Source organism: Alligator mississippiensis, chromosome 3 (genome assembly GCF_030867095.1).
Source record: "Alligator mississippiensis isolate rAllMis1 chromosome 3, rAllMis1, whole genome shotgun sequence".
NCBI classification, from domain to species: domain Eukaryota; kingdom Metazoa; phylum Chordata; order Crocodylia; family Alligatoridae; genus Alligator; species Alligator mississippiensis.
The window spans coordinates 153355382-153458034 of record NC_081826.1 but is presented as its reverse complement, the minus strand read 5'-3'; the positions used below and the strand labels follow the sequence as shown (position 1 = coordinate 153458034).

The 102653-nt window shown below is 46.7% G+C and overlaps 2 protein-coding genes across 6 annotated transcripts; one reads left to right on the top strand and one right to left on the bottom strand.

Annotated features, from left to right (window-relative positions):
• Window positions 1-10409: 10409 nt before the first annotated feature.
• IDUA (alpha-L-iduronidase) lies at window positions 10410-101282 on the bottom strand. 4 transcript variants are annotated; one of them, XM_006259258.4, is made up of 14 exons: window positions 100909-101282; window positions 89389-89529; window positions 35389-35471; window positions 34516-34623; window positions 32118-32213; window positions 30505-30707; window positions 28937-29116; window positions 25831-26047; window positions 24878-25093; window positions 23805-23926; window positions 23028-23153; window positions 21821-21897; window positions 20722-20822; window positions 10410-14713 (listed from the first exon to the last, which is right to left on the bottom strand). In XM_006259258.4, the coding sequence occupies exons 1-14, from the start codon at window positions 101046-101048 to the stop codon at window positions 14613-14615; spliced, it is 1911 nt and encodes a 636-aa protein (XP_006259320.1). In that variant the 5' UTR covers window positions 101049-101282; the 3' UTR covers window positions 10410-14612. The 4 variants fall into 4 exon arrangements, with proteins under 4 accessions (XP_006259320.1, XP_019346256.1, XP_019346255.1 ...); XM_019490711.2 differs by lacking the exon at window positions 100909-101282 and adding an exon at window positions 100698-100809; XM_019490710.2 differs by lacking the exon at window positions 89389-89529.
• On the top strand, window positions 62712-82036 carry SLC26A1 (solute carrier family 26 member 1). 2 transcript variants are annotated; one of them, XM_019490708.2, is made up of 4 exons: window positions 62712-62895; window positions 69168-69252; window positions 73894-74544; window positions 77415-82036. In XM_019490708.2, exons 3-4 carry the CDS (start codon window positions 73900-73902, stop codon window positions 78939-78941), a joined length of 2172 nt encoding a protein of 723 aa, XP_019346253.1. In that variant the 5' UTR covers window positions 62712-62895; window positions 69168-69252; window positions 73894-73899; the 3' UTR covers window positions 78942-82036. The 2 variants fall into 2 exon arrangements, with proteins under 2 accessions (XP_019346253.1, XP_006259319.2); XM_006259257.3 differs by lacking the exon at window positions 69168-69252.
• Window positions 101283-102653: the final 1371 nt, after the last annotated feature.

Here is a 102653-nt window from a genome sequence, read left to right as displayed (position 1 = left end):
GCCAAAGCTACCATGGAGCTGAGGATGGCATCCCAAGTAAAGGACAAGAAATTGTTTTTAGATATATAGGGAGTACAAGGAAGGCCCAGGGAGGAATAGGACCCCTGCTAAATGGGCAGAAACAATTGGTGACAGGCAGGGGGGACAAGGCTGAACTCCTCAACGAGTTCTTTGCCTCAGTGTTCCTAAGCGAGGGGCACGACAAGTCTCTCACTGGGGTTGTAGAGAGGCAGCAGCAAGGCACCAGACTACCATGCGTAGACCCTGAGATGGTGCAGAATCACTTGGAAGAACTGGATGCCTTTAAGTCGGCAGGCCCGGATGAGCTCCATCCGAGGGTGCTGAAGGCACTGGCCAACATCATTGCAGAGCCACTGGCGGGAATATTTGAATACTCATGGCGCACGGGCAAAGTCCCGGAGGACTGGAGGAGGGCCAATGTGGTCCCCATCTTCAAGAAGGGGAGGAAGGAGGACCCGGGCAACTATAGGCCAGTCAGTCTCACCTCCATCCTTGGCAAAATCTTTGAAAAAATGATCAAGGCTCACATTTGCGAGAGCCCGGCAGGACAAATTATGCTGAGGGGAAACCAGCACGGGTTCGTAGCAGGCAGATCGTGCCTGACTAATCTAGTCTCTTTTTATGACCAGGTTACGAAATGCCTGGACACAGGAGGAGGGGTGGATGTCGTATACTTAGACTTCAGGAAGGCCTTCGATACGATATCCCACCCCATACTGGTGAACAAGTTAAGAGGCTGTGACTTGGATGACTACACAGTCCGGTGGGTGGTGAATTGGCTGGAGGGTCGCACCCAGAGAGTTGTGGTGGATGGGTCAGTTTCGACCTGGAAGGGTGTGGGCAGTGGGGTCCCACAGAGCTCGGTCCTTAGACCAATACTCTTTAATGTCTTCATCAGCGACTTGGACGAGGGAGTGAAATGTACTCTGTCCAAGTTTGCAGATGACACAAAGCTATGGGGAGAAGTGGACACGCCGGAGGGCAGGGAACAGCTGCAAGCAGACCTGGACAGGTTAGACAAGTGGGCAGAAAACAACAGAATGCAGTTCAACAAGGAGAAATGCAAAGTGCTGCACCTAGGGAGGAAAAATGTCCAGCACACCTACAGCCTAGGGAATGACCTGCTGGGTGGCACGGAAGTGGAAAGGGATCTTGGAGTCCTAGTGGACTCCAAGATGAACATGAGTCAGCAGTGTGACGAAGCCATCAGAAAAGCCAATGGCACTTTATCGTGCATCAGCAGATATATGACGAACAGATCCAAGGAGGTGATACTTCCCCTCTATCGGGTGCTGGTCAGACCGCAGTTGGAGTACTACGTGCAATTCTGGGAGCCGCACTTCAAGAGGGATGCAGATAACCTGGAGAGGGTCCAGAGAAGGGCCACTTGTATGGTTAAGGGCCTGCAGACCAAGCCCTGCGACGAGAGACTAGAGAAACTGGACCTTTTCAGCCTCTGCAAGAGAAGGTTGAGAGGCGACCTTGTGGCTGCCTATAAGTTCATCACGGGGGCACAGAAGGGAATTGGTGAGGTTTTATTCACCAAGGCGCCCCCAGGGGTTACAAGAAATAATGGCCACAAGCTAGCAGAGAGCAGATTTAGATTGGACATTAGGAAGAACTTCTTCACAGTTTGAGTGGCCAAGGTCTGGAACGGGCTCCCAAGGGAGGTGGTGCTCTCCCCTACCCTGGGGGTCTTCAAGAGGAGATTGGATAAGCATCTAGCTGGGGTCATCTAGACCCAGCACTCTTTCCTGCCTATGCAGGGGGTCAGACTCGATGATCTATTGAGGTCCCTTCCGACCCTAACATCTATGAATCTATGACATGTGCAAGTGGCAGTGCACACATCATTGCCATTCTTGGGGTTCTTCTTTTCTATACAGAAAAGGTGGAGCAGTTACCTACAAGAGGACGGCCATCATAAGTTGAGGACTTTTCTGGCCATTTCCTGCCTCAATATTGGGGTGGGCTCTGATCAGCCTGTCCAATGCATATTTTCCAATGGCTCAGAGTCATTCCTTCCTGCTAGCCAAGAAGGGTGGCCAACAGGATAGAGAAGACTGTTTACCTTATTCCTTGAGGGAATTTAACAAGGGGGCTCCCAAAATTAATTGCTCAATGGAGCCCTCTTGTTGCTGTAAATGTGAGATTGAGGGATGCCAATACCCTTGTTATAATTAAGCCAAGTTGTCATTTTAAAGATGAGTTTCTCCTTTAGAGGGACAATTTCTCCCTCAGAATTTTTACTTAGAAAGCTTTTTCCATGTTCTTTTTGCTGGGCATTGTGAAATCTTTAGGATATTTGGGGTAAAACAATACTGTTGTTCCTTGAATATATATTTAAAATTATACCAGCACTTTTATACCAAGGAGATAGAAAACAAAACAAACAAAAATACAACCTGCATTAGCCAAATTTAATACTGAAAACCATTTTAGCCCTCCTGTGAAAGCTGCTATAATTGCAGGGTACTTTGCCTTTCAGAACAGACCAAATTTCAAATCAGAGTCACACACACTAAGCATTTGTACTATCATTTTCTGACTTAACAAGCTACTATGAGCTATAATCCTATTTCAGTTTCCAGTGAATATTTACACTGCATTGGTGGAGGAGGGTTTGGTCCCTCAATTAAGACACATGCCTGTATATTGTCACATTTTAACCTTTTTCTCTCCCCAAACTTTAGGAAATGCCTTCATTCAATTGTCTGGGTTAACCCTATCATTCACTCAATCACAGCCAAACCTTAACAGCTGCTAACACCTTTCTTTCTAGGATACCTATATTATACCCACACTATTTCTGGACATACCTTACACCTATTACCAATAAGAGTATACTTTTACACTTCTAGCAGTTTTTGCCTTGCACCACAGGCACAGAGCAAACACAGAACACTGCTTGCACTCTCTGTTTTGCACAAACACCTCAACAAACTCTGCAATGCAGCCCACTTAGGCTTTACTTTTATTACTCCCTGCTCTAGTCATTCCTAGAATTTCATTCTTACTCTTTCCTCCTACCTACTCTAGCATTCAAATTCTGTTAATGTCTTATTCTCTCCTCTCTTTCTAACCACTTTCCACACCTCTCCCTATAACAGCTGCCTTACAGCCTGTTTTCCCCTTCCCTCTATCACAGCTCCTTGCTTTCTGAATCTCTCTATGTAAGGAAACAAACCTTGAATGAGTCGGCTGTGTATCTTGGCTAGTGAATTTTGCATGTCACTCCCGCACATAGGGCTGTAACAATACAGGCACCAGCTTTGGGGGGCAGTTTCAATCATAATAGTTTTCGACCTGTCCAGACGCAGTACCTTTCAAGAACTGGGTCTCCCTTATGTCTCAAATCTGGCACAAAAGAGGAAAGTTAGAAAACCAGGTTGCTACCCTTGTCCCCCAACTCCTAAATGTTACCTTTAACCCTTAGGCATTATTACAGCTTCCTCTGTAATATGTCCTGACAGGTGGCTTCTTAAACACCTTAGGAGCCATCTGTGATGGTTGTTCCTGCTTCTTAGTAACTCTCATTAGTTACTCCTACCCTCTCTCCACTGTGGGATCTGGGTTGGGCCTCAGAATAATAGGCTGCAACCCTTTCTAATCAGGTCTCAATACTGGACTATACTAGCTCTTCATAACAAACAAAAAAACAGTCTCTTGCACCAAACACTAACTTACAACCAGCAATAATTTCAAAATTCAAAAACTCAAAGCTGAAAATCTCAAAATTTAAGCTCAAAACTCAAAATCTCAGAAACCTCAAAGTTCAAGACACAAAATCTCAGAAGCCCCAAGACAAAACAATCTTACAAGCATTTCTGCTGGAGAGGGACCTGCCTTCAGATACCTCCTCCTTTTTTACCCACTTGGCCTCATAGTCCCCCGTTCTAGGCTTAGGGGAATTCTTGCTGAACAGAAATATTTTCCTAAACATATTCTGAGCCCTCGGATCCTAATCCTCAAGCCTCCCGACGGACTATGTCTCTATCCTGCAAGAGTTCTGTGACCAAATCTCACTCCTTTGTGGACATGAGCTCTATCTAAAACAAATTCCTGAGTCTGTCGGTTTCCTTAAGCCCTCACGTTCCCGACTCCTCACAGGAATTCCCTAATCAATTCCCACTCCCTTGCAGACGTGGCCCTCCCTTGTCCTGCAGGTCGAACATGGGTTCTATCTGTCTCTGAATCCTGCCCTCCCCTGTCCTGCAGATCGGGCGTGTATCCCACTCCCTCATAGACATGGATTCTATCTGTTTCTGACCCTGAGCCTGTCAGTTCTTAAGCCCTTAGCTCCTGACTTCTTGCAGGAATTTTCCAAACAACTCCCACTCCTCTGTGGACGTGGGTTTACAAGGTGACACAGCCCCCCTCCCCCCCCCCCCCGCAATCATCAACTGTCACAACCATCAATAATCTTAGAATTTTGCCCACATTCTCCACCAAATAATGTTGGCTACAAAGGACCAACTCATGGGCTCATAATAAATTCTAGCTTATTGGGCAGGATGTGAAATTACCAATAAAATCATAAATGCAAACTTTGAGTTATGGGTGGTACTGGTCACCTTAGCACATACACACACACATGCACTCATTCATTCAAACCCATGTCATTTAAACCCATATAGTATAGTGTAGAGTAGTTGCTATAGTGATTGTGAGAGTGCTGGTGTCAGCATATCTACCTATCCAAGGCCCTGGAGTCTGCTGTCGATGGTCAGCTTCCTTCAAGGCAATGTCTTCTCCAGAAGGGGGCCGCCTGCTTGTCCTTCTGTCTCAGTAGGTCAGGTGTTTGGCCCTGGGAGCGGCGTGAGACACACGGGTGTAAGTCCATCGTGCCCCAACACCCCGAGGTCCTCCCAGCGACCCCCAGAGACCGCAGAGCACCCCACTGACCCCCAGCACTGATGGAGGTAAGCAGGGCCCGTGGTGGGAGGGACATAGCCCAGCTGCAGGGCAGCTGAGTGGAGCCAAGGAGGGGCTCACCCCGCCCCGGCTTCTACTTCGTGCAGCCCCCCCCGCCCCCCCCAAGGAAGGGAGAGGGGAGAGAAAAGAGCAGGGAGAGGGTACTTATCAGTCCCTCTCCAGAAGATTAGGGCCCCCCAAAGTCCCAGGTAGGACCTCCCTTGACAGGGAGCAGCATGTTGCCGGCGGTGGGCCCACTGCACATGCGCGGAGTTTAAAAGGGCCTGCCAACTGGAAAAAAACCTCAGTTTGGCCCCAGGAGTGGTGTGAGATGCACGAGTTCAAGCCCATTCCACCCCCGCACCCTGAGGCCCCCCCAGCAAACCCCAACAACCACAGAGCACCCCGCTGGCCCCCAGCACTGCTGCAGGTAAGTGGGGCCCATGGTGGGAGGGACATAGCCCAGCTGTGGGGCGGCCGAGTGGAGCTGAGGAGGGCCTCGTCCCGCCCTGGCTCCTACTTTGCTCAACCCTTCAGGGACCCGCGTGACCAGAGCCTTGCAAGCAGGACGCACAAACAGGTGCGCTTCTGGGCCCAGTGTGTGAGTTAGTGTGGGAGTTCACGCAGGAGGGTGAGCGGGAGAGCCCGAGGCCCTGCCAGCAATCTCCATAGGGCAGGCAGTCCCAGCCGCAGCCGGCCTACCAGTGGCATCATGCTGATGGGCACATGCTGCAACATGATGGGTTGCCTCGGGGTCTGCAGCCCACCCCCTCGGCTCCTCAGAGGCCTCCCCCCAGACGGAGCCCATGGCTCCAAGCTCCATGCAAACGGAACCTCTGGCTCTCGGCTGCAGGGGCTGCCTGACACCTTTTCAAGCTCTGGGGTCCAGGAGCATGGCCACCTCCCCTTGTGAGGTCTTCTCCCTTTTGGGGTCTCTGGCGCACCAGGTGGAGGAGCTCCAGGCCACAGTCCAGAGACTGAATGCCATCAGGGATGGTGAGTGGGAGATAGACTCCTACTACCAGGCCCTTCTCCCCCTGCAGGCAAAGGGTAGACCAAGGTCTACTTCCAGGACAAGGGAGGACTCAGGGACCTCCCATTCTCTCCAGCCAAGGCGCTGAACCAAGGTGGTCAAGGGCCGCAAGGCCCGCTGCACCAAGGTTCTCGCCCCGCTGGAGCTCTGCAACAGGTATGAACCTCTTGCAACCCCAGCAGAGCCTGCTAAGTTGCCAGCTCCTGCAGGCAACACAGGCTCAACTGTAGCTACTGCCCCCACTCTCCCTAAGACAAAATGCAAAGTATTTGTTGTGGGAGACTCCATCCTGAGGGGGACTGAGGAGGCAATCTGCCACCTGATCCCTTAGCCTGGGAAGTCCGCTGCTTCCCGGGAGTCTGAATCCGAGACACTGGGGAGAAGATCCCTGAGCTCCTCCAGCCTACTGACTACTACCCTATGCTCCTTATCCATGTGGGCACAAATGACACAGCTCAGAGCGTTCCCAGCCAGGTCATGAAGCACTACAGGGATTTGGGAGCAGGGCTTAAGGGGTTGGGGCATAGGTGGTGTTTTCATCGATCCTCCCAGTTTTGGGCTATGGGCTGAGGAGGGAGAGGAGAATCAACGTAGTGAACCAAAGACTGTGGCGCTGGTGTCATCAGGAAGGCTTTGGCTTCCATGACCACGGTACGCTCTTTGGTGAGAGAGGCAACGAGCTGCTGGGAAGGGATGGCTTCCACCTCTTTCTGCTAGGGAGGAGGCTCTTCTCAGCCAGACTGGCTGACCTGCTCCACCGGGTTTTAAACTAAGCTGGCCGGGGGATGGGAGGGACCACTGCCACTGCTGGCCTGCTGAGCAACCCTTGCAAAGCCAGCAAGCCAAGGAACTTAAGGGAGCCCACCCCTACCCCAACCCTGGAGCAAGCTGTAGGCAAGGCAAAGGCCCCCGTTGGGACACTTGCGCGCCTATAAACAAATGCCAGGAGCTTGGGGAACAGGAGGAACTTGTCCTCCTGCTTAACACAAATAATTACAATGTCAAAGGGATAACGGAGACCTGGTGGAGCTCCACCCATGACTGGGCCACAGGTATAGACGGCTATAACCTGTACAGGAGGTATCGAGTGGACAAAAAGGGTGGAGGTGTAGTTCTCTATGTCAAGGAAAGCTAGGTGTCCCTGCAAGCCGACATTGGCACCCAGGTGGACTGGAGACCCTCTGGGTTAAAATCTGTGGGGAACATGGCACAGGGGACACAATGGTGGGAGTCTACTACAGATCTCCTGCCCAGGATCAAGAGCTTGACCAGGAGTTTGCCAGGGAATTGGCTGAGGCCACACGCTCCTGGTGTATGGTTGCCATGGGAGACTTCAACTGCCCAGACATCTCGTGGGAAGAGCGCTCGGCCAAATCCGAGAAGTTTCAAAGCTTTCTCTCATGCGTGGATGAGCTCTATCTGACACAAAAAGTCTACGGGCTGATGAGAGGTAAAGCGCTGCTCGACCTGGTTCTGGCAACAGGAAATGACCTAATCAGTGACCTATCGAAGGGAAGCTGGGTGACAGTGACCATGAGCTGATAACGTTCACCATCCACTGTAAAGCTGACAAGTCAGTCAGTAATACAGAAGTCCTTGATTTCAGGAAAGCTGACTTTGGCAAGCTCAGGAGGCTTGTCAGTGAAGCTGTAAAGGGCCTCAGCCCAAAGGGGAGGGGAGTTCAGGACAAGTGGTTGCTCCTCAAAGTCTATTCCATCTCAGAGGAAAGGCAGCAAAAGGGCACAGCATCCAGGGAACTATCAGACCTCCTGCGTCTAAAAAGAAAGACCTACAAAGGATGGAGGACTGGATCCACCTCCAAGGAGGAATATTCTACACTGGTCTGGACCTGGACGGAGCAAACCAGGAAAGCCAAGGCTGTGACGGAACTCCAACTAGCTTCGAGTATCAAGGACAATAAAAAGTCCTTTTTTAGATATGTGGGGACCCAGAGGAAAAGCAAGGGCAACATTGGACCCCTGCTAAACCAGATGGGACAGCTGACAACTGATGCCCAGGAAAAAGCAAAACTGCTAAATGAGTACTTTGCGTCAGTTTTTCACCAGTCCCATGGGACACCCCTGCCCACTGTGGGCCAGGGAGACCCGGGTGAGGGAGATTCCTTACCCTCCATTGAAGCTGACCTCGCGAAGGAACACCGTGACAGGCTGGATACCTTCAAGTCAGCTGGCCTTGACAATTTACACCCCAGGATACTCAAGGAGCTGGCTAGCATCATAGCTCAGCCCCTGGCACGGATCTTCAAAAACTCCTGGCGCTCTGGTGAAGTGCCCAAAGATTGAAAGAAGGCCAATGTGGTGCCTATCTTCAAGAAATGGAGAAAAGTGGATCCGGCAAACTACAGGCCCATCAGACTGACCTCTATCCCAGGGAAGGTCTTAGAAAAGATTATTAAAGAGGCCATTCTTAACAGACTGGCTGATGGCAACATCCTGAGGGATAGCCAGCACGAGTTTGTTGTGGGTAGATCCTGCTTGACCAATCTTATTTCCTTTTATGACCAGGTGACCTATCACCTGGACAAGGGAGAAGAGATTGATGTCATATATCTTGACTTTAAAAAAAGCCTTCGATCTGGTATCCCATGATCACCTCTTAGCAAAAATGGCTAACTGCGGCCTTGGCCTCACCATGATCCACTGGCTGGGGAATTGGCTCCATGGTAGGACCAAGAGGGCGGTGGTTGATGTAAGTCAATCATTGTGGTGCCCTGAGACCAGTGGGGTCCTTCAAGGCTCTGTCCTTGGGCCTACACTACTCATCATCTTCATTAATGATGTGAACATTGATATCAGAAGCGGACTGGCCAATTTCGCCAACGACACCAAACTCTGGGGTAAAGCATCCGCACCTGAGGACAGCAGGGTGATCCAGGCTGACCTTGACAGGCTCAGGAAATGGGCAGACGAGAACCTGATGGTGTTTAACACCAAAAAATGCAAGGTTCTCCACCTTGGGAGGAAAAACCTGCAGCATGCTTATAGGCTCAGCAGTGCTACGCTGGCTAGCACTACAGACAAAAGGGACTTGGGGGTCATGATTGACCACAAGATGAACATGAGCCTTCAATGTGATGCTGCAGCTAGTAAAGCGACCAAAACGCTGGCTTGCATCCATAGATGCTTCTCAAGTAAATCCCAGGATGTCCTTCTCTCATTGCACTCGGCCCTGGTGAGGCCACAGCTGGAGTACTGCATCCAGTTCTGGGCTCCACAAGCTTGGGAGAGTGCAGAGGATAGCCACACGCATGATCAAGAGTCAGGAAAACAGCCCTTATGAGAGGCCGAGAGCCATGGGACTCTTCAGCCTGGAAAAGCGCAGGTTCAGGTGTGATCTGGTGGTCACCTATAAGTTTATCACGGGTGTTCACCAGGATCTGGGGGAACATCTGTTCACCAGAGCGCCCCAAGGGATGGCAAGGTCGAACAGTCACAAACTTCTCCATGACCGTTTCAGGCTGGACATAAGGAAGAACTTCTTTACTGTCCGAGCCCCCAAGGTTTGGAACAGACTGCCGCCGTAGGTGGTTCAAGAACCTACTTTGAATGCCTTCAAGAGACAATTGGATGTTTATCATGCTGGGATCCTATGATCCCTGCTGACTTCCTGCCCCTGGGGTAGGGGGCTGGACTCGATCTTCTGAGGTCCCTTCCAGCCCTAATGTCTATGAAATCTATAAAATCTATGTCCTGTATGAGAGGGCGCCACTGAGGGTCACACTCCACTGCCTTTTATCCCTTTCTGGCAGACTTGTGTGATACTCCAGAATCATCTTGGCTGCCCAATCTGGAGGTCGCTGCCCCACATGGGTTTTGAGTACTACATGCCAGCTATTAGTCCCAGGGGTCTCTGCCTGCTGGTACCTGAAGTTTCGGGTGTCCACCCTTGACTTATTGACTTAATGGCTGCACTGTCATCGGTTACAGGAATAGTCAATAGAGTGGGTGTTTAGTTTCAGGAATCAGTTCCTTGGCTTGATTAGCTTAAAATGGCTTGTAGAGTAGGGTTTTGTAACGGTAAGTTCCTCTGGCTAGGCTATTGTCAATTAACAGCCAGAGGTACTTGGTTTGCCATTCATACTCACATTCATTCAGGAGAACGCCCGATATAGCAGATTTTATCACTTTACAATTACAATTTCAATGCAGGTTTTAACAATGGTCCAGGGTGTAACTCCATTCTATGTGGCTGCACAATTAAGGTCCAGCTTTATTTCTGAAATAGGATGGTAAATAGGATAGTAGGAGGCAGATCCTTAATGCTTACTTTGAGGTAACATTGGAATCTAGTATAAGAACCATAAACCTGTTTGCAGCCTTTTCACATGATTTATATTATATTGTGAACTTGAGAGTTTGAAGTGGGAATTATTGCCAATATCTGTTCCCTTATGATTGGATGAAAGAATAACAGTCATATGAAAGGCTGAGAACCAGTTTTATTGTAAATTCAAGGTATTTTATAAGCTATAGTGATAGGTGCAATGTATTTTGCAGGTTTATACAATATAAAAATTATCCTCCATGAGACTTTTTTGCATTAGTTATAACACACATACAATCAGATACAGAACTGGTATGGTATATGGCATTAGAAAAAGTAAAAGTGCAGCAAAATAATGTCTGTGTAACAAGTTAAACTTTGGATGTAGATAATAACACACTTACTTACTCGAGAGTTATTTTGACTTTATCTCTAGGACAAAAGTAGAGCAGATACACAATGTGTCCATGTGCAGCTTTACATTGATTGCTCAACTCTGGGGTAAAATTATCCTTCAGAAAACAAGTATCCATACACCTGTGTACAGATTATGGGTCCATCATTCTAGTCAATTTTGTCCAGGGGTATCCTTTTGCTTTGTGCAAACAGGCTATTGTAGGCTGCCTCTCATCCAGTGTCAAGGTACTGTAGTAGCAGCTACTGCAGGTACGTACCTCCAGAGACTCGGTCATGTGTCTGTTGCAGACACCAATGTAATTTTATTCAGGAGTAATATCCAAGACAAGTTCTCCCAAGGTAAACATGCTGCATATCTGCACCATACTCCAACTCCTACTTTCATCTATATCTCTCTCCATCAGTAGATATACTAGAACATGGGTGCCACAAGTAGCACAGGCAGTCTTTTTGTGTGGCACACAGCAGATTGGGGAGGGAGCAGAAAACAGAGCAGCAGCTCTGACAGGGAGCACAGGGAAGGGGCAGAAAACAGAGTAGCAGATCAGGCAGGAGAAGGGGATTGGAGTGGCACTCTGGAAGGGTGTAAGGCTTAAATTCTGGCATGCTTGTCAAAAAGGTTGGTGCCCATTGGACTACAATGCTTGGTGTTTGATCTTTTGCAGGTACTAAACATCAGCAGGCCTGTGTAGGTCTGCTGATGCCCAGCACTCCTAACAATTAAAATGAGTGGCACAAATAAACTGAGTTAACTAAAACACCCACTTGATTAAATTATATTAACTGCCTAGTCTTACTAGAAGTATATAATTGGCTAAATGGCATCGTCTTCAATGTATAATAGGGGCTTCAAGCCAACTTGCAATCTGATATATTGCAGTATCCTTACCAAAGCTGTAAACCAAAGTCCCGTTATACTTTTATTATGCTAAGTTGGCACCAAAATACTAAACTCCTTGGATAATTCTATTAGTGTCCAATAAACATCTCTTCCTTACTAGGAACTGTTTTGGGACACAACACCTTTAAGTCCTCTGAGTTTCTGGAGTGTTTTGTTCAAAACTGGATCAGGAACTGGCAGGAACTAATTTATGTGCTATTGATAATGTATGGAAAATTATGATGTATGAAATACTGTATTAGTCAATTTCTGGTACACAAGTGGCCTATAAACATTGGAATATTAGGCAGGCATACTGAGCTCATTCTGTGAAATATCAGCACCAAAATCAGACCAGACAATGGATAATGTAGTATACCTATACTGCTGCTATTTGATTATGTTCTTAACTGTTAAAATCAACAAATTAAATAAGTCTGGTTTGCCTGGTCTTCTGAAATTTTTTTTTAAAGAAAAAGTCAGGAGTAGGTTCTTCAGGACTGTAAAAGGGAATAAATGCACTACTGAAGTATTCAAAATTTAGCCTATATCATCTCAATCATCTACTCAGGCTACTTATATATAGATGGGGTGCAGGAAAATCACATCTGAATCCACAAGGCTAAATCTTGTTTTACAGCTGACTTTATGTTGCCACGCAACCAGGGTGGGAGGCAGGGAACAACTAGCACAGATACACCCAACTTTCAGTTGACCACATCACAGGAGAAGCAGTCGGGGAATTTTTTTTTAAGTCCCAGAAGAAATTAAGAATGACACCTGCCCCTTTCCTTCCCTGCCCACTGCTGCTGTTGTCTCCAGCTGCCCCAGGGGCAAAGGTGAGGGAGGGGCAGAAGGCAGCTTCAAAGCCGCTCTGGACAATCCAACTCGGTTCTGGGAGGAGCCAGGCTCACTCAGGGACAGAGGGAGCAGCAGCTGGACTTTCTCCTTGCTGCCCAGTCCTCCTGGTTGCTCCTTGCCAGCCCAGGAGCAAGTGTGGGGGAAAGGAACTTGCCCACTACTGCTACTGTCTCCAACCAACATTGGTTTCATGTATAGCCTGGTTCCAGTGGGGCAGAAGCGACTGAAGCCCCTTGTCCCTGGCTCAGCTGGAGACAGCACCAGTGGCATCAGTGGGTAGGGGAAGGAGGGAATGCAAGGGAAGGCAAGAGAACATGCAGCTAATCATGGAAGGGAAGGAAGGGGAGCCTTCTTACCTGCTTGAAGGACTTTAGAAAAGTCCCTGCTGCTTCTGCAGCTCAGCCTGTCTGCAACAAGGCTGGATGCTGGGAGCTGGGGTGAAACTAACCCTGTAGTGCACGTCACTGCTCCTATATCCCCTTTCTGACAACTTTCCGAAATCCTGGATCCACCCATACACACAACTAAGCATGCTTTGTGTTAAGCTGATGATGTACTTTATATCAGTGGCGGGAATGTTATGAGACATGTTTGTGACAGTTATTTCCCTATTACAGAATACCCTAATATTTTACTGCAGTGTTTTCCTGTAGTGTCTACTTCCTCCTGGGAGCACTTTAAAGAGACAAAACAGTAATCCAGTTGCCTCAAACACATATGTAACTTTAAGCAGACAAGGTTCTTTGGGTGAATCTGGTATCTTTTATTAGGCCAACTTAATAAAAGATATCAGATTAACCCAAAGAACCTTGTCTGTGTATGTCCTTAGACCAGCACAGCTACAACCTACACCGATGTAACTTTAAGGCATTTTGACTTACAAAACAATCATAAACATGTGAAGGCAATCTAGACACAATACTGGCTTTATCTTTTTGTGTAACATTATAACCCTCTTTTTAAAAAGTTTTGTAAAAGATAAGCTACTGAAGCATTCTTAGCTAAGTTCCCTAAAAAGTGTGCCCAAGGCTGGCCCTCTCCCATGTACAATTCTAGGGCCTACTTTATCTGGGCCTTTTAGCACTTAGCTGATTATGGAAGAAATACATAACCAACTCTATCTGTCACAGGCTTTGGCTCATTTAAGGCTCTGCACACTGGGAATTGTAGTCTGCAGCTTGGGCATGTGATTTAGGAGTACGCAAGGCTGCAGGGAACAGGGAAGCAGGTTGTCTTTGTCTGCCCTCATTGCTGTGACTAAGAAAGCCTAAAGTTTGGGAAGTCCTGGTTGGGAGAGGTGAAGGGATGGTGATTTAAAACCTCTGAAGGAAAAGAGAGAGCAAAAAAGCATACAGGCACAAACCCATGCATGCTAGAAAAGGGGATGCTTTCCTCTCTCAATCTTGTTGGAGGCAGGGCTCTGTGCATGTAGGTAAGGCCCAGCAATGGGCAAATGACTGACAAGAAGCTCTTACACACAGGGCTGAAGGACTCTGCACTTTCTGAGAAAATGAGCCAACAAATTGCATTGAATTCCTAGAATCCTTTAGGAAAGGGCACTGCCAAGTAACACCCACAGCTTACAGGGTTTGGGACAGCAGCCCAAGGAGGACAGAAAAGGTTGCTTTGTTCTTGTGTTGGAAGACAGAGCTCTGACAGAGCTTTGCCTTTACTCATATTCCTAGCTAGCAGGGGAGGAAATTCAGTCACCCCCTGAACTCCCCATTGGGGTCTGCCTGAGAATGTTCCGATAGGCCCAGTTTGTGACTTTGCTGTTGGCCTCTGCCTATTCAGTCAGTCTGTACATTGGAACCATGGCCCTATTCTCACTGTGCTGCTCTGGTTTTATAACCCCAAATCTGCTGCTGTCAGGTGAGTTCCACTATTGGAATACAGCAAGAGGCAAGGTCAATTATTTCTTCCTGCCCACCAATTAACAAAGCAAATCCTGGTCCGGTGCTTGTCTTTTACAAAAACAGCAGGAGTCAAATTGTTGGTGTTCTTGCTGTGTGGGATAATGTTGTCTTCAAGCTGCATCAGCGACAGTAGCTGACAATACTGCCTTCCAACATGCTTCATCATGTCACTGCTGTCTTCCCACATAAATTAAGGTGAAGTTTTGTTTTGGGGAGGTTGTAGTTGGCAGCAACCTATGCTGCTCTACCACATGCTGCAGACAGACTCATAGCTTTCTCTTCTTTTTCATTCAGGAGCTTCAGTGTACTTCACAGGAATGGAGAAAAGGCCTGGCTTGCCCCAGTAGTCAACAGCACGCACTCGGTAAAAGCCTGAAACTATGCTTCCTACAAATGAGGAGACCAAACATGATTACTGCAAAAGACAGCCATATGCTAGAAAAGCCACTGTCCCTGTAAAGCAGGGGTTTCAAACTCACCTGGCCCTGTGGACTGGATGAGCAGTGCAAGGCCAGTCCACAGGGAGGATTGGACCCACAGAATGGCTCTGCATGTCTGTCCTGGAGGGGCTGGTGTGGTTGCTGTGCGTAGTGTGGATGTGTTCCAGCTGCCTGGGGCTATGCTGCATGCAGCTGCTGTTCTGCTGCTCTGGGGTGTGTGCCGGGGCCGACCGGAGTGCCCAACATGTTGCCTATGGGTCAACCCTGAGACCCACAGGCAACAATGGGGGCCAGATGATAGGGCTCTGTGGGCCAGATCTGGCTCTAAGGCTGTACATTTGACACCCTTGCTGTAAAGCATACATTTGTGGAAAACAGTAGATCTATAGCTGGGTTCTAGTAAGAATTTTTATCTCTTAGGTATCACATTTGTACCCGGCAGCCACCTACAAAAGAGAATCTGGAGGAAATTAAGTGTTGACTTATTCACTGGTACTTGTTGCGTATCCAGCATATGCCTTGTTCTTTTCTGGACACTGAAGTATGGCTATAGTGTTAATATAAAAGCTGTGTCTATAACAGCAACTGATTTAGCCAAAACCACCATGGTTTCCTTTACTATTGCTTATACTTCAATTTGACTATATCAGATTTGATTTAGTGGTGTACTGACTAAGAGATACTGAGCATTCAGAGCAGGTAAATCTGAAGGAGTGGTACAATGCCCCTGTATGCTTGCAAAGTTTACAGGTTGGTTTTAAGATCCAACAGAATTTATATGTTTCTTGAAGTAGCAGCCTCATGCCAGAGATACTTGAGATGCAGGTGTGCTATTCTGTAACTCCTGAACTGCACTGGATTGTAGACCTGCCCTTGTTTAGGTCACTTTTGAACTTCATTCATTAGCAAAGAATTTATACCTCACAAATGAAATGGTTATGGGTTTTCTTAAAATAAAGTAGGAAATGTAACTGCCTATACTTGGCAATAACTCAAGAAGTATTCTGTCCTGCTGGTTAGATGTATTTTATTCTTAGCAAAATGCATAGCTTAATGTATTAAGATACATGTCCTATACCACCATATGACTTTGCATTCTGCCCTTGGAGTCTTGACTGAGCCATGACCTGAGTTTGTGCTTACCTGTTCAGCTTTATCAATGCTCTACTGGTCTTTTGAATTTAAAAAGAGAACCTGACTTCAGCCTGTTATATCAGAAAATGTTCACAGTCAAGGCAAAACTTTGTTTCCAGTAAACTGCCCTCTGAACTGTACCTCGGAGTATTTCACTCAGAATACAACTTTTATCTCTAATCAGATTATATATGTATAATCTAATCAGTGTTTATTACTGTAATCAATGCCATCAAACTGCCAAATAACTTGGGTTGAAGCTTTTTATATTTTAGAATACTACCCCACAACATTTTTTCTTCTAAGCCAGTTTCTATAATCTTTTGCCCATACTTAAAAAAAATGCTCATTGATTTCCATGGAACTTTTGCCTGAATTAGGAAGAGGTCATCCTACTGTCAGTAGAGTGCTACATGGCCATAGGCAAATGGAGGCTGTGTGGTATTCAAGCCTATGAAATTATCAGCAGCAAAGGTAGAAACATAGAAAAGTAGGGCTAGAAGGGACGTCAAGAGGTTAACTAGTCCAAATCCCCAGCCACAGGCAGAATCATCCTTATCCAAACCATCCCATCAAAATCAGCAAATCCCAGAAGCATGGAAATACTCATAGTAGAGCCTAGGCATAGCTACTCCTACATCATCCCTGACCAAGACTCATCTAACCTCTTGTTGACCACCTTCAATGATGGAAATTTCACAACTTCCCTCGGCACCTAGACAGCCTATTCTATTGCCTCACTGTTTTAACAGTGAAGTTTTTATTGATGTCCAATCTAAACCTACTTTGCTGCAACTTTAAGCCATTAGTCCATGTTCTGCTCTCTGGTATTTTCCCTCTTCTTTAGGGCAGCCCTTCATATATTTGAAGACTTCTATCAAAGTGTCATTTCTGCAAGCTAAAGAAGCCTATTTCCTTCAGCCTCTCCTCATATGACTTGCCTTTCAAGACCTTTCATTTTTGTCACCCACTGCGGGACCCTCTCTAACTTCTCCATGTCTAGGACAGCTGTCTGTACTTTAAGAAGGCCCTTTCAAGGATGTAGGATTTAGCTATCCCAATGCAACAGAAGAATAGGAAGCGCAACAGGAGGCCAGCCTGGCTAGACAGTCATTTCTTCAATGAACTGAAACTCAAAAAGGAATCCTACAAAAAGTAGAAAATCAGTCATAGTACTGGGAAAGAGTAAAAGAATATCACACAGGCATGTACAGAGAAAATTAGGGCAGCCAAGGAATTATTTGAGATACAACTGGCAAGAGATATACCCTGTGCTCTGTTACTGTCAGGGGCCTGAGCAGCAACCAGGCAGCCAACAGCTGCCTGTGGTCCTAATCAAGTAGAGTTGTCTGATTGAGGAACAGGGCCCAGCTGGTGTATATAAGGGCTGGGTCCCTGAACTACAAGGTAGCAGTCTGCTGCTGCTATTTGAGTTGCTGTCTGAAACATCTCAGAGGTAAGGGCTGGGGTGATGGGGAAGGAAGAGGCCCCAAGGTACTGGGCATGACCTGAAACTGCACCCTGCCAGGGATGAATGGTCTGGTGGAGCTACCTGTGGCAGGGTAGCTCCCCAGAAATGCTAGGCCAGTTACCTCCCCAGTGAAAGGCAAGTAGGGATGCCTGAAAACTGAAGCCCACACATCCCTGGTGGGTGAGACCTGAGAGGGGGGGGAACCCAAGCTCATTGTAAACACTGAGGCAGGGTGCAGGCTGGTGGAGGGACATGCGGCAGCACCCAGAATAGCAGAAGAGTCTGGGTGCATTATGAAGCTGGGTGTTAGGCTCCAGGAGGGAACAGGACTTGTAGGCCTAGTCCCATTATGAGAGGCTTGGAGCCCAGTGAGGGGGCCTGGGACCCAGAGACCTAGAGAGTAGGTGATGCCCGGGGACAGGGCTTGGAGTCTGAGGATGGGGCTTAGAGCTGGGAGAGCCTTGTGGCCTGGGGATGGGGCTTGGAGCCTGAGGACAAGGCCTGGAGACAGAGGATAGAGCTAGTAAGTCCAGGAATGAGGCTGGGTGTCAGGCCATAATGATTGTGAGGCCAGGTGTTAAGCCAGGAAACCTCTGCGAAGCATGGGACATGTCAAGGTGAAGCTGGAGTGTGTACAGAGGCCCTTTTCATCAGGGCAGGTGTCGGGCAGGAGGCTGCCCTTTTTAACATCAGATAATCAGAACATCAAAGCATGGCAGGTGAGATGGGCAGGTGGCTAGCTTGGAAACAAGTGGGCAGACCTAGATTGAGATGGGTCCTGGGGGGCCTGCTTGTTACAAGAACACAGAAGGCAATCTAGTTACAGATGATGCAGAAAAGGCTGAAGTACTTAAGGCCTTTTTTCCTTCAGTTTTCATAAACGGGGGCAGCTACCAAATGACAATTGCAGCTGCCAGCAAAGATGGGGAAAGAGACAAACTGCCTAGAGTAGTAGAAGAACCAGAGATTACTTAGAGCAGCTGGATGCTTTCAAATCAGTAAGGCAGAATAGAATGCAACCTATGGTACTGAAGGAATTGGTTGAGGTACTTTCAGAGAAATTAGCTATCCTCTTTGAGAACTTTGTGGAGGTCAGTGAGGTTCCCAGATGATTGGGGGGAAAAAGCAAATATAGTGTCCATCTTTAAGAAAGGGATGACAGGGGGATCTGGGGAATTACAGACCAGTCACCCTGACCTTGATATCTGGAAAGATATGGTCCTCAAGAAATCTATTGTGAGGCACCTAGAGAAGAACAAGGTGATCAGGAGCAGTCAGCATGAATTCACCAAGAGCAAATTGGGCCTGACCAACCTGATTTCCTTCTGTGATTAAAATGACAGGCTCTTTTGATGTGGGGAGAGCAGTGGATACGATACACCTTGTCTTTAGCAAGGCTTCTGATACTATTTCTCACAATGTTCTCATTAATAAGTTAAGAAAATACAAAATAGATGAAAATATGTAATGTAGATATATAACTAGTTGGATCATCGTGCTCAGTAAGTAGTCCTCAGTAGCTCAAGTTCTAGTTGGGAGGGAGTATCAAGTATGGTTCCCCAGGGGTTTGTTCTGGGTCTAGTATTGATTTATATCTTCATTAATGATTTGGATGATGGGACTAAGTGCATGTTTATCAAATTTACAGTGGAAGATACTCTGGAGGGCAAGGCCAGGATCCAGAGTGACAGAGAGAGACTAGAAAATAGTCCTCAATCAATCTGATGAGATTCAACAAGAACAATGCAAAGTCCTGCACTTGAGAGAGATTAATTGCATGCACAAATGCAGACTAGGGTATAACTGGTTAGGTTGGAGTACTGCAGAGAAGGACCTGAAGATTACAGTAGACCATAAAATAAACATAAGCCAAGATTGTGTTCTTGGTTGGGGGGGAAAAAGCCAACAGTCTACTGGGTTGTATTAACAAGAGTATCTTGCAAATCAAGGGAAGTGATCCTTCTGCTCTATTCAGCACTGGTGAGGCCTCACCTGGCTTCACCAATTTTGGGCCCCAAACTTTAAGAAAGATGTGGACGGATTCAAAAGTGTCCAAAGGACAGTGACAAAGATTACTTAAAGCCCTGAGAAGCTAGATTTAGGAAGAAAGGCTGAAAGGACTGATCTTATTTAATCTGGAGAAGGAAAATCTGGCTGAAGGATGATTATAAATAAGATGGAGACAGATTTTGCTCGGCAGTTGTAAGGGACAAGACTAGGAGTAATGGCCTTAAATTGCAGCAAAGGAAATTTGGGTTGAAGATTAGAAGAACTTTCTGACCATGAGGGTCTAGCATTGGAACAGGCTACCTAGAGAAGTCACAGAACCTGCATCCTTGGCAATCTTCAAAAGCAGATTGAACTGATACTAGGCTGGGATGGTTCAGACCAGGACAATCCTGCCTTGAGTAAGGGGCTGGGCTAGATCTCATGATGTCCCTTCTATCTTTATTCTCCTATGATTCTATGATCAAGAGCCTCAGACTCATACCTTTAGAAGATTCCTTGGGTTGATGCGGCCTTTACATAGAAAGCCTGTAGGCTTTAAGAGCAATGCTTATAAAAAGTGCTCATTGTGCTTATCACATGACTAAGATTTGCACCACCTGTGTTTAGGGTATGATGCTAAAGGGAGAGATCTGGTCTTATTTCTGTTGGTGAATTCCCAGTAACATGCCTGGTGCTACATACACTATGTAATGGCACTGAAAATATGGTTTTGAATATGGACAGAAGAACTAATTATATTAAGTTAAAGAGGAGGAGGAGACCTATCACACCAACTATTCCACAGTAACTGTTTTGTATGTTTGCTACTATCCTGCAATAAGTGGAAGATGATAAACTGAGGGAACATAGCTGAGACCAGACAGGAGCAGATGCATGAAACAATTACCTTGGATGGTTGATGTGTAGTAAATCTCCCTTCCATCTCCCCCTAGCTGTACATACAGTGCCTCTCTCTCATCCCAGACATGTGCCATGCTCCTGCAGCATGGGAAGCCCATCTCTTGCCTTTGTTGCATGCAGTGAGAGCAGCCTGGCCCTCTCCCCTGCCATGCAGCACGGACACCCTGCTCCCCACTGCACACCCAGCTTGGGCCCCCTCTCACTGTGCTGTCCTGTGGGCGCAGGAAGTAGAAGCTGGAGAAGGAAGAGGGAGCCCAAAGAATCCAGCAGGGATTGGGGAGTGGCAGTTATGCAGGAGCCTGAGGGTGACACTCCAACCCTTTTGGAGGCTACATATGCCCTGCATCCTGTTAGATGGGCAGCTCTGCCCTAAGTTATATTTTTAACTAATTACAAATTGTAATGTAACAGAACATACAAAGTGTGCATGCTTGCTTTACCTGGACTGTAGACCCAGAGAGTGAATATAGTGTCTTTGGTATTAATCCTTTGGTATGTTTTTCCATTTGGTGAAAACTCTACTTCAAATGTTTTTATGCACCTAGAAAAGAAATCATGACTTCATGACTACAGTGGTGGCCATAGAAAGGCCATGTCCTATTCCACCATGTCTCTTCAGTGAAGAGAAATGGTTGGTGTTACACACCTAGCAGGAAATCCTGCACTGCATCATCCCCTCCAAATACAAGCTAGCACTCGCTGTTAGGCAGTGGGTGTGGTGACAAAAGCCCACAGATGGGTGTGGTGACAAAAGCCCACAGAAGAATGTCAAGGCTGACTGACAAATAATGCAATGTGTCCTGAGCATCTGAAACGCACTGCACAGCACCTTCCACTCTTACTGAAACCAGGAGAATCAAGGCTTGGCATTTTAGTGAAGAAGTTTTACATTGTGCAGGCTGAGGCCCATGAAGCAGGCATGCTGGTCCTGACTGACTAGTTAAAAAGGATGCTTTAAGAGTTGGGGTGTTTACTGTGCCTCTGATCTGCAGGGCAACCCACATCAGTGAGTTTCTGGGCTAGAATGGGTGCAGATTGTCTGCTGATGCCTATTGGATGCAGTTTACCATCTCTGTCCCTGCAGATAGTATCACTTATGTTTTGCAGGGATAGTTTTGACTGGATTTGGCACGAGCTTTCTTTCACACAGGAGTGTTTGTGGAGCCTCTCTCTTCCAGAGGAACAAGGCCTCTTGATCTTGCCATTGTGGCAGCCTGCAAGGTAGAAAGCTGATTTTTCCCGCCCCCCCCCCCCCCCAACTGAACCAGCAAAGTAGGCAAGAGGCTATTCAGGGTACCTTCATGGCAGATACTTCACATGGGTTCTAATGATTCTACACTGGTTGAGGCCACAGTGCATACAAGTTGCATTAGGAATAAAACCTGATGGTTGGAAAGGGATAATGCCTTGTCCTTAGCTGTGGCATACAGGCAGGCAGATCTTGCTTAGCAGCTTTGTCTTAATTTTGCCAGGCTCCTCCTAACATCAGATCCCTGTCCTGCTAACTTTGGTTAGCTCCATTTCTAAAAAAGCACGTACTTTGAATCCACATGGTCGTCATCCCACAATACAGCAACTTGCTCCTTTGTGAGTGGTATAAGGTGAACACCTGTTACCTGTCAAAAAGAGATGTCCATGTAAGAACACGGGGCCCAATAAGTTTGAAGGCCCCACTCTAAATGATCAGAGCTAGCAGATCATGTTTATCCTTAAAAGGGTTGGCCTGGATATTTTGAAGTAAAACAATAAAATACTAAATAAATAAACTAAGTAAAAGTAGATAAAACTTAGTTCCCCATATTTAGAAACCTATGTAAGTATCCTAATACCCTCCCTTACTCCCCCCTGCCCACCAGTTTGAGTTCTCAGCAACTCTCATTGTATTCATTGGAAACTTTTTTAGTAGCTTACTTTCTATAGAGAGGAAATAAAACAGGCCACTTATGCTGCCCAGGATAGCGTTTTGGAACTACATCTTATGCCCTCTTCAACCAAATTCTTGACCCTACCATTCTGCACCTAGTCTTGCAAGTCATTCAGCATTCTCAAATCCTCCCACTAACTCCACAGGAAGTTGAAAGCATCCAGCCCAACTTTGGACATACTCATTATTTAGGCTTGCGCATCAGAAGACACTGATACGGTGTCTGATCCACTATGCTCACTATTCCATAATGTAGCTATAAAAGATGACTACATTGCTTGCTGAAAAGTTTTATTTTTAATCATTTTGCTGTTAGAACTGATAAGATTATAAAGTATTGTCCTTACAGTACACTAAAGTTGCAGATTTTTATTTTTAGTTCAGTTAATATGATCTGCCATCTCTTGTGTGGGGGTTTATACTGGAATGCAATTCATGGAATCTAGCTATCAAATGAAGTTGGTCTCCCTGCTTTTAAATAAGCCTTCTGTGCGGCCTTTAAAAAAGTATATGGTGATAAAATAGAACTTGAATATTTGCAGGGCTAGGTTGCATGCTCACTGTAAATATGAGGATTTATGAACTACGGAATTGTAGAACCACAGCAAATAGCTGTTTAAGACCACTGAGATGCTCCAATTGTTTGCTGTGGCTCTTCAAAGGACACTGCTTCTCAAATCAGTTCTGTAGGACCAACTATGAATGACTTGGGTTTCACTATACATCGTACCCATCAGTAACTAACATCTCCAATGAGATGCCAATAGACAGTATGGGACCAGTTTCTAACTTGGCCACATAGCAATGAAACATGATACATACTTGGTTGGGAACAGAGCGAGGTCTTGCACAAACATGGATCAAGAAGACAGATGGAATGGGGAGTTCCTTTTTCAAGAGCAGGTGGCCATCTTCAGGAAACGGGAATGGTCCTGTCACTGCTGGGTCCTGCAAAGTGAAATGGAAGTGTAAAGAAAAGAGATGAGTCTTCGTAGCTATTTATTATGGTAGAAATGTCTTCGCCTTTGTCTAGGCCACGAGTGGCCAACCTGTAGCATATATGTCTCCAGTGCCACGGGCAGCTGCCGTGTGTGGCATGCAAGCCCCAAGTGCTCAGTAAAGGGAGATGCTGGAGGCAGGAAGCACAATGCTCCATGGGGCACAGTGGGGGTTAAGACATTGCTGCAAGTGCAGGTGTCAGCTGCCACCACCAAAAGCCAGATTAGTCCTTCCCAGGCCCTGCAGCTGACACTGAATTCAAGGCTTTGGGTTCTTGCTGCACCAGTTGTGGAGCCCTAGAAGGGTTAGCCATTCAGGACTTCTGGCAGATCTAGAATGAATGGCTGACAGCAGAAGAGAGCGAAATCTGCAAAGACGTCATCCTATAAGTTTAAATGTCTCTCTATGGTGGCTGGAGAGCTGCAAAGAGGAAGCTTGAGACATGAGTGTATGTCAGTTTGCCCTGCATTTTATTTTTCCCCCTTGTCAGCATTACAGTTTTTTGGATTTAATAATCCCACGTGCAACCTCCTTCAACCTTTTCAGCTCTTTAGCTGCTACTATAAATGCCAATGTCTTGACCCACCATATACATCATACCTCAGCATCCCTTAGTTGTTGGAACTGCTTTACAGAAGGAAAGTCGGGGCTTCCTAGTTTCTTCCATTCCAAATAGGGATTGGTAAGATTGTTGTCTAGATAGTGTGTCACATACACAAGCTCTTTAGAGACACAAAAGAAATGCATAAAGCTCCAGATCCAGATCTGAAGACCAAAGGGTAAATGTTTTTAAAAAACAAATAAGCCCCAAGTTAGAAAGTGACTTAATAAACTGAGTTTCTCTGAAAGTCAATGAGACCTAGCATAAGATTTTCACAAAGGCTTAAGATGAAAAATTCTAAAACAGTGTGCTTAAAGTTATACTCCTACATAATAATAAAAAAAAAAGGTTTGTTTTGTTTTTGTTTGTTTTGTTTTTACAGGGACTGAACACTGAGAGATCCTGTTGGAGCCAATACCAGGAAATCCCATAAAATGTGTAATATTTAACCTGAAGGGAACATGCTGCTTTTAAAGCAGAGGCTTGCAGCCTTTGTAGACTCGTCTAATCTCTCATTAGACTCAAGGCACCCCTTGGAAAATGCCAGCTCTTAGTTTTTCACTTGTTTTTTTTACTACAAAAAAAGAATAACCAGTTCTGTTACAAGGAGTTCAAAAAAACCCCAATAGGTCAAATGTTTTTAACGCTAGGGATTCCTATTTGAAATCTCTGGATTTATCTTGTGAATAATGTTTGTACACCTAACAGTGCTAGTACCTGTGGCACCTTTGAAAGGATCTCAAGGCATTCCAGGGTGCCATGGCACTGGCTGAGAATCACTGTTCTAAAGGGTGCAGGTGCAGTGGAGTTTCTGAAAGGATGGCATCCACAGTAGACATTAATGGGTGGAGACAACTCTAGGAATGGAATCCAAACTCTTTTCTCATGTGGACATATTACAGACCAGAAAATCGGGGCTTGCCAGGCATGGTTTTTAGTCACAAGCAAAATTTCCATGGGCATGTACAAATGAGTGTTGTTACTTCAATCAGGAAGTTTAAAACCCAAAAAACATTCAGTGCAAACTTACTGCTGGAGATCCATGACACAAAATGCTAAGCACTGTGTTTACCTGCACATTTGGGGAACTGGGTCATGTTCAGTGTTACAGCACTGATATTCAATGATGTACGGTTATCATCACTAGCATAAATCAGTATGGCAGCTTGCCAGCTATCTGAAGATGGTAGCTCAGCAGGGGTATGTAGAGTGGCTAGTACTCCAACGGTGTTGTTGTTACCATTTTCGCCTTTGCTGTTGTATACATCTGCAAAAATTTGTGTTTCCCCTGAAAAAGTAGAAATACACTTTTACCACAAAGCTAATTAGACCAGTGTCTGACACATGAGAAGGTGAAACATGTAACTAACTGTCTGTGTTGGACTACAGGTTACTTAATGACACCAGCATAACGTTGGAGTAGCACTAGTTAAATCAACATACTTACATCACTGTAACTGAAAGCAGTCCTTTATTTTGCAAAACACTCTAGCATGGCATGGATCTCATTTTACTCTGATTATCAAGTACCTAGCAGTGTGGGCCTCCCAGTTGCTTTTCTTTCAGGCACTGCTGGGCTGCAAGTGTTTTAATGACAGTTTGCATCACTGGGATTTCAGCATATGTGATTCAAGGTCAACATAAACACACTTGATGAGGCTTAGAAGAATTTAGAGATGCATTAAAAAGAAATGAAAATCTTAACCAGACAGTGACCAAAGGCCTTTCCAATCCACAAATGGGAAAAGGAAGATAGTAACTGAGGTGGCATATGGAGGTTTAAATAGATATAAGAAGATTTTGACTGTGCTGAAGGGAAAATAGACTAGAAACACGCCAATATCAAAGTTATTTGTCTCCAATTGGAAGTGGTGGAAACTCTATTCTTTGCGAGACTGACCAACTAGTGAATTTAGAGCTAGGAAGAGTCTTAGAACAGATGACCTGATGGAGTTCATGCATCTAATTTTAATGAGAATAGGACCTGGAATAAGTGACTTCTTTCTAAACACACATTTACCATACCTAACAATGCCAGAAGGCCCATTGCAGTCAACACAGGCTTCCTCACCATCTGGACATGTGGTGGTTTTGTGTTGTTCATTTGAAATCGTGCAGTTAGTGTCCTCTGGGTAAAGTAATGGGGGTAGTAGTTCATGAAGGCATTATCATTACTCAGCAAGGTATAGTTAATAGTGTTGTTGGCCTTGGAAATGAGCAGGTTTTGATGTTGGATGATTATCTGCAGTGATGGAGAAGATGACATTTCTTCTTTAAAAAAATTAATATTTTTTCTGATTACTTAACTGAAAAGCTAATGAAGTTCCTATTTTCTACTGAACACTGGATATAGAATGTATAGTTTTGAAGCTACTGGATCATTTCCTTGTGGGATCAATTTAACTTGCTATTATACACTGGAAACAGCGAAAGCACTCTTGCCTCTTTTTACTATTTTGGTGAAGCTACCTATGGGGAAGTAGTTTAATTCATGAGCAGCTCAAGTGTATGCAAGGTGAACAGAGGAACTTGCAATGTATGTGCAACAAAAGCAACAGCACACAACATTTTGGCTTCTAAATTCATGAAGGTCTTAGAGTGGCTTTGGGTTATGTAAGACCTGGCTAAAATTAAGTCATTAGTAGGATTGCAGCAATACATCTAATCAGATGTAAAGGATTAAACCTACATATGAGGACAGAAGCAGAGCAGCAGGTTCCTTGTAAGAACATAAAGCTCTGCACAGAGGAAGAGTTTTATAAACATGCCATGCAAGGAGGAAGATGCAGGCATTGTTAGCTGGAGGTCAGTACAGATAGCTGTAGCAGATTTCTGAAGAGTTTTGTGATCTATTATATTTACAGTGAAAATTTACACGTACTATCACAAAGTGTAGAGTTCAGGGAGGATGGAAACGAGAATACTTAAGAATACATTAATGGACTTCTAATTCTATTCATTATAAACAGTTCAAAGGACTGGACTAGCAGTCTGGATTTATACCAGGCGAGTACATCCTCCTCCTCCCAACAGGACTACTGTTTTGATTTTTATGGAATTACTTTGAATTTGTTCCAGTGTCGTAGCATACAGGTTTTAGCCCCTGGTTTCTGTTCCTTGTTGAGTGACATTAGGCACTTCTACACATGCTATTAATGCACTGAAAGCTTACTGCACAATAAAATACCATGCAGCAAGCTTTTGCTGGGAGTGTGTCTACACATGTGCCCGTTGGGAGCAAATCTGCTCCTGGTAAGAGCAGTTCAGTGCAGGGCTACTCTGCTTTGCTCTGCTCCCCTACAGCAGCCAGAGCAAACTCCAAGCTCCCCTGGGTGCCAGCCCTGGGCTGGCAGGGGGCACCAGGGTCAGGCCTGGGCTCTGGGGGAAGCTGTCCTGCCTCTGGGGCAACTGTCTCCCAGCCCTGCACCCCTGACCTGGGCAGCTGCCTGCTGCCCAGCCCCTGCTCCAAGATAGGAGCAAGGGCTGGGACATGGCCCCCACTCTGACTCGGGGCAGGGGACAAGGCAGCAGGCAGTTATTGGGGCAGGGGATGGCCCCAGTCCAATCTTGGAGTGGGGGCTGGGCAGCAGGCAACTGCCAGGGGTAGGGAGTGGGATCCCACCCTCTGCTTCAGTCAGCCAATCAGAGCAGGGGACTGGGAAGCAAGCAGCTGTCCAGGAAGGGGACAATTCTCTTGCTCCCTGCTGCCTGGGCTGACGGAGCAATTTGCAGTAAATGCTGCGCACATATAAATGGTAATGCTTTACTGTGCAGTAGATTAGTCTACTGTGCAGTAAAGCACATCATGTAGATGTGCCCTCACTCATGCAGTGCTTCATTTTATTCTTTTGTAAAATGATGAAGAATGCAACAAGGAGTTGGATCAAAGATATAGGCCAGAACAGAATTTGGTGAAGTCTTGAAGGCAGATACCCTAGAATTTGAAGTGTAGGACTTTGACTTCAAAATCAGAACTGTAAAACATTGGCATTCAATCTTCTGGAATGAACCATGGGCTGGACGACTAGCATGGGGTTGGCTGAGAGCCTGGATCACGTGTGGGGTCAGTACATGAAATTGATCTATGGCCTTGATCCTGCACTGGCCTGATTCAGTTGTATGTTAGCCTAATCCAGCCATGCACTGATAATATGGTCCTGCATGCCACATTATATCTGGCTTGCAGGGCTCCCCATAGATCCAGAAATTGGAAGCAACTATTTATTTATTTATTATTCTTCAAATAATTATTTGAATAATTATATTTTCATTTCAAATCATTAATATTTATTTGAATCCAAGTCGACCTTGAATTTACGATTAACCCCCAAGAAAAAAATTCTAGAAATAAAATTTTTATAAATTTATTACTGGCAGGCTCCATCCATGTTCTAATTTAGGGCAGTGAGCATGGCCACAGCCCAGCACCCGTAGTAGCTGTGAGGGTTATGTGCTGCTGCTATGGGGCGGGGCTGAGGTTATACTCAGTGTCCCAGGCTGCAGTGTGGACAGTCTGCTGGCTGAAGTAAGAGTAAGGGGGCAGGGAGAGAGGCTGATGCGGGGAGCAGTGACTTTGTGGGTGGGGAGCAGGGTGCTGGGGGGAAGAGGCTGCAGGATGGAGATGCCAGGGTACAAAGGCAGTGTGAGTTGGGGGGCCAGGCAGCAGCTGCAGCTATGGTCCCAATGCTGGGTAGGGGCTGAAGCCTGAGCCACAGCTGCCCCTCCCCCCCGAGATGGGTGCCGGCAGCACTGAGAGAAGTCACATCCCCAATGCTGCTGGCACTTCTGGTTTTGCCAATGGTGCTGTGATAGACTGCTGGGGGACACCCTCCTCTCCCTCAGTCATCAATCAGGTGCTGGGGGACACCCCTCCCCCGGTTGGCAATAGGCTGCTGTCACCCATGCATCCAGGACATTTTTATTTAATATGTAGTCACTTGAATGACTGCTAACCTCCAAGTGGGCTTGCCTGAATAAAGAGTGAAATATAAGTAAGAGCCTCATGACTAGGTCTGTAAATTTTCCCTGCAGCCTATGTATTGTATATATTGTACCTAGGTTATAAAATTTTTTAGATCCCACTACCTCTTCAGATTGGCTTTGCTTAGAAATGACTTGGGCTGTGAGTTACCTTCACCACCATGGCAGCATAGGTCACATCAGCTCTCCATGTTTGCGGAACTGACCATCCCACCATTGGGTCTGCTTCATCATTGTAGATGGGAATAGAAGTGAAATTTGGGAAGATCTGCTGAATTTGCTCAAGAACTTCTGTTTCTTCTTGCAAGATCTGAAGCGAACTCCCAGCTCCCTGTAATAACAGGAATATACTGTCATGCAAAGTGAGTAAACAACAAAGATAGTACCTGTGTCATGCAGCAGGTCACTAGCCAGGGTTGTCAACTGTCAGTAAATTCATTCACTGTCACTAAAAAATCAGGTTAAAACGGCTGTCAGTGGGCACATCTACACGTGCCTTAATGTGCCATAATTACAATGCATTAAATTTAGTACCTCTAATAACAGGTACTAACTTAATGTGCTGTAATTGATGCTACTGCGCAATGGTGCCAACGCACGTTTTTGTGACACTAATACACAGTACACTAATTCTACTGCACATTAGCACATTACCATGGTTTTTGCCTGCCACATTAATGTGCAGTAGAATCAGTCTACTGAGCTTTTAGTATCTCATGTAGATATGCCTAGAAAAATATCTTTAGGTGTCAGTAAAAATACTAAGCAGCTGCAGCTTGACTGCAGCTCTGATAGAGCATAGCAGTGCCACCTGGTGTTTGACTGGGAGCACAGCTTCCTGCGGAGAATATTCTCTCAACCATATGTTGCTGCTGCTGCTGCATCCCAGGCTGCCTGGAATACTGCTGTGTCAGAGCTAGGCTTCTTTGGGGGTCTGTACCAGGACAAGTGAAAGACATGGTAAGTGACAGGGGTAAGGCTGGTGAGGGGGGAAACAGGGTGCAGGGGGGATTATCAGGTTGTGGGGGTGAGTAGAGGACCCCTGGGGGTGTGCAGCACAGTGTAAAACCATTGTTACAGTCAACCAGGTTTGCCAACCCAATAATTTTTTTTACTGAAAACTTTTTACTAACATCCAAACTTTTTTTTTACTTTTAAGTCTGTTTGACATTAAACCCCTAAATTTGACCCTGGCCCTTCTAACTGGCAGCAGGGCAGAGCCTAACAGAAGAGGTAAATTTACACTATGTAAAACATACCAGTAAAAGCATGTGTCAGTTAAAAAGTATGGCTATTAGTAAAAGGCTTGCAGATTATCGTTATTTTTTTCTTGGGTTGGTAACCGTGTCCCTGGATCATCCAAGTACTTGTGTCTTTGACAAATTTAATACTTCTATACTTCCTTCTGAAGCACAAAGTTTGAATGAGCTGTTTTGTTTCAAATGGCAAAATTCTGTATTTCCCCTAGCCCCACTCTCTATCTGTGAAAAAATGGGACAAAAAGTTATTATTAGGTGGATACCAGATATAAAAACACTTAAATTTTAGGCTAAGTTTTTCATTAGGATATCTTTAAAAGGCCTTCTTAAAATCACAATGACTGTGTTCCCCTGTATAGGTAGAGTAATGTTCCAAAAGCCAACTTTAGAAACCACAGTACCAGAGAATGCCTAGGAAACCTCAGGATTAAATTGTCAATAAACACTCTTCTGAGCTGACCTTCTTGTGGAGGGATATGTAGTCCAACCTCACACCAGTCTCTCCTGTGAAGAAGTTGGTTCCATTGTAACAGTGATATAAAAGACTCCAGCACATGGGTGACTTTGGGAACGGGTGAAAGGAGTCTCCTGGCCCTCCAAATTTCAGTAGAGAACTAGCTTCTCTTAACCCTTCCGAGGAAGCATCATAATAATTGAGAAACCCTAGAATTAAAGCGGATACATATGCAGTACATGGCTACAACTTACAGTGGTGGCTTGATTAAAACTAGTGGAGAATACTGTAAATCTTATTACTATGCTGATAATTAGCAAATGTATTCAAGTAAGTGCACAAAGTGTTTTTGAAACTGCCTCTCTCCCTCTTCTTCCTCCATGAAGATCATAACAGGAAACTACAGGTCCAAAGCTTCAGATTTATGAAGTCTCCAGAAAAAGAAACTCATCAACAGGCATCTGCCTGAAAAGGCTCCCAGGACACACACAAATCAAACAGAAAACCACATAGCATAACTTTAGGTTGTAACCAAACAGAGGGCACGCCTACATGTGCAATTTAATGCACAGTAGCCTATTTTACTGTGCATTAAAGTGTCACACAAAAAATGTGTGATTATACTACTGCACAGTAAAATAGGCTACTGCATATTAAGCATCACTTAAAAACCATGCACATCAGTTCAAGGTTCCCTCTAAGGTGCGCGCGTGTGGCAGTGCACAACTAAAAGTCTGGCCACGCATAGCCTTTGCAAGGCCGTGCACCGGGAGAGGAGCTTAAGGTAAGCTCCGAGGTGAGGCAAGGCAGGGCGAGGGCCTGGCATGGGCTCCGCTGGCTCTAGGGAACTGCTCTTCTCCCCCGCATCACCTCAGGGAGCAAGGAGGCACATGGCGTCAGGGCCGGGGAATGGAGCAGTTTCCGGGAGCCGGAAGAGCCTCACTTGGGGCAGGCAGCGGCTTCTCCCCCAGGTGAGACAAGGCAGGGATGGAGGCTGGGGCTGGGGGCTGCCATGGGTTTCACCGGCTCCAGGGAAGTGCTCCACTCCCCAGCCCTGATGCCACGTGACTCCTCGCTCCCCAAGGCGAAGCAGGGGAATGGAGCAGTTTCCCCGGAGCCGGCAGAGCCCTGGCCCCAGCCTCTGGCCCCCTTCGGTAAGTGTCCCGCTCACAGACTGAAGTGGTGCGCTCATGGACCGCTACTCCTTAGAGGGAACACTGCATCAGTTACTGTGCATTAAGGCAGCCTAATGTGCATGTATTTAGTACCTCACATTGGAGGTACTAAATTTAATGCACATTAGAAAATATGCCTTAACGCGCACGTAGACGTGACCAGTGTAATCTAATTTGTATTGTTCTTATTTCTGTTTCCTTTTTCTGCATGCTATATCTGCTTCTTCACACAGGTTACTATCCAAACTGCAAATTTACAAGATTCAGGCCAGTGATCATGTGTGTGGATCACAGCCAGGGACAAACCTTTATAAAACAGTATATATACATTTTTATTGTGTTCCTATTTTTTGTCATCCTACCCTGCTTCTTTTCTGCTTCTTCCCAGCACATCATCAATATGAATAAACTAAACAGTAAGAGTTAATAAAAAAACAAACTTACCTTTGACAGTCATTGACACATTATCAAAGTCATGATGATCTGGCTCATTCCAAGTTTCAAAATTCCATTTGGCAACATGTTCCAGACCATATTTTGCTGGAAATAAAACAAGCTTTAAGTACTGCAGTTTCTTACTGCATAATATGTTTCATCTGCGGATAAGTTCCATGAGTATGATACATTCAGATATATACCAAGCACTGGGGACCACTAAATCAGGGTACAGTTTTTGGCCAATAGAAAATCTACTTAAAAAGCTATACTGAACTTTTTGCATAGTTTGGGTCATGCTGAAGCTATTTGTATGTTTGGGTTGAGTCTGCTAATAGTTTTGGTTGGAAGAGAGCATGTCAGGGCTGGGTTCACAGAACTGAAGGAGGGAGACATTGGTTCAAATTCCTACTCTGTGGGCATATCTCCATATGTATATCAGTGCTTAGCAATAAACTCTGGCTCATATCGTGACAGTTTTTTACTCCTAGGCACCCAGGACCACAGCACACTGAGCTAGGTCAGAGCAGCCCCAACTGGCAGGGAATCGGGGCCAGCTTGAAAGTTCAGGGCTGCTCCAGCCAAGCTCAATGTGCTATGGAGGGGCTGGCTAAGGCATTAGGGTGCTTCAGTGTGGGGCTAGCCAGCAGGCTGCCCCCCACATTGAACCACCCTCATGCCTGAGCCAGCCAGGTCAGCATCTACATGTACGCTGCTGGGCATGAAAAAAATTCTACAGCAGGATAGTACTCATATTTAGAAGTACTAACCTGCTGTGGAGATTATTAGTTTCTTGCAGCCTAATTGGGTTGCATGTGTAGATTCTGAGACATTTCTGCACAGCTAATTAAGCAACTCCACAGTAAACATCTTGTGTAGATGCATCCTGTTTGCAAAGACTTGAACCCACTTTTCAGGGAGCATTCTAGTCATCCCTGAGCATGTCTACACAAGACACTGACTGTGCAGTAGCTGAATAATATTGCATAGTAGTGCATCACAGCACTAACGATGCTAATACGCTACTGCGCAGTATTATTAGGCTGAGTAACAGTGTCATTAAAAAGACGTTTGCTGGCACTACTGCACAGGAACCCTGGTTACTGCTCATTTATTACTTGATTATACAAGCACTAAATAAATGCACAGTAACCACTGTGCAGTAGCATCTCGTGTAGATGCACCCACTATAGCCTGTTCTGAGGTAGATCTCCTTCAATCTCTTCTGTTGGAGATCACTTTGCTTGGAACATGGATTACTTAAATATTTGCTGATCCAGAGAAAGAGCTTGTGACTGTATTTGGTGATTAGGTCAGAACATGAACCTAGGTGCTGGAACACCTGGTTTCTACTCCCTGCTCTAATGGAGGTTTAATCATTTATGCAAAGTGGGACACCATCACTGTGACAGATTGAGGGTGGCAGATAGACTGAGGATGTGTCTACATGTGCATTAATGCACCTTTTCTAATGCGCTTTAAATTTAGTACCTCCAATATGAGGTACTAAATTAATGTGCATTAAGCTGCACTAATGTGCAGTAACTTTTTTAGTGAAGCTTTGTGTAGTAGACTACTTTACTGAACATTAACATAGTGTCATGTTTTTTATGTGACTCTTTAATGTGCAATAATATAGTCTACTGCACATTAAAGTGCACGTGTAAACACACCCTGAGAATCCCTGGGTATTGAGACTACAGCCATGACCATAAGATTAATCTACTCCTTCATTTGTTTTGCTTGTTTTCAAGTACGTTAAAAAGTTGGTTTGGATTGAATGGTTTAATTTGACACACACAGAATTTGGGGATTGCATATTTCACTAAGATCCCTTCTCCATGTTCCCCTCAGTTTACTTCATTTCAATCGGAAACATTTTTTTTCTTGTTTGACTGCCAAACCAGAAAAAGAAAGATCTGCACAGCCCTTCGCTCAACCAGCCTGTCATCTTCCAAATGTAATGGATCTACCCCTTGGAGGCTTCTGCACAGTTCCCAATGATTTCAGGGATAGAATGATGCCTGACTCAAAGGGATGAATATGAGTCTCTGTCTAGTACATAGCTTATCTTTCTCTCATTCTTTGGGTATTTTGTTAGTCTTCTTCTGTCAACCAGTACTGCTCCTTCCCATTAACATTTCAATTTTTAAAAAAATGGTATTTTCCTACAAAAAATGTTTGGTGCTACAATGTTCCATGAGCCACTTTAGGCTGTATAAATTGTCCATCCTTCTATGAATCTTCTTTCAGGACCAGGTCTGTGAACTAATGTTGCTCAAACCCCTTCCATTTCTCCAATTGCTACAATGCAGCCTTAAATCGAGCACACATCACAAAACTTTGGAAGCAGGAAGACAGGACTCATTATAGCAAGAAAAATAGGATTTTTTTAAAAGTAACTTACCTATAAATCTCTTAGCCAAAAGTGCAACTAGTTTCTTCCATCTTACCACCTGTTTTTTATCTTCAAAATCTGTGAAGTATCCTGAAGGGCTTCCCATCAGTTCAAATCCTTAAACAAGTACAAAAAGGTCTTATTCTCCATTTTTTATTAACTGAATTTATTTTCCAACATTTATCTGATAGTGACCTTCATGAGACACACAGACTGAGTTACGTAAATTAAGCTTACGTTCCTGATGCCAATTTGAGATTACTCAAAGTTATTACTTGTCAATGAAATTCACAATATTAGGAGTAACCAACTCAGTTTATGATGGGGGCAGGCAATTATTTTGGGCAGAGGGCTGCTGAGTTTCGGCAAGCCATCGAGGGCCGCATGATGGGTAGCCCAGGGCAGATTAATATTCATTTTCTAAATTTTTTAGGGGCCCCACAGGCCGCATAAAAGGACCTGGTTGGCCGCGTCTGGCCCCCAGGCCGCATTTTGCCCAACCCTGGTTTATGAGCTGGAGAGTGACTTAGAGGCATTGGATGCAAGTGCTATTGTGTTCAGGTAAGTGCCAGCAAAATCCATCTGGGAATTTGTCCTCCCTTCTTGGGTGTTTCTTGGTAAACATGGGTTGATTTCATCTTCCAGTTCATAAATCTCAGTTTAATGCCAAAGCACTTAATAAGTAAAATAGAAGGTTTTTCACTTGTTACTTTCTCAACATTTGCTGCACAGATTTTGTATTTAAGCTAATAGGAGTTAAATATCAGTAAAATAAAACACATTTTGTTTCAAAATCACCTTTGGTAAAATTCACTTACAGTTCTGTCTGATGATTGCACAGTTTGGTCCAACATTAATAGTTGATGGATAAAAGCATCTTACCAGGAACAAGTTTGTTTGTCCACAGAAGATCCATAAAATTATCCAGATTGGTGAAATTATAGTGGAGTTTTCCATTTGTCATCCTATAGGCAGTGAAAGGTAAAAATGTGATTACTGGAATACAGACAGCATTTGCCTCCAATATTAGCAAGGCTACATAACTTCAGGATGTGATAACCATGTTTCCTTGACGCATAGGGCTAGGATGTCTCTTCTGCAAGTTTTACATATGAGATTCTCTCTTTTAAAATGGTTGACATCCATAGGATGTAAATATGGCCCTTTTTTGCCCAGTCCATGGTATTTTCATCTCAAATGCAAGAACAACAAAGCTCTGATTAGAGATTGCTGGCCTTGTCTCCATGTTTTCATCTAGAGCATCTGTTGTTTGGCTCTCCAATCTCTTTCTGACATACCAGGTAGAACTTACAGAAACTTTTTCCTCCTCACTTGCTTTCTCTCAGCGCCTAATTGCTTGTGGTCCCCTCCTTACATGATACGGAGATCTGCCTGATTTAATTAATTAATCCTCATGATTTTATCTTTTGCTGTTCTTACTTCAGTTAACTCTTTGCTTTGGCCACATCTAAAGATTGGCCTTTTTATATGCTGGGTAAATGAGACCATATATTCTGAATGTATAGATATGAAAACATCTACTCTAATTTTTTTCAAATGTTAACATCCTTAAATATTCTCTGTGCTCCAAAAATTTAGTAGAAAAGGCATTTACATTTTCAGCTGAACCTCTGTCTAGACTCCATGAGTATACAAATGTGCATTCATTTCCTGATACAAACCTGTGCCAGCATCCACATTTGAACGCTTATATACAAGGATCATGATCAGCTCCACAAAAACCATTTTGTCAAAAGTGGAAAATAATAATCTACTGTAACAAAATTCTGCAAATGTAATTTGTTGTACACTGAAATAAAACCTGTGTAAGTGTACAGATATATTCCAAGCATACTCATGCTAACTAGCTAATTAACCTGGTAGCTTATTAACCACTTATCAGTATACAGTGTATACTGATAAGTGGTTAATAAGCAGTGTAATGCATAGAAGGGCAAGGTAAAAATTGTGTGACAGAGACTCCAACAATGAGTGCTTTAAGTCATGGCAGGGTGGACAAAACTTCTGACTCTGCCTTTACTACTGCTGTTTATCACACTGTCTTTGCTCCCTTTCCCATCCTATGCACAGATCAGGCCTACGCAAATGAATTCTTTCTTGTGGATCTTCCCCAGGCCTAGGTTTGAATAGAAAGCCTATTGTTTTATCATCTTGGAGCTATGCCTGAACTAAAAAGGAGATGATTAAACTGCCTAGAGGAGAAAGAGGTGCTGGTGACTGAAGCGCCAATAAGATTGGCAGCTTGTCTCTGAATTGCTGTTCAGAGCAGAGCTTTGATGTGGGAGGCAGAACGAATATGAATGAACTGAATCCACTCCTCGTCCCACATCAAGGTCCCGTGAAGGATGGGAATCGGATTCTGTTCATTCAGACTCAGCTCCTTCATATTTGCTCCTCATCACATATCAAGTTCCCGGAAAGGACCTGAATGAGACTAAACTGATTTGGGTCCTTCCTGGGACTTTGATGCAAATCAGAATGAACTGAATGCGAATAAACTGAATTCAATTCAGATCCGGTCCTTGTCCCGCATCAAGGTACCAGGAAGGATCCAAATTTGATTCGGTTCATTTGCACTCACATCATTCAAATTCACTCCTCATCGTGCACCAAGGCCCAGCGAAGAATCCAAAGGAGCTGAATCCGATTTAGATCCTTTGCAGGCCCTGGATGTAGAGTGAACCCAAAGGAGCTGGACTTGGGCCGTAAAGAGGTGGTGCCCCTGGGCAGAAGCAGGGAAATGCAGTGCTGCCCATGTCAATGCATGGGGAGGTGGGCCTGGTGCTGGCAGGAATCATTTGAGAAGGGGAAAAGAGCTGCCGCCAGGCCTGGCCCCAGCAAGATCCTGGGAGATGAGGGGCTGCAGGGAGGCCTCACAGGCCTCATACAGCAATGCCCTCCTCCCTCCCTCCCAGGCCTTTAGAGGCACCATGTTAGGCTCTGTAAGGCCAGAGGCTGACGGAAAGAGTGGGGCCAAGGATTCGAGGGCCCAGCACACATCAGGGATGCATGAATGCAAGGCAAGCCACTGCCTACCTGCTTTTGCTTTTTTGCTTTTTTTTTTTGTTGTTGTTAATTACTCCTGGGGCCTGGGAGAGAGTCCATATTCCTTTGATGCCTTGCCAGAGCCGAGAGGCCAGAAGCTCTTGGGGACTCCGGGAGTAGAAGACTGTATTGTGGCAGGGCCAGCAGGCCTGTCCAACCAAGGGAAATGGTCTCAGGGAGCGAGACCATTTCCCGACAGTCTTTGAGTTGTGCAGGCCAAGCATGATAGAGAGTAACTGGCCATTCACCAGCGAACCCATGGCCACTGCACAAGCAAACCAACCCAGCTGGAACCCCCAGATAGCCCAATTGGGATGATGTGACACACCAGAACATGGAAGAGCCCAGATCATTGACTATGTGGCTAGAGATCATCAGGCTGGTGCATGGAAGGGGTGTAGGAGAGGCAGAGCCCCAAGGGCTATCCATATGGAGCGCCTCAGAGTGAGTCCAGGTCAAACGCAAGCCTCTCACATCTACCCATAAGAACAAGACATGGCGGGCAAGCAACAGGGGCTTCCCTTCGGAGATGGTGCCTGGTGGACGATAGTGCTGGGAAAGCTAAAGTCCAAGCAAAGAACACCAGGCCCAGGAGCAGCTGCTCAAGCTTAGATTGGCACACCATGGACCAGATCTGGCCCACGGACCAACCTGGTACCTTTCATCCAGGCTGCGGGTTGAAAAGGTTGGGCACCACTGGTGTAAACAGGGACCATACCTTTGGCTTCAATACAATAGCATCCTTTCACATAAGGTTGCATTTTGACCCTTTGCATTAAAATACCCCTGTCATCATGGCTGCTGATGAGTTTCTACAACAAAGAACAAATATAGAATTTCTTTCAAAGACAACAGCTTTTAGAAATGCATTTGGAAGAAGGATTTTTTAATGGCTATATCAGCATTTTCGAAACAGAGCTGAATTTAAGCCTGGCTATTTGGTACCAGGGAAAATTAACTCTGACGGTCAAGCTCCAAAGTCCAAAGCATCATAAAGTGTAGTTCTGCTTTCACAAATCCATTAACTGTATTTATTACACCCTGTGTTCTATTGAAATATTTGCTTACTTGCTGTCAGCAAGCATAACAATGATTAACTCTACTTTCATGTAAAAACTTACCAAGACAGCCCACATAACAGAACAGCAATGGATGTTCATCTGACCCCAGTATCTAAATCAAAGATTGTAAAAATCAAGTTTATGCCTCCCTGCTATGCACATTAGGGATTGTACAGATTTTTTTCTGTATTTCTATAGAAATAATTTCCTGCTCAAGAGTCCTTTAACCAAAATGTTGTCGTCTTTTCACTTTTCAGCAGGTTCCATCCTTTATCTACTATGACAAAATCTAGCCCTATCTGCTTTTATAGAAGATACGGAAATAGCTGCATGTGATTGGATTGGATAGAGACATTTAGAATATATCCCTTGGTCAAAACAGAATTAATAGAATCTTTGCTTGCGTGAACAGGACAAACTTACTCCCATTAACAATCTGATGTTTGCACAAGTACTCTTACTAGCTTCACAATTTGGCCCTTAAGTCTCAATATTTCATGTTTGGTGATAGAGCAGGGACACTGGAGTAGAATTCTGTTTCCCTTTGTGTGAATACATGGACATTCTCCAGCCACCTGACATTTTCGGCACTTATCCACAGTTTGTGATTCTGTTACTCTTGCAGTTTCAGCACATAAGCATGTGCACATAGACTGAGAGTGTGCAGTAGGCTACATACTGCCCATGTCCATTCCTGACCCCATCATGTATGCAGCAGCCACAAAAACGTAGCTGAACAAAAACCATGAGTAACAGGTGTTACATGGAGGGGGGAGGCTCTTCTGTTTTAGCCCCTAAGAGCTAGGTGGTTAGGACAGTTACTCATGAAGTGGGAGACAACAGTTACAGGGAAACCCTGTTCAAACCCTCACTCGGGTTTGAATCTCCAGTTCCCCAACTTCTAAAGAACCATGAGGCCAAAGGCAGACATTATCCAAATTCATTTCCAGTGCTCCTTTTGAAAATGGCATCTGGGTAGTCCAAAGAGGGAGCTATGTGTGGTCAGGAAGAAGATAATAAGCAGAGGTGAGGTGGAACCTGCTTTAAAATGGTCTAGTCTGAGCCCTTACCCCTAATATGGCAGAAACCACTCTGCTGCTACACTGCTCTCTATCCATTTTATCCAATGACTGGTAAATGCAAGGGGCAGTGGCTCAACTTCAAAAGAAGCATTGGAGAAAAGTAAGAGAAATGCTTAATCTGTAGTGGGGTTGTTCGAACATGCTAAGAAATCAGAGATCTGTAGGTTCAAACCCCTGCTAGGCACACAGGTCCTAGAAGCTCTGTCTTTCTCCCTTCAGGAACATGGGAGGGCCCTCCTTCTCATCTTTTCTGGGACTTAAACCAGTGAATGCATATATGTAGATGCATACCTGCCCAGCCAATGCATAAGTAACTAAGCATCCACACTGCAGGAGTAATAGAATCGAAAACTGTACTTAAGTGCTAAAAACACTACCAGTGTGGTTGCAAACTGTCATTTGGGTGTACAAAGAGTAATATAATTCCACCCCTAGTCTCACCTTTCACAAGCTATTTATTGGAATATTAGGCCTGGGGTTTATTTTCTTAACTCTCAGTGAAATGATTTCACTGTTCTCAAATACTGTAACACTTGTAATTGCTGCAATTTTGATAAAATAGAAATGTGTAGGTTTATAAATGTTTCTTCACCAAAGTGGATACCTGCTGCTGGAGGTGATGTTAAGGGACATCTCTGTGTCCAGCATCTCCAGGAACTGCTCTGCTCTTAGTTAGTATATTCATTGTATTTCTAGTGGCTATTCCATTATTGGTGAACAGCTTATGCTGGTTGTCTCCAAGCAATCTGAGGAGGAGCAGAATGTTGGAAATGAGAACTATTAATGACTTCTTGAAGTATGCATGGCAAAGATTTAGGAACAGATGCTATCACCTCCTTAACCAACAAGCCTAACCTCTATTGCTGCTCTAATCTCCCACAAGCATAGACTTGGCAAAGAATGCACATTATTAAAATGAGGAGGTGGCTACAGGAAGCCTGTGGGACAGGGAAGTGCCAGGTGCTTGTTTCCATACCTTCAGGATGACAATCAAAAGCTCTACAGACAGACACTGGGAGCATCTACACATGCCAATGCTGCTGGATGGGTTTACTCTGGAGTAATTCACTCAGGAGAAAACTCACCCTGGGCAAGCATCTACACATCCAAGCATTTGGGAGCAGATTTGCTGCTCCTGGCAGTAGTCTGCTCTTGCCCCATCCAACCATGCACTAGCCTCCTGCAGCAGCCAGGGGGAGCTAGAGGCTGCAGCTGCCTGCAACTGGGGGCCATCTTTAAAAGCCAGCCCTGCCTGCTGCTCCCTGGCCACCTACCTTCCCGGCCCAGAGCAGCCTGTAGAGCGCTGTGCCAGCATTCTACGGCTCTGTCTTCGGAGCCTGTGCCTACTGCATGATGGATGCTCAACCCGCAGGCCCCAGGAACAACATCCAGTGCTCTGGGCACCTACTCACCACCCTAGTTGCCCTGCTTCACCACCACAGTGACCATCGCCTGGCCCAGGTCAGTATTGGCCCTGGTGGCACCCGTATGTGGCACAGATGCCTAGCCAGGCTCATTGCAGCATCTCAGGCCCCTTGGCACTGCGCTGCTGCCACCTAGACCTCGTGCTGCCACCTGAAATCCAGCAAAGATGCTGAAGACACATATCCAGATGCCAACACTGGTGCCATCAACATCCTCCTGGGGCTCCAGCCCCTGCTGCCTGTGGGCCTGTATGGCCAGCTAGGACTGGTGCCCTGCATGTCATCCAGAGCACCTAGGATGACAAGCAGTGGCTGCAGTCATCCCAGATGATCCAGGCCATCTTTCAGGAGCAGCTTGAGCAGCTTCGCCTGCACCTACAGAGGCAGGACACCACCATGTGGCAGCCACTCCCTATGGACACCAGGCTGGCCATCACCCTGCTCAAGCTGGCTATGCCTGCCAGCCTCTGCTACATCAGCCACCTCTTTAATGTGGGCAAGGTGAGTGCCAGGGTCCTGAAGGTGCACTATGCCCTCCAGAACGTGCTGGGGCACACCATGCTCTGGGTGCATGATCCACTGGAGGTGATGGCAGGGTTCCGCACCCTGGACTTTCACCAAATTGAGCACCAGCTGGGCAGGCAGCACCCATGATGCCCGCATTTTATGCAACTCTGCCCTGCCAGCCCTGGCGGAGAGCAGAAGCTTTGTGTGAGGGGTGCCAGACTTCCAGCTAACTGTGGTGGTGGTCCCCTCCTCATTGGGACCCTGTCTACCTGCTACTCTCCTGGCTCATGCGGCCCACGCTGGCCAGCTGGACGCCTGCCAGGTACACTTCAACACCTGCCTGAGCCGGACCCTCATACTGGTGGAATGCGCCTTAGGCTGCCAAAAGAAGGCAACCATCAGGGACAGGATGGTGTCCAGCACCCTGTGGTCCACCTCCGTGGCCTGCACTGGGCATCATGGCAGCCTGCCTCTCCTGGGCCTCCAGCTGCCTCTCCTCAAAGGCCAGGAGCCTGTCCTGGAACTCTTGGTCCACACGGTCCCTCTGCTAGGCACGTTCCTCCTTGCATGCGAGCCTCTTCTCTTTGTATGCGTCTATCTCGCACTTGCAAGTGACATCCTCTGCGTGCCAGGCCCACAGGTCTACCGGCCGCTCCTTAGCTACCCTGACCAGCCAGTCCACCAGTTGGGTCCAGTCCTGGGTCCTCTACTGCCAGAGTCGGCGCATACTCAGGGCCCCAACTGAGGCTGGTGCTGTCAGCAAGGACCTACGGAGCCAGGAGAAAGTGGATGTTTGTGAGAGTTTGCGACATTTTTGAGATAACATGCTCTACACCAGGGGGCTGTGGGCTGCCCAGCCTCAAACCAGGGGTCATGTGTGCATGGGTGCGCACAGACCATGTTAAGTCGGCCAGGCAGGCCCTGACACAGGCGACCACCAGCTGAGCTCCCCCATCCCCACTCACTCCGCAGGGGCTGGTGGGCTGCTAGGTTGACTGCAGGCAGCCTGCCTTCCCCACCCTCTTCCCAGACTGGGACAGGCCTGGCTCCTGACAGCTCCAGACCTACTCCCTCCACCCACCCCCCATTGCTCCCCCTTCTCCTCCTGCAAGCCAGCCTATCTCCTGTACTGCGACCAAGCTCACAGGGCCCAGCTGACTGAGATGCACAGCTGGTGGTGCCCCTGCCCTCCCCCCAGGGGGCATCTCTGGAAAGGAGCCCCAAGGCCAGCTCCCCAAGCATGCTTCTGCTGAGAGTGTCCCAGGTGTGCTGCAAGGACCTGTTTGCACAGACTGAGGGGTGCCCACCCCACTACGCCCTGCTGCTGCTGATCACCATAGTGCCCCAGGTACACCTGAGAACCTGGTGCAGGACCCTGAGCTTTGCTGTGGCAGGCAACCCTGTACTGCCTCGCAATGTCTACCTGGAGGGCTATCTTTGGCTGTGCTACACACCTCTGCCCCTACAACAGAGGATGACATTGCCACCGGCATTGATACATTCCTCCACACGTGAGCGGCCTGTGCCTGCCTAGCTGAAGAGACACAGGCTGCTCAGTAAAGTTTTGCACTGTCTCCCACCTCTCTACATGCTATGGGGTGGACTCTAGGAGCCATGGAGAACATGGCCAGGCCATGTGGGGAATTGGGGCATGGGTGGGGCTTACCAGGTGGGTGTGGCAGGCATGCCCAGTGGCCCGAGTCTGTCCCCACTGGCGGAGATGATGTGCAGCTCCCAGTGGTGTCCTGACGTGCAGGGGCATGGCACCTGGCTGCCCTGGCAGAGGTCCCCTCTGGGGAGGAGCTGGAGGAGCTGGAGCTGCTGAGGGCCAGTGGTAGCATGGCTGGCCTGGCCTCCTGGGTGTGGCTGTGCAGCCAGAGGTGGCAGGGCAGGTGCTGGCCTGGGCTGCTGGATGACACTGGGGATGGAGACTGCAGGGCCCTCCCCCACTGATGACTCATTGCCATTGCCAGGCTGCAGTGGAAGCTTGGACAGGCCACACATCCTGGAGTACACAGCATGGCTCTGGCTAGGTCCCAGGGCACAAGGATCTGATCCAACTGCTACATAAAGGGCATAGACTTGCAGGTAGCCTCCAACTAGCAGTTGTGTTCAGAGACAGTGACCCACTGTGCCCACAAGGCCTTGACCTTTACGGAGCACTGGCGTACCAACTGGTTATGACCGTGTTCCTGCATGTGGCTTGACAGGCCCTCATACACGTGCACATAGCAGCGCCTGCTTTGGGCAAACTGCCTGAGGACCTCGGCCTTGCCCAAAGCACCACAAAGTCTGCAGTCTCTTCCTGGGACCAGTTCCAGCTGGGAGGTAGCACATGGCAGCAGGGAAGACACCAATGTGGTTCCTTTGATGGCTCACTGGGCCTCTGAACAACAGTCCAGGAGCTGCTAGGACTCAGCAGGTGCCTGCAGTGCCCAGTGGAGGGGCACGGTGTGGGACAGGCATCTGCATGGTGATGGTGTACCAGGGATCCACTGGATTGGAATGAAGTGGCCTAAGGCTGGCTGCAGGTGGCCAAGGGTGCTGCCAGACCTGGCAGGTGCCTGCAGCAGAGAGCACAGTGCAACAGCGCAGGACAGGTGACCTAGTGCCAGTGACCAGCAGCAGGGTTGGAGCAGGCTGCTGTGGCTGGCCTATGGCCTCTACTGCAAAACGCAGTGCCCAAAGGCTGGCTGCAGGTGGCCCAGGGCCATGAGGTACCCACAGGCTCTTAGGGGCCAGGGGCTGGGGCATGCAAAGAGCCTTCCCAGCCCTGGGGCTCGAGAAACTCCCAGCCCTGTGGCCCTGGCACTAGCCTGCAGGTGGCCCACTGGTGGTGGGGACGACATCAGCGTCTACATGTGCATTAGTGCTCAGTAACTACTCCAGAATTAATTTGCTACTTGCATTTGTAGGTAGCAAATTAATGCAGGAGCAGAGCAAATTATTGTATAGTGGGTGCATCTACACATGCAAATGCTGCTGGATTGGTTTACTCCAGAGTAATTTATTCCAGAGTAAACCCACCCCAGGCAGGTGTCTAAATGAGTGGACATTTGGGAGCAGATTTGCTCCCAGTGGGAGCGGCCCCACCAGACTCTGCCCCCTTGCAGCCGCCAGAGGATGTTCCAGGCTCCCCTGGGTGCTAACTTAGGGGCTGGCAGGGAGCACAGGGCCAGGAGACACCTGTTTCCTGGTGAAGGCTGGGAGATTGCTCCCTGCCCCTAGGAGCTGCATGGTGCCAGGGTGGGCTCTGGAGGCAGAGCCTGGGCTGGGACAATGTCCCCCTGCCCCAGCAGCAGGGAGCTCCCAGCCCTCCCCGATCAGGGGCAAGGGGCTTGGAAAGAGCTGTGGGGGAGGGGCAGGTCCCAGCCCCCTTACCCAATCTGCCAATGGGGCAGCTAGTAGTGAGCCCCCAGCTGCTAACTGCCCCGCCAGCAGATTGGGGCAGGGGGCAGGGACCTACCCCTCCCCCACAGCTTTTTCCAATCCTGTGCCTCGATCAAGGCACAGGGCTGGGAAGAGCCGCAGGGCTGGGACCTATCCCACACCAGGACAGTTATTGGCCAGCCCCAGCACGTTCAGCCTGGAGCTGGCTGGGACCTGTACCATTTTGGGCAGTTCCCAGGCAGGTCCAGGCTGCATGTGCAGACATTCCTGCACAGCCCAGAGCTGTCTGGAAACTGTCCCAGTCTGGGGCAGGTCCCAGCCAGCTCCAGGCTGGGCAAAAAACTCTCCCCATGGAGGGAGGTCCTGGACCCAGCTCCGGAATTGCAGACCGGGGGCTGGGAGATTGCCCTCTGCCCCCAGGAGCTGTCTGCTGCTGGGGCAGGCTCTGGTGCTGGAGCCCAGGTAGAAAAAATGTCCCCCTGCCCTGGCGGCAACGAGCTCCCAGCTCTGGCTTGTTCACAGGTAGTAATTAACTGTTGATGAGCAAATTACTGTACAGAAAGGGTCTGCAAGTCTAGATGGTGATGCTTACTGTGCAGTATTTAGTTCTATTGTGCAGTAAAGTGTCTTATATAGATGTGCCCACAGAGTCTGTAGTTATTTCTTCTATTGGCTGCCCTCAAAATACTGTTTGTAGTACAAATGGGTTGATCTTTTATTTTTTACTTAACTTTTGCCACCATAGATTTATAGATTGTAAGGCTGGAAGGGACCTCAGAAGATCATCCAGTCCAGCTCCCTGCACAAAGCAGGAAAGACAACTGGGGTCAGGTGGCCCCAGCAAGGTGCCTGTCCAGTCTCCTCTTGAAGATTTCCAGGGTAGGCAATTGCATCAGCTCTGGAGAGAGCTTATTCCAGTCTGGACACCCCAGTAGTGAAGTAGTTTTTCCTAATGTTGAGCCTGAAATGATCTTCCAGGAGTTTGTGACCATTACTGCTAGTTTTCCCCAAGCGTGCCCTGGTGAACAGTTGTTCACCAAGCCCTTGATATATGCCTCTGATGTAGCGGTACTCTGCTAAGTCCTCTCTCAGCCTTCTCTTTTTCAGGCTGAAATGTCCCAGATCCCTGAGTCTTTCCTCGTACGGCTTGCTGCACAAGTCTCTAAGGGTGGCCCTTCTCTAGACTCTCTCAAGCTTTATCATGTCCTTGTTAAACTGTGGCACCCATAACTGGATGCAGTACTCCAGCTGTGGTCTCACCAATGCCGAATAGAGTGGGAGAATCACTTCTTTGGTTTCGCTGGAGATGCATTAATTGATGCATGCCAGGGTATTGTTGGCCCTGCTGGCTAAAATATTGTGCTGCTGGCTCATGTTCATGCTGTGGTCTATTATCCCAGGTCCCTTTCATTCATAGTGCAGGTCAGGATGGTGCTACCAAGTTGGGCTGTGCAAGGCTTCGGACCGTGCTTCAGATCCAGAGAAGCTTCGGACGCTTTGGCGCCCGAAGCAGCATGTCTGGATCAAAGTGCTGGCTTCTTTAGGCTTTCTGAAGCGGTTTGGAGCTTCCAAACCACTTCGGAAAAGCTTTGGCGCCGCTTTGGAGATCCGGCCATAGGGTATAATGGGGAATCAATGAAATAGCTATAACTTTGTTGGTTTTTTGTCTGATTTGGATGAAACCTGGAGGGGTGGTAGCCTCTGCTGAGCGCATGACGCTTGCCAAGTTTCAAGAGGATCGGTGCAGGGGTTCGGGAGGAACTGCACCCCAAATTCTTCAAAGCAAAACTCATGTCACAGGTATGTGTTAAGCCACAGTGGGTCAAAACTGCAGGGGTGGTGGCCCCTGTGGAGGCCACAAAGCCTGCCAAGTTTCAAGAAGATAAGTGCAGGGGTTTGGGGGAACTGCACCTCAAGCTGCAGACAAGCAAAACTCGTGACATGGGTGACACTGTGTGTGTTAAAGCACAGCAGGGTGAAAGCTGCAGGGATGGTAGCCCCTGCTGCGGCCACAAAGCCTGCCAGCTGTCAAGGAGATAGGTGCAGGGCTTCTGGGTTCTGGGGCCCTGCACCCCTAGCTGCTGACAGGCAAAACTCGTGACATGGGTGCTTGTGCAAATGACTGCCTCTGCCTTGGGGCAGTTGATTGTCTGTATTGATTATTTCCTCTCCTTAGTCTGTGGTTTTGTAGGTGTTAATCGTTGCTCATTAACTTGTTAACACCTACAAGACCACAGACTAAGGAGAGGTCTGGCCGCACTGTGTTCCCTGCCTGCCCAGCTGCAGGAGGCTGGGTGTGCAGTGGATGCACAGGTAGCATGTGGCTCCCAGGGCAAAGGCAGCAGGGTGGAGAGTCCCAGGCCCACAGCTGGCAGCCTGCATCCGCTTCGCACATAAACCTGGGGGTACACATGCCCCCCAATGTCTCCCCCAAGGGTGTGTGCAGCAACAGAGAGCTGTGCCCCCTGGACAAGTCACCTGCGGCTCCATCCTGCTCCTCCCCCCCAACCCTGGGGTCCCATACACTGCCCTGGCTGGGCAGTGCTCCCAGACCCAACTCCACCCCCTTCTCCTGCCTCACTCCCTCCCTCACCATAGGGGCCTTGATCTGTAGCCCCCCACACTGATTCCCTCCCCCATGTCCCTTCCCTTTTACAGATTTACTTGCAGGGCTCTGCTTTCCACGCTACCTGGCTGCATTTCTGACCACATGCATGTGTATGGCTGTGCACATGCACAGAGCATCCAGTGGCCCTAGCCAGAAGGCATATTATATTTATCAGTACATTATTGGCTATGCCAGCCAAAAAAGCCAATAGCCAATAATGTTAATTTTCCTTTTATTGGTGCCAATCCGATACAGCACTGATATATCGGTGCACCTCTAATGTCCACATGTTAGGGGGCTGCTTCCTCAGCACACTTTGTTCCAAGATTCTTAGGTCAGCTGAGGGGGCAGAAAATATTACAGACGAATAGACTTCAGGAGACAACTATTTCATAGATTTCATAGACATTAGGGCTGGAAGGGACCTCGGAAGATCATCAAGTCCAGCCCCCCACCCAAAGGGCAGGACGTCAGCTGGGGTCATAGGATCCCAGCAAGATAAGCATCCAGTTTCATCTTGAAGGTGTTCAATGAAGGCACTTGAACAACCTCCGGCGGCAGGCTGTTCCAGACCTTGGGGGCTCGGACAGTAAAGAAATTCTTCCTTATGTCCAGCCTGAAACGATCTTGTAGTAGTTTGTGACCATTCAACCTCGTCATCCCTTGGGGCGCTCTGGTGAACAAACGTTCCCCCAGATACTGGTGGTCACCCCTGATAAACTTGTAGGTGGCCATCAGATCACCCCTGAGCCTGCGCTTTTCCAGGCTAAAGAGCCCCAGGGCTCTCAGCCTGTCATCGTAGGGTCTGCTTCCCTGACCCCTGATCATGCGCGTGGCTCTTCTCTGGACTCTCTCAAGCTTCTCCACATCCTTTTTGAATTGTGGAGCCCAAAACTGGACGCAGTACTCCAGCTGCGGCCTCACTAAGGCCGAGTACAGGGGGAGAATGACGTCCCGGGATTTGCTTGAGAAGCATCTATGGATGCAAGCCAGCGTTTTGGTCGCTTTACTAGCCGCAGCATCGCATTGCAGGCTCATGTTCATCTTGTGGTCAATGATGACCCCCAAGTCTCTTTCTTCCATAGTGCTAACCAACATAGCACTGCCGAGCCTATAAGGATGCTGCAGGTTTTTCTTCCCAAGGTGGAGAACCTTGCATTTATCAGCGTTGAACACCATCAGATTCTCATCCGCCCACTTGCTGAGCCTGTCCAGGTCAGCCTGGATCACCCGCCTGTCTTCTGGCGTGGATGCTTTGCCCCAAAGTTTGGTGTCATCGGCGAACTTGGCCAGTCCGCTTCTGACTCGTGTCCACATCGTTAATGAAGATGTTGAACAGTATGGGTCCAAGGACAGAGCCCTGGGGGACCCCACTGGTCACAGGACACCACGATGAGTGACTTCCATCAATTACTACCCTCTGGGTCCGACCCCGGAGCCAATTTTCCAGCCAGTGGATCGTGGGGGACCCAAGGCGACAATTGGCCAGTTTCTCCAAGAGACGATCATGGGACACCAGATCGAAGGCTTTTTTGAAGTCAAGATATATGACATCAATCTCATCTCCCTTGTCCAGGTGATAGGTCACCTGGTCGTAGAAGGAAATGAGATTGGTCAAGCAAGACCTACCCGCAACAAACCCGTGCTGGCTATCCCTTAAGATGTTGGCGTCAGCCAGTCCATTAAGGATGGCCTCCTTAATAAACTTTTCTAAGATCTTCCCCGGGATAGAAGTCAGGCTGATGGGCCTATAGTTAGCCGGATCCACTTTCCTCCCTTTCTTGAAGATAGGCACCACGTTGGCCTTCTTCCAGTCTTCGGGCACTACACCAGAGCGCCAAGAGTTTTCAAAGATCCGCGCTAGAGGCTGGGCTATGATGCTCGCCAGCTCCTTGAGTACCCTGGGGTGAAGATTGTCAGGGCCGGCTGACTTGAAGGTATCCAGCTTCTCAAGATGTTCCTTCACAAAGTCAGCATTAACGGAGGGCAGGGGATCACCCTCACCCGGACTTCCCGGCCCTGTAGCGGGCACAGGCGTCCCATGGGGCTGATGAAAGACCGACGCAAAGTACCTATTTAATAGGTTGGCTTTTTCCTGGGCGTCAGTTGTCAGTTGCCCCATCTGGTTCAGCAGGGGTCCAACGTTGCCCCTGCTTTTCCTCCGGCTCCCCACATATCTGAAAAAGGACTTTTTATTGTCCTTGATGCTCAAAGCTAGCTGGAGTTCAGTTGCAGCCTTGGCTTTCCTGGTCTGCTCCCTACAGGACCGGACCAGTGCAGAATAATCCTCCTTGGAGGTGACTCCCATCCTCCATCCTTTGTAGGCCTTTCTTTTTAGCCTCAGGAGGTCTGCTAGGTCCCTGGAGAGCCAGGGGGGCTGCTGTGCCCTCTTGCTGCCTTTCCTCCGAGATGGAATAGACTTAGTTTGTGCATTGAGGATCGCTCCCTTGAGGAGCGACCACTCTTCTTGAACTCCCCTCTCCCTGCGGTCACAGTCCCTTAGGGCCTCACTGACAAGCCTCCTGAGCTTGTCAAAGTCGGCTTTCCTGAAGTCAAGGACTTGCGTGTTGCTGACCGACTTGCCAGCTTTTCAGCTATTAATGAATAACTATATAAAAGTGGGAGATTGAGCATTCTCCATTCTGAACAGCATGTGCAATTCATCAAAGTCAGTAAATAAGGTTGAATTTGCTGACACCAGACTGACAGTACATGCTTCTTGGTGCAACTTGCCCTGATTTCCTATGTACATCAACTATGTGAGTGTTAGTAAATCTGCAGGAGTTGTCCCTCCTCTTACGTCTCCATACAACATTGCACCTGGGATCACCCTTGGAGCAGTACAGGAGCCATCTGTGGATTCATAAATCCTTCTCTTCCCCACCACACAGACTACAGGCAGGATTCATCCTTTATCTGAGACCTTAGATCTAGCTGCAAGCCTTAGCAGTATTCTAAGTGTTAAAAAAAAATTACCAACCTCAAGCCTTTTCTAAGTCTAACTTACTAACAGTTAGTGTAGCTCAGGCTCTTAGCAAGCAGTTGCAGTTGTCAGCTGAAGAGTTAACTCACTCACTTGGATTTGGGAGAAAAAGCTGGATGTTTTACAGTTACACACAGTAAGGCTGTTTGTGTTCAGATATAGCAGACAGGCACAGACTTCACTGCCGGCTCTCCCTGCATCGGCAGGAGAATGGGGCCTGATTTGGATATAATTGGGCCTGCAGCACTAATGGAATGAACCGATCCAGCAATGAACAAAGGACACAATGTTAACGGTAGGATGCAATGCATAATTGTACAGTGATCCAATATTCAACCTAGCTGACATGATGGCTTATCACTGTTGATCTAGTTACACACATAACCAGCATAATTCATGTGAGAAACAAAGGATGATAGCATAATCTTTTGCAGGTTAGAAACTGGGGAGTGTGTCTGTTTATGATGAAATACTACCTTTTCCACAAGCCAGCAGAAATGCTGAACACTCAGTTGGGATTCTCTCATAGAAAGCAAAAACAGAAGCCAACAGTGATTTGGATCACATATTACCCAGTTTTCCCCCTTTAAAATAAACATTACTGACCTTTACTAAGCAAATCAAGTAATAAATCACTGCAGTGATACAGCTAAATTTGACAGGTCATGTGAGATACGCAAAACTGTGAACAAGCAATGAAAGCTCTCCGGAAAGCAATCAAATATGGCCTATGATTTACCATGTCTTACTCAGCCTGCTCTGTGAGCAAAGCCTCGGTCTTTCTGTCAGCAATGCATGTGCTCTGTGTGGGAGGGAAAGACAGATAAAACATCCATAGCTTGTGCTGAGATGATTTTGTTTGCTAGGAAAATGTTATTAGTATCCCTTCCTTTTTTTTTTTTCCAGACAGCATTTTCCAAAGCAAATTCAAGATCTGAAAGGGAAGCCAAGCTAAGGATACAAAGCAGTTTAGACAACAGATGTAGTCTTTCAATATCTGTATACATTCACAAGTCTGGAGATTCAGTTCAGGCCATCTAAGTACAGATAATCTGAATCTTAGTGTGTAATAAGGAGATCATTTAATTCTCCACATTTATACAAAGGCATATTATCAAATTATAGTAATAGCAATCTTATTGCAGGAAATGTGTTTGATATTTCTCACTGCAGATATAAGGGAACATTGCAAGCTGTGTGCCTTCACTTTCCTTTCACTGCATTTACTTAACTGATACCTAAATCATATCCAATGTAATTTAGTGACATGGTTTGTTACTATATCACCTCAAAAATGTATGGTTACAAGTGAATGCTACATGTAATTTTACACTGTCATATTTCAATAAGACATGAACCCTGCATGCATACATACTGGAAAAATAAATAAATCCATGCAGATTAAAAGAGATTTTTTCAAAGGCATCAAAGGTACATACGGAGCTCAAGCACCAGTGACAGTCTGAGTTGGGTGTTTCACTGCCTTTGACTATCTCCCCTTTCAACTCTTTTTAAATTTGCCCACATAAATTGTTATTAAACTTCCCTTGTAAAGTGGCTACTGTATTGTATTAGATATGAGTCCAGCATTCTTTTAACTTGAACAAAGTACAGATTCTTATTGCTGAAAATGACTCTGCATGATATAATATCAACTGAATATCCATAATTTCCACTTTTGACCAATATTTTTGTTTTTATTGTTATTTTACCAATTAATTTTAGCTGAAAATAAATAATCCAAAACACTTGTGAATTACAGTTTTGTTGGGGAAACAGTTTGCTTACTTATTGTGGTACCTCAGGTAATTAGAAACTTCTAACTGAAAGGTCCTTTCTTAGTACATAAGAACATTATTTTGCAAAGCTCTGTTTAGGCAGACTTATTCCCAACAGGATTTCACATGGGCCTAAGTCTGTTTTTGCAAAGAATCCTTTGGAGTACTAGAGTAAAAAATGTAATTAATTCACTGTTTGTTTCATTCTTCATTTGAGGTAATTCCAGCTCTTTTTACATATTTACATTTCACAGAGTATATTGCTTCATGCAGGGTGCATCTATACATGCGCTTTATTGCAGACTTGGCTAATTAGCTTTGCAGTGCATTATTGTCTACACATTTGCCCTTATTAGGGCAGAGTAAATTAATTAACTCTGCTGTAGAATAGTACTGTCTGGAACAAGTATTATCTGACAGTGGAATTATTTAATGTACTGAAATAAAAATGTAGACAGTGACTGGGAGCTGGCTGGGACCAGGGCTGGCTGAGCTGCCTGCCAGTAGGTCCCACACAGTAGCACCCTTGTGCCCCAGCCAGCCCCTCCGCAGCTCACTGAGCTGGGGTGGAGCAGCTGCAGGCTGGAAGGCAGACCCCACAGGCCCCTGCCAGCCAAGGCTACTCTGCCCTGGCCCAACATGCTGTGGTTCCACTGTGCCCAGGAGCAATAAACTCCTGGCAAACTGTGCCAGAGTTTATTGCTACATGTTAATTGCATGTGTAGATGCACCCACTGATAAATATATTTATGATGCTCTCAGGGTACAACTTTAAAATAGTCTAACAGTACTATAAACACAAAGACTGTAACTCCCAGCTGGAAACGCAAAGGTCTTGCAGTAACATGGCTGACTTCCTCAACTTAGAAATTTCCCTGATGTTCATTCTGAGTGGGAGTGAACTTAATTTTCCATTTTACCATATATTTACTTATTTCTTGAACTTCTTGTAGCTGACTTCATGTTTTCCAATAACCATGATCCCTGTTTATCTATGGGTAACTCTTAAATGGTCTTTTGTAGAGGTGCACCGATACATCAGTCCGATATCAGATTGGCACCGCTATAAAGAAAACTGGCTGTATCTGAAATCGGCCTGATGCAGCCAATAGTTTGGCTGATAAATTCTCATGCATGTGCGCAACTGCAGCGCAGTACTCAGGCAGTGAGGAGCACAGTCCGGTAGCATGGAGAGCTGCGTGCAGCTGGTAAGTCTGTTGTGGTGGAAGTGGGGAGGGAAGGGGCATGGTAGGGGAGCAGATCAATGCCCCCCGTGGTGAGGGAGCGGGCAGGGATGGGCGCTGCGCAGCTGAGGCAGGGCGGGCGCAGGACAGAGCCATGGCTTGTGGGGGAGGGATGGCTCCCACCACTGTGTGCACCCCGGGAAGGCATGGGGGGGGGGGGGGGCATGTGCCCCTGGATCTGAGCGGAGTGGGGCGAGCAGGCTGCAGCTGCAGGCTGGAACCAGGGCTGCACTGGGCTCTTCTCAGCAGGGGTGGGCTTGGGGCAGGGGCTACAAAGGGGACTGCAGCTATCCCAGATTTTGCTGAAGCCCCGCTCCCAGTGCCACCGCCACCACCTGCCCGCCCGGTGCAGCCCCAGCTCAACACTCTGCCTCCACCCACACGCCGGGAAGAGCCAGGGCTGCTCTGGGTGCACAGCGACACTGGGAGCAGGACTACAGCGAAATCTGGGGTGGCTGCAGCCCTCTCCACAGGCCCCATCCCGAGCCCAGCCCCTGCCGAGAAAAGCCTAGCGCAGCCCCGGTTCCAGCCTGCAGCTACAACCCACCCGAACCGCACAGATCTGGTGGCACACACCTGCCCCCCGGACCCTCCCAGGGTGCAAGCAGCAGTGGGAGCTGCTCCCTCCTGCAACAAACTGCAACTCTGTCCCACGCCCCACCCCATCTCACCCCGCCCCAGCTGGGCAGCACCTGCCCCTGCCCCTGCCCCTCCCTCACCATGGGGGGCACTGATCTGTTCCACCCCCATGCCCCTTCCCTCCCCCTCCCCTTCCACTAAAATGGACTTACCAGCTGTATGCAACTGTACTGGAAATTGGATTGGTATCAGCCAATATGCTGCCTTAAAAATCGGCTATTGGTTTTGGCCCCCAAAATCTCTATTAGTGCACCCCTAATCTTTGTCCTTGAGATGCCAAAGTGTTTCCTGTTCAAAAAAATATAACAGACCCCCACTAATCTACATTAATGACTGAGGACCATTCCCAAATTATTAAAGTTTGGTACTTAGTAGTAATACAAAGCCCACCAAGTGTGAACTACCAAGCATACTTAATTAATTTTGTTTGAAGTTTATACTGAATGATTTCTGAATACTTAAACACTTATGAATAAATGTTCTAGACTTATTAAAAATCTTATCAATGAGGCAGCAGCCCAGCCCAACTTTTTGGTTCTTCAAGAGGTGAGGAGACAGTTTTTGTGCAGATTATGATACTTAGTGAAGTTGTACTACAAATGTAAGACTGGAATAAATTAGTACTATAATAAATGTCTGTTGTAACTGTATTCCTCATTCTACGAAATACAGACTTAATGTGAAAGAACTTGAAACCAAATCTTCAGCTCATTATTCCCACTATTTCCAATCTTAATCAGTTATGGATATTTACAACCTACCAGTTAGATTAGCGTTACCAATATAATTAATGGTAACAGCACTTTCAATCCACGCACAGTTCCCACGCATTTTTTTAACAACTGCTAATCTGAGATTAAAATAAGGTCAAACGTCTTCCCATTTCAAAATTTAATTGCCTTTTCAGACACAGAACATACAAATACATTAATCCATCAGCTGGTAAATAAAGCATTTAGATAATGTTTTTGCACCCCACTCAAAACCAGGCTTTGCAAATTCTGATTTGGTATAGCCATTCAGCCAGAAATTGGATGCCTGGCTAAATTTAAAAAGATTGCTAATTTATTTATTTGTGAGTAAAAAAACAGTGTCTTTATGCATGTACAAAGTTATAATCTGTTTAAGGAAACAGTAAGTATTATAGCAGGGGTGGGCAAAATACGGCCCCTGTGAAAGGGCTTTGTCCAGCCTGCAGCAGGTCCCTTGGTCCTGCCTGGCCCAGGCGCTGCCCAGCCATGGTGGGTCCCGCAGCCCCCTGTGCATGCAGCAGGGTTGGGATGGCTCCGCAGCTGGACTGCCTTTCTAGGCAGTCCAGGCAGCCGTGGCTCCTTCCAGCTGCCACTGGCCCCAGCCCCACAATACCAACGGGGACCTGTGCGCGCAGTACCAACCCGTTGTGCCCTGCGCCTGTTCTGAACTCACCCGTCCAGACTCAGCAGCTGCAGCAGCAGTGGCTGTAGGTCAGAAACTGTTGCTCAGTGTGGGGGAAATATGGCCTCTCCCCCTTGCCACTGGTAGGCAGTTCTTGGTGCAGCCACCCAGAGCCCATGCTGCACCATGCTGCCCTGTGGCTCCACCAATGTCACCGCGGCCAGGGTGCACTGCAGCTGCTCTGCACTGTCACTGCTGCTGCACTGGGCAGCCCAGAAGCAGCAGTGATGGCGGCAGAGCCACAGGGCAGCCTGGCACAGCACAGCCTTCAGGCAGCTGCATCAGGAACTCCCCAGCAGCAGTGAGGGGCAGGGGATGTGTGCACAAGTCCCCGCCCATACCATGGAGCTGGGGCCAGTGGTGGCAGCTGCCAGAAGAAACCACCCCAACCCAGCTGCGTGCCAGGGGGCAGCAGGACACGCCGCTGATACACGTGACATACACACACCCCATACCCTTAAACCCTCCCCCAAAAATCCCACAACCACATCCTCCTCCACACACAATCACACACCCCACAAACACTGCACCCACCCACACCCTCCCTCAAACCCCCACACAAACCCTCCCCCCACATACCCAAGTGCCTCTGGGGGGAGCTCCACTCACTGGTACACGTACACACCCCACCACACACATGCACACAAACACCCCCAGCTACTCTCCCACACCCCCCACAAATCCCATACCCCACCCACACATCCCAACAAACCCCCATACCCATACACCCAGATCCACACATACCCCCATAGCCTCCCCCACACCCTATATAAATAGACATTCACACACACATCCACAGCCCCCCACAAAACCCATACAAGTCCTTGTCTAATCTATTCATATAACTACATAATCAATCCTAGCACTTGAGCATGAGTGGGTCACTCTGAATCTGAGACAAAACCTTGTAAGTGTTCATACATCAAGATGGACATTCTGCTCCTTTGGGGTTGCATTTCTAAGCAAATGAGTTGCTGCATTTTTATGCCAGCGGGACCGTGAAAGTGTACAAGTCCCTTCCTAGATATGTTACACAGTAATCAAGCATACTGGTAGCCTGGGTATGAGCCCTCATGGCCACTGGAGTCTGTATTAACCAGCATCTCTTTGCAAAGCACAACTCAGCAGTGCCTGCCAGACAACTCAATATATCAGTATGCAGGGCTGGTTTGAAATGTCTCCTTTCAATATGCGATCAAATAAATGCAACACAGCATTTCAGCCAATAGTGTTCTTAAAATGCCTTAGTTCTCATCTATTTTTGCCTGAGTCTTCATCTTAGAACACACTGTACTATATACTTTGACCTGCAGCCCTGAGGAAAGTTTAGATGGCATCTTAAATACAAGTAATATCCTGCTGCGAAGCAAAAAACTCTGCAGCTGTGCCTGTGTAAATGCTGCCTCAACTGGCTCGGCTTCAATGCAGGGGCTGCCTGTTAGCTAGCCCCACAATGAAGCATCTTTGTACCACAGCCAGCCCCTCTGCAGCACATTGAGCCAGCTCCCCTGCCACTCGGAGCTACTCTGACCCAGCATATTGTGCTGCGGTCCCAGGCACACATGCAAACAGTGTGCCCGGGAGCAATAAACTCCAGAGCAATAAGCTCTGGAGTTTATTCAAGCACATTAATATGCATGTGTTGATGCGCCCACTGTCTCACTCTGGAACCTATAAGAAGAGTCAGTAGACAATTATAGCCTCTAAAAAGATCAGGCCTTACAACTAAAAAAAAATCACACCTTGAGAGAAGTATTCCCAAGTCCTCCACTCCTGGCCTTCAAGCAACCTCTAAATCTGGCCCAACTCATTTTCAGAAGCAAACAGCTTCCACAATAACTAGAAAATCTGTCAACGCATCTCCAGCCCCACAGCATTGCCACCCTTGAGAAAAAAGAATCAAAATCTACAGATCCTACACCTGCACATCAAAGAATGTGGTATTTCTCATGCAGTGTTCCAGATGCCTCCATGGAAACTATGGGGATGAAACTAGACAGGAACTACATGCTAGAATGAACTCTCATAGAAAAAATAAAAAGGACAGAGATATACACATGCCAGCACAAATATATTTTTCATGAAACAACCATTCTCTCTCTGACCTCACAATCCTCATGCTCAAAGGGAATTTACAAAATACCTCCAAAAGGCAAGTCTGAGAACAGAAATTCATAATTCTACTGGACAGTAAAAAATCTGGTCTTAATATAGACAATGGCTATGTCTCATTAAAACCTTACGACTGCCAATCATCTCCCTCCACCTCACAGGTAGTAACTGCCACCTTCCTGAATAGTCTGATTCTGCCACCTCTTCTATTGCATTTTTGCCTTATAACTAATATAACAGCTTCTGTTCACACCCTTTCGCTCCTAGTTCACAGCCCTCCTCCATCCCTCCAAAGAGACTATTTGCATTCACGTGGAGTCTTTTCTTTGATATTTAGCTCAACCTGCATCTGCTTCCACTTCAGACCTGAGGAAGAGTACCTGATGCCCAAAACCTTGTTCAGCTGCTTTCCCAACTAAACCATTGGTTCAATAAACGGTATCATAAAAAGCCTTGCCTCTCAACACTTCCAGGACCATCATGGCTGCAACAACACTCTGACCCCACTACTTGTATTTTATAATTCCTTGCATTACTGTCTACTTAGCCAATTATATGAATGAATATAAATAAACATGTGGCTACATCTCTTGCACTGCATATTCTGAAGGTGTGATTTTATTCATGACCATCTAAGAAAAGCAGGACTGGACATTCTCCTTTATGACTGACTTCATACATTGCTACTATTTTTAACAATACATGAATAATGCCTGGGAGGATGGGTCTGAGGACCATATACTGCCTCATTCAAGTAAGTGCCTCTTTTTGCTCTAAACCCTACACCTCCTTCACCTGCTTCAACTGTCTGTTGAGTGCTTTAGAAGTTGGAGTACGCATGAGCTCAGATGATGATTTTTCCTGTCTCTGCTGTTGGCAACCATTGAAAATAAAAATGAAAAAGTGAAGTCACAGAAAATGCTTTAGGATGCTAAAGTCCCAAGCTACTCTGTTCTCTGAACCTACAGCATAAGGCCCTTTTCAGTGAATGGTAATTAGTTTTTCCACACAAAACCCAGAAAAAAATTCCCATCACTTCCCACATTCATCATCCTGAAGGCAGAGAATATACCTGACCCAAATCATAAGAAGAAAGGAAGCAGGCACTGGAAAACCTCTACCTTGTACAAGAAGATAGGAGCTTATCATCGTTTCCACCTTTCTGTAACCTGGTCTAACCCACCTTGATTGGTTTCCCTCAAAGAACTCCAGCCCGAATATTATAAGCTTCCCTTGCTCCTGCCCTTTCTGGTACCTGCCTGTCACTACCCAGTGGCATTGTGTTTGGCTTTGTGTTGATAAGTCAGGCCCACTAGGCTCTCCCATAACTCTGCAGGCAGAACCAGACTTTTTTGTTGTACACTTAGGGCCCCTCTACATGTGCAGCTAAAGGTATGATGGGATCTAATGCATGATCTACACAATCGCATATCCTACTATGCCACACATGTATGGCAGGAGGTATGACTGTGGGATCACAAATCAGATCCCATCACACCGTACTGCTGGTGCAGCGGAAACCCAATCCTAGGCCTTGCGCTGGCAAGAAGCAAACTCCTGCAGCTGGGAGCCCCTTCAGCTGATGGGACTCCCATCCATGCATGCACTGCAGGGGTCCTGGAAGCAAGGATATTGCAACTGACTTGGCGTTCCAGGTGTAGAGATGCTTCATGCACCTCTGTGGCTGAGACTGAAGCTGACTCAGCGTCCCAGTCGCAGACAGCAACTGATGTGGTATCCCAGTTGTGGGGGTGCTGAAGCTGGGAGCAGGAGAAAGAACCCAAGTCACAGGTCTCCTGCCTAGAACGTTAAGTGTTATTCTGTTTGTAACAAGCTAAGGCGGCAAACAGATAAGGGAGCTCCTCCTTCATACTGAGGCATGTGGGGTGCAGAGTGTAATCCTGCAGGGAGTAGGTTACTGCAGAAGACAGCAGGTACGGGAGAAGGGATTGCTTTGTACTTTGACTTCATCTTAACTTAAAGGAATACAATTAAAGTTCTGTAAAGACTGAACCTGTGTGCCTGACAGTCTTGTCTCGAGTGTATATTAACAACCTTTTATAGAAGCAGGACATTGGTTGCCATGTGTTGTGTCAATAGTACAACTGACAGTAGTTTTACAAAGAGTTTAGATTATGGATTGTCTAGGCTGGTTTGAATAGGGATGGTCCTGCCTCAGGCTGGGGGTTGGACCAGATGGCCTCTGGATGTCCCGTCCAGCCTGCCTTCCCATGATTCTACAAAACCATACTGGCTGACAGTTTCCAGCTTGCAAGTACATGAGATGACTGAATATTTTAATATGTCCCTTTTATCAAGTAATCCATTGCTCTAGTGACCTTAGGGATACTGTGATAGTAAGGGGGAAGGGAGAGGGCCCCTCTGATAGCATATGAAAGAAGTCATCTAGGGGTGCTTGTACACGCCACGGGTGTTTAATTCATTTTAGTTCTCCCTAAATTGAAACGGTGGGTTTTTAAAAACACCACTTCAATTTAGGGAAAATTAAACCAAACTAAACCCCCGTGGCATGTACACAAGGGTGGGGACCCAATCCTTACCTGCCTCTCTGACAGCATAACGTTGCCTAGTGCTGTGAGAACATTTGGAGAGGGAAGACCACCCAACCCCCATCCTGTTACATCTACTCTGCAGCCATCTTAGGTGCCTCCATGGCCCACTAGTTGGGAACCACTGACCTATAGTATGCTTAGCTTTTTGCCTGTACTAGGAGTTAATACAAAATGAAAGGAGTGGAGGACAAGGGCTTTACTCAAACTTCAGGAAGCTCATTTGTTTTGGGAATGAGAACAAGCATGGGGGAGGGATGTGGACAGGGTCCAGAGGAGGGCCACTCACATGATCAGGGGGCAGCAGGGCAGGCCCTACAAGGAGAGGCTATGAGACCTGAACCTGTTCAGCCTCCACAAGAGAAGGCTGAGAGGGGAGCTGGTGGCCATCTATAAACTGGCCAAGAGAGACCAGCAATAGGAGAGTCCCTGTTCCCCCAAGCACTACTGGGAGTAACAAGGAATAATGGCCATAAGTTGACAAAGAGTAGATTCAGGCTAGATATCAGGAGGCATTACTTCATAGTCAGGGCAGCTAGAATCTGGAACCAACTTCCAAGGGAAGTGGTGCTCGCTCCTGCCCTGGGGGTCTTCAAAAGGAGGCTAGATATCTTACCGGGGTTGTTTGACCCCAGCATTCTTTCCTGCCCATGGCAGGGGGTCGGACTTGATGATCTGCTCAGGTCCCTTTTGACCCTACCAACTATGAAACTATGGTAAATGTCACACCAGAAAAGCACTATTAATTATTTCAAGGGTTTATTAACAACCAAATGGTTTTACAGATGGAATCCGTTTCACTAACTCAATATTACCTGGAACAAAGTGGTTTCCTAATTACCTAAAGTCATGGAACCCTTTCATATTACTACTTCTGCTGTGGAAACCTGACCCTGCAGGCTGTGAGAGGTGATGTAGAGCCAAGCAACCTGGCCTGTCAATGATGGTGCGCAGCCTCCTGGCCCATTCTGCCATTACCCTCAATATCTTTGGGGAAATCCTTATGACCTGTTGCAGAACCCCAGGATATCATGGAACACAATTTCAAAACCACTGACCTAGATGAAACATGTAACCTCCCTCCATTCCCTACCCCATCTTGGATTCCCAGGGGCTAAGTATGGTGACTGTGCAGGGGCTCCATCATGCACCTCTTCCTCTGGTCTCCAAGGTCATGGCTTTTTAATCTAAGTGCTTTCTACCTCCCATTTGAGATTCTCTCTTCATTTTAGAATAATACTGACTGATAGTTCCCCACTCTTCCTTAGCACTTCTCATCAGTAGATCTCTCAGTGCTTTACCCAGGAGGCCAATACTATTGGTTCCATTTTAAAGATGGGGCCCACTGGGGGACATTCTGGTAAGATGCTGGCTCAAAAGCAATAAGGCCAGGCATTGTGGGCATTTTACATGTGCTCTGGGACACGGCACTAGGCGCTTTAATTACTAAGCTGCACTAATTAAAAGCACCCATGTATCATGTGTATCTGCATCCCTGTGCATCCCCGAACTGAAACAATGGCAGCAGGGCGTTTTGAACTAAAGCTCATTGGACATGTTTTATTTCAAAGCACCCCACTGCTATTTTTCAGCGTGGACACACACAGGGACGCTGATACACGTAACATGGAAGGCTGCCGGAGCACATCAATTTCCATGCCCCAGCAGACTTGATTAATCGAGTCTATTCCAATGCGCTGGATTTCCAGCATGTCAGAGCAGGCTCCACACGCGTCTATTGGAACCCTGTGAATCCAGCTCAGTTCCTATTAGGAAACACTGCCCTAACAAACATTAAGAATCAAGTAATATCCTGGGCTGATAGATAAGTCTTTTTATTTATTTTTGTACCACTCTAGGGCAAAAGAAGAACACTACTGGGCCAGAATTAAACAAGATTTGGCACTATAAACACTGTACAAACAATAGTCCTTGCTGCAGAGTCTTCTAAACTTAATTGCATCCATTTTGTAAAAGTTTAGCCATTAGTGATATGATGTAACCCTGACCTCCTAGTATCCCACCTTAAGATCTAACCAAAAAGGCATCTTTATTACCCTTCCAGACACTGCCAAAATGCACCTGACCTTGGACTAGACCAGTCCTTCATTCTCATTCATCAAACATACAAAGTCAAAAGCCAGTGCTAGCCAAGGATGCATAAAGCAGAAAAAATCTGAACTAGGAAGTGGGTTCAAAGTTCAGTGATAGTCTGACTTGAGCTCAGCATAATTTTTGGATCATCAACTGTTAATCAATAATCTGAGCTTTATTTAAACTCCACCACTCAAACTTCACAGCATATGCTTACAAGTTATGTAAAGGTATAAATGAATACTTACAGCTTGGCCAATGAGAGATTTGAAAAATCACTTATAATTAAGGAATGTATTGTTAATTATTCTTAAAGTTTTACTGAAGACTTTCATTCATTTCAACAGATAAAAATTGAAAGCTTTGTGCTGAAAACTCATCTCACAAAACAATTCAGGTAAGAATTTTTAATTTTTTTTCTAAAGTAATTTGTAAAGATACAGACTATATCTGAAAAGTGAGGCTATTCTGTGTAACTTTTTATGCTATGTCAGTGTTCCAAGTTATCTTCAAGAAAACAAGGCTGACAATTTCATAGAAGCCTTCATAAAATACTATTAATGGGCTGTGATCTCCTGCCATGTAATCAGTATCATAAAAAACAGGCCTTAAGAAAGAATGTGTAATGGACAGCTTTTATTTAGAATTAGCCTGTGCTAAGAATTAGCCTGATTCATCTGGATCTCTTGAGATATCTTTCATTATTCAAAGTCTGAACCAATCATCTGCTGAGAATTTACAAGGGCTTCTTCAGGAATACTTATCATAACCTGGAAAAACCCCAAGTTATCAGGGTGCCTGTGCCCAATTACAAGAGGAGTAAGACAGAAATGTTTACATAGTTTCCTCTACAAATACCAAGGGAAGCAGTGCAGCCATGCAAACAGGCATCTAACAACAGGTGACTTGTGACTTAGAACTACAATGCTTACTAGACAAATTTAGCTTTGCTAGCAGAGAATCCTTCTCACCTTATTTTAGCTGCAAGGTAGAATATTGACAAGTGGCTTCCATCTACTATCTCTTAGAGCTGTTAGCACTGCAGAACAAATGTGGTTAGTTACAAAAGTTACTGTACTTTCAGGGCAGTGATTCTCAACTAGGAGACCATGATATCGTTTTAAGGTTGCCATGGGGTGCAGCTCAATATTAGCACCTATACAGGATTCACAATATAAACCCCAGAGATTTCAAATAGGATTCCAAAGTGCCAAAATCATTCTGACTTGCTGTGTTTGAGTTCCTTGCAATAGAAGAATTGCTTTATTATTTTTCTGTAGTCAAAAAACAAGTGAGAGCTAAGAGCTAGCATTTTCTGAGGGGTGCCTTGAGGGATACCTTAGGCAATGAGGGGTGCCATGAATCTAAAAAGGTTGAGAACCATTATTCTAGAGGGTGATCAAATACCATGATGATGGACATGGTATTAAGTGGTATACAAGACAACATCTAGTAGGATTGTTAACTGGGTTCGGCTCTGACTTGCCAGCAACTCTGCGACTGCACAAGAATTACGAGCTGCAAAATCTTTACGCTTAAGGATTAATTTCTAGTGAACTAACTATACTTTGAGTGAATATCAGTTTACATCTACCGACTGTGACTGGAAAAGACCCAACCCATCTTCTAATTCCTAGGTTAAATTTGCAGAATTGACACTAAAATAAGCAAAACATGTTTACTTGTAAACTGAGAACATTTTAATTAGAAAGAAACTTGGAGCATTACAGTCACCTTTTACTCTGAAAATGACTCTTCATTAAGAGCTGTCTTAAATTATAGAAGATTTCTAGGAAGCTTCTAGTTCCTTGGTTCACGTAAATTCATAACCTAAGAGTTTTATTTTGGTTTTCAAATCCAAATAATCCTGAAACTCAAAAGAAAACTGCATGAAGCTGCCACTCCCTCCTAGAAGTCCAAACCAAATAAGCCCAGCAGTATCGAATGATTTTCAAATACAAATAAAGCTAGCCTAGGTTCTGTCCAAACTCTGCAGCATTCAACAAAATTCTGTTTGGTCAACGTTCTGGTTCTGGTTAATGAAATTTCATCCTGCTCTCACCCCATGTACATTAAGGGTGCTTATACAAGTTACATTTTTCGTGCAGTAAGGCCCCTGAAAGCATTCTACAGCCATGACATAACATGTTCACAGCTACAGGGAACTTTAAAAATGGCCTATCGTGCAAAAAATTAACCCTCATTAAATCAGCTATTAGCTGAAGGTGCTCTAGAGCAGGGAGAAGAAGCCTGAAGAAGCCCTTGTAAACTTTAGGGAGCTTCTGTTCAGGTTCCCTGCAAGGATTAAATGCAGGAGATTCTGCCAGCATCCCATGCACCTTTGCGGGGATGTCAGAGAGGAGAGAGGGTCCTTGTGCAGTGGTGGAGGAAGGAGGAAGGTGGGAGGGGATAGGGGTGGGGGAAACTACCCCTGCTGGGTCTTGGGGAGAGCCAGCCCAGACCTGCATGGTGAAGGGGCTCCATTCCACCTCCAGCTGCCCAATAGCTCTGGCAGCAGCAAAGCTGAACCACCAGCCACGTGCTGCTGCTGTCAAGAGGCTGGGGAACAGAGCCCTCCTCCACCCCCAACCTCACTGACACAGTCCAGCTCCACCCCCTGCCCCAGTACCTGAGCCAGGGTACCTAGGAGGGGGCCAGTAAGGCAGGGGGGGCTCCCTGCCCCCACCCCCTGCCAGAGTCTCTTGACAGTGGCAGCACACAGCTGCTGGCTCAGGTTTGGGGGTGTGGGGTGGAACAGAGCCCCCCTGCCCCACTGCTCCCCACCCCAACTACCCTGGCTTGGTTATTTGGGGGAGCTGGGCTCCCGTGAGTCCTGTGAGGTGAGGGGACTCCATTCCATGGCCTCCCTGCCCCAGCCACAACAAAGCTGGGCCAGCAGCCACCACTGTCAAGAGGCTCAGGTCGGGGGGGGGGGAGGAGGAGGAAAGGGAGCTTCCCCCTGGCCCAGCTTCCTGTAATACCCCAGCCAGGAGGGGCCAGGAGGTGGAGAAGGCTCCCTCCCCCAGCCACCCCACCTGAGTCTCTTGGAAGGGGCAGTATCTAGCCGGGCTGGGACAAGTGGGGCAGGGCTTGGGAGAGGTGTGGACCAGCAGCCTCTTGGGAGGCTGCTGGAGTGACCCTGCTTGCTGGTCAGGACTGGTGCAGGCAGGCTCAAGCCCCTGCCACCCCACCTCCCCCCCAACCCAACAGGTGAATGCCTACTGGGTTCAGTGGTGTCAACTAATGGGCACTTTGTGTAAAATGCCATGAGTCAGAGCACCTCCATGACAGGCTGCCAAAGTGTCTGCAGGCATCCTTAGATCCCGGAGCTCTGAAGCTAAAAACATAACAGTATTTGCAAGGTTTATGAAGGTCACTGATAGAAGATATTCCACTTTTGATATATACTTCCTAAACTCTGGGGAGATGACAAGAGGTTTCTTTCATGTAGACAGCAACAGAGCTGCTGAAAGACTATTAACAGGAAAGGCCAAGTGACGATAACAGGAAGGGACAAGTAACGATAACAGTTAAGATAAACACTTAAAACATACTTTGCTGAATTAGAATGCTTATCACTGCTGTCTCTTTTGCTCTTTACATTGCAAAAAAGGAGGAAACCACAAATCTGAGTATGGTTGTTTAACTCCTTCCTTTTTGTGTCCTAGTGTCAAGGCATTTAGCAGAATTTGCATATTCACTGGAATCTGACAGGGCCACACTGTGAGCATTTCTGCTATGGCCTCTAAATAACTATGTAATTAGGCCTCTAATTACTAAATACCAGTATATCCAACTACGCAGCTACATACACATTGGGCATGTCTACATGAGATGTTTTACTACATAGTAGAGCATCACTGTCTACATGTGCAGACCCTTACTGCGCAGTAATTACAGTAGTTACTGCGAAGTAAAGCATGTGTAGATGGCTGACCAGGAGCAGGGGGTGGGAGATTGCTCCTTGCCTCTGGGAGCTGCCTGCTGCCGGGGCAGACTCCCATGGCAAAGCCCGAGTGGGGACAACGTCCCTCTGCCCCAGCAGCAGGGAGCTCCCAGCCTCAGCTCAGCAATCATGGAGAAGGGGCCAGGAGCTCCCTGCTACCAGATTAGGGGGATATTGCCCCCGCCTGTGCTCTGTCACAGGAGCCTGCCCTGGTACCAGGCAGCTCTCAGGGGCAGGAGGCAATCTCCTCATCCTGTGCTCCCTGCCAGCCCCTGGGCTAGCTTAGAGCTCCCCCTGGAGGCTGCAGGGTGGTAGAATCGGGTGGGAGCAGCCCTCTCCAGGCTGCTCCCATTAGGAGCAAATCTACTCCCAAATGCCCACTTGTATAGATGCCTGCTCAGGGTAGGTTTACTCTGGATTAAATTAGTTTGCAGTAAACCCATCCAGCAGCATTTGCACATGTAGATGAACCCATTGCTGCTCTGGTTAGTGTCTGGTAAGGTTTAAATCATAACATGCTAGGAGCAGCATGACAGCTCTCACTGAAAGTTCCTACTCTGCTGCTGTCACTAGTGCCATTCTGGTACAATCACTAGTGCCATATCAGTGATATGCATGCTGTTGACCGAATTCACAGGGTATGACGGACAGGTACAAATTTTCTGCTTACAGGCCTGACTGAATCACTGCAGTAGTTTCGTTATGGAAGAAAAGTACCAATCCAGCATCTCCTTCTTTAGGTTTCCAACTAGAAGGAAAGTTTCAGATCCTGTGGTGGGATGAGCTGAAGCAGAGCTTTCTGCATGGTGCTGATCCCTCAGCCGGAGAGGAGATGCCTGTCACCTGTAGTAACCTATCATGATTGTTCACCAAGGTTTCTGCCAGCAGAAACCCAGCTAACTTTGGTCCTTTGAATGTCTCCCCTCTTTCAGAGTGTTTTTTTGTCAATTCAGGGGCTTAGTGAAAAGACAGAAAGGAAGGTGGGAGTGAGGCCAATTAGGAAATACAGTTGTTGGTTTGAATAGTCTTTTCTTGCAACTGAAGTATCTGTTTTTTTTAGCCCACAAGATAAATCAGTCCAGTGACTGCAATGCACATGACATATTAACAATTTAGCATTAGAACAATGGAAGTGTTGCCAAATCTTACTGACAACATTTGGGATTTTCCTTAAAGTGGCAGCTCTTGAGGTTGGGTTAATCCTTCCCTTAGAAGCTTAACTCTTATTTTAAAATTGAAATTTCTTCTCCTTCCAGTGGTGGAGAAAAACTTGAAAAATGAGAATGCTGAAACACAAGAAACCAATTAATAACAACCTAAGCTATTTATCATAATCAGTGATATTGCATGTATGCATATATGACGATTATTATGTGCATATTAAATCATTTGTTAAATGCTACATGTAATTATGCAGTTATTCAAATCTAATGGTTTTTAAGCCAACCTCACGATTTTGAGGGCCTGATGTGATTTTTAAACAACTGATGATTTTTAATAATGCTGCATCAGGATCCAACTGCCTCAGTTAGGAAATACAGTGGGCCATATCCCACTGTTTCCTATACTAGGTAAGTCTGGAGTGACTCTTGTGGAGGGAGCAGCATAACTATAGCTATATTTACAAAAGTGTGAATAACAGAATCAGCTGCTAAACAGTGGAATGGAAACCTTAATAGGGTACAATGAGAGCAACTTATTGCTTTTAACCATATTTGCTCCAGCTGTGCATCCTCCCTACAAAATGGCTTTTTGAATGAGATTTGTTACTCAAAACGAAGGCAAATTTTGTTTCTAACGGACAGGAAAATATTCAATGACTTAAAAGGGAACAAGATCACTCGCAATACATGCAACACTCACATTTCAGATAAAGCATTTAGGTGGGAGGGCCAAGAAGAGAGCCCATTTATTAGAAGTTACACAGTTAAGTACTATTTTTCTGGCAACTTATCTCATCTGTTCTTGGGGATGACTTCATTATATCCAAAACAGTCATTAGAATCTTGCAACTTGTAAGCACTGCTTAGCACAAACGGAAACTACTAATTCCAAATTTCTGAGGAGGAGACTTATAACTGGCATACTCACATGGCTATTCAAAACTTCCCTAGGCCAGCAGGAAAAATGCTAATCTTTTCTAAATAAACACTAACTAATAATCATTCATTTGAAAAAATATCTCATCTTAGTATCCAAATCCATTTTATACTGACCCAACACACAGAGGACCCATTCCTCCAGTTTAAATATATAAGTACAACTGACTAAGTTACTTATATTTTAAATCAGCACAGTTTTGATTATTTAAAAGTTACTGCTGCCTTTTCTAACTAGCTACATCTCCAGCATTCAAAAAATACAAGGTAATCAAAATGACCTGTAATCACCATATGTACTCAAGATTGTTTCATGGAGTCTCAGATAATTTACATAGAATATACCAACTATCAGAAGCTATAATTATCCTTCAGACAGATTATTGTACATAACTGTACTTTTATAACCATTGCCCGTTTAGTGTTTTTACCTAAGTACTATATGCTGCTTTTCAGTAAACAACCTTTTAGGTAAGCAGGAATAGAAGTGCATTTAAAATGTCTGAGCCTAGTCTGTGGGTCCTGATTCAGACTTTTATGTCAGCCTATCAAAAGCATCCATTTGATAATAGAACTGCCCACCAGTCTGTGAGTACTCAAAGAAAGCCACTATATTACTTATAGACTGACTGACTGCTTTCCCTTGGCTGTATGAAGTTGGATGGAACTTGCAATCTGCCCAACCCTTGCATCTTCAGAAGTAATTTAGGTAAGAAGACGTACAAGTATATTTTCTCCCGCATTTTAAAACTGAAATTTGTAATTCCTGACTATTCATTATTTAGCAAATATTAATCACATGCTCTTTAATCTGAATTGGTTTTGTACTGCATGTGTTTTTTTGTCTTCCTTCCATTCATATGCAGAGATTCATTTGCCCCAAGCAATTTGCTGACCAATATAGTTTTGCTTAGTGTAACAGCTCAGTATGTTTTAATCTAAATATAGGAAGGATCATACAAAGAAAAAATAAGGATCAGCCTTGCTGGACAATTGCACAGAAAGTTGTGATTATTTTATTTTGCATCATTGAAATAAAAATAGCTCAGAAATTCCTGAAGTGATACATGGTTGACCTTTATTATTATTCCATACAGCCCCAATGATAAAAATTAATCACTTATATATAACTTAAATCCAGTTTTATTTTAAAAAATAAACCTATTTAAAAATGAAATCAGACATGACAGCAGCTTATGTTAAGATCCAAATGTACTATCTATTAAAATTATAGAAACAATTTTTAAATATTTTCATCCATGAACCCTCCATAAGTTTTCATATGTTAAAGGGTACTGCTTTTTAACATGATACAGAACAGGGGAGAAACACCTCACAATAGCATATATTGCATTAAGTAAGGGCTTGCTTCCATGTACCATGCAGCAAATGCCCTACTGTAGCTTATACTCCAAAGAATTCTTTGGCTGATATGTCTTATACCAATGCCCAGCCAGCAGAACTGTATATATATTAAGGTTTTGCTACCATAGCTATGTTAGTTAGGAGGCATGACTTTTTTCACACTCCTAATAGCCAGCAAGTAAAGCAAGTCAGAACATTTATTTTCTATCTTGAAGGAGCACATACTGGTATTTATAGTTTTTCAAATGTAAATATTTTCATTTTCCCTTGTACAGGAAACCTTTTTTTTAATTACTTTTATTTTCAGTTTAACTAGTAAGTGCAGGGATTTTTATTTCATTGGACTAATTCACTGAAAATTGAGACCGATTTAGAATAAAAAATAAGGAAATCTTGTTTTCCCTTGCCAATTTACAAACTTAAAACCAGATGGGATGAGGTGAGATGTACTAATTCTGTTTTTTAAAGGTATTTAGGTCTCTAAATATGCAGATACATGTATAGTGTGGCTGCAAGGACATTTAAGCAGACTAAGTACCTAGTTTTCATAGGTGTTTTTGCAAACCCTGCTGGAAATCTAACTCCATGTTTAGGTCCTTAAACTCTTTTGAAAATCTGACCCAAGGTAACAAAAAAAAATTGCCTGTTTACTAATTACAGTTAATACTTCCTTTGTTTAATAAATCAGGTTTAAATGCAAAAAGATATTCTGTTGTATAGCATTTATTTGGCATATTTGAGATTATTTTTATTTAGAAAACTATTCTAAAATGCTGGCTTGCTATTTTTAATTACATTTTTCATCCAAATACAGTCTAATAAAAATTCAGAATAAAAAACCCATCATCTAGTAAATAATAAATGTATTGTGTAGTACAATACAATAAATACACACTATTTTCTCACATACCACACACCCACAAATAAGACATGTATCTTGCTTGGGGGAGGGCAGAATGAAAAAAAGATATTTCTAAAGTTATGGTTACATAGAACAAGGACAGAGCATATACTTTAGTTCACTCACCCTTCCTTTCCTGCTCAAACAGAAATTGAAACTGAAGACTAGTCTCAATGGGTGGATCTACAAATCTGAAATAAGCTAAAAACAATCTGTTAGGCTGTGACATAGGAGAAGAGAGGCCAGGAGTAGCTAACAGACAGCAAAACTGCCAGAAGAAAGGTTAACCTGATTAGCGGAACATCAAGACCATGAAACAGGAGAGGTGGTCATTAATACCAGTGGAATGAAGAGCAATGAACCATTAAATCACTATGCTTCCTGAATAGAAATGCCACTACTGCTGCCAGGCACTTCGCTTTAATCTTTGGGTGAAGGAAGAATCAAAATGAAGTACTTGTATTTTGGACAAATAAAAAAAGATTAGCTTTTCTTCTTAAGACGCACACCCCAATTCTGGAAAGCTAAATTTGGGGAAAGAATGTGTATAGTATGTGAGTAAATATGAAAATAAAAAATTGTAAAACTTAACAGACTAAATAGATATTTCTTATGAAGCTTTATAATTGCTTCAATAATTGTGCAAATAGGTATAGTATAGTCTCCAGTTTATCAAAAAAGAAATAGATTCAAAGTTAAAGCCACATTTGTTTGCAAATAAGCAAGTGGTTATACCAAACAATAAGGACCTTTCTTTTAAAAAAATGAAAAAGTACAAACCAAAAGATTTAAATCAGTTATTCAGAACAAAGTTTTCTATTTGTTGATTTCAACCAGGGGAGGGCAATTATTTGGGCCCAGGGGCCACATAACACAAGGAGTTTTGATGCGTAGTTGTGGGCCAGGTCAGCACCGCCCCTTCCCCCCAACAACTCACTAAAACTCCATATGTGGGATGGGGCTGCAGGCAGACAAGAAGCGATGTTCAGGAATGGGATGGGTGGGCAAGGTCAGGATCATAGGGTGGTGACAGTGTGGGGCTGGGGCCTGGAGCAGAGCCATGATTCATTTCCTGCAAGTCCCTGCCTATGGGTGAGGGTGTTGTGGGGGAGGTGTAACAGGGCATGTGTGTATGTGTGCGGGGGGGACTGCCTGGGTGCTAGGTTCTGGGAGCCAGCCTGGTGTGAGGGGAGGGAAGAAGGGGCAGAGCGAACGTGTAGCAGAGCTTGCCCATGCCATGCAGTATGAGTGTATGAGTGGGCGGGATTCAGCCCCTACAGTGCTCTACAGAGTGGGGCCGAGCCCCGCCCACTCCAACCCAGGGCAAGCTGTGCCGCACTCCAGCCCACTCACACAGCTTACTGGTGAGGCTGCTCCCAGTGCATCTGCAGCCACCTGGGTGCTGCTCAGCTCCCCTCACCTCAAGGGGCGGCTCCTTCTCCTACTCTTGTTCATGCTGCACTGTTCTGGGTGGGGAGGAAGCTTCAGCCAGATGGCTCCTGCCCCAGTGCGCAAAGTTCTGGTTCCAGCTGCCTTTCACCCACTCTGCCTGCCCAGTGCAACGAGCTGCTACCTGCAGGGGGCTGAGTGGATAGAAAGCAGTCAGGAGCTGAAGCCAGAGCCCCATGCACTGGGGCAGGAGCCACCTGTCTGAAGCTTCCTCACAGCCTGGAGTAGCACAGCATGGACAAGAGCAAGAGGAGGAGGAGCCACCCCTGGAGGTGAGGGGAGCTGAGCAGCATGCGGGTGGTTGCAGCCGCACAAGAAGCAGCCTTGGTGGTAAGCTGTGTACGCTGGCCCTGACTAGGGCTGGCAGGCATGGGCAGGAGCACAGCACTGGCTACTCTGTATACTTTGTTTTTACAGGATATTCTAAAAGAGGGTGGTCATTGTGCACTATCTATACATGCATTTACATACAACTTTTCATAGGATTCCCTTGGCATTCCATACTCGCTTGTTTTCATCAAAGGTGTGTGCAGAAGAGAAGAATAGCAAAGCCTGTGTAGCCTATCTTTCAGTGGAATGGCACTTGGCATAACACACATAGTATTTTCCAGCCTACCCATTCCATTTTAACCGTCCACCTGTTTGTATGGGCTTGTCTAAGCTATAGTGCCTCTGTTGCTACAGCTATGGCAATGTAGCTATTGCAGAAGTCCCTTAGCGGAGATGCAACACAGTACCTGCCAATAGAAAACCAACACCACCTTTCCAAATGACATAAGTTGAAAAAGTAAGTACTCTTCTGTCGTTGCATCCACCAGGTGGAGTGCAAAGCTAGGTCAGAAAAAATTGGTATTGCAGATTACTTTCCAGGAAACATAGCTAAGGTTGGAGGAACTATAGGATGCACATTTAAATGTATGGTGAACATTAAAAAAATCTCAATACCCTGACACTACAAACATTAAAACCTCAGTATCCTGACACTAGTAAACTACTTCAAGGTTTAGTACTTCTATTAACAGAACCCTCTCCCCATAGGTTGAGAACATCTGCTGTGACAGCTCACTACTCTATGTATAGCTTCCACATCAAGGCCCATATATCCCATAATACAACTACATTCTACTTCCTCTATGCTTATTCACAACATTTAGTATAAGAAGCCTTATATTTATTTCAAATTTTAGTATTCAAGTATATGTGACCATTCTAGTGTGAGGCATGTACTGCATTCAAGAATGGTAGATGGAATTCTATGTTATTCATAACATGTACTACATGTTAAAAATAGTGACAATTAATTTAGCTCTGTTTTTGCTTAGTGAAACAAATCTGACTCCTATGAGCGTCCGCTGGATAATTTACAGACTGTTGGTTATTTGGAAGCTCTGTTCTTTATTAGAGTTGTTCAACTCTAGATCTCAGATCCCATGGTATTCTTTTAAGCAGCTGACTTAAATTTTATTATGAACATAAGAAATTAAAAGTAACAAATTTCAGCAACAAATTTTAAGAGTTAAAAGTGTTTGTGCTGAAATATTTAGTGCAGTATTTAACTTCTGGGAGCTTTGAACACTTACAAGTATTAACACCACAAGAACTCTGATCCTAACTACCATTTTTTTAACATCTTAGGAACCGATGCATGAAGTGAATGCACAGAAAATGGAAAGACAAATAGAGGCCATCAAAATAGATGACAGTTCAGCATCTGCATTTCAAATGGAAAGAAAGGTTCACATGAAGATAAACAGGAAAGAAATTATCCAAGCCAAGCTGAGGAAGAGCTGTTCCTGCACAACACAGAGACTGAAAAACACAGTCCTAGATTTCTTCCCTGTACTACAATGGCTTCCTAAATACTCCTATAAAGAGTACATCTGGGGGGACATTATGTCTGGGTTAGTGATTGGGATCATTTTAGTTCCCCAAGCAATAGCCTACTCCCTGCTAGCAGGTCTGAAGCCCATTTACAGCCTTTACACATCATTCTTTGCCAACATAATTTACTTCCTGATGGGCACTTCCCGACATGTGTCAGTTGGCATTTTCAGCTTAATAAGCTTAATGGTAGGACAAGTTGTGGACCGAGAGCTGCTCTTGGCAGGGTTTGACCTGAATGACGATGTTCCACCAGCCTTCAGTGACAGCTCTCCATGGAAGAGAAATGATTCTAACATAACAGCCTTCAATCTTACCTTTGCGGGGCTGAATGCAGAGTGTGGGAAAGAGTGCTATGCTATCGGAATTGCTACAGCTTTGACCTTTCTGGCTGGAGTTTACCAAGTAAGTTGCTGCCTATGTACACGGGTAAGATATGAAAGACTTAGGCAACGTCCAGATAGTGTGGCGATCTCAAACATGCTATGATGCTCCACAAATAAACAACCCCATGTTAATGGGCCTGCCCTCAGCAGTGCACAGATGTGGCTACACTGCTTCCAGTTAGGCAGGAGGCACTGTATCTGAAGAGCAGGTTTGATAGTGCCACTGCTGAGCACTGTCGTTTTGCAGTCTAGGCAAGGTCTTATGTGCATCCCCATGCTTCTCACTTCAGTTAAACTTTCCCCACCTCATTTTAGTCAAATGGTGATTGAAATTTTTCTTTCAGGATTCCTGGCACTATATTACAAAGCTTATATTAAAAAAAAATCCAAACAAACAAACAAAACCAAAAAAAAACAAGTTAGGCAAATAGATTTTATTGTCTAGTAACTTTAAGTTTAAATTTACAAAAAGAATTCCAGGGCTACAATAGCAGGGACTGGGCTGGATGACCAGGGGTCTTTTCAATTACTGTATACCTTTGTGGGACAACTGCTGCAGTTCAAAATTACAAATTATTATGACTATTACAAAATAGCCAAAATTACTACTGGCTTTAATGGAAGTTTCACTGACACGGGTCATGATGTTCAACAGCATTCTGGCCTTGGGTGACAATGGTAGCAACAGAGGCCAGGCAGGCTGTGGCAGCCGTTGAGCCAGCAGCGATGGTGGATGATGTTCCTGTGCCCTCTCTTAAGTGGATGCCTGGGCCTCAGTCATCCATCCTTCGTTTTGCTACTGTCTGGGAAGTTCCCAGGTGCCAGAAAGTCAATTTAAAAGCTCCAACAACTTTGATTCACAGCTTCTCACGGGGCTGTGGCACTTCTGTTCTGACTGCCAGAACAGCTGTGAAGCGTAAGTTAGAGCAAAGTGTTCTAACACCAGAGCTTGTTAGTGCAATTATATGATCAATATTACTCTTTTATTAAAGGTTCATGGATATTAATGTGCAAAAAGGATATATAAAGGACAGGGAAACTTGAAACAATTTAATCCTCTTTCTTCAAGTTTCAATTTTGCTGAGTTAATAAGTCTTTGGGACTAGAACTCTAGAGAGGCAGGAGAGGAGAGTTACAGGAAGACAGCACTTCAAAGTGTAATGTAAATTTAATTTCCATTAGGTTCCAGCAGTGCCCAGTTCTTAAAGTCTTAGGATCCATGTATGCTTCAGACCATGCCACAGTGGTCTGAAAATCAGCATGTTAAAAACCTGAGCCTCCTACCCTATGGTCACACTCTTTTAATGGAGAGGCCAGCTGAGCAGAGATGCTCTCTCTGTCCCTCTGGAGGTGTGCATGTGCATGCACACACATACTCTTTCTCAAGAGTAAGACAGGACATTTCCCTAAGCACACTTAACAAGGATGAGTTCAGTGCTATGAATGCAGATATAGCACAGTTCCTCTTTCTCTGTAATGGTCAGTGAAGTAACACATTACTCAAAGCTACTGTATTCAACCACAGCACTGGGCAACAGAATTTGAGCTTGAATGCAGAAAGCACAAAAAAGAAAGCTCATTGACTAGCCTGCATTTCAGAGAGAGGCTGTACAGGACAAGGGGCACGTTGTTTCATACTTGTTAACCCACTTGCTATCTCAGATCCACTGAAAGTAAGGGGGTGAGAAGGGCATAAAAAAGACCATCTTGGGTTATTATTTTTCTTTTAATTTCCTTAAATTTGAAGCTACCTTAAATTAAAAAGATGAAATAGTCACAATTTTTATTAAAACTGGATGCCTGATACCCTGTATAAAACAAAACAGAAAGCATGGCTTAAATGTCCAAAAGCAACTAGAGGAAGGAGGGGACAATGGTTAGTTAGGCCACTGGCTTCAGACTTTGGAGACTATGAAACACAGTTACTACAGACTTCTGTGCAGCTTTGTACAAGCCTGTATTTTACCTCCCCTTTGTAAATAGGAAGAATAGCACTGTCCTACCTTCCAGGAGTGCTATGAGCACAACTACAGTAAGCCTCTAAGCCAGGGGCGGGCAATTATTTTTGGTGGAGGGCTGCTTACTGAGTTGGGCCGCTTTTGGCAAGCCATCGAGGGCTGCATGACAGGCAGCCCAGGGCAGATAAATATTAATTTTCTAAATTTTTTAGGGGCCCCATGGGCAGGATAGAATGGCCCGGCAGGCCACATCCAGCCTGCGGGCTGCATTTTGCCCACCCCTGCTCTAAGCTGTGTTACTTAGGCGGCCCCTTTCAGACAGCTTAAAAACTCCTGATTTGAGAAGTACAGATGCTCAGTACTTCTGGGGATGAGGCTGCTTGAACACACCTCAACAGACCATTCAAATCCTGAGATATCCAACGTCATTGCACCTGCGTATAGTGTCAAAGTTATAAAGAAAAACACAGTTCAGACTTGAAGAGGTTTTCTTGAACATGATTAGCTAAAGACAATAAAATACCACTTTTGTTGGAGTTGAAACCTCACAATTGTCATGGCACAATAGGGACAAAGCTTTATTTTACCTTAGCAGAGGTGAAATAACAATTTGCTGTGGCTATAACAGAAGCACTCAGGATCTAGTTCCCTGCCTTATACTGGAACAAATTCAGACAAGCATGCATCACTTCAGGTGAGCTGCTTTTGAATTAGTTCAATTTGATCCACTTCAAGAATTGCTTTTTTCATCTCTTTTGTTCATGATATATCAAAGCGATAAAAGGAATTCACACATTTTACATATGGATCTGAAATAACAACAGTTCCCTGCTGGTTTAAGAATTAGAACTGTCAAGCACTCTTCACCTACAAGTGCTCACCCTCTTACGTGCAGTATCATTTATTTTTCATCTTCTTGCTTTTCTTTCAGATCCTGATGGGAATCTTTCGTCTTGGCTTTGTATCTGTATACCTTTCAGAATCCATGCTGGATGGATTTGCAACTGGTGCTTCTTTAACAATCTTAACTGCTCAAGTTAAGTATCTTATTGGAATAAAAATCCCACGCAGCCAAGGGCTTGGGATGCTTGTAATGACCTGGTTTAATATTTTTCAAAATATTGCTCAGGCTAATCTCTGTGATGTAATAACAAGTACTATTTGCATTGTTGTGTTGGTCGCTGCTAAGGAAGTGGGAGATAGATACAAACATAAACTGAAATTCCCACTTCCGACAGAGTTGGTGATTATTGTTGTGGCCACACTGGTTTCACATTATGGGAAACTGAATGAAGTTTATGGATCCAGTGTCTCAGGTGCAATTCCAACTGGATTCATTCCTCCCCAGGTGCCAAGTTTCAATCTAATGTTTCGAGTTGCTGTAGATGCTGTGCCTCTTGCTATAGTTAGCTTTGCATTCACAGTCTCCTTATCAGAAATGTTTGCCAAGAAATATGCCTATACGATCAGAGCCAATCAGGAAATGTTTGCTATAGCATTCTGCAACATTATTCCATCTTTTTTCCATTCCTTTGCAACCAGTGCAGCTCTTGCAAAAACTCTGGTCAAAACTTCTACAGGCTGTGAGACACAGGTATCAAGCGTTGTTAGTGCCATGGTAGTGCTGCTGGTCCTGCTGTTCTTAGCACCACTGTTTTATTCTTTGCAAAAGTGTGTCTTGGCATGTATCATCATAGTCAGTCTCAGAGGAGCCCTTCGGAAGTTCAAAGACGTGCCACAGCGATACTACCTGAACAAAGTGGACACTGTAGTCTGGTGTGTGACTATGCTCTCCTCTGCCCTAATCAGCACAGAAGTTGGGCTTTTAGTTGGCGTTGCCTTTTCCATGCTGTCCATCATTGGTCGGACTCAGCGCCCACCTACTGCCCTGCTGAGTCAGATCCCCAGCACTGTCTTTTATGAGAATGATCAGGAATATGAAAATCTCTCCCCTGTTCCAAAGGTCAAAATATTCCGTTTTGAAGCACCACTTTACTATGCAAACAAAGACTTTTTCGTGAAGTCTCTCTATAGAATGACAGGGCTAGATCCTACACTGGAAGTTGCAAGAAGGAAGAAGCAGGACAAGAGGGAAAAAGAGCATCTAAAGAAGGAAAACCAAGCTACAAACGTTAATGGATTCAGTCAGGCAGATACAACTTTACACTTGGTCCCTAAACAACTTGATTTCCAAACCATCATCATAGACTGTTCCTCCTTCTCATTTTTAGACATACCTGGTGTCAACACACTGAAGGAAATATTGAAAGACTATGGGGCACTAAACATCACTATTCTCCTGGCTTGCTGCACTCCCTCTGTGATTGACTCTCTGAAAAGAGGGGGGTATTTTGAGAAGGATGATAGAAACATGCATGAAATGCTGTTCTATAGCGTACACAGTGCCGTGCAGTTTGCAAGGGACAGAAAGTCTTTGGCAGACAATTCCACTGTTTAGCCTGAAAGGTCCATAGTTTCTCCTATGTTGCTTTCCACATAAGTGGGACAGTTTAAAGTAATTCCCATTAAAAAAAGGCAGACCCTTGACTTGCTGCTCAGGAGCAATCTGCCTTGTTGACATTGTCTCAGGAGGATGTCTGCAGCATGGTGGACCCAGCACAGGACAGTCCCTGTGAGGTTGCAGATTACTAATAATGGGATTGAGGACCAGATGGAAAGAAACAGAGATGCACTCAATTACTACCTGCACTATCACTTTAAAATACATATATTGTGCTGGAAGGCAGACTGGAAGTTGCTTTTCCCTTGATGTACAAACTTGTACTCTGGGGCCAGATCCAGCATGCCACTTGGGCACCTAAGTATTTTACTCTTTAAGTCCATGAAAAATCATCAACACCAGCCTTCATCTTAACCTTAAAACCAGGTTACAATATGTGGCAAGCAGAAATACAGTCCACACACCCCTGTTCTGAACAAATAGTTTTACAGAGGCCAGAACAGAATAGAAAAGGATTGCCCTAAGAGGTGGGTGCACACATGCCTCAGGGCTAGTGGTGGGGAAGGGGCTAAGGCTATGCTTTCACAATAAGGATTGGGCCCCTCTTGGCTCCCCAACTGTCCACCCTGGCACGTCGACATCTTACAAGTTGAGGTGGTTGTTTCTGGCACTGCTCAAAAATGTTGCTGACCTCTGCTCTGGTACATCATCCTATTTATAGCAACAGATTTAGCTCAGTTGGTTAGATCAAGGTTGCAAGTTTGATCCCTGATTGTGCCAGATGATCTCTTGAAGTCCCTTCCAGCCTTGTCTATGAGACATTTTTCCCCAGTTAAAAAGACACTAGAAAACTTTACTAATATACTAGTAGCCTCAGGTTATATTATTTAAGATTGAAGCAAAAACAAATATAACTTTACTGGAATGTGCATTAATTGGCTATATTATATACCAAAAACATAACTAGGCAAAAATAATTAAAAGACATTTCATTAGTCCTGTTATCATTAGAATTAAATGTACATCTCTTTCACAGCTTCCTTGTTCATCCTGAGAGTGCATCTAATGCTTTGTTGAAAGTTATTTCCACACCGGAGTCCTTGTTCTAACTAGAGGTAAAAGTAGTGAAAAGGTTGTGAAAAAGGAGTTACATTACCATGAACAGCTAACAGACAGCAGAACTGCAGAACAAAGGATAGTTTCATTAGTGTAACCTTTAAAGATCATTCAAAAGGAGGAGAAGGTTATAAACGTTTGTAAAATGAAAGGTTTAGAGGGAATCAGGTGTATAATGAGCCAGGTTCCTCAGCTGACTCCCTCATTTCTGCTGCTACCACTGACAGACAGTTGGTTTTAAACTTTGGATGGAGCAGGAATCAAAGTGGTGGGGAGGAGCGGTGGGCAGGCAGGGGGAGACATTAAACTGCACCACTGTATCCTGCCCCACTTGGATCTGCCCCTGCATGGTTGTATGAATCAGACACATCAAAAGGCATGACCATTACACTTAGATTTGCTGTGAGAAAATGCTTAACATTATTAAGAAGAGGGAAGTGCTTAGATGTCAGTCTCAGCTACACTGGTGCATCCCCATCCACTTAAAATGAGGTGTACTAGTTTAACCAGTCTGACTCTGTGACACTGTGAAACCATCTGTCACAAAGGTCTTGAGCTTAAAACCTAGTGATTTGACTACAATATTTTGTTCATATCATATTTGTCAGACTGAGTGCAATGCAGAGAGGAATAAACAAGAATGGAAAAAAACTGAAGGCAAAAAATGCAACAAGGAAATTCTGAAATCTGGCTTGGAATGGAAGAGGTGGGTCCATTCAAAACAGTTACACTGGCATGAATGTAGTGTTACAATGCCACTTAAGTTTTTCTGCCATGAAGTCTATTTAACGACATGATCCATTAAAGAGCTGGTTTCCTATCCCCACTGCTAACCACCATCATGCTGCTACCTTGTGTTCTCCCTGCTAGTCACTGGTTTATCTTAATGTGCAGGAATTTAGGCAGCAAGAATCAGCCCTTTTGCATGTATTAGGCATAGCATTGAGGTCAGGGCCATGGTTGCTCCTGCACTGTATAGTTGTACAGTGCAGCAGGTTACCACTGGGAGTGAAAAGGAGATCAAGCTATAATGACTTAAGGCCTAAGGATTGGCACCTGAAGAAAAAAAGGTAAGAGATGGAGCTCTAACCTGTGAAACTAATCTGGTCTTAAAGATGGAGCAGAAATAAGGGAAGTCTTAAAACTAAAGCCCAGAAGATTTGTTATTACTTAAAGAAGACAGAGTTCTAACTTAAAGTTGGAGGAAAAAGCAGCTGGCCTTTTGGTCTCTTTTTATTACATGTGCTGGAAAGGGGTTGTGGAGTCTGGTGGCTCTTTTTAATGTAAGCTCTCTTCCATCATTCTTTCCATTAAAAGTGCATCCTAGTAGATCTGAGTGAAGTAATTCAGGTGTGAGAGGAAGCACTGCCTTGAAAGAAGCCTACTGACTAGAGATTTTAGAAGCCATTTATATTTTGAGTTTCCTTACACCAAGTGTTTTTGGGTAGTGACTCACATGCTAGTGTGTTGGGAAATGTAGAATACTCACATGCCAAAAGCAACTTCATCTATTATTTTTTTACTGTTCATAGGTATAGAGTCTTCTGACTCTGAAGGGGCTGGTGATGGGATTTTACTTTCATGTTGGTTCAGTATTAGGGCTTAATAAATACTTAGATGAGCTCTTTAATACCTCTTACACTAGGACTCTTTTCTTGTGTGGCTGGAATATATATTTTTTCAAGTGTTGTGTTTGGTATAAAAGTCACGTATTTAACCTTACTTATTCATAGCTACAGTTCAAAGGAGGGATATCTTGTTTCGGGTTCAGGGGAGAGATGGGTCTGTATGCCTGGATAATGGGTCCAAATCTCTATGCAAGTTCTGCCCCTTGGCTACTGAGGGCATGTGGGTTGGTAACTAACCATCTGGTCAGAGAATGACCCCCATCACTGAGACTACATATGTCATACAGCCTGGAAATGAAACAAAATGTATTATTTTATTATTAAAAATAAAGTTCACTGTTTTGTGAAGACTGCCTGCCTAATGGTGGTGTCCTTCTTTAGAGCATAACATCTCAACCTGTGGCTCATGTACCCCTGGGGGTACGCGAGACGCAGGCAAGGGGTATGTGGGCACAGAAAACCCCCACAGCAAGGGGATGCCACTGCTCCCCTGCCGCTACTGGGTTCACATCCAGCTGCTCACCCCCAAGCCGGCCAAAGGCTGCTGCAGGAGGGGGAGAGTGGGCACACAGATACCCGCGTACTCCCTGCTGAGAGACAGATAAATTTTCTCTTTTTTATCCTGCCTGGGGGTTGGGGGGGGAGGGGGGACAGACCGAGACCCCCAGAGTGCAGGAGGGACAGGGCACTGCCCTGCTCCCTCCTGCACTGTGGGGATTGGCCCCACAACCTGGCCTGCCTGGGGCCCAGTTCACTGTGGGCAGGAGGGCTGGCAGTGGCACCGGGCTCTTCCCAGTGCTCAGGGCAGGCTGCAGTGATGGGAGGGGGGCTGCTGCCTGCCCCCCCAGTGCCACTATCGCCGTACGCAGGGAAAAGCCTTGTGCTGCCGCCAGATTCCGCCTGTAGGGCAGGATAGTTTGCTCTGAGGCACATGTGCAGTCACCGCCAGCATGGAGCTGATACTGGGGCTGCGGACCCGACTGCAGCTGTTTGCAGCCTGCTTGCTGCAGCTGACCCAGAGCATAGGCTGGATACAAGCGGAGCCAGTGGCAGCACAAGGTTTTTCTGGGCTGCGCTGCCGCAGGCCCCCACCCTCCCCCCATCTGCTCAGAGCCACAGGATACTGGAGCCTGGAACAGCTCCTTTGCAGCCTCCTGGCTACAGCCAGCCCAGGCTTTGGCTAGCTGCTGCCAGCCACAGAGCCCGGGCTGCTTGCAGCAGGGCTTGCAGCCTCCCAGCCGCCTGCTGGAAACAGCCCGGACTCCATGGCTGGCAGCACCTGCCTAGAGTCTGGGCTGGTGGTGGCGTACCAAGCAAAATGGCCTCACGTGCCATGTTTGGCACACATGTTCCAGGGGTTGCCAACCCCTGCCCTACAGACTTACTGCGCCAAGCAAAATGGCCTCGCATGCCATGCTTGGCACGTGTGTCCCGGGGGTTACCGACACCTGCCCTACAGACTTACCTCACCGTGCCATGGGCCTCTGCTTCTCCCCATCACCCCAACCCCTGCCGCAGCAGCCCCAGAAGCAGTCGACACCACCTGCCTGCACTACAATTATGGTTGGTACCTGTTCCCTCTCTCTCCCTCCTTCCCTCTCTCCCTTCACCCTCCCTGCTTCCCTGTCTTGCTCTCTCTCTCACCCTATCTCTCTCTCTCTCTCCCCCCCCTTCCTCCTCTCAAAACTATGGCAAAAAATGTGGTACACCACGCTTTAAATTCCCCAGCAATAATTTGGCGTGCCACGTTTTGCACGATGCTGGGTTCAGTCCTCCTAGCTTTGGCCAACATCACCTCCAGCCCAGGTACATTCTTGAGCACCCCTTGTGTAAAAGGCAGCAACCCTACCCACACCAGATCAGACATCTGTCATATCATGGCCTTATATATGCAGCCCTTCTTCCAACTTATAGCACACATTAGTCTGTAAGTATAAAATTCCCTGGAAAATTGAGTGTTGGGGTACTTTTTAAAATTTTCAGAAGTTAGGGGGTACTTGATACTTAAAAGTTTGAAAAACACTGCTTTAGAGGACTCTGTTTGAGCCATGAAAGGTTCACTGTGTTTTCAAAGGAAAGAAAGTAGGATCCTGGTCAGGAGTGGAGCAGGCAATCACTAGGTAGTGCCATGACCTGGGCACGAAAGTAAAAAGAAAAATGGTTGGTTGTTCTTTCATCTTTAACCACAAACCTCTTCAGAATGAACACCACAGATACACAACTCCACAGGGCTCAAAACAGTATATATTCCTCTGTCAGTCCTTTACTCTTTTCTCTCTGCCCTAACTACCCTCTATCCTGCTGTCCTCTCTCAATTCACTCATATTCACTAACTCCATGACACTTGTCCTCAGTCCTATCCTCACAGGTTGCTCCTCTTCTTACTCACAATCTCCCCAGCCTCTTATAAAACCCACCAGACAGGCAGACCTCTCCTAGTTCTATTGAGCTCTGCACCTCCTGAGACTCACCTGCTTTCCCTATCAGGTTCACCCCAAGCTCAGAGCTCCCCTCCTGTTCCGGCTAAGGATGCCACCAACTTTTGCCATCCCCAGGCTCACAGGCTGCCCTTCCTCCAGCTGATATTCATAGGACCTGTATTACCAGCTGCATGTCTCTTCTCATTACAACCCTTGTATTTTAGTAGAGAAGTCCCTAAAGGCCAGCAAGATGCACAATGCACAGCGATATATTTCAGACAAGGTTCTTTGGGTAAATGTAATATCTTTTATTAGACCAATTAAATAGCTGGAAAAATTGTTTTTTGCAAGCTTTTGGGCACAAACACCTTTCTTCAGGCATAGAGAGAGTCTGTTGGTAAATTGTGTCCTCTCCTGGGTAGAATACAATATACAAAATGCAGGTCCATGAAAATGCAAATGCATGGCATGCAATTCATCGGCAGACTCTCTCCATGCCTGAAGAAAGGTGTTTGCGACCAAAAGCTTGCAAAGAACAATTTTTTTCCAACTATTTTATTGGTCTAATAAAAGATATCACATCTAGCCAAAGAATCTTGCCTGCCTATTTCCTTGGACCAACATGACTACAATCAACAGCAATATACTGGCCATGCTACATGCTTGTGACATCATCACTAGTGGGCAGGAGCAGACCCAGAGGATGTGCACCAGCATGGTCACACCCTGCTTTAGCTGTACACTGCCTGAACAATGAGCTCTCGCTGCTCACCAGCATGTCACCTGCTGCAGTTCCACATGTGCTGGGAGCTCTGGGAGCTTACCAGCTGGTGTGCTTGGAGTCCCTGCTTTCAAGCAGCTCCAGAGCCACAGCAACAATGCTCAGCCCCTGATTTCATGGAATGGAGGGACTGCACACCACTGCAGCTCATCCCCTCCTTTCCCCTACTGATGAAATGGGAGAGAAAGGTGGGAAGGGGAGAAAGAGAAGAAGGAGGAATGGAAAGAACACATAGCAGAGCTGAAAGCAGGGGCTTCAGCAATGTAATGTAATCTTTGAAAGAGAAAAGACACCTCTTTAGAATGTGCCCCAAATTATTCACTTAGCCCATAAGAAGGGAAGGGTCAAGCAGGGAAGCAGTAGAAGAACCAGAATACAGGGAGGCCAAACCTCAAAAGACCAAGCCAGGAACATCTAGTCAAAATTCCTCAGGAGATCTTCTATAAGAAAGGGACTGTGAAAAAGGGTTACCAGAAGAAGAGGAGGAGGATGAAGCAAAGGATGCAAGAGAAAAAAGGGCAGGGGAGGAAGAATCAAGGGAAAAAGAAGGGGAGACAGAATATGGCACTCCCTCCAGGACTTCATACAGGGTACACAAAGGAAAGCAGAAGGAAGGAAAGAGAAACCAAAGCAAACCAAAAAGGTAAAAACATCACAGTGGGCATGTCTACATGAGATGCTATACTCCGCCCTAGACCAATTTACTGTACAGTAAGCATCCTATCTACATGTGCACATGCTTACTGCACAGTAAACTGGTCTATTCTGCAGTTCATTTCCTACCTGCAAATGCAAGTAGCAAATTAACTGCAGAGTAGTTACTGTGCAGTAACACACATGTAGATCCCAACCAGGAGCAAATTGATCAGCCCTGAGACCAGGGGACTGCTCAGGCTAGCCCCAGGGCCACAGGGCCACAGGGCTTGGGAGCTTCTCCTGTCCCAGGCCTTTAAAACGCAGCAGGGACTCCAGTGGCCCCTGGCCAGCTGCAGCAGCCTGCTCAGACCTTGATGCTGGTCCCCAGCACAGCCCCCTTGCCTGCCTGCCTGTCCCATGCTGTGCTGTTGCACTGGGCACTGCAGGCACCTGCCCAGGCCTGGCAGTACCCAGACTGTCATATAGAGGCCCTGCGGGCTGCTGAGGGAGCCATGCTGGATTCATCCCCCAACACCACACACTGCCTCCTGGGGCTGGAACTGGTCCCAAGAGGGGACTCACTGTGGGGCGAGGCAAAGGTCCTCAGTTAGTTCACCCCCAGCAAGCGCACACGTATGAGTCCGCATGCAGGAGTGCAGGCACAACTAGTTGGCGCACCAGTGTCGCAAAAAGATCAAGGCCTTGCAGGCACAGTGGGTCACTGTCACCAACCACAACTGACAGTTGGCGGCTGCTCACAAGTCACTGCCATTTATGCAGCAGCTCAATCACATCCTCATGCCCCAGAACCCCAGCTGAAGCCGTGCTGTGTACTCCAGCAAGGGCGGCCTGCCTAAGCCTCCACTGTGGCCTGGCAGTGGCAACAATGTGTTAGTGGGGGAGGGCTCCTCGGGGTACCAGGCGCTCATCCTGCCGTGGTCGCTGCCCCCAGCATCATTCAGCAGTCCCATCTGGCAACCAGCAAAGCCCATAACCATGGGAAACACTCATAGCAAAATATAGGCATAGCTGCTTCTAGATCATCTCTGGCCAATGCTTATCCAACTTCTTCCTGAATATTTCCAGTGATGGAGAGTTCATGGCTTCTCCAGACAGCCAGTTCTACTGACTGTTCCTCATGTCAGGCACGGCTGGTGAACTCAGACTGGTGGCACAGGTGGAGCATCACATGGAAGGAGGGTCAGCCTGCCCACCTGTCTCTATGGGCCAGTCCACCCAGTCTCTCCTGCCACAGCTTTGCTGATACATTGTACTGGTGGAAAATGCGGGAGACTGCCCATTACTGGCCTCAATGCCAGGGGGTGCCATCTGCAGCTCCAAACCTCCCCTACACTGCAGCCCATGCCTCACAGATAGCATCCAAATTCTTAACTTCTTTGGCCCCACATTGGGCCCCATAACACTTTAGCCTGGACCTCAACTAGACCCCTTCCCATCAGGCACCCTACTCCACCCTCATTCTGGGCTGCCAAGCTTCCTGGATTCTTCTCCTTCTTGGGTGTGGCCCCCCGAGACCTTTGGCCACACAGTGCCTGGCCTCACCTCCAAGGCCAGTTGGAACCTCAGGCCCCCAGCTCTGGGCGTCCCTTGTGGTGGGCCCCTGGCCCTTTTGACCCTTCTGGTCCTGGCCCCAGCATTGACCAGTCAAGGGTGCCTCAAGTCAGGCTTCTGAGCAACTAGCCCACACTTTCTTACATGGGTCCACCTTATCAGGAACTATTACAGGGTTACCCATGCAGTTGTGGGGGCTGGGGTTTTAAGGCACCTGTCCTTGCCTTTCACCAGGGTGGTAACTGGCCTGGCATTTCTTGGGGGCTGTCCCACCATGAACAGCCCTATCAGGCCATCCATCCCCGGCCGGGTGCAGTTTCAAGTCATATCCAAGACCAGGAGCCTCCCAGTCATCACTGTAGCTCCTGCCCTTACCTCCAGAACGTTGCGAACCTCAGCTCAGCCAGGTGATGTCTCTCTCACAGAAGCCAGCAGCAAACTGCTGCTTCATCCTATTATCTATTCTGGGTCTCAAAATGGCCACCACAATCAAGCACCTGACTGCTGCCTGCTCCAGGTCTTAAAGTGGCAAGCACCCAAAGGTGAACTGCCATAACTGGATCCCAATCCCTTGACTCCTAGTGCTCTGTTTTCTGGGTCCTGCCTAGTCTCCTACTTTTTGTTTACTGATTCCATCTTGGTTCCTGTTCCAGACTGCCTTACTGAATCCTTACTCCAGACCCTGTTCTGTGACAGCTGACTCCTGGCTTGTGGTTTAGCATAGCAACTGGTTGCATCATGGTCCCAGATAGCCATAACTGTCTGCTTTGGACCCTTGCTAGTGATTCTGGTTTGGAAACCTGCCTGTTGTGTAAGCCACGCCCTCTGTGCCTAAGCTTAACCTGTGTAGCAGTGACAAGCTGCGAAGTGTGGCTAAGCAGCAGAAGGCCTCAAAGCCTGTGCCTGAGTGACTTGGAGTGTGAATTTTTGTGGATGTAACAACTAGCTTGGCCAGCAAACACCATCAACACATCTAACAAAGCATAATTAAACAATACGTTACATTATGATTGTATCTTAAAATATCAGAAGTAGTGTGTGACCAAATGTATTAAATGTTATTTTGCTATAATCGATGTATTTCTGCCTAGCTGATTTGTAGAAACAAAGCAGCCTTGTCAGAGAAACCCATAAACCAGAGCAGAAAAAGTAACAGGTCAGAGGGAGTAAAAGGAGATGATAAATCCTCCCTCTTGCTTTCCCAAGCTTTCCAAGCCTACAAGAGATCTGGTTCAGTGAAACAAAGAAATGTAAATACAACTAGAGGTACACTGATACATCAGTCCATATCATATCAGCACTGATTAAAGGAAAATTGGCATTATCAGCAATGGGGTTTTTTTGGTTGATGTGGCCAATAAAGTTGCCAATACATGCTGCATGCATGCGCGCAGATGCAACACAAACACGGCCAGGAGTGCAGCACAGTAGCTTTGAGAGCAGCATCTGGCTAGTAAGTCCATTGGGGGAAGGCGGGGGGGGAGGGGGAGGCATCCTAATAAAGCTTTAGAGTTGTGACTCCTTTCACCTACAGTTAAAACTTAGTGTAACAATTGTTCCTAACCCCCTTGGTTCATGGTTGCACACAGGGTGACTCCCTATGTCCTGGCCCTTCATAGATCTTGGCCTCCAGACCCCTTCTCCTAATTTCTGACTAATTATGCTTCCCTGACATTAGTTCAAATTATGACCCTTTAAGCAGTGGTTCTCAACCATGTTAGACTCCAGGCACCCATCTGAAATGCCAGCTCTTAGGGTTCATTCATTTTCTATTATGGAATATTAATAGAGTAATTCTCCTATTGCAAAAAAACTCAAAAAGACCACAACAGGTCACAAAGTTTCCGACACGTGGATTCCTAGTTGAAATGTCTGGTTTCATTGTGTGAATTGTGAAGGTGTTTGTATACCTAATGGTGTTAATATTGTGCAGCATCTTGCAGCACCCTGCTTGAGAATCACTGCTTTAGTCAAGCCCTGAATGCTTATGTCCCAGTCATATCCATGAGAGATGCAAACTCTCCTGTATTTTATTATCTTACAGTCCCAAATCACTCGTGTCATAGGGACATTTCCTAGCTTCAAAGGAAGAGCAACTGTGCCAACTGTGCATACCTTCTTCAGTCAATCATACCCATATAGATATTCCAAACTGAGTACAAGCTAGAGCTATCTACAGGTCTCTGAATCAAAGCAAATATAACAAAAAATAGCACATGATGGTGGAGTAGTAAGCTGCTTTGATAACATATTCCATTCCCAGGTTTTAAGATTCAGAAGTGCTCACTTACTTGACTGTGATTAGTTCCAGTAACCAGTGAATTCGAACTTGTTCAATGCCACCATGTGGTACTGAAGAAATGTATGCAAGGTTAATGATTTGGTCCTTACTGAGGTCAAAAATATCAGCTCTGCTGTGCGGTAGAGGAGGACTATAGAGAGAAAAAATGAAATTTATTACACTGCATCACATTAGCACTTAGATGCCCCAACCAATCTTGGGGCCTCATTGTATTAAGCCCATATATACACCCAGTAAGAAGATTAAACTCTTTACGGTAGTAATCACACTCAAGACAAAGGCAAAACTGATGCATAATAACTTGTTTAAGGTCACATATAGGGTTGGTGCTAAACCCAAAACTAAACCCAGCTCTCTTTCCTCTCAGTCCAACACTCTAGCGACTGATCTTTGAAGTATGAGATTTTCCTGATGGTGCTGTTAGTGAATGATCTCCCAAATAGAAGCAATATGAAGTTCAGTGAGATTGTGGGAGGAAACAAAAATACAGGGTTTCTCTCTTCAGCACACTTGAGCCAGTGTCACAAATTGCCATCACCCAAAGAAAGCTTTTGCTTCCAAATAAACTCCTTATACATGCCAAAGGAAATTACAGAATGATTATTAACAGAATTGTAGGGCTGGAAGAGACCTCAGGAGATTATTTAGTCCAAGGGTGCTCATCTCTAGCCTGCAGGCCAAATCTAGCCTAAGGAACCATATCACTCAGCCTATGTGGATCCCACAGCTTGAGAAATGTGGTGGTGAGGGAACAGCGGAAGCTCCACACAGCCAGATCCAGTCCCATCCGCGCCACTGCCACACAGCCACAATGAGGGCTGGGCCCACCCCCTCAAACGATGGGATCAGGCCGGGCTGCTCTGTGCCACCTGCTCCTCTATGTCTGGATCAGGCAGGGCTGGGCTGCTCTGCCCATGCCCCCCATGCATCTGGACTGGAAACAGACCAGAGTGCTCCTCCCCCTCTCCCCTCTACTTCACATCTGGATTAGGGCCAGACTTCTCTGTCCCTGCCCACCCCCTGAATGTTTGCATTGGAGCCAGGCTGTTCCCCATCCCCCCTGTGCTGGATTGAGCCCACAGGCCAGATCTGGCCCATCGATAGACCTGGCACCTCCCATCCAGCCCACAGGGCAAAAATGTTGGGCACCACTGATCTAGTCAAACACCCTGCTCAAAGCAGGATCACCTCTACCCAAACCATCCCATATAAGTGCTGGTTTAACCTAGTCCTAAAACTATACAAAAACCCCTTGTACATCTACAAGGAACATTGTCCCAAAACACCAAAAACAACCCTGGCACGGGTAAAGCAGGGGGTGAGGGCTGTCAATGTCCCACTGATGCAAGGGTGTTCAAATACACTCAAGACATCCAAGGAAGAGGACCGTGCCCCCTGCTACAGAGAACAGCAAAAGCCCCCACAGTCCATACTGATCTGACTGTGGGGTAAAATTTCCTCCTGATCCAAAATGTGGTGATTAGTCTGACTGAGCAGATAAGGAAGACTCTCTAACCAAGAACCTCTGGGTTACTTGTATGCAGCATGTCTGCATAGTTGACCCCATCTCTGCTCAAGGCCACTTCAGCAACATTTTTATGTCAGGGTTAGTTGTTTTAACTGAAGAGTGTCATATCAGGTTTCAGAACTACTGTGGAAGTTTGCTGTGTTGCCTGGATTGGCGCTATCCTCTCTGGACATATTTGCCCTGCACTGTGCTTATACCTGGACCCACATCAAAACTCATGTTGGCCATAGAACCATTCAGATCAAGGTCTCTGTGACACACTTTCTTCAAGATGGCAAACTGTTTTATCCTGGCAAGGTTCTTTGGGTAGATGTGATATCTTTTATTAGACCAACTGAGTAGTTGAAAAAAAGTTATTAGACTACTCAGTTGTTGTAATAAAAGATATCACATCTACCCAAAGAACCTTGCCTGCCTATGTCCTTAGACCAGGGGTTGTCAACTGGGGGTACTTGAGAAGGCCCTAGGGGATACGCACGGGCGGGGATAGAGCACTGCCATGCACAATGCCGCGCTGCCATGCAGCACCACCCACCCAGCCAGATGTGGGGGGTGGGAGAAGCTCATGTGCGGCATCTGCCACTGCTCCACATTCGGTCATCCCACCCCCCCACCCCCCTTCCCACCCCTATTCTGCATCCAGCCGCCGGGGGTACACTGCTTCATGTCTGGCCACCAGGGGTACATTGATACAAAAAAGTTGAAAACCCCTGCCTTAGACCAACACAGCTGCAACCAAAAACCCTGTTCAGTGCTGTACACTTGAATCCTTGGGTCCTTTTTTTTCACTGAAATTAATGCAACAGGGGATAGAACCTTTGTTCCATGACCCCACGTCTTCCCATGCAGAGCTTGCTGCAATTTGCTATGAAAGAAAAAAACCTTTCCCTAAAAACCAGAACTATGTTCAAAGTCTGCTGGATTATATAGTACCTACAGGACTTCTGTTAATTCAGCTTCACATTTTTACAAAAGAAATATGCAAGGCTACTCAGAGACTTTAGTAAAATATATGTACACACTGCATAACGCTGAGAAAAGAGTCTATACTTGTAAAGAACCTTCCATGGATCATTCTAACCCATGGCAGCTCTCCATCTCCGTCTTGTAACTGAACCAGATACAGTTTTTTGAATCTGCTATCATCTGCAAGCTAATAGATTCGGCAATGTAAAAGGTTCTATCTGGTCTACATTGTAGTCACAAAGTCATTTACCAAATCATATAGGCCAGGGGTTTTCAACCTTTTAAAATAAGTGCTCCCTTTCTGATTCAGAGTTTCAGCTCCTGTACCCCTTTTTTTTCTTCTTTTTAAAGTGTGGGCAGATTGAGGCCCCAGTGGTGCAGGATTGAGCAAGGCTGGGGCTGGGGCAAGCGCTGCACAGCCAAGGCAGGGTACAAGACAGAGCCGCAAGCGGCTCGTCCAGGGTACCTGGGGGGGAGGGGGCGCGTGGGGGGCATGTGCCCCTAGATCTGCACAGGGCAGGGCAAGCTGGGCTGCCCCAGTGGGGGGGAAGGGACTGGGGCAGGGGCTGCCCAGCCAGGGCAGGGTGCAGGACTGAGCCACACCGGGGTATGTGGGGTGGCTCCCGCTGCTGTGTGCACCCCTGGGAGGGCATGGGTGGGCATCTGCCCCAGGATCTACATGGGGAGGGGTGGGCTGCACGCTGGGGCCGGGGTGGCACCAGGCTATTCCTGGCAGGGGCTGGGCCAGGCTGCGCTTGGGACGGGTGGTGGCGATGGCACTGGGAGGGGGTTTGGGGGGCTACGAAGAATTCATAGATTCATAGATGCTAGGGTCAGAAGGGACCTCAATAGATCATCAAGTCCGACCCCCTGCATAGGCAGGAAAGAGTCCTGGGTCTAGATGACCCCAGCTAGATGCCTATCTAACCTCCTCTTGAAGACCCCCAGAGTAGGGGAGAGCACCACCTCCTTTGGGAGCCCGTTCCAGACCCTGGCCACTCTAACTGTGAAGAAGTTCTTCCTAATATCTAGTCTAAACCTGCTCTCTGCTAGCTTGTGGCCATTATTTCTTGTAACCCCCAGGGGCGCCTTGGTGAATAAAACCTCACCAATTCCCTTCTGTGCCCCCGTGATGAACTTACAGGCAGCCACAAGGTCGCCTCTCAACTTTCTCTTGCGGAGGCTGAAGAGGTCCAGGTGCACCAGTCTCTCCTCATAGGGCTTGGCCTGCAAGCCCTTAACCATACGAGTGGCCTTCCTCTGGACCCTCTCCAGGTTATCCACACCCCTCTTGAAGTGCGGCGCCCAAATTGCACGCAGTATTCCAACTGCGGTCTGACCAGCGCCCGATAGAGGAGAAGTATCACCTCCTTGGATCTGTTCGTTATGCATCTGCTGATGCACGATAAAGTGCCATTAGCTTTTTTGATGGCTTCGTCACACTGCTGAATCATGTTCATCTTGGAGTCCACTAGGACTCCAAGATCCCTTTCCGCTTCCGTGCCACCAAGCAGGTCATTTCCTAGGCAGTAGGTATGCTGGACATTTTTCCTCCCTAGGTGCAGCACTTTGCATTTCTTCTTGTTGAATTGCATTCTGTTGTTTTCTGCCCATTTGTCCAACCTGTCCAGGTCTGCTTGTAGTTGTTCCCTGCCCTCCGGCGTGTCCACTTCTCCCCACAGTTTTGTGTCATCCGCAAACTTGGACAGAGTACACTTCACTCCCTCATCCAAGTCGCTGATGAAGACATTGAAGAGTATCGGTCCAAGGACCGAGCCCTGCGGGACCCCACTGCCCACACCCTTCCAGGTCAATACCGACCCTTCCACTACAACTCTCTGAGTGCGACCCTCTAGCTAATTCGCCACCCACCGGACTGTGTAGTCATCCAAGTCACAGCCTCTTAACTTGTTCACCAGTATGGGGTGGGATACCGTATCAAAGGCCTTCCTGAAGTCTAAGTAAATGACATCAACCCCTACTCCTGCGTCCAGGTGTTTTGTAACCTGGTCATAAAAAGAGACTAGATTAGTCAGGCATGATCTACCTGCTACGAACCCGTGCTGGTTTCCCCTCAGCATAATTTTTCCTGCTGGGCTCTCGCAAATGTGAGCCTTGGTAATTTTTTCAAAGACTTTGCCAAGGATGGAGGTGAGACTGACTGGCCTACAGTTGCCCGGGTCCTCCTTCCTCCCCTTCTTGAAAATGGGGACCACATTGGCCCTTTTCCAGTCCTCCGGGACCTGGCCCATGCACCACGAGTGTTCAAATATTCCCTCCAGTGGCTGCGCAATGACGTCAACCAGTGCCTTCAGTACCCTCGGATGGAGCTCATCTGGGCCTGCTGACTTAAACGCATCCAGTTTCTCCAAGTGACTCAGCACCATCTCAGGGTCTACGCATGGTAGTCTGGCACCTTGCTGCTGCCTCTCTACAATTCCAGTGAGAGACTTGTCTTGCCCCTCACTTAGGAACACTGAGGCAAAGAATTCTGGAGTGGCTGCAGCTCCCCTGCCCCCCCATAGCCCCATGGTGAGGGAAGGAGTGGGGCACGGACATGGGCACGGGCAGGCACTGCACAGCTGGGCAGAGCACAGGACTGAGCTGTGCACACCCCAGGAGGGCACGGGGGGTGCGTGCCCTCGGATCTGTGTGAGGGGCTTGCTGGGCCTGGGACAACACCAACCTCTTCCTGGCAGGGACTGGACTGCACTGTGCTCAGGGCAGACAGCAGCGCTGGGATGGGGCTACAGGAGGGGCTGCAGCCACTCCAGAATTTGCCACGGCTCCCTGACACCACTCCCAGCGCCACCACTGCCTGCCCTGAGCGCAGTACAGCCCAGCCCCCCCACCAGGAACAGCCCAGAGCAACCCCAGCCTACCCCATGCCACCCTGCACCACAAGCAGATCTGGGGATGCGCACCCCCCATGCCCTCTCAGGGTTGCGCATAGTGGTGGTGCTGGGAAGGGGGTAGGCAAACTGTGGGAGAGCTCACACATGAGGACCGCCACCCACCGCTGGCTATTGGTTGAGGGCAGCAGCCCAGCAGCCAATCAGGAGAGCAAGCTGGGGTGGGGGCAAGGAGGCGTTGTGATGTGCTGTGTGGGGCTGGCAGCGCCTGGTGCACTCCTCCCCCTCCCCCGGGTAGGAGGCAAATGTGCTGGGGGGGATACCGCCACGGTGCCCTGGGGCTCTTCATCCTCATCCACCCATGCATATCCAAAAAACCTTTCTAAGTACCCCTGGGGGTATGTGTACTCTTGGTTGACAAACCCTGATATAGGCATTTAAAGCCTGAGGGCATGAGAGCATGGACAGACATACAACTACACTGTTTTAAAAGAATATATGTGGGTTAGGAGCAGGAAGATGAAAGTTAAACTGGATTCAGGTGCACCATATTATGTCCTGCCCTTCCCACCCTACCCCACTTCCCTTTACAGTGCAACTATGTTGTTTGTCTACACCCTGGCTCCCACCACAGTAAATACCTTTAGGTCCCTAAATGCCTCTGTGGGCTGAGGCCAATGTGGTTTTGCGGCAAGATAAATTAGACTGAGCTGAGTTATGTGGTGCTGCTCTACTGCCACATGTCCCCAAACTAACTTTCGAGTATCTACATTACAAAGCAATTACAGAGAGACTGTAGTGTAGACAAGACTCAAGACTTGCACTTAGCACAGATTATACTGCCAGTAAAGAGCTAATGTTTGCACAACTGAATTTTTGTCCCTTGGTAGAAATGCACTACAATAAGGTCTTCTACTACATTAGCATATGCTATCCATGAAGCTGTGTGAAAATAAGCATTCATTCTTGGAATGAAGGTATTTAAACAAATCACATGTCAACAGTGGAGGGTGTTACACTCTTCTAAGTAGATGATCATAACATATGCAGCTGTTCAGTAAGTGAAAGTATTTATGTATACCTTAAACATCTAAGATTCCAGGCAAAGTTTCTGCCTCGGGATACAACATAAAACATGGAGCTTCAATGCATGATGATCTGTTCAAAGCTGTTGCTGTTGATAATGATTTGGATTTTTTTATCCACAAAGCAGTCTGAATGAGTCTCCTCTGGTCTGGCATGAGTCTCTCAAAGGCCTCTGCAAGCTACAGGAACTGCCTAAAAACATCCTCATTCTTGCTGCAAGCTGCCTTAGTGTCCTCCCTAGGGTGGCTTGCCTGCAAAGCACTGGCACTATTATAAGCAGCAACCCATCAACATTTGCCTGGTGTCCTTAAACCACTTCAGTCAGCATGACCTAGTGATTTATTGGAAGGGGTGAATAATAACTAGGGGTCAAAGCTCAGCCAATGTAGAGTGGAGTTTTCTGACCCAAGTACACATCATCCCTAGGAGCAGCTCACAGGGGACCTTTTCTTTCAGCTGAAAGCTTTTGCAGAAGCCATTGAGCTGCTTGAAAGCGTTTAACACGGAGAGAAGCTGGGCCACACGCTGCTCTCTGCCTCACCCACACAGCCTCACTTAAGAGGATTCCACAACAGCAGGCAACAGCCACGTGCAAACGAGGCTGGCTGCATATTCCCAGTTACTTAATTCCTGGTTCTTTATTCCTTATTCCTAGTTCCCAGTTCCTTTTTCAAAGCTAATCTAGACCCAATCAAAGCTTGCTATTAATGAATTACACATCCTAAAGAGAGAGAATTTCATTACCAATGCACATGTACTAATTAATATGTGAAATATCCGGCATCAGGTACAGATCCTTAAATGAAGGTCAGATTTGGATGGGATTATGAGCCAAAATACTCCTTGGGCTGCTGCAAACTACCTGTCGATGCCACTGGGGGACTGCCGCAAAGACCCCTGACCACAGTCCTGCCCAGCCCAAAGCACGGTTTGGTCCTGCCAGGCTGCCAACTGACAGCCCCCATGCCCACTTTACTTTAGGGATATCTGGATGAGTCCATCGGTGCCACAGAGTCACAGTGTGGGGTGGCCCAGAAGCATTTCCATCTCTAATCTTAGCCCAAAAAGAGTTCCTTATTCAAACCATTATACTTAGTACAGGGACTGGGGGAGCAGGGGCTCCTTCCTAATTGACAGCATGAAAGAGCCCAACTGCCATTTGGGCTGGACAACGCTCTCCAGGATGCCCTGGAGAATCTCCTAGTGCCACAGAGTCATAGTGTGGGACGGCCCAAAAACAATTTCTAAGCATAAACTCAGCCAAAAACAGTTCCTTATTTGAGCCCATATACTTAGTACAGTTGGCATGGGGGGACTGGCAGCCTGACATGCTGTCAGTCTCACCTCCATCCTTGGCAAAGTCTTTGAAAAAATTATCAAAGCTCACATTAGTGAGAGCCCAGCAGGACAAATTATGCTGAGGAGAAACCAGCATGGGTTCGTGGCAGGCAGATCGTGCCTGACCAACCTAGTCTCTTTTTATGACCAGGTTACGAAATGCCTGCACACAGGAGGAGGGGTGGATGTCATATACTTAGACTTCAGGAAGGCCTTCGATACGGTATCCCACCCTATACTGGTGAACAAGTTAAGAGGCTGTGACTTGGATGACTACACAGTCCGGTGGGTGGCGAATTGGCTGGAGGGTCGCACCCAGAGAGTCGTGGTAGATGGGTTGGTTTCAACCTGGGTGTGGGCAGTGGGGTCCCGCAGGGCTCGGTCCTTGGACCGATACTCTTTAATGTCTTCATCAGCGACTTGGACGAGGGAGTCAAATGTACTCTGTCCAAGTTTGCAGATGACACAAAGCTATGGGGAGAAGTGGACACGCCGGAGGGCAGGGAACAGCTGCAAGCAGACCTGGACAGGTTGGACAAGTGGGCAGAAAACAACAGAATGCAGTTCAACAAGGAGAAATGCAAAGTGCTGCACCTAGAGAGGAAAAATGTCCAGCACACCTACAGCCTAGGGAATGACCTGCTGGGTGGCACGGAAGTGGAAAGGGATCTTGGAGTCCTAGTGGACTCCAAGATGAACATGAGTCAGCAGTGTGACGAAGCCATCAGAAAAGCCAATGGCACTTTATCGTGCATCAGCAGATGCATGACGAATAGGTCCAAGGAGGTGATACTTCCCCTCTATCGGGCACTGGTCAGACCGCAGTTGGAGTACTGCGTGCAATTCTGGGCGCCACACTTCAAGAAGGATGCGGATAACCTGGAGAGGGTCCAGAGAAGGGCCACTCGTATGGTTAAGGGCCTGCAGACCAAGCCCTATGACGAGAGACTAGAGAAACTGGACCTTTTCAGCCTCCGCAAGAGAAGGTTGAGAGGCAACCTTGTGGCTGCCTATAAGTTCATCATGGGGGCACAGAAGGGAATTGGTGAGTATTTATTCACCAAGGTGCCCCCAGGGGTTACAAGAAATAATGGCCACAAGCTAGCAGAGAGCAGATTTAGATTGGACATTAGGAAGAACTTCTTCACTGTTAGAGTGGCCAGGGTCTAGAACGGGCTCCCAAAGGAGGTGGTGCTCTCCCCTACCCTGGGGGTCTTCAAGAGGAGGTTAGATGAGTATCTAGCTGGGGTCATCTAGACCCAGCACTCTTTCCTGCTTATGCAGGGGGTCGGACTCAATGATCTATTGAGGTCCCTTCCGACCCTAACATCTATGAATCTATGAATCTATGCACAAACTTCATTTCAGGCTGAGCAAGACCCTGACCAGAGATGTTCGAGAGTCCCCCAGTGGCATAGACTCATGGTGTGGGGTGGCCCAAGAAGCATTTCCATCTCTAATCCCAGCCCAGAAATCAGTTCCTAATTAAAGCCCATATACTTAGTACAGTTGGGGGGGGGGCATGCAGATAAAGGGGGCTGTCAGTTGACAGCCTGGCATGGCCAAACTGTGCTTTGGGCTGGACAAGACTCTGATCTGGGATGTGCAGGAGAGTCCCCTGGTGCCACAGAGTCATGGCGTGGGGTGACCCAAATGGATTTCCAGCCATAATCCAAACCCAAAAGTCAATTCCTTATTGGAGCCCATAAACTTAGTACAGTGTCTGGGGGGGCTGTCACATGGACGCCTGGCATGAACTAACTGCACTTTGAACTGGGCAAGACCATGATCAGAGATGTCCAGACTGCCCTGGTGCCACAGAGTGTCCTAAAAGGGATTTCCAAACGTAATCCAAGCCCCAAACCCAATTCATTTTTCGAGCTCATGCATGGGAGGCTGCCAGCTGGCACAGCCAAGCCACACTTTGGGCCAGGCAAGTCTCTGGTCAGAGATGGCCAGGAGAGTCCCCTGCTGGCATAGAGGCATGGCGTGGGGTGTCCCAGGAAGGATTTTCAATCATCTTCAGACTGGACATAAGGAAAAACTTCTTTACTGTCCAAGTCCCCAAGGCCTGGAATAGACTCCCTTCAGAGGTGGTGCAAGCACCTCCTCTGGACTCTTTTAAGAAACATTTGGATATCTATCTTGCTGGGATCCTTTGACCCTAGCTGACTTCCTACCCCTGGCACAGGAGGCTGGACTCAATGATCTTCTGAAGTCCCTTCCAGCCCTAATGTCTATGAAGTCTATAATCTCATCCCAAAAACCAGTTCCTAATTCAAACCCATATACTTAGCAGAGTGGTTGGGGTGGGGTGTCAGTTGGCAGCCAGGCATGGCCAAGCCGTGGTTTGGGCCAGGCAAATCTATGGTCAGAGATGTCCAGGGGAGTCTCCTGGTGGCTCAGAGGCATGGTGTCAGGTGGCCCAAGGATTTCTAGCTACAATCCCAGCCAAAATCCAGTTCCATTTTCGGGTCCGTATACTTAGCACAGTGGCTGGGGTATTGTCAGTGGGCACCCTGGCATGGCCAAACCGCGCTTTGGGTGGGGCAAGTCTCTAGCCAGAGATGTCTGGGAGAGTCCCTTAGTGGTACAGAGCCGTGGTATGGGGTGGCCCAAAAAAGATTTCCAAGCATAAACCCAGCCAAAAATGGTTCCTTATTTGAGCCCATATACTTAGTACAGTGGGCATGGGGGCGACTGCCAGTTGGCAGCCTGGCACGCACAAATTGAGCTTTAGGCCAGGCAAGACCCTGGCCAGAGATGTCTAGGAGAGTCCCCCAGTGCCACAGGTACACGGTGTGAGGTGGCCCAAAAAGCATTTCCAATCATAATCCCAGCCCAAAAGCCAGTTCCTTATTCAAGCCATTATACTTAGTAGAGTGGGCATGGGGGGCTGCCAGTTAGCAGCCTGGCACAAACAGCGCTCTGGACAGGGCAAGACTGGTCAGACGTGTCTCGGAGAGTCCTGCAGTACCACAGAGGTATGCTGTGGGGTGGCCCAAACAGGATTTCCAGCCATAATCCCAGCCCAAAAGCCAATTCCTTATTCCATCCATTATACTTAGTGCAGTGGGCATGGTGGGGGCTGTGAGTTTGCAGCCTGGCAGGACCAAACCATGCTTTGGGCCAGGCAGGACTGTGGTCAGGGGTCTTTGGGACAGTCCCCCAGTGGCACTGACAGGAAGACTGCGGTGGCCCAAGAAGTATTTTGCCTCATAATCCCATCCTCACCTGACCTTCATTTACAGCTCTACACTTGATGCTATCGCACACATTCATTAGTAAATGTGCACAGCGAATGAAATCCTCTCTCTTCCGGATGCATCATGCATTAATAACGAGCTTTTGTTGGGTCTCGATTAGCTTTGAAAAGGGGCCAGGAACCTTTCGGACGTGTCATGCATTAGTAACCAGTGTTTACTGTGCCTCCGTTAGCTGTGAACAAGGGACGGGGGACCTTCACAACCGAGTTCAGGCTCGTGACGTGAGCAGGGGAGGGAAGCCAGGCTTCATAGCGGGGCTCACCAGAAAAGAGGCCGCGGGCAGCCGGGCCACGCGTTGGGCCGTCCCGTGCCTACGAGCTGGGTCGGAGCCACCGAGGGAGCGCCACGTCCCCTCAAGTCGGAGGGGCGGCACCGCACTAGCGAGCGAAGCCACGGCCCCAGCGGGCCGGCCTAGACTAGGCGCCTTTTGCCCCCGCGCGCGCATGCGCAGCCGGGCCCCGAGCGCGGCTTACCAGAAGCCGGCGCTTTTCCAGAAAGGCGTCAAGGCGCGCTGGCTTTGCGAGGCATCCACGGTGATGACGTAGGCGGCGCGGGCCGCACCAAGCAGCACGTGCAGCAGCGGCCAGACGGCCCAGAGCCCCGCCGGAGCCATGAGTCTGGGGTCCGGGGCCCTGGTGTTTCCTCGGCCCTGCCCTCCCCTCCCCTCCCCTCCCGCCTGGACACTCCGCGACCTGCTACCCTGGACCGGGAGCGGCCTCTGAGCCCGAGGGGGGGAGAGGTCCCTGCCGCAGCAGCAGCCTCGCTTGCGGGAAGCGGCGGGAGGCGAGGAGCACCCTCCTCTGTTCAGCCAAGTGGTTTCCCCCGCCTGCCTTCCGGGCGCGAACGCTGGCGCGGGGAGTGGCGGCGGGAGGAAACGGAGCGCGGGTCGGCTTGTGGGGGCGGTGGTTCGCGGCACCACGCAAAGGCTTCACTTCGCCTCCGGCTCGTAGAGCCGGTTTCCTCCCAGGGAGGGACATACGAGATGAGACGATGGCAGGCTATTCAGTAGAAAGCAGCTCGAAAAGAGGCAGGTGCACCCGGGAAAAGATTTCTAACAATGCCACGGAGTCAGGAAAAGGATATGGGTGTGGCCCCTGCTTAAAAAAAGAAAGGAAAAACAAGAGAAAAAGAAAAATGAGTATTTTAAAATGGTTTGTGTCTTTTTTTGGTGTAGCTGAATTTTATGCAAACTACAGCCAGAGTTACTCCCCAAAACGCCATAAAGTCCAGGACGGAAAACAGAAACATGGGGTGCTTGTATACAACATGGCGTTTAATCCTCATGGACTGAACCAGGATTAAAACTTTTAAACTTGTTTATTTTGGCGCCTCGAGGTTGTGTTTGCAGGCACAGGGCTTTCCAACCAGTTAAGCCCGGTGTGCAGTTCCCCATAAATTCCAGCAGGGGGCGTCAAGTGTCAATCAACCCCGGTGCTCTTTCCTAATGAATTGCAGCAGGAGGTGCATGTCTGCTAGTAAACCAGTAAGTAATGCCCCAGTATTACTAATCCCCTCCCTCCACCGTCCTCCGCTGCCGGGAGCCGCACACTAAGCCCCCTGTCCCCCCTGCCCGTGGCCAAAATGTGGTCACCCCAAAACCCTGCCACTTGCACCCCTCTAGGCTCTGTCCAGTCTCCAGCAGGTGACCCCCATGATGGGGATCCTGACACCACCATTACCCTCCCCATGTTAGAAAGTAACATAAATGTATATATGACTTTTTGTAACAGGTATAGTCAATCAGAAATGTACATTTCTATGTGGTGAGAGGAGCGGGTGCTGTCCCAGCCCTTCATCCTCCACATCACCATTGGCAATTGCAGCTGGTAGTGGTGCTGGTGTTAGGGTGGGTGGGTGGCAGTGTGTTGCCAAAACAGATGTGTGCCATGAACGAATGCTTATTAGAAAGCTTAAGGGTTTCGTCCAATATTTGTTAGTTTTCCATGTTTTTAGGACTACATTTCCCAGCATTCCCTAGATGTCTGGGCTTGGAACAGTTTCCATGGGGACCCCCAACAGGGGCTGCTTCTTCCTTCCCCTTCCCCTGCCCAGTGACGTGTGCCATGAATACCCGTGGCATTGTGTGTTTTGTGTGGCGTATGGCTTTGTGAAATGTTCAGGTGTTTGGGAAATGGTGGGGAGTTGGGGTTGAATGTTGGAGTTGAATATGGACTGCATGCCCCCCCCCATGTCTGTCCCCCAATCTTTCTGTGTGTAG

Coding starts and splice junctions, on each gene's coding strand:
- SLC26A1 (XM_006259257.3), top strand. CDS start 73,900: ATGCATGAAGTGAATGCACAGAAAATGGAAAGACAAATAGAGGCCATC. Junction 74,545..77,414: donor TTCTGGCTGGAGTTTACCAA/GTAAGTTGCTGC, acceptor CTTTTCTTTCAG/ATCCTGATGGGAATCTTTCG.
- IDUA (XM_006259258.4), bottom strand. CDS start 101,048: ATGGCTCCGGCGGGGCTCTGGGCCGTCTGGCCGCTGCTGCACGTGCTG. Junction 23,927..24,877: donor CCAGTTCCCCAAATGTGCAG/GTAAACACAGTG, acceptor GTGTCTCTAAAG/AGCTTGTGTATGTGACACAC. Junction 21,898..23,027: donor CTCGCTCTGTTCCCAACCAA/GTATGTATCATG, acceptor TCTTTTTGACAG/GTAACAGGTGTTCACCTTAT.